At 44.8% G+C, this 137,534-nt stretch overlaps 2 protein-coding genes and 1 long non-coding RNA gene across 7 annotated transcripts; 1 reads left to right on the top strand and 2 right to left on the bottom strand.

Annotated features, from left to right (window-relative positions):
- Positions 1 to 13,705: 13,705 nt before the first annotated feature.
- LOC144325126 (uncharacterized) lies at positions 13,706 to 14,931 on the bottom strand. Its single transcript, XR_013390420.1, has 2 exons — positions 13,845 to 14,931; positions 13,706 to 13,812 (listed from the first exon to the last, which is right to left on the bottom strand). It is a non-coding gene; the product is annotated as an uncharacterized LOC144325126 (long non-coding RNA).
- Positions 14,932 to 65,293: 50,362 nt separating this feature from the next.
- On the top strand, positions 65,294 to 84,727 carry NEMP2 (nuclear envelope integral membrane protein 2). Of its 3 annotated transcripts, XM_028750542.2 has the most exons (9): positions 65,294 to 65,576; positions 69,419 to 69,534; positions 72,691 to 72,919; positions 73,052 to 73,124; positions 74,050 to 74,143; positions 77,208 to 77,322; positions 79,222 to 79,447; positions 81,362 to 81,538; positions 84,106 to 84,727. In XM_028750542.2, exons 1-9 carry the CDS (start codon positions 65,453 to 65,455, stop codon positions 84,320 to 84,322), a joined length of 1,371 nt encoding a protein of 456 aa, XP_028606375.2. In that variant the 5' UTR covers positions 65,294 to 65,452; the 3' UTR covers positions 84,323 to 84,727. The 3 variants fall into 3 exon arrangements, with proteins under 3 accessions (XP_028606375.2, XP_077773452.1, XP_028606384.2); XM_077917326.1 differs by lacking the exon at positions 69,419 to 69,534 and having other exon boundaries at positions 65,443 to 65,576; XM_028750551.2 differs by lacking the exons at positions 65,294 to 65,576; positions 69,419 to 69,534 and adding an exon at positions 70,865 to 70,958.
- A 4,245-nt stretch (positions 84,728 to 88,972) lies between these two features.
- Positions 88,973 to 131,926, bottom strand: MFSD6 (major facilitator superfamily domain containing 6). Of its 3 annotated transcripts, XR_003709132.2 has the most exons (8): positions 131,890 to 131,926; positions 118,948 to 120,520; positions 109,824 to 109,921; positions 102,363 to 102,524; positions 100,251 to 100,349; positions 97,638 to 97,918; positions 91,763 to 92,054; positions 88,973 to 90,077 (listed from the first exon to the last, which is right to left on the bottom strand). XR_003709132.2 is itself a non-coding variant. In XM_028750504.2 (7 exons), exons 2-7 carry the CDS (start codon positions 120,462 to 120,464, stop codon positions 91,875 to 91,877), a joined length of 2,337 nt encoding a protein of 778 aa, XP_028606337.1. In that variant the 5' UTR covers positions 120,465 to 120,520; positions 131,890 to 131,926; the 3' UTR covers positions 88,973 to 91,874. The 3 variants fall into 3 exon arrangements, 2 of the variants coding, with proteins under 2 accessions (XP_028606337.1, XP_028606352.1); XM_028750504.2 differs by having other exon boundaries at positions 88,973 to 92,054; XM_028750519.2 differs by lacking the exon at positions 91,763 to 92,054.
- Positions 131,927 to 137,534: the final 5,608 nt, after the last annotated feature.

The following is a 137,534-nucleotide window of genomic DNA, read 5'->3' as shown; positions in this document are numbered from 1 at the left end:
CTCCCTTTCTTTCTCTCTTTTTCCTCTCTTATCTTTCTTTCTCTCTTTTCTTTTCTCTTTCTCCCTTTCTCTTTCTTTTTTTTTCTTTCTGCTTCTCTACTTCTCTTTCTCTCTCTAGCTTTCTTTTTCTTTCTCTTTCTTTCCGGGGCACATGAAGTGATCCCATCCGTCCCTGCCTGTGCTTTAAAGGCAAGCTTCTCGGGAGCCGGTTCTATGAACCACCCTGAGATCTATGGATGAGAAGCTGTATAAAAATGTAATTATCTGCTATTACTGTTATTATCAGAGCTTTTCTTCTGCGTACTCTTGAGTACCCCCAGAAAAAAAGCACTGATTATTATTATTATTATTCTGTGCTCCTCATTCCCACAGGTTTTCCAAATGGACTTCATTGAAGTTGTTGTTTTTTATTTATTATTACAGTATTATTATGCTGCATTCTGCGCTCCCACAGGTTTTCCAGATGGACTTTTTTGGGCTTTTTCCCAGCCAGAGCTGAGCTCCAGCACCTCTCAGGTGGGCGTCATTGCCATTCTAAGGGAATAAGGGAGAAGTTCGTGGTGAGCTGCAGCCCCTCTTTTGGTAGAAAAATAGCTCTTCTTGTTGTTGTTATTTGGCACTTTACAAAGTGAGTTGTCCATCACAGCTTCCCTGCTATTCTCCCATCCCCACCCCTACGTAAAAGGCTGCAAGCCTGCGCCCGCTTTTCAACCAGGAGCTCAGTGTGGTTTCTGCCTTAGAACTGCATATATCCTGGAGCTCCTCTAGTCCAAGCCGCTGCAATACAGGAATGGCAACGAAAGCACCCCCTGGCCTTCCAACCTCAAAGGGTAGCTTCATTGACTCGGAACCCCAAAATTTGGGACCCCCTCCCAACCTGTTCCCAAGTTTTGCAGTTGTTTTTTGCAGCCGTCTTCCGCCTTTGCCGGGTCTCTGGAGCACTTCTTCGGAGCTCTGGAGGCATGTGGGGTGGGCAGCCGAGGGGTCTGCTGCTCTAGATGTAGCCCGATCCTCTGAATGCAAGGCTGAACTGTGCTCAGAGGGACTTGCACTGAAGCAAGTCAGTGACTCAAGCCCTTTGCTAACTGCACAGTACCAAAACCATACCCGACCCAGCAAAACACACTCAAACATTTCCAGTGTGTGTGTTATCCCTGGTGTCTACTATTGTGGTTAGGAGAGTGTCCTAATGCCCCCCACCTCCCGGATTTATTATTTGTTTGGGGACTGTGTTGTGGACTGAGCTTTACATCCTTATTCCACTTTGATTCTGATTTGATTTTAGGATATATTTTAATTGATTGCTTGATTTCATGGTAATATGTTATATATTTGATGTTAGCCACTCCGAGCCCGGTTTTGGCCGGGGAGGGCGGGGTATAAATAAAATGTATTGCTGTTGTTGTTGTTAAGATTTTGATTACTTAGGCACCTTGAGTTTATTTTGCAATTTAAGAAGATAAGTTTTTTAAATGAATAAAGGACTGTTCCTTTATTACGCTACCTGTTAGCTTCAACAGTTCTGTGCATTTTAATTCTTTCCTTGTTTTCCTTGTGTCAGCTTGCCCTTGTCATGTACTTAGAGCCTGTTATTTCCTTCTCCTTTTCAATGTTGTCTCTTATAATATGCCATTGTATGAAATGCATCCTCCTCCAGTTAAACTTTCTTGGGGGGGGAAACCCCAGAAACTACATACATATTTGCCCTTTTCGAGTGGAGAGACACTCCAGCTTAATAGACTTCTAGTGGGGAAAGCTGTTAAGGAACTTATCTCTCATTCTGAACAAGCGACGTGGGCTCCGGTTTGTAGCATGCCTTGTGTGACAGTGGTTTCCTGGAAACTCTCTTTTCAAAACACATAGCCTCCCCAAGCACTGAAAGAACCAGAAGTATTACATTGTTCCAGTAAATGAATATTACTGCATTAAAAACACATTATTCCAGCTGATCTCATTGAGACTAGCAGTGGGAACCAGAAGCATGCTCTCCGCCCATCGCGGATCTCAATCCTAAAACATTTTAATCCGAAGTGATTTCAATGGGGCTTACTCTCGGATAAGTGTACTTATCTGTACTGGGGCTGTACCTGCCTTGAATGACTTCTACCTAAGTCCTCAGGAGGTTGAACTGAAATTGGTGGGTGTTCCGGGTATACAGTGGTGCCTCGCAAGACGAAATTAATTCGTTCCGCGAGTTTTGTCATCTTGCAATTTTTTCGTCTTGCGAAGAAGCACGGTGTCGGGAAAGTTTTGGAAAAGCTTCAAAAATCACCAAAGTCTTCAAAAACCTCAAAAAAGGCTACCACACTGCGTTCTATGAGTTGCTCCTCGAAGTCAAGTCGCAACTGTACTAACAGTGTTAAGAAAAAGGAAAGAAACTTGCAAGACGTTTCCGTCTTGCGAAGCAAGCCCATAGGGAAAATCGTCTTGCGAAGCAGCTCAAAAACAAAAAAAACCCTTTCGTCTAGCGAGTTTTTTGTCTTGCGAGGCATTCGTCTTGCGAGTTACCACCGTAAGTTGTTTATAGTAACACGAGGTTCTGAAGGCAGTAACCTACTTTGTCAGAAGCTTGAAGTGGGCGGCGGAGGTGTTGGGCACCATCTGTATAAACCCCCCAAAGCCATATTTGGACCTTTTATTAGGACCAGCCTAAATGGAAACATAAAGTAGATGTGATGAACCTGAGGACCTACATATGTTTCTGGACTACAACTCCCATCATTCCTGACCACTGGCTGCTGGGAGTTGTAGTCCAACGACACGCCCCTGCAGTTGCAAACTGCAAATCTTGTACCCTTTGCACAAGCTCGTCATCTGCAGTGGAGCAAACCCACCATCCCACAAATCCACCATTTTTATTTTGCCCCAGTTCCTTCCCCCCGTTTTCAGCGAAGCTTCCATGAAATTAGTATGGATGCTAGCGGCAAACCTTGCCTCTGCCATGCAGGGGGTTAAACTAGACGACCGTTGGGATCCCTTCTACAATTCTATGATTCCATGACATCTGGAGAGCCGCAGGTTCCACATCCTTGAAATAAAGCAGTGCTCAGATCTGAGTAGAAGGCAGGCTCTATCCTTTCAAAAGGGGGGCAGGGGAAGGCATTGCTCCTTTTCTCCCAAAATCCTAAGTGTGTAACCTGATATCTATGGCACCTGACAGATTCTAACAATTCCATCTTGGAATTGACTGTGAAAGCTGATCTCATGGCTGCAACATCCAGTCTTCAGATTTGCATTTGTTTCCTCCCACCACTCATCCCTCTCCCCCCAACTTTGTGTAACATCTGAAGAACTTGACAGCTTGCCAGTATTTTGGTTGATCCTAACAAAAACAGAGAGTGGCTAGGGCTTGCCGATCAGAAGGTCGGCGGTTCGAATCCCCACGACAGGGCGAGCTCCCGTTGCTCGGTCCCTGCTCCTGCCAACCTAGCAGTTCGAAAGCAAGTTAAGTGCAAGTAGATAAGTAGGTACTGCTTTGGCGGGAAGGTAAACGGCGCTTCCGTGCGCTGCTCTGGTTCACCAGAAGTGGATTAGTCATGCTGGCCACATGACCCGGAAGCTGTACGCCGGCTCCCTTGGCCAGTAAAGCGAGATGAGCGCTGCAACCCCAGAGTCGTCCATGACTGGTCAGGGGTCCCTTTACCTTTACTAACAAATGTATTGCCCAATTATTGATTGTGCGTCCTGTTGTACACATTGAAAAGCACATGACTTCCCCCCCCCCAAAGAATTGTGGGAACTGATTTGTTAAGGGTGCTGGGAATTGCAGTTTTGTGAAGGGGTAAACTATAGTTCCCGTGATTGTGGGGAAAGCCCATGGGCTTTAGATGTATGGTGTGTATTCAGCAGTTGGATGGCAGCAGTTGCCTAGGATCTCGGACAGAGAGAGACTTTTTCCCAGCATTCTTCTGCGAGTGCTCTTTCACTACAGAGGTGCTGGCAGACTGATCTAAACAGGAATCATAGAAATGCAGAGCTGGAAGGGACCCTGAGGATCATCTAGTCCAACCCCCTGCAATGCCGGAATATGGGGATTGAACCTGCAGCCTTAATGTTTATCAGCACCATGCTCTAACCAACTGACCTATCCAGGCCAACATACATGATTGGGTGTCTTTTTTTTAAAAAAAAAAGAGGTTATAGAGGTTTTGCTTTGCTTTTAATATATCAATATGCAGTACCAATGTACAAATAAAACATAGAATAACAATAATATTAGCATTTTAAATTAACAAGAATAAGCAACAAATTAGCCTCTCTCCCCAACATCCCAAAGCACTCTCACTAGCTTCTCACATAAAATCTTGCTGAAATAAGAAAGACCTCGTGCTCCCTCTAAAAACAGGTTAAGTAGGCATGGCCTTTTGGTTTGAGAGAGATGGGAGTCGCATCTTGATAAACTAGAGAGATAACAGTGCACGTGATTTTTAATTATGTGTCCCTTTTCCTTTAGAAAATTCTTCCGCCACCTCACTGTTCTTCCAGACACTTGGCATCTTTTCAGTCCATAAATCCAGTGCAAAATAAGACTCTTGCCTAGGCTTATTCTGCAATAAGCCAGAAGGAGCCAAACTGCACATTCAGAACTATCATATGGTAACAGTCCTTTTTTTGGACTGTCACTCCAGAGTCAGCGTGGGGAGATTCACGGTTGCATGGTCTCTCACACCAAGACCTCCTAGTCTATGGAAAGCTCACATGGCAGAAAGGTGGTTTCTGGCTTTTTAAAAAAAATGGAGTGGAAGTGCAGATTTTCATGAAATGCATGACAGATGCTGCAATAATTTCTCTGCCCGAAAGGACAGAAGTAGTTTTAAAAAATCATGGAAACACCATCTGTCAAGGCAATTTACACAGTTTGGTCTAAATATAATTTCAAATCGGCTCTGGCAGTATCTGCATGTACATCTTGTTACTATAATGAACAAACTCATAATTAAGATGTTTTAAGGGATATTTCATACTGGGGAAAGGAGAATCTTAAGTGTCTTGGAGGAGTTTATCTCAGGATAAACTCTCTTAACATTTGAACAAGTGGCGCAGAAAATGAATCCCTATAGTCCTAAATTGCTGGTTTTTTCCTCTTGAAATTAGCCATGCCATTATTGGAGAAATGGCCCAATTAGAGAGTGCAAGTGGAAAATTTATTGCTTTCCCTAACCAATAAAACACCGGCAGACAAGACAGATGGAATACTCTCAAGTATTCGATCTGATGGCAATTTCAGAATAAATAGGGAAGAGATAAACCCGGAACACCACTACCAAACACTGATAGTTGCTATATGGCGTACATGGAGGGGAGAATTCATTGTGATGAACTTAAAACACACCTTTTAAACTTGTTACATCAGTGGTACGCAACTCCTTTGAATTAAAATTGACTTACGGTTTTTGTCTCACGATTATTGCTGGTGTTAACAGCCAACTACATAGAATTATATGAAAATATGTTGGAGATGCTAGGAAATCAGAAGTTTGGGCTGCTTTGCACCATTTGATATTTAACAAATTGCTGGGTATTAACTTCCAGTTGATCCTTTCAAGAAGGCAAAGGCAATATGGACAGAAATGGTGCAGAGATTATAATTAATCTTATTTCTGTGAAAATACAGCACCACAGTGGAACAGAACTATGCCCTCCCCAGCTGATTGTGTACTTCTTACACAACAGCAAGAGAGAATGATAACTATAACAAATTTGTCAAAGAAAATGCCTTTTATCATTTGTGGGTTTTGCTGATATGCCTACTGTAAAAAAAATATTGAAGGTATCAGTGTGATCTGGGGCCTGTTATCTGGGCCTCCTCTAGTGAGACTTCCCCATTTCCTGACCTGCTGCTCCCCATTTTGCATGTTTATATCATTTCTCTAAATTTGCAAATCCCCTTGGGTGTGTTGGCAGAAAGGCAATTTATGAATGCATTGGAGAAATAATAGTAAATACAGACTCCAAGAGTACCCAGTCCTTCTTTGTATGTTATGCACATTGAAGTTCTTAGTAGTAGTATTATCTCCATCTGTGTGAGAGCCAGTGTGGTGTAGTGGTTAAGAGCGGTAGTCACGTAATCTGGGTAACCGGGTTCGCGTCTCCGCTCCTCCACATGCAGCTGCTGGGTGACCTTGGGCCAGTCACATTTCTTTGAAGTCTCTCAGCCCCACTCACCTCACAGAGTGTTTGTTGTGGGGGAGGAAGGGAAAGGAGATTGTTAGCCGCTTTGAGACTCCTGAAGGGGAGTGAAAGGCGGGATATCAAACCCAAACTCTTCTTCTTCTTCTTCATCTGACTGGGTTGCCCCAGCCACTCTGGGCAGCTTCCAACAGAATATGAGAACACAGTAAAACATCAAACATTAAAATCTTCTCTATACAGGGCTGCCTTCAGATGTGTTCTAAAAGTTGTGTAGTTACCGGTATTTATCTCCTTGGCATCTGCTAGGAGGTGGGTGCCACTACCAAGAAGGCCCTCTGCCCGGTTTCCTGAAGCTTCACTTCTCAGTGAGGGAACTGTTGGAAAGACCTCGGAGGTGGACCTCAAATGGGCATGGTCTGGACAGGTAAAAAGGTAAAGGACCCCTGGACAATTAAGTCCAGTCAAAGGCGACTATGGGATTGCGGCGCTCATCTCACTTTTCAGGCTGAGGGAGCCGGCATTTGTCCACAGGCAGCTTTCTGGGTCATGTGGCCAGCATGACTAAACCGCTTCTGGCGCAACAGGACACCATGACGGAAACCAGAGCACACGGAAACGCTGTTTAGTTTCCCACCGCTGTGGTACCTATTTATCTACTTGCACTGGTGTGCTTTCGAACTGCTAGGTTGGCAGGAGCTGGAGCAGAGCAACGGGAGCTCACCCCGTCGTGAGGATTCAAACCGCCAACCTTCTGATCGGCAAGCCCAAGAGGCTCAGTGGTTTAGACCACAGCGCCACCCGTGTCCCTGGACTGGACAATGGAGATGGAGACACTCCTTTAGCTACACAGGGCCGAGGCCGATTGGGGCTTTAAAGGTCAACACCAACACTTTGAATTGTGCTCGGAAACGTACTGGGAACCAGTGTAGATCCCTTAGCTCTTACCAGTGGCCCATAAAAGTACTGACTATCCATTCAGAGATCTGATATGGAAGCAAGGAATACACACAAGAGCATTCTTTTCATGACTCGTTTCCAGGGCGCCAAATGAGTAACCTTGAAGGTTTAGGCAGCATTCCCCCCCCCCCCGCGCGCAACATTTTCCCATGAGAAAATGTGGCAATGTGCTACCCTACAAAGCCATAGAAATCTTCACAAAGCTGCCATCTCGCCTCCCACTCATTTCCCCCCACTCCATACCCTCAGGCAGTACAGTAATGATAATTAGAGCTGCAAAATACCATTATGGTCTTTCATCCTCAAGATATACAGCATGCATTACCCAAGGGTAGGGGAATCTAGCAAAAAGGGGAAGGGGTCTACAAATTGAGATTGAAAAGCACCAAGGCAAAACTCCCTATGAAGCCTCAATGTGTTTTTAAATTTTTATTTAAAACTCAAAACCAAGCACTTTCCATTAAGGCTTACTGCTGTATTTAAACTGCAAATGCAGGCAGCTTCTGCTTGTGAAATGGGGGAGAATGGACCGTTTCGTCCTTTGCCTCGGGCGGCAAAATGTGTCAGCGTGGCTCTGCGGAGTCCCATAGTCCTGTCTAATGATGGATGGAACCCTCGGGAAGACTAATTTCTGGAGCATTAGACAAACACTTTGCTCCACTATTCCAACTTTTGCTTCCCCTTTATTTATCTTAGCAAACTGGAGGCCTGGAATCATGCAGATACCCAGCCAAATTCTAATCAGCAGGGCAATTGGTTTTAGAGTCGTAATGGGTGGAATGACTGCTATCCTGCAGGTATTTACCGTATTTTCTGCTGTATAAGACTCACTTTTTCCCTCCTAAAAAGTAAGGGGAAATGTGTGTGCGTCTTATGGAGTGAATGCAGGCTGCACAGCTATCCCAGAAGCCAGAACAGCAAGAGGGATTGCTGCTTTCACTGCGCAGCGATCCCTCTTGCTGTTCTGGCTTCTGAGATTCAGAATATTATTTTTTCTTGTTTTCCTCCTCCAAAAACTAGGTGCGTATTATGGTCTGGTGCGTCTTATAGAGCGAAAAATACATAGATATCTGCCCTTTTGGAAATGTTTAGAGGAGCTTTGTACCTGTAACTAGCAATGACAAAAAGTTAAGGATTATTGGGAAATGGTTTATAATGAAATGAAAAAAATGTTTAAAAGAATGTCCCCCCCCCCCCAAAAAAAAACCCCAGAGGCATTTATTTTGAGTATGGTACATATAGAGGTACCCAGGGGGGCAGTAAAAGCTATTTTTGTGCGCAACGACAGCAGCTCAGATATTGTTAGCTCAGAAATGGAAGGGGGGGAGAGATTTCAAAGAAGGAGGGATGGCAGCTGAAAACGATGGAATATGCAGAGCTAGCAGGCCTAACCAGCAAGGTAAGAGAACAAGAAGAACGGGTCTATTAAGAGGAATGGAAATTATTGCAAATTTGATTATATAATGTAGATTAAGACATAATGGAAAGGGGGAAACTAGAATGAGGAAATAAAATATGCAGCCAATTTTGGAAGTACGGTCGTACCTCAGAACGGAATCCATTCCAGAAGTCTGTTTGACTTCCAAAATGTTCGGAAACCAAAGCATGGCTTCTGATTGGCTGCAGGAGCTTCTGAAGACACGGAAGCCCTGTCAGACGTTCAGCTTCCAAAAATAGTTTGCAAACCGGAACAGTCACTTCCGGGGTTGTGGCGTTTGGGAGCCAAAACGTTCGCGAACTAAACTGTTCGAAAACCAAGGTACGACTGTACAAGGAACCATGGAAGCAGAGGAAGGGAAGCCGTTGTATGTACTGTTGTATATTTAATGGTGGAAAATGTAAATCTAAAAGTTTAATGAATTTTTTTTAAAAAAGGGGGGAATCCCAATGGTGTAAGAAAAAATCAAGTAGTTCACTAAAGGGGGGGAAAGCTTGTGCAGAAATTCTGCACATGCATCCTGCTGAAATTGTTTAATGATTATGCCTACCATGATTAAGCCTACCATGCAGAGATGAAGAACAGCATACCCTCAACATTTCTCCGATGAAAATAGGGACATCCTATTCCATAATTTTACTATTTATACCCCACCCATCTGACTGGGTTGCCCCAGCCACTCTGGGTGGCTTCCAACATATATAAAAACATAATACAACATTAAACATTTCAAAACTTCCCTATACAGGTCTGCCTTCAGATGCCTGCTAAAGGTTATGTACGGTAGTTATCTCATTGGTTTGGGGGGTCACATAACTCCATACCCATCATTTCCCCAATGAAAATAGGGACGTCCTAGTATGGAAGTGAGAGCTGGACCATAAAGAAAGCTGATCGCCGAAGAATTGATGCTTTTGAATTATGGTGCTGGAGGAGACTCTGGAGAGTCCCATGGACTGCAAGAAGATCAAACCTATTCATTCTGAAGGAAATCAGTCCTGAGTGCTCACTGGAAGGACAGATCGTGAAGCTGAGGCTCCAATACTTTGGCCACCTCATGAGAAGAGAAGACTCCCTGGAAAAGACCCTGATGTTGGGAAAGGTGGAGGGCACAAGGAGAAGGGGATGACAGAGGACGAGATGGTTGGACAGTGTTCTCGAAGCTACCAGCATGAGTTTGACCAAACTGTGGGAGGAAGTGGAAGACAGGAGTGCCTGGCGTGCTCTGGTCCATGGGGTCACGAAGAGTCGGACACAACTAAACAACAACAACAAGGAAAAGTGGGACATTCCGGGATCAAATCAGAAACCAGGACGGCTTCCGTAAATCCGGTACTGTCCTTGGAAAACGGGGACATTTGGAGGGTCTGCTTAGAAGAGCCTTGAAATTAAAGAAAAGTCGACAGCGAGCAATTGTCTGAAAGGCGAAAGCTGCAAGAAGGATCCAGAGGCAGTACCATGCGTGCCAACAACAGCTGATGTCGCTCCCTGCGGAGGAGATTCTTGAAGCACACGTCTCCCACGTCTTGCTCCTTAGAGGAGGACGAAGAGGAGGAGGAAGAAGATATAGCACTAAACAAGCATGCAGTTGCCTCACCCCCTCAGTACAGTCTGTTTAGTTCTGCAGACTAGGAAAGGTCACAACACAAACAGAATTATTACATTAAAAGTGTATGCTTAACCATATTTCCTGAAGACGCTATCGAAGCCTGTGAAGAAAACACTCCCAAACTGTTTGCTTCTTAACATTGAAGGTTGATGAGACTTTACATATGCATCTTGGTGTACTCAAAAGTAGCATTTTAAAAATAGCGCCCAGGATGTTTTGGCATTGGTACAATGTGCTGAACAAATAACGGGTTCCGACGAAGAGTTTACGGTTAGTTGAATTCTAAACTGCAGATTTATGTGGGAATAAAGCCTATGCAACTCAACGGGCAAGCAGCCACGTATTTAGGTGCCAAAGCAGTTCTGTACAACAATTTGACAAACCACCTGCTTTTGGAACATATCTAGGGCTGCAAAAGCCAAAGGTTCTGCATGTGAAACACCTCACAGGCCATAATGCATGACTGGCAGATGGTCTGTCTGACATTAGCATCCATCTTGGTGGCCAAATGCCGGGGACCATGAGTTTCGAAGGATCCACTGGGGCCGACACTGTCAACCCTTTTAAAATACATATATATATCGTTACGAGAGTTGGGTGCCTCCCCCTCTCTCTGCCGAGTGGTGGCAAGAAGCCTTAAGCATTAAAAAATATAGTTTATTCACCTATTTGTACCTCCAGTCTGCTTGGAGGGAGTTCAGATCTTACAGCGTGGTCGTTTCAAGAGGGGCTTGTACCCCACAGCAATGCAGCCAGCCTTCAGCCTGCCTTCCCAAGATGGATCCCAGACTTTCTACCTCCATCTTCTTCCCAGAACACCCTGCTAAAAACTCCCTTTTCCTGTCCCCTCACACCCAGTTACCGTGGCAATCTTCCAAACCCGTGTCTCTCTTCACACCTCAGAACAAGGAGAAAGGACAGTTCTCATTGCCCATGAACCTCAATGGCCCTATATTGTTTCTTAATGGCCCTAGCTTGGCCAGGTCATTTTGCATAGGCCAGCCCAGGAACTCCTCTGCAGCTTGTATTTCTCCCTTCACATCCCAAATAATCAAAATCCTACCATTTATTAATTTCAAGGTTGGGGGAGGGGTCCACCTGCCATATCTATCACAATATTTTACCTTTATTTTATTTATATCTCACCTCCCCAAGGAGCTCAAGATGGCAGACATGTTTTCTTTCTCCCACATTTTACCCCCACATTTTACAGCAACCATGACTGATAGCCAGGCAGAATTCCTTCTGCAGAGTTATAGTTGGAGTCTACGTACGCAGTGAACTTAAATGGCACAATCTATTCTGGTTACAGCGTTTGGAGGGGGCCCCTGTTTTTAATAAAACCTGGAGTTCTCTAATGGCAAAAACCTGGTCTTCTGCCCTGGTTTCCATGTCTACAACCTAATGACTTAAGGCTGATTCATAGGACCAAAATTGGATTTCTCATGCAGCAGTCCAGAGCATGGTACACATTCCTGCCCAGCTGTAGAAGGCGATCTTTGTTGTTGAGGTCCATTCACCTCATCAGTGAAGATGTTTTTTCTTCCTGACCATCTGCGACATGCAAATATACGCAGAAGGTCGCTCTGGGGTCATGCAAATTGCCCCAAGGACTCTTTCAGTTTCTGGAAGTGTCTGTAACACTTCCTGCCATAGCTTTCAGACGCAAAAGAGAAGGATTCAAAAAGGGGGATGTCACAATGTCTCACCTTACTGTGATGAGCTGCCCCTGCCCTAGATCTTTTTGCACTGGTCTTCCACCAGCCCTTTGTAGCTGGCCATAGTAACATCAGGAAAGAGAGCCTCTGGGGCTTACCAATCAGAAGGTCAGCGGTTCAAATCCCCGCAACGGGGAGCGCTCCCGTTGCTCTGTCCCAGCTCCTGCCAACCTAGCAGTTCAAAAGCACACCAGGGCAAGTAGATAAATAGGTACCACTGTGGCGGGAAGGGAAATGGCATTTACGTGCGCTCTGGCTTCTGTCACGGTGTCCCATTGCACCAGAAGCGGTTAGTCATGCTGGCCGCATGACCCAGAAAGCAGTCTGTGGACAAACGCCGGCTCCCTCAGCCTGAAAGCGAGATGAGTGCTGCACCCCATAGTCGCCTTTGACTGGTCTTACTATCCAGAGGTCCTTTACCTTTTACCTTTCACATCAGGAAATGGTCCAGATCTCACCTTTCAAATCCTTATTTGGTGGCCATTTCCAGAAGAAAACCTAAAAAAAGAACAGTTTTGTTTTTTTCCATTCAAGCTGCTAATTTAATGCCGATGGCATGAATAATGAACAGGACTGGTTTCAGCTAAATGAAGTGGAGCACAGACTCCTACGCAGTTCTGCCAATGCACTTCAGCTCTGACCTCTGGCCACCTTTCCACAGCCTTCCTCCTGAGCCTCTTGCAAGGAAACAGGAGTAGCTCTATGAGCCGGTGAGAGCAACTAAAGAGAAATGGCAAAGAGGGATTGCAGCAAGAAAAGACAGGAGCAGAATTCTGCCTGTATAGACACCATACATTTAAAATACATTCCCCTGCTCAAGAACCATGGGAACTGTAGTTTGTTAAGGGTGTTGGGAATTATAGCTCTTTGATGGATAAATGACAGCTTCCAGGATTAGGGTGGGTGGGGAGAGAATGTGCTTTATCTGTATTTTGTATACACCGTGCCATGTTTTGAGGAGGTAAAACTGTTGTGTGTTCCCCTCCCCGTTAAGCCTAAGCACAATCTACCTTCCTTATTTTTACTGGTATTATAGATTGGGGAGAACCCCTTAAACCATAGAAATTAATAAATGGTGGAATTTTGATTAATTGAGATCTGGATGAAAGCAGAAGCTGTAGAACAGGCATAGGCAAACTCGAACCCGCCAGATGTTTTGGGACTACAACTCCTATCATCCCTGACCACTGGTCCTGTTAGCTAGGGATGATGGGAGTTGTAGTCCCAAAACATCTGGAGGGCCGAGTTTGCCTATGCCTGCTGTAGAACTCTGCTAGGCAAGGCTAGTTTATGCAAACCAGTCTAGCAAAGAGCAATTCTGTTAAGATGACAAAATGGATTGATGGGCCATTTGCGATGAATCCTTTGGGCTTGGAAGACAGGGTTTTGTGTTTGAAGTGACAGGAAGGGAGAGTTGTTAGCAAGGTGTGCTGGCAAGAAGAAGGTGGGGAAAAGGCTGAGATCCATCTTGGGCAGGCTGGAAGAGCCCCTCTTGAAATGACCATACTGTAAGATCTGGACTTCCTCCATGCAGACTGAAGGTGTAAATAGGTAAACAAACCATATTTTTTAAGGCTACAACAGTCTCTGCCATGTCTCAATTCTCCGAAGGAGTACAGGCTCTGGGTGAGTGTCTGGAACTCCCTGGAATATTGCAGAGAGTGGGGGGTGTCCCCAAACATTTGCAAGACTATTATTAATTTCTAAGCTGCCTTTCAGCCCTGGAGGCGATCAAGATGCTTACAACCTGGTTAAGGCACAACCATCTTATAAAAACAGCAGCAAAAATTCTCCTTGCCTTCAGAATTGTAGAGAAGCTTCCTACAATCGTCTTTGCTGCCCACTTAATAATAATAATAATAATAATATCTTTATTGTCATTGCCCCCTCTCGGGGACAACGAAATTACTTGGCTGCTCCATCCACCCAGGTAGGGCACTCCACACAAAATCAAAACACTATAAAAACACTATAAAACACTATAAAAAACACTATAAAAACACTAATTAAAACAATACAGTATAATACAGCAAGGAAGATTAGATGACTTTCAAAGTCCAGGCTTCCCATTCAGGGCCGAGATCGCTCTGGAGAAGAAGCTGTTCTTAAGACGGCTCGTTCTTGTCTTCATCGTCCTGTATCTCCGTCCCGACGGCAGGAGCTCGAAGAGACAGTGACCAGGATGCGATGGATCTTTTACTATGTCCAGTGCCTTCCTATGGCACCTTGTGGCATAAATCTGCTCTAAGGTGGAGAGTGGGCAGCCAACAATGCTCTCTGCTGCCTTAACAACTCTGCACAACCCCATCCTGTCCTGGGTAGTACAGCTTCCGTACCACACACATAAGCCATAAGTGAGCACGCTCTCAATGGCACAGTGATAGAAGGCAAGCAGCAGTTTCTGCGGAAGATGGTTTTTCCTTAGAATTCTCAAAAAGTACAGTCTCTGCTGCGCCTTCTTCAAAAGCCCCCTTGTGTTGACACTCCAGGACAGATCCTCTTGTAATTCAATGCCCAAAAATCTGAACGTTGTTACCCTCTCCACACAGACCCCATCAATCAAAAGTGGCTGGACATTGCTCTTCTGTCTCCTGAAGTCCACCACAAGCTCCTTTGTCTTCCTTGTATTTATGAGCAAGTTGTTAGCTCTGGACCACTCTGTCAGCCGCTCCACCTCATCTCTATAGTCCGTTTCACCCTCCCTTTCAGAGATGAGCCCAATCACGGTTGTGTCATCTGCAAATTTGACAACCCTATTACTAGGGTGAGCAGCGACACAATCGTACGTGTAGAGAATATATAGGAGCGGACTGAGTACGCATCCCTGTGGTGTTCCTGTGTTAGTCTTAAGCATACTAGAGGTATAAGGGCCCAACCGAACCCTCTGGGGGCGGTCTGACAAAAAGTCCAATATCCACCCACAAAGTGATAACGGAAGCCCCAGATCTTCCAGTTTAGACATCAGACGTTGTGGTAGAATGGTATTAAATGCCGAGCTGAAATCTAAAAAAAGCAGTCTGGCATAACCCCCCCGCTGCTCCAAATGTGCAAGAACGGCATGGAGGGCAATCGCCACAGCGTCCTTAAAAACAAGCATTGATGGGCCCATCCCCAAGGAGCCCATTCAAAATCCTGGCCGCCTCTGAAACATCATGAAGGTCTCCCTTTCAATGGCTGGCAAGGGGAATGAAGGACTCTGGTCCTCGGCGGTTGTAGATCTTTAAAGGCCAAAGACAACAGATTGGACTGAGCCCAGGAGCAAATTGGTAGCAAGAGAAGCCAACAGACGACCTGCACAGGCAGTTCCATTGCAGCTGAATTCTGGATCAAACACTCAGACTGCCTTCAAGCCCCTTATGATAATCTAATCTTTGGGGTTTTTTAAGTGCCCCTCTCAGTGCTAGAAGTATTTGTTTTCTGTGAAAATGCTTGATCTGTTTAAAAAAATAAAAATGCTGGAGGTGGCAACAGAGGAGGACAGGAAAACTGGTTTGACTGACGGCGAGTGTGGCTGTGAACTCAATAAGTGGGTGTTTGGCTTAGCAGCCAGTCACTTAGATCTCCTCAGTTCCCCAGGAGCTTTTTTCGTTTGTAAGGCTAATCTTATAATTCTCCCCCTCCCCTTGCGTGTGGGAGAGCAGTGCACACTGGTGTGAAAGTTCTGCAGCCCCTGCCTTCCTACGTATTGTGTGCACGCGCAGAGTGCACAGTCCTTGTGTTAACTACAAAGTAACTGAGACATAGACAACAATTTTCTCTTCTGTATACCAGGGGTCAGCAAACTTTTTCAGCAGGGGGCCAGTCCACTGTCCCTCAGACCTTGTGGGGGGCCGGACTATATGTTGCCTTGATTATGACCCGCATTTGTGGCAAAAAAAACCTTATTGGGACCAACCCCAACGTTGCCCAAATGTGATTTTTTTGGGGGGGGGTTGTTCCCTCATACACCCACGCTGCATCCTTTGCGTTTTACGCGTTGACAGTTATTGTTTCTCTCATAAGGCGGGCTGGGGGGCTGAGGTAAGCACGCCATTCCTGTTCATAGCTGTCAACCGTCCCTTATTTGGCGGGAAACTCCCTTATCCCAGCGACGTTTCCCACTGCTGTCCCTTATTGATGATGTCCCTTAAATTTCCCGGGTTTCAAAGGAAGCAGCTCCTCTCCCTCCCTCCCTGCCGGCCAGGGAGGAGGGAGGCTCCAACTGTGTTGCTTGGCTGTGTTGCTCACCCAGTAAGGAGTCTAAGAACGACTGGGGGGTGGAGCTTGCATGCCCTGTGCCGATCAAATCAACCACGTTGCCTGGGGACTCACCTTTGCTCAGCACTTCCCAGCGGAGAGGTGACGGTGGGAACCACTGCTTGAGGCTTCGTTTGGCTGCTGGCTGGGCTTTCTGCCTTTGGCTCTGAGGGGCTCAGAAGCTGAACATACCTGTGCCCAGAAAATCCCTTATTTTGGTTGCTGATCCCTTATTTTCGAGGCTGCTGGTCCCTTATTTTCAAATCTGTAAGTTGACAGCTATGTTCCTGTCAGCCCTGGAGAACGTGTGCACATGCGTGGGGGAAGGGAAAAGCCGTTAGCCACGCTAAGTCGGCCGCTCAAGCAAAAACGCCGGCACCGCTCAAGCAAAAACGTTCGGCACCGCTCAAGCAAAAATGCCGGCACCGCTCAAGCAAAAACGTTCTTTGCCCTGCGTGAGGGAAGACGAGGCGGCAGCGGCTATTTACCTTTCCATGGCTCACACCGTGTAGCTAACAAGCGTCTTCCCCAGCAGAGCGCAGAATGGCTTCAGAGTGCACCCACCCAGGCGCTCCCCGCTTCCTCTGGCGGGGAGCACCGCCACCACAGACACCTGCGGGCATCACTCCCAAGGCGCCTCCGAGCCCCTGCCCCACAACTGCCCTTCCTGAGGTCAGTTGCCAGCAGCTCCATGGTGGAAATCTGTACTGTGACTCCTTTTCCTTCTTCCCCACCCTGGAAGAAAAGATTGCTGCGCATGCACGATGGATGAATAAGGGGCTTGTCTCGAGCAGCTGCCTCACTTTTGACCCCCAAGCCTGGCTGAGTCGCAAAAACCATCGCGCGCATGCGCTATGGCCACTGCCTGGATTCCCAGACCGTCTGCGGGCTGGATCTAGAAGGCAATTGGGCCTGATCCGGCCTGCAGGCCTTAGTTTGCCGACCCATGCTGCATACTAAGATGGGTGTGAGCTGTGTGTGTGTGTGTGTGTGTGCGCGCGCGCGCATCTGTGGCTTCCTCTATTACTCTTTTAAAAAATCCTCACTCCAAATAAAAAAATTTTGGCCTCTTTCAAGATGCCTCTTGTGTGAATCTTGACTGTAACACTCTTCTGCGTTGGTGTTGTCAAAATCCCAATTCTAAGGAATTTCTCCCACTCTACGTGGGCTTCTAAATGTCATGGAACATGACTCTAAGCAGGAAAGCATGTCCCGCATGCACATACTGTACAAAGAGAATCATAGAATCGTAGAATTGTAGAGTTGGAAGGGATCCTAACGATCATCTAGTCCAACCCCCTGCAATGCAGGAATAGGCAGCTGTCCCGTTCAGGGATCGAACCTGCAACCTTGGCGTTATCAGCACAGGTCTTTTACAGCGATGCATGCTTTGCTTGCAAATGATAATCACATACCACTGCTTTTTAATTTTCCTTTTCAAAAAGCCCTGCCCTACAAACCATGTTTTTTAAAATATCATTTGCATTTTGCAAATGCCATAGCAGTTTGCACAGCATGGTTATTGCATTTATTTTACCCATGTCTACTCAGATGTAAAGGTAAAGGTAAAGGTACCCCTGCCCGTACGGGCCAGTCTTGACAGACTCTAGGGTTGTGCGCTCATCTCACTCTAGAGGCCGGGGGCCAGCGCTGTCCGCAGACACTTCCGGGTCACGTGGCCAGCGTGACAAGCTGCATCTGGCGAGCCAGAGCCGCGCACGGAAACACTGTTTACCTTCCCGCTAGTAAGCGGTCCCTATTTATCTACTTGCACCCAAAGGTGCTTTCGAACTGCTAGGTTGGCAGGCGCTGGGACTGAGCAACGGGAGCGCACCCCGCCGCGGGGATTCGAACTGCCAACCTTTCGATCGGCAAGCCCTAGGCGCTGAGGCTTTTACCCACAGTGCCACCCGCGTCCCCTATTCAGATGTAAATTCTACCAAATTCAATGGGGCTTACTTCCAAGAAAGTGGGGACAGGATCGCAGCCTAAATATTTGAGAACCTGAGGAGTTTCCACTTGGCTCCCATCCCTGCTACCCAGGGAGTTGCAAAAGATGATAAACCTCAAAGACCTTGAAATCTCCAAGAGTTGCAGTTGTTAGGATATTTAATATGCACCAGGGGGCCTTTTCTAAGTCAGGAAAAGGCATTTCACATTCTGGCACCTTCCTTCTTTTGCATTATATTCAGCGTAGGCATTGGTCATTATCAGGAAGCGACTCCCCCAGTTTACAGCTGGCAACACCACCTGTGCCAATCTGATTCCAGCCAAGACAGCCAGCCGATCATGCCCAGAAGAACACAAGGAAAATGGACTACAATCCTATGCTAGGGTTGCCATACGCCCGGGAAAATCAGGGCGTATGGCAACCCATGTCAGAAGTCTGTATTTTGCCAAATCTCCTTTAAAATAGCTCAAAAAAAAACCCTATCCTATGTAGACTTTGCTGGGAGTAAGTCCCATCAAACTCTATGGGGCTGACTTCTCAGTAAAGATATCTAAGACTGCCCTGTTACTTGCTTGCACGTTTTCCTGGAATTTTATTTCTTTTCCAAAGTGGCATTTTGACTAGTTTTGCAAAGCAGTTTGCCAATAAATTTCAGAGCTTATAAAGGAGAACTAGCTTGCCTACCCACCTGTTTTATAACGCTGTTCCGTGTTAGTAAATGGCTGTGCGAACCAGATTGCCTGGGTAAATAAATGATTATCTAAACCTAGAAGACTGAAATACATAGCGAAGAACTGGGAGATAAATGTGGTGAATTGCCGCCAGAGTAAAATGAAGACATGAACAGAAAGGAGGAATGCTTGCTCATATCCAAATGCACATTCAAACTTCTTGAATGGTACTTGTATTCCCATGTTAAACTATGTATATGTTCCATTCATTATGAATGGTGTATGCAATCTTCTCCTTTTTCCAATATGTTATACTTGAAATCTATCATCTACAGCAAATAGAGCTTTTTGACTCGCATACCCTTCAACAGGGACGGGGGTGGCGCTGTGCTCTAAACCGCTGAGCCTAGGGCTTGCTGATCAGAAGGTTGGCGGTTCAAATCCCCACGATGGGGTGGGTTCCCATTGTTCGGTCCCTGCTCCTGCCCACCTAGCAGTTCGAAAGCATGTCAAAGTGCAAGTAGATAAATAGGTACCACTCAGAAAGGAAGGTAAACGGCGTTTCCGTGTGCTGCTCTGGTTTGCCAGAAGCGGCTTAGTCATGCTGGCCACATGACCCGGAAGCTGTCTGCAGACAAACGCCGGCTCCCTCAGCCAGTAAAGCGAGATGAACACCGCAACCCCAAAGTCGTACACGACTGGACCTAACGGTCAGGGGTCCCTTTACCATGATGATGATGATGATGATGATGATGATGATGATGATTACTACTACTACTACTATTACTATTATTATTATAATTTGCTGCCCATCCAATTGGGTTGCCCCAGCCACTCTGGGCAGCTTCCAACATATATAAAAACATAATAAAACATTAAACATTTTAAAAAACTTACCTGTACAGGGCTGCCTTCGGAAGTCTTCTAAAGGTTGTATTGTTACTTATCTCCTTGGCTCGGGAGTCACATAGCTCTATAACCCTCCAACATTTCTCTGCTGAAAATAGGGACATCCTAAGGAAAAGCCAGGCATTCCAGGATCAAATCAGAAACTGGGATGGCTTCTGTAAATCTGGAACTGTCCCTGGAAAATAGGGATACTTGGGAGTGTCTGTGAAAAGTCTTTTAGGTGGGTGGCCTCTCGAAATTCTCAACCTGGAAATGGCACGGCAAATTTGGAGAAGCCATTTTGGCTCAGCACTAGGAAGTCCTGTTGGGCTAGACAGTCCTGGGATTGTGCTGGAAATCAGGAGTTTGGATTCAAAGGCGGCACACACACCATAAAGTACATTTAAAGCAAATGACTTGCCTCAAAGGACCCTGGGGGCCGTAGTTTGTTAAGGATGCTGAGAATTACAGCTCTGTAAGTTGCCAATTGGAAGGTCAGAGGTTCAGATCCCGCGACGGGGTGAGCTCCTGTTGCTCGGTCCCTGCTCCTGCCAACCTAGCAGTTCGAAAGCACGTCAAAGTGCAAGTAGATAAATAGGTACCACTCTGGCGGGAAGGTTAACAGCGTTTCCATGTGCTGCTCTGGTTCGCCAGAAGCGGCTTAGTCATGCTGGCCACATGACCCGGAAGCTGTACGCTGGCTCCCTCGGCCAATAAAGCGAGATGAGCACCGTAACCCCAGAGTCAGCCATGACTGGACCTAATGGTCAGGGGTCCCTTTACCCTTTACCTTTAAGGGGTAAACTACAGTTTCCAGAATTCTTTGCGGGAAGCCCTGTGCTTCAGCATATTGTCTATATGCACCCATTGGTAGAAACTGTTGCGCAAGTGCTAGTGGAAGATCATGGGAGAAAGTATCTGCAACTTGCATCGCTGTGTGCCTGCTGCAACAAGCCCACAAATCATCCGCTGGAAAACAAGCTCATTGCAAAGGAATCCTTCATGTGTGGGGGTGCAAACCGTTCCCGATAGGAAGGTGCTTGCAGCAGCGACTGCCAAACCTCAAGCACAACGCGTGCCTTCCATTCTTTCAGAGAGCTGCTTTTAGTGTATTTTTGGTCTCTGTGGAAGCCGCCCAGAGTGGCTGGGGAAACCCAGCCAGATGGGTGGGGTACAATTATTATTATTATTATTATTATTATTATTATTATTATTATTCCTAACTCTACAAGTTGATGGTTCTCTTATTCTTTGATCACCAGTTTTTGCCACTCCCTGTTTCTAACTGCAGTGAAGTTGAGGCTGTCGGCAGGGATGCTACCAAGAGAGGCAACACTTTGGGGATAGAACAAGGGCACGGGCCAGCTCCCTTGTGCTAAAATTATGGTGTTAATGGGGGTGGAGTTTTAACTTGGGTAAGGGACGCGGGTGGCGCTGTGGTCAAAACCACTGAGCCTCTTGGGCTTGCTGATCAGAAGGTCGGTGGTTCGAATCCCCAAGATGGAGTGAGCTCCTGTTGCTCTGTCCCAGCTCCTGTCAACCTAGCAGTTCGAAAGCACGCCAGTGCAAGTAGATAAATAGGTACTACTGCGGCGGGAAGGTAAACAGCATTTCCATGCGCTCTGGTTTCTTTCACGGTGTCCCGTTGCGCCAGAAGCGGTTTAGTCACGCTGGCCACATGACCCGGAAAGCTGTCTGTGGACAAGCGCTGGCTCTCTCAGCCTGAAAGTGAGATGAGTGCCGCAACCCCATAGTCGCCTTTGACTGGACTAAATTGTCCAGGGGTCCTTTACCTTTTTCTTTTCTTTTCTTTTTTTACCTTTTTAACTCCGGTGGCTGTTGTTTGTTTGGGGAGGGTTGTTTTTTAAGTGTTCTTAAGTGTTATGTGTTACCGGCAATTTGTATTTTGTATTTTTTTGGTTTTATACGACTGATTAATATTCTACAGACTTTTAATGTGTTTGTGGGGTTGTTCTCGCTCTGTGGGGGAAGGTTGTTCTGTGTTTTGTTTTGTTTTGTTTAAACTATTTACTTGTGTTTTAGCTGCTTGTATTTTTATCCAGTGAACTGTTTTATCCAGTGATCTTGTGAAAAGGGTGGAAGAAGAAGAAGAAGAAGAAGAAGAAGAAGAAGAAGAAGAAGAAGAAGAAGAAGAAGAAGAAGTGGTGCTTTTTTTCTAAATGAATATTTAGGGGTACTCTCATTTTGACTCAAGAAAATCACCATTTTATAGTTCAAATCAGGGTAAACAGATACAGTAAATGGACAAAAGTCAAAGATTCACAAATATTTAGGGCATATGTACCTCTGTGTATCCTCAGAAAAAAGCACTGATGATGATGATAATGCAATGTTTTCCCAACCCCCCAATTCCCACCCTTCCCAACCTTCAGGAGCAGGGAGCCAATACAGTTCTCTGTGGTTAGGATCCAGGTTATGGAATCCAAAGAAAAATTAGCAACCTATTCCGTGCAAACAGTTATGCGAAGGGCAGGAGCAAATGGAAGAACTCTGGATTTCGGTTGATGGTTTTTCCACAACACTCTAAGTCCGAAACAGCCCTTGTATGAGTAGATGAGGCTTTCCATTTCTAGAAGAGCACTTTTGGACCAAAGCCAGAATGTCTGTCTGTTCAAAACCAGCTAAGTATATGAAGAAAGGGAGAGGAGGTGTGAAAAGCATTGGTGTCACTGTTAGATTGCGATTGTCTAAGGGCAAATATATATGTTATAATTAGGGGAAATTGTGGGAAGATTATTATTTTTATAAGTTATTGAAATCCCAAATGTCAGCAAAGGAAAAGGTGAAAAATGGCAAATTAACACCCCCCCCAAAAAAAGGAACTGGAACTCTTAAATACCAGAAATGGCTGTTTCTGGGTACCATTTCCAATTGAGTCAATGGCACTCCTACAGTGCCCTCTTTCAAATGGTGATACTTTGAATTTTGATGATTATTCCCCACTCTTTCCTCAAAACTGCAATTGTGCTCCTCTAGAAAGAGGACCTTGCCAACAAAGGTCAGTATAGTTAAAGCTATGGTTTTCCCAGTAGTGATGTATGGAAGTGAGAGCTGGACCATAAAGAAGGCTGATCGCCGAAGAATTGATGCTTTTGAATTATGGTGCTGGAGGAGACTCTTGAGAGTCCCATGGACTGCAAGAAGATCAAACCTATCCATTCTGAAGGAAATCAGCCCTGAGTGCTCACTGGAAGGACAGATCGTGAAGCTGAGGCTCTAATACTTTGGCCACCTCATGAGAAGAGAAGACTCCCTCGAAAAGACCCTGATGTTGCGAAAGATTGAGGGCGCAAGGAGAAGGGGACGACAGAGGACGAGATGGTTGGACAGTGTTCTCGAAGCTACTAACATGAGTTTGACCAAACTGCAGGAGGCAGTGGAAGACAGGAGTGCCTGGCGTGCTCAGGGTCCATGGGGTCACGACTAAACAACTAAACAACAAGAAAGAGGTAGAATATATACCGTATTTTTCCGTGTATAAGACATGGGTTGTTTTTTTACCAAAAAATTAGGTTTAAAATTGGGACTCATCTTATACAAGGGTAGTGCTGAGGGATGTTTTCTTAATTTGGAGTCCCAAAAAATAGGGGGCGTCTTATACATGGGTGTCTTATAGACGGAAAAATACAGTAACTTTGGTTTTGACCATAAGTATTAAACTAGGAATCCACAAAAGTACTGAATGGGGATTTTTGGGGGGGGGGTGGTGGTGGCTTGTCTGTTAATATATGGAAGTGTTTTGTATTCTGTCATTCCTCTACATGTTTGACAGTGTTAGATTCAATGAAAACTTTATTATTATCATGCAAAATTATTTTTCCCCCAGGTCTGTGAGATGAATCGTTTCCTCATATTGATATACAGATTAAATAAATCTAAACTGACCGAGGACAGGTTGCCCTCTGTAGATTCATACACCAATAATAAGAGGATAATAATAAGAGGACTAGCAAGTCCTGCTGTGGCCAAATGGGCCTTTTCAGCAAATTTGTGGCAACAGGAACAAAGGTTACCCAATAAAACAGCTTTGAGGTTATGCTGGGTGGGCAAAATGATATAGCTGAGGCATTAGAGACCTTGACTAAACACGACTGCTTTACTCCTTCTCACAAAGTACCTCTCCTCCTCCTCCTCCTCCTCCTCCTCCTCCTCCTCCTCCTTCTTCTTCTTCCTCCTCCTCCTCCTCCTCCTTAGTTTCCACCCCACCATTTGCTATTCAGAAAATGAAAATAACTAGTCAAATACTTTCAAGTAGGGTTATTGTTTGGATAGCACTATTCTAACACTACGTCCGTTTTTTAATGTAAAGTAATGTATTGCTCATGGCCTTGTGAAAATCGTAACTGTAATTTTGCCGGTGAATCTTTTGTGTCTGGGTAGGATTGGAATTCTAGTCGATAACTCTTTGGTTATCCCCCCAGTAACGATCAAATGTTGGTGGTGAATCGACATGCGTTTTCAAAGTTGGCCAAGTAAAACTCAATAAAAACACGGCGTGTGTCCTAACGTATATGGATTTATTCAGATTTCATTCTTTGAGGTACAATAAGATGAAAACATGACAAGTCTTTATATTGACGGAAGCTAAGCCTTAAAAACCCCATCTGAAGTCTTGCATTTATTTATTTTTACAAGTTTTAATAGGTTTGTAAAGCTTATCTTTTCTCATGTTAGATGAACGTTTGTTATGTTAATATGTCTAAACACCAGGAAGAACTTTCTGATTCTCACAAGAGGTGGCAGACTCTCCTTCCTTGGATGTTTTTAAGCAGAAGTTGGTCATCTGTCATGTATGATCTAGTTGAGATTCCTACATTGCAGGGGGTTAGACTAGATGACCCTTGGGTCCCTTCCAAATCTATGATTCTATGAAGAGGCATTGAACTATTATTCAAATGAATAATGGGCAACTTTAGGCCCTCCAGACATTGGACTACAAACTCCCATCATTCCTGACCACTGGCCATGCTAGCTGAAGCTGATGGAAAGGAGTCCAGCAACATCTTTCTTCTAACCGCCAGTGCTAGTTCTTAAAGATAAAACTGGATAAACCTGAATATTTCTAGGGCATCAGATATAGCCTTCGCTGGAGGCTGGATGGCAGGCCGGATGGATTAAAGGGATTTCATTGCTGCTGTTGACATTAACAGGGAAAACATAAGCAGGCAATATTTGTGATGATTTAAATGAGGAAGAAAAATACCATTGAACAGATTGTTTTGTAATCCTGGCGGGTTCACCAGCAGGTAATAGAGAGCCAGTGTGGTCCACAGTGCTGTGTTGGATTGGAGAGGCTTGCGTTCGAATTCTCCTTTCAGCAAGAAAGCTTCCAGGGTGGTTTCTGGGTCCGTTGTCCTCTTTCCTGGCCCAGCAAACCTCACAGAGTTGTTGAGAAGATGAAATCAGACATGTTTCTTTTTCACTGCCTTCAGCTCTTTCAAGGAAAGGGGGAGTTCAAGTGTAGCAAATCATTGTTGGGAGCAAAATAGACCGTAACATTATCACCTGCACGCTGGAATTGATTTGCTTTTTGCTATGTTATAAGAATTTTAATGTCTTATATATATAAAGACAAATATATAAATGTTCATAAATGTACCAAGCAAGCAAATACATAAATGTATAGACCACACGTCTGAGACCCACAGAAAAGGTCTTGAGACCATTTGTCTCTTCCAAATTGACCTCAAATATTCGGTGGCGCTGTGGGTTAAACCATCATAGAGCCTAGGACTTGCCAATCAGAAGGTCGGCGGTTCGAATCCCCGCGACGGGGTGAGCTCCCGTTGCTCAGTCCCTGCTCCTGCCAACCTAGCAGTTCGAAAGCACGTCAAAGTGCAAGTAGATAAATAGGGAAGGTAAACGGCATTTCCGTGCGCTGCTCTGGTTCGCCAGAAGCCGCTTGGTCATGCTGGCCACATGACCCGGAAGCTGTACGCTGGCTCCCTCGGCCAATAAAGCGAGATGAGTGCCGCAACCCCAGAGTCAGTCACGACTGGACCTAATGGTCAGGGGTCCCTTTACCTCTATTCCTCTGCAAGGTCGAAGGAAATGGGAAGCCTCCCCATTGTTTCTTTGCTCACAAATCCTGTCTCATGGGCACATTTAAGGTATGAATGGGGTGAGCCTGTGACCTGGATTCAGGAACTGAGTAGTTATCATAACAAAAGAGTGGCCAGGATGCCCAGGTAATCCAATCAGGTAACCGGGCAGACAGGATAAAAACAACGCACTCAGATTTCTGTTGTAGTCCGCCCCTTCTCTGAAGTAAGTATGATGTTTCTGGGGGTGCTCTTGGGCTCCAGGGTGGGCAGTTCAAAAGTCTATATAAGGGCAGGCACACCTTTGTTCTGGGTCTTCCTCTTTCCTGCGTGTGAGGGGAACACCCTGTTGCAACAGCTTTAATGAAGATCAGGCTTCCTAGCTGCTTTGCATCTCAATACAGTGGTACCTCGGGTTACATTCGCTTCAAGTTACATACGCTTCAGGTTACAGACTCCGCTAACCCAGAAATAGTGCTTCAGGTTAAGAACTTTGCTTCAGGATGAGAACAGAAATCGTGCTCCGGTGGCGCGGCAGCAGCAGGAGGCCCCATTAGCTAAAGTGGTGCTTCAGATTAAGAACAGTTTCAGGTTAAGAACGGGCCTCCAGAACGAATTAAGTACTTAACCTGAGGTACCACTGTATTCTCTGGTTGGCCTCTTGTTATTTTCTCCTACTGATGGAAAACCGACATAGGACTCTATAAGGGCTCTTGTGTACCCCATAAGAGAAAGGGAGCAGTTTTTGTTGACAACAGCTATGTGGGAGGAATCCAAAGTATACTTTTATGGAGTGATTTCTGACATTTATATTGTCTTTCGGGTGTAGGAGGACTTTTTATGTGTGTCTGAGTGCCGTGTTTCTTTCCATACCTTCCGGAATGCCCCTATTTCCCTCCCAGCGCCAGCGCTGCCGAGCTCAGGAAAGAGGATGAACCGGCGCTTGTCCCGAGTTCGAGTTACGACTGTGGCGGTGGTTGCGGCATCTCTATGGCCGCCAGCGGTGGCGGCCTCCTCCTTTGTACAGAACAACAAACCCCTGTGTTGCAAACTTAACACAACAAACAATACAAGCAACACGCAGACCAGTATTCTAGATAGCACTGTAATTCTTATTGCATAATATACATGATTTAGTAACAAAAAGAAAATGTGTGCACTTGTAAATTCTCTAATATATTTGAAATCAATTGAACACACGTCTGTCAATCTTTGAAAGTCCGTAGAAGAATAATAAGTCTATGGTTGAAACAAAGTAATAGAAGTACCGTATTTTTCGCTCTGTAGGACGCACTTTTCCCCCTCCAAAAATGAAGGGGAAATGTGTGTGCGTCCTATGGAGCGAATGCAGGCTTTCGCTGAAGCCTGGAGAGCGAGAGGGGTCAGTGCGCACCGACCCCTCGCGCTCTCCAGGCTTCAGGAAGCTATCCGCAAGCCTGCAGCCCGAAGAGAGCAGCGCTGCGCACCCCAGGCTTTGGGCAGCTATCCGCAAGCCTTCGGAGCCTGGCAGGAGTTCCCACCAGGCTCAGAAGGCTTGCAGATAGCAGCAAGCTCTGGGAGCGAAGGCAAGGTTGCGCACAACCTCGCCATCGCTCCCGGACCCGTTCTGGGGGCTGGGGTCGGGGGAAGTTCGGGCTTCCCCTGCCCTCAGCCTGGCAAGCTCCATCTGCCTTTAGCAGATGCTGGGGAGCGGGTGAGGAGAAGAAAGAGAAGCTGCAGCGGCCAAGGCCCAGCCCTGTGTGACGCACCAGCTCTGAGGGGCAGGCAGAGGGTAGGGCCACCCTAGGCAAGAAAAAAGGGGGAGTGAAAGGGGATGTTGGAGGGTATGCAGCCGCATAGGTAGTAGCACCATTGAAAAGTGTTTGGTGAAAAATGGCGCATGCGTCCAGCGTTGTTATGTACTGAGTTGAATAGGATCCAAAATGCAGCAGCCTGGTTGGTCCTAGAACAATAGGATTCAGAATGCAGCAGTCTGATTGGTCCTAGAACAATAGGACCCAGAATGCAGCAGTCTGATTGGTCCTAGAACAATAGGACTCAGAATGCAGCAGTCTGATTGGTCCACAGGAGGCACCCAATCCAGCTCCAGGTGGAAGGGAATCCGCAACCTGATTGGCCTACAGGAGAATCCCGGAATTAGAAATCATGTAGAGCCCATTGTGTAAATAATGTATATAAGGCAGACATTCTGGGGGAACTTCCATTCCTCCTCACCACTATGAGCTGAATAAAGAGCATGAAATCCACTCTCGACTCCGAGTATATTTCAATTTCTGTACAAGTAATCCTAATCTATGAGTAGAAAGAAAGAGACCACCATGACTCAGGTCATCATTATTATCTTGCTTTTCCAAATCAACTCGTTTGCCTTCGTTATGCAGACCATTGCTACCAGTTCAGCATTCAACCAGCCTAACCAAATATCAGAATGAGGCCACGTGAAGCGGCTCCTCAGTGCTCCCCAGTGTCAGGGACTAGAAAGTGAGTCTGTCTAGCAACAAAAATCCTTCCATTTTTCTCCTGCAGGCTTAGTACAGTCTCCAAATAGCTTCAGCTCAGGCCCAAACACCACAATCTAACCCTTGAGGGGGTGTTAAAGAGAACACAATGTGTCATGCTGCTATATTTACCCTTGGTTAATTGTTAGATTTGCATTGGTGACTGGAGAGGAAGAGAAGGGCCCAAATGGGTCATTGTTAAAAATGTCATGAGGAAAATATCCCGAGAGGATTTCAGGGATAAACAAGAGCAGCCTCAGTCATATAAGAAGCACAGCACTTAAAAAACTAACAAGATCGTCTACTGGTGGATTGAGGTATCCGTAGAATGCATATTGGCTTCACAAACACACATTTCTTTAAAGCACAATCAAAGCACATTCTTCTCCATAAAGAATTCTGAGCATTGTAATTTAACCTCCATAGAGTTGCAATGCCTAGAAGATTTGAACAAACTACAGTGCTCAGAATTCTTTACGGAATTTCCCCCATCCCAGAATATATTTCTTTTTTTCCTCCCCCCCCCCCCCCCGTAAATATTTTAAATTAATTTTCCACAGTTACGTTTTCACAATTAAAAACAAAAATCAATTCACATTTCTACCAGATTAGATTTATACAAATACATTTTCACGAAACTTCTCTTTGAGATTCTTTGAATCTCTGAATCTCTGGACTTCCCTCCATACCCTCTTCTGGTACCTTATTTATATCAACCAAATTCTTGTGCATTTCCATACTTACACTTTTCCAATTATTATTTCCCTTACGGTAATTTTTTTTCTAATTTTCTGCTAGTTGCAAGTGTTTACTTAAAATCCTGCCAATGTGTCATTCTGTTTACAGTATTTTTGCACATAAACAATGAACGATTCCAACTCTTTTTTAAACTTCTCGTTATCATAGTCTCTGAGCTTTGCCATTAGTTTTGCCATCTCTGAATAAGCTTGATTTGCCATTCTTCTTTCGTCGTCTCCTTTCTTCCCTCCATCTTTGGGCTAACAGTATTTGTGTTCTTTAGGGAGTTCAGTTCCTATCAATGCAAGTAAAAAAGCTTCTGATTTTCTAAACAAAAGTTATTTTAAACATTTCCTTCAGTTCATTATAAATCATTTCCCAGAAGCTTTTAATAATCTTACATTCCCACCACATATGATGGAATGTACCACCCTTTTCTCTGCATTTCCAACAATTTTTAGAACTTGTTCTATACATTTTAGCAAACACATACCTCTTTAAAACACAATCAAAGCACATTCTTCTCTGTAAAAAATTATGAGCACCATAGTTTACCCTTCATAAAGTTGCAATGCCTAACAGCTTTGAACAAACTACAGTGCCCACAATTCTTTACAAAAATTTCCCGCACCCCAGAATGGATTATAAATGCAAATTGTAAGACATGATTGTGGCACTAGCTCATCCAGGAAAAGTACGGTACTACTGAGACTTTCCCAAGCTCTTGTCTCTTTTGTGACAAGTTTCTCACTTGCGGTGCCTCTCCTATGTTTTGATGTAAGGATGAACATAAAAACTCAGATGGAATAAATCAATTAAAGCTTAGCCTGCCCATCGCCACACAGCTCTACTGGGAACAGCAACTGTCGCTAGAACAAATAAGAGAAAATATTCAATGAATAAATTATAGACAAATCTCTTTTATTAAAGGGATAAAGAGGGATCTGTAGAAACAGGCAAGCAACTACAAACAGGAAACTTTCAATTAACTGCCGAGCCATTTGGAAATCATAGTAACAAAGTGTTCAGAACGCAAGATGTTCTGAACTTAAACTATGGGAGAGGAAGGGGCTTTGGAGCCTTGAAAGTTCAATCAGCCCCCATATCTACAGTTTTGTAACCCTAACCCTACCCGCCCCCCCCCCAGCTAATGTTTGGGTGTTAGGCTGTTGGAACGAGATCTCTGTATAAATACAGCTTCTTTAAAAATACTCTAGAATTGCTCACACCAACCACTCATGACCCACCTAACAGATGCAGCACTTTTTACTGAGTGAATGCAAGGAATCAGACAGATAGCAGGGAGGGCAAATGAATGGCTTAAGCCTAGACATTTCTCACTCACCAATCTCAATTCTTTCCCCGCTGTCCAAGTAACATAGTCATTGCTGGCCTATATGGCTTTCTGATCCCTAGAGGACAGAGCAAGGAGACTCTAATGGTTTCCCCAAACTCTTGGTATACTGCTGTTGACCCACACAAGCTGCTGCCACACACACAAAAAGTCATCCACAATATCTCCACCCAATCCCCCCTTTCCCCAAAATAAAGGCAAAAGTATTAAGTAAAGAATAAATGTTTATTACAGAAAGAGACACAGAGTGTTCACTGTTGCGCTTTCTCTGTAGCAGAGTCACAAAACAAAGGGGAAAGCTGTTCAAAGCAGCAAACACACCCTCCCGCCAGCCTGCGTATCATATTAACTGTGCTAGGAACTGTTTGTAGGTGTGACCTTCAAGGAAACAGCTCTGGGCATGCTCAGAACGCAAGTATGAAATGGGCAGGACAATTCATCCGCCAATCATCTGTTGAATACCCCTGCTGCACATAGAGCCTTATGCAAAGCTTAACACATCAGCAGATAGGTGTTGTAATAGTGATGCTCCCTCAAAAAGGTTTTAGTAAAAACACAGACCTCTTCTCAAAAACAGAGCCTGATAAAACCTCCGTCAAAAGTTCTGCATATACTTATTCTAACCAGTTGATCATGATTAGCAATTTTGTGTGTGTGACTAAAATGGCTGTTGTTTACCACACAGCTAGCTCCACGCAGGGATTCAGCAGTCTCATTTCTCATGATCTTCATGTTCTCCACCCACAGAGTGCCCATTTGAAGATGTTCTTCAGCATCACTTAATAAAAAACAAAAAAGGAATAAGAAGAGCTACACTTCAAGCAGGCTTTATTCCAAAACAGCAGAATACTGAATATGACAGTGCATGCAAACAGCTTATAAAAGAGTCTGTGCTAACCTATTATACCAAACAGATTGGGCCATTTGCAAAATCTCAATTTTCCCATACCCAAGACAATACTTATCTCTTTATCTAGCTGATTTGTCTTCATCCAGGTGATTCATGCTTCCTGTTACACAATCAGCCATACCCTGCAAACATATAATAGAAATATCAGCAGTTGCTAAACGACATATTTAATGTCTGAGCCATCTGCAATCATCTGCATGGACTCTAATCACTTCTTCAGCGCTCAGAAAGACAAAGAACACTTGCAAAAGCTGGTGGAAAGTTTCAATGATGACAAGGCATCCAGTATAGGAAATCGCACTGAATCGTGCCATTACTGGTTTCTTTTCCCCTGTCTGCCCATAACTGTATATTACTTAGGGCTCAGCTACATTAGTACTGAAATAGCGATCTGAATGCACTATAAACATGCAACACCAGATGGCACCAGAGAGCAGTCAAATTTAAAAAGTGATTTTTCATAGAGGTTTTTTCTTTTGTTCTAACAATCTAATTTCTAACTTAATTATAGCATGTGTTTTTCCTGTGTTTAGATCTACCCTTATTGCATGTGATTTTCTGGGTGCTAATGTTTTATGTATATATGTATGTATATGCAGTGTATGTATATGTATGTGTATGTATGTATGTATATGCAGTGCTTTTTTGGGGGGACGCAGGGGGGCGCATACCCCTAAACATTTTGTGAATCTAAGTTTGGCCTCATTGAGGATCAGTATTTCAATATGAGTAGGAAAATGAGAGTACCCCTAAACATTATTTTTTTTAAAAAAGCACTGTATGTACTTAACACTTTTGGGCCCAGAGACTCTCAAAGCAATGAACAAAGCAGAAATTTTAAATCCTTATAGCAAAACGTTTCAGCTTCCACCTTCGTCAGTTGCTCTGATAAAAAAATGATGCTGTTTCCAAGGTGGTCAGAAGGGCTTAGAATGATAGAACTGCAGAGTTGTAAGGGACCCTCAGGGTCATCTAGTCCAACCCCCTGCAATGCAGGAATCCCACCCACTTAGGGACTAGAAATTTGAACAGGCAATGAGAAATATTTAAAAAACCCCCGAAGAGAATAGATTGTGGCTCCTGCAGTCTCCCTCAGTCCTTTTGCTTCCAGGGCTAAACCATAGTTTGGTTTAGTGTCCAGATTTGAGCTCATGCCTTGTCTTTCTCCAGACAAGCCACAAGTGGCAGACCAAGAATGAACATTTTTTACAGGTTCTGGTTTTATTCTGGAACTAGACAAACCACCAGTCTGGGTTTGGACAGAGCACATTCAACCAAACCATGGCTTAGCCACAAGTAGCGTGGCAACAGTAGGAGCAGAGAAGGAAACCTCTACTCTGAGAATCTGCCTGTTTGTTCATTCTTGCTAAAGTCTGGCTTAGCATTTAAATACAACTTGGGTCATAGTAAATTACGGAACAGCTCACTGAAGGCTGCTATGGTTTTCAGAAGAAGAAAAACGCTCGTAATTAGTACCGCCACTCCCTCCTTCAGGAGTAAAGCGCTAGGTGTTAAATAAAATGGTTCGTAAAACATTGCAAGGACACAACTGCAAATTTCCCAAACGTGATTTCACTACCAAGAAGCTGATACACGACTGAGAGTGGGTGGAAGCAGAGGGGTGGACAATCAGCATTGTGTTTTCTTAGTGACTATGAAAGAACAGCCAGCTAGGGTGATGTAGTGGATAAGGGAATGAGCTGTAAATCAGAAAGTTCTTGTTTCAAACTTTATCTGAGCTATGAATTTAGTGGGCAGCCTTTGGCGAGACTCGGTCGCTCAGAGCCGCTCTTCTCCCCTGTAATCAGCAGTATGGAAATGCGAATATTGACCTATCTTAAAGGGTAGTGGTAAGGATTAGTGATAGATTAAGCGCTTTGAAATCCTATACTGTACACATCTGTGTAAAAGTCACAGGGAGCTCTGTGGGGCTTACTCCCAGGAAAGCGATGATAGGGTCAGTGGCATAACATGGTGGGGGGGCCACAGGGGCGGTTGCCCCAGGCGCAAGATTGTTGTTGTTGTTTAGTCGTTTAGTCATATCCGACTCTTCGTGACCCCAAGGACCAGAGCACGCCAGGCACTTCTGTCTTCCACTGCCTCCCGCAGTTTAGTCAAACTCATGCTGGTAGCTTCGAGAACACTATCCAACCATCTCATCCTCTGTCGTCCCCTTCTCCTTGTGCCCTCCATCTTTCCCAACATAAGGGTCTTTTCCAGGGAGTCTTCTCTTCTCATGAGGTGGCCAAAGTATTGGAGTCTCAGCTTCAGGATCTGTCCTTCCAGTGAGCACTTAGGGTTGATTTCCTTAAGAATGGATAGGTTTGATCTTCTTGCAGTCCATGGGACTCCCAAGAGTCTCCTCCAGCACCGTAATCCAAAAGCATCAATTCGTCGGCGATCAGCCTTCTTTATGGTCCAGCGAAATTGTTAGGGGCACAAAATTTCAACACCTGGTGCTGCCTCAATATAGCTGCTCCTTTCTGTCGCTGAACTCCGTTAAAAGCGCCTTCTCCATGTGAACCAGGAAGTGACCCCTCCAGATGACAGAAAAACTCTTCTTATCTCTGTGGCTGCAATCTCCTGGGTGACACGGGTGCCATTAGGCAGTTGAATGCACATGCGTACTCCAGCTGTTTCCCTCCCTTCCACCCTCTGTGTGGCCCCAGGCACTAGCAACCTATGCTATGCCACTGGATAGGTTTGAAGCAAACCTGGAATGAACCCCTTTAGCATCACGGGGCTAACTTCCAGTTGTGCAGTGATGGAATTAAAATAGCACACAGAGCTTTGCTTTAGTATTGCTAAGTCTGGCCAGAATGTGCTGCAGAACTGTGAAGATGCTTCTCCGTCGCTTGGATGCAGGATGGAAACATGTATGTGTGTAGAAACCTTTGATTTATATGTGGCTAGAACGGAAGGAAGAATAGCATCAATCGGTTCATCCACTTTTGTCTCTGGCCCTGACCAGCACTTGCATGTGACTCCCAGAATGTTCCCAGGATGGAATGTGGACTGGCAAAGATTCTACCCCTGTTGCCGACGCATTTGTAACATCAACAGAAACATTACATTCAGCACAGATGCTTGGATATGGAAGCCTCACTTGTGAAAATTCCTTTAGGTCTTGTCTAGATATCATGATTAGAACAGAAAGTGGTAGCATAATACAATAATAATAATAATAATAATAATAATAATAATAATAATAATAATAATAATTTATACCCAGCCCACTCTGGGCAGCTTCCAACAGAATATTAAAAACACGATAAAACATCAAACATTAAAAACTTCCCTACAGGTGTCTTCTAAAAGTTAGGTGTTTATTTCTTTGACATCTGATGGGAGAGGATTCCATGGGGTGGGCACCACTACTAAGAAGGCCCTCTGCCTTGTTCCCTGTAACCTCACTTCTCACAGTGAGGGAGCCGCCAGAAGGCCCTCGGAGCTGGACCTCAATGTCCGGGCTGAGCAAAGGAGGTGGAGATGCTCCTTCAGGTATACTGGACTGAGGCTGTTTAGGGCTTCAAAGGTCAGCACCAACACTTTGAATGGTGCTCGGATATCCCATATCCAGCTGTAACATGAAACCATGGTTTGTTTTAGCACATTGACCTGACCATGGTTTCTTTGGTGCTAGCAAACCAGGATCTTGAAGTCAGAGTTTGAAGCTGGTTTGTGAAGCTCAGCTGCTGCTAAGCATGGTTAGCTGCTGTTATGATTGAATTCCTGGACCATTGGCAAGCCATATGTGGGGCCATTGCTCTGCATTCGAGAGGCTGCCACACCAAGGAGCTGGGAAGGAACATATGAACTTAGAAAGCGGAATCCTGAGCAGATCTGAGAGAAACCAAAGCAGACAAACAACTGAGAACGAGAAGCGGTGGTTTTGTATCAACTGACTAGTCATTAACTAGTCCAGTCTTGTCGATACGCCCACAACATTTACCAGCCCTGGGGGTGGGGTGGGGGACTAGCCTAAGTGCCCACGGTGTCTGTGCTGATTGCAGCCAGCATGTAAACCAAGCTGGTTAGCATAGGAGCAATGGTTATATTTCCAAGCTGGGCGTGACATAAGAAACACCCTCTCTTCTGTGGCAGTAGGATGGCAGGACAAGGATGGAGAACTCTACACCTCCTTTCCCAGGCAGCCTGATCACCTGCATAGAATTTCCTGTTGCCTATGGGAACCAGGTGAGACAAGGATTTATATTGTTTGATTGTCTTCTGAAAATATCCAATACATTGTTGAATGGTGACACTAGCTGCTTTGGGCTTCCTTAGGGAGGGAAATCAGCCCTGAGTGCTCACTGGAAGGACAGATCCTGAAGCTGAGGCTCCAATACTTTGGCCACCTCCTGAGAAGAGAAGACTCCCTGGAAAAGACCCTGATGCTGGGAAAGATGGAGGGCACAAGGAGAAGGGGACGACAGAGGACGAGATTGTTGGATAGTGTTCTCGAAGCTACCAGCATGAGTTTGACCAAACTGCAGGAGGCAGTGGAAGACAGGAGTGCCTGGCGTGCTCTGGCCCATGGGGTCACGAAGAGTTGGACACGACTAAACGACTAAACAACAACAACAAAGGGAGGGGAAAGTGAGATAAAAACATTGGGAGGCATTGAGTGGTTCCCAATCTCCCCACCCCCCCCCCCACTGCAATGGACAGCCAATTGATGTGGGTTCTTTCACGAGGGGACAGACGATGGGTGGTTTTGGCGACGCGTGCAAGTGACAGCGTAGGTCAGGCAAGTGAGTGATTTTTTGGCAATCCCCCCTAAAAAAAGGCTTTACAACTCTGGGCCATCCTCCCCTAAAAAAGCTCCACAGCTCTGGGCAATCTACCCCCATTTTTTAACTTGGAGCCCCCCAAAATAGAGGGTTCTTATACACAGGGATGTCTTATACACAGGGGGCATCTTAAACACGGAAAAATACAGTAAACGAAGACTCTGAATGTTGCAAACGATCAAATGCCAAAGGACAACCAAAGACATGCCACGGCTGAAAATGAAACTCAGCATTTCTTCCAGCTTCAACTGGAAGGCGTCCAAGCACGCGATGATGTGGGAACCTCACTAACGCCAACCTGATTCCTACGCTCGGCTTGAGAAGGAACCCAGCTTTGCAGCGGCTTTGCAATAAGTCTTGTTTTATTCTGCTTATAAAAAGATGGTGCTCTGATAATTACAGGCGGGATAAAGATCAAACAACGTCACGGGCGCTATTCCAGCAGCCTCACATTTTACCCAGCATAGAGTAGGAGGCAGAAGCAAAACAGAATCTTCCTCGATAACCAATGCCAACGTGTTCTGCATGTACCTACTTTGCCAGGAAGGGCGAGTGTGCCACTGGGTTGTGAAGCTTCATCCAAGAAGGTGCGAAATGGTATCTCTTGTGATCATGGTTTCCCAGGGAGACCATGGCTGTGCTGGGATTTGAGCTTTCACTTCCCGGACCTAGGTCTAACACAATCCGTACCATACATCTGAAGGACTCTACAATAGTCCTGGGTTCCAATGATGTGCAGTGAACTTTTTCATAGCGAAACAGTTATGGCCAGAGGTGCCAGCTTGCGGGACGTTGTGACGTCCTGATGTCGCATGCACAAGTATCGTGCCTTCCTCCTTAAGCCGGGCAGAAGCGTCCTGGGCTTTGGGAAGGAGGCGTCAGGGCTCTGGCAGGATGCTAGAGCCCCCCTGCCTCCTTCCAAGGCCAGGTAGGCTTTGGGTAGGTGGCAGGAGGGCTCTTGGACCCATCAGAGCTTCGTGCCTCCCTTCCTAAGCTGGACAGAAGCTTCCCAGGCTTTGGGAAGGAGGCACCAGGGGAACATTAAGGGGACTAGCATAGGCTGGATCTGTACACGGGATGGGGGGGAAACCGCTGTGAATAAGTCATAAATTAGATTGTTATAACAAAAGGAAAGAAAAAACCCTATGTAAAGTCGCATATACAAAGTTTTGTGCTCTACAGTGCCCTCTGGTGCCGCATCTTTACAATGGAGTTACAACGATATAACTGAGTCTCCCTAGTACACCGACCGCACACCACTGTTGGCTTCCACCAAGGAATTCTGGGAACTGTAGTTGGTTAAGGGTGCTGGTCATTGTGAGGGAACTGCTGACCGCTCTCAGCATCCTTGACCACCCCCTTGACACCCAGGGGGCGGGCGGAATTAATGATTAGTACTTCAAAGTATCAAAATAACTGACCATTCGAATGCAAACGAATAAAGGAGGCTTAGTTTTTTAGAACAGAAAAATGGTACCCCGATCAGAGAAGCAAGCATCTTTGTATCTGGCAGAGGAAAAAGGATGCTGGTGATGCTGCTGTAAGGATAAGCTAGCGCGTTTGGAGAGGGGGCTGCTGTGCGCCCCTCCACTGAAGACTCAAGGTTGTATGTAGGTGTCAAATAAACCACATTTTATTGAGACATATTAGCCTAATTTCTCCAAAGGAACATAAACCCTGCGTGAGAGCCCAGAACAGCCCCCCCCCCCGGATTTTGCTACCATTCGGCAGAATGAGAGGACAGCGCCCAACTTTTGTAGCAATATTAACAACAGGGAGGGACACAACAGAGGGAATGCCACAACTACGCCCTTCCAAACTCACTTGGTGGTTTTGGAGAGTGGATATGAGCCATGTTTTTAATATCCTAGTGTTCTGATCACTCCACGGCGTTGTGAGAAATTTGAAATGGCAGATCTGCCTCCCATGGGGTTTGCCAATTGCCCAAGGGTGACGAGGGCTGGGGAGGCAGAGTTGATGAAATATCTCACCCCCAGTGGCAAAGCGTCAAGGTGTCAAATGAGTTAGGGGCCTGTCTGAAGAGAAGGTAAGTGAGAAGCCCAAATGAGGGCATATTATACTACAAAGTTCTATCATTTTGTTTCAGTTCCCAGTACAGTGGTACCTCAGGTTACATACACTTCAGGTTACATACGCTTCAGGTTACAGACTCCACTAACCCAGAAATATCACCTCAGGTTAAGAACTTTGCTTCAGGATGAGAACAGAAATCGTGCTCCGGCAGTGCGGCAGCAGCAGGAGGCCCCATTAGCTAAAGTGGTGCTTCAGGTTAAGAACAATTTCAGGTTAAGAACGGACCTCTGGAACGCATTAAGTACTTAACCCAAGGTACCACTGTATTCTTGTGGGGGGGGGAGAGTGCCATACCAGCTAAGTAGTATAAGCCACAGCTTCCCCCAAATAATGATCTAGATAAGTATGACAGGCTTTTCCGAATTCTGTTAGGTTTCCTTGCCCCATTCTCACAAAATTACAGTCCCCAGCGGGCTCCTTGGGAAGAAGGAATGATGATTAAACCTGTTTATAGCCTTTGGCAGTGAAAAATTGCCAGATTATCTCTCCCCTTCCTTTGCTGCCCCCCGCCCCCGTAAATTGTGCAAGCAGAAATGAAGGATGTGTTTGCAATTGTATAAATGAAGTATGGTAATGCCATGGCTCTCATTTGCATAAAGTTTACATCTAATTTGCATGGTGTGTGAAGGAAGTTCCCAGACTGGGGGTCCTGAATATGGTGATGCTGTGCTGAGACCCGTTCAAAATTGGCAGGAAGAAACCATATGCAGATCATTAAAAGGAAACTGAGTTTAAATTTGCAGGTTGCGGTGGGTGGCTGGGAAGGGATACACAGATAGACTCCAACAGCAGTCGAGTCCAGTTCTCTCAATGCATTATAAATTTGTATCTGTGGGGAAAGCCCTGCTCTTTCTTGCAAAAAGCAAGAAACTGCAAGCACATTTGGCTAGGCACACACAGTAGAATTTCCTCTGCGATTGGAAACTGATTGCTTGGCTTGGAAGAGAAATTTGATTCCCTTCACAGCAAAAGGCAGACCTACCTAATTTGCACTTCCGGATACAATATATAAAACAAAAGATTGTTAGCCTCCAAATTCTCCAAACTTCTCTAGCCAAGTAGGCCACTTCATGTGCACAAAACAGCATATTAAGGTAAAAGTACACACTAAAAGGGGCGCGGGTGGCGCTGTGGGTTAAACCACAGAGCCTAGGGCTTGCTGATCAGAAGGTCGGCGGTTCGAATCCCCACGACAGGATGAGCTCCCGTTGCTCGGTCCCTGCTCCTGCCAACCTAGCAGTTCGAAAGCATGTCAAAGTGCAAGTAGATAAATAGGTACCGCTCCGGCAGGAAGGTAAATGGCATTTCCGTGTGCTGCTCTGGTTCGCCAGAAGCGGCTTAGTCATGCTGGCCACATGACCCGAAAGCTGTACGCCGGCTCCCTCGGCCAATAAAGCGAGATGAGCGCCGCAACCCCAGAGTCAGCCACGACTGGACCTAATGGTCAGGGGTCCCTTTACCTTTACCTTTACCTTTACCTTTACCTACTGATTGCACAAATCCATGCATGTGGGAGATTATAAATACATTCAAGAATACATTCAATGCAGTGGCGTAGCGTGGGTTGTCAGCACCCGGGGCAAGGCAAGTAATTTGCGCCCCCTAACCCATGGATTTGTGCCCCCTAACCTGTGGATTTGCGCCCCCTAACCTAACCCATGGATTTGCCCTAACCCCAGATGTTGCGGCCGGTGCGGCCGGCCCCCCCCTGCACCCCCCACGCTACGCCACTGATTCAATGCACACTCAAAATCTCACTCCAGACCTTCCTGATCAACCCAGGGTGCAGCAGGTATGAATGGCTCCCGCTTCAAATTTAGAATGGCTGAAGAGGATTTATCTGTCTGTTGGTCTCTTTAGTTAGTTTAAACTTGTATACCCTGTAGTCAGAATGGTTCGGGGAGAGCCTTGTGTGTTGTGGGAACCCCCTGAGAGTGGAATGCATCATCAGAAACCATGTATGCGGCTGAACTGTTGGGAAAGAATGAATTGTATTGTGTTCTTGGGCTCCAAAAATATTATTTGTCCCTGAACCTCTTCCATGGAATGATCTTACCCCAGGGGAGATTGACTGAACAATTATTTAACTCTATATAAAGAGAGAGAGAGAGAGAGGAAGGAGATTTCCAGATAAGATCTGTAGGGAAGATTATCTCGTGTAGCTAATTGATCTCAGGGTTGGGTTTGTTTTTGAAAAAGAGACGTGTCGCTGCTTGTCCAGCCTTTGGCTTGGAAGCCCTTATTGTAACCATAGATAAGAGAAGGGAAGGCTGGCCATGGTCATTTAGTGGCGAGGGAAAGGCACTCTGCACATGCTCACGATTGCACGTTTAAGTTAAAAGCGGTATAGAAATTTGTGATTTGCTTGTGTAGTTTTCTGCTTTTGTGCAAATCTTAGGAAACAAAGCGGGAGCGGGGGATAGATACATATTTATTTGTTTGTTTGTTTGTTTGTTTGTTTATTCATTCATTCATTCATACCCCCACCTTCCATTCAAAGGGAATTCTTAGGATGTATCCCGTGTGTGCTTAAGCTGTGAGCTACCTCAGAAATTACAGAAAGATGGGGAATGCGAAGTGCGACCTACCGGTATTTTGTCCCGAAGAAATAAACGCAGTCCTAGCTTGTTTATCTTAGCCTTGACAACTGTTCACGTTTGTGTGTTTTTTTGACAGCTTGCATCTCAACTGATGCATTCTGTATTCATTTACGGAATAAACCAAAATAATTAGCTTGTCTAATCAACAACACACAGGATTTGGTTTGCTACCAGACTTGTTTTCTTTGCTAATTTGCTCTCTTGTCTGCTGCTCTCCCTCTCCTGCCGCTGTCACTCAGACACTATATTTTTACTACGAATTTCCACAGGAAAAGGAAAAAAAACTTGTGAGAGATAGATTACCTCAGCTCCCTCTTTTGGTCCACTTAACAGTAAACTTCTCATGAGGGGCTTACATTTTCTCAAGATACTTAAGTAGTGGATACACCGTTCATAAAAGATCTAATCTTCCTCTCCTACTTTCTTTCAAATCTGTTTTAATTTTAATAGGCATCTTATTTCCAGTTATAGTTCTGCATCTATCGATTTCTGAACCATGAAAAGTTGGTGGGAGTGTGTGAATCAAAGGGGTGGGAGGAGAGAATAAGAATGGATCGTACACAGAATTAGAAAGCTAGAAATGCAAAATATGTGGTACACCTCACTATCTTTGTTTTGATTTTTGTGGATATGGAAACGAATTCTCTCCTGCTGGGATTCCTAATTCGAGGAGTGTGGTGGACACACCTTGCTGAGGCCAAACACATATTTGAGGTGATAAAATTGCAGGACTGCCTTTTATGAGAGACAACTGACTTTCCCCCTCTGCATCCTCCCAAATTTAGTTGACTAGAAGGCTTTCCACGCCAAGGAATGCCTTTGTATATTTTGTGTCCTTTGAATATGTCGCTTCCCCCCTTCCCCCCATAATTTTTATTAAATTTTCTGTTTTACATTTTAGAATATTCATTTAAACCACCATAAAATATCAATGACTTCCCTTCTTCTCTTTCCATGGTTCATTTTGCATAACATAAATCCCTGTGTATTTTATGTAAACTAAACCATTGAGTATTCCATTATTACATCCATCAAAACTCATTTACACTGTTGAATTTATCTTAATGCTGCCCACATTTTCAAATATACACAATTCCCGCTCCCCATATATTCAATAAACATTTCCCAATCTTCTTTAAACATATGTTCTTCTTGTTCTCTTATTCTATATGTCAGGTCCGCAAGCTGCGCATATTCCATAAGTTTAAGATGCCATTCATCTTTAGTTGCGACCTCAATCATTTTCCATTTTGGGGCTAACAAAACACGGGCCACAGTAGTGGCATACATAAATAGTCTTTTTTGACACCTGGGAATTTCTGTCTGAATTATCTCCAATGAAAAGGACTTTTTAACCTGAGGCTCTTCTGCCCTTCCATTGAAACGAGTTTCTCTTTCTCCCTCTCTTGGTCAGATGTGCTACTGGTTATTTCTTTCCTAAAAACAGAGGGTGCAGTCCCTCAAACGTTAGCCCTAATTTTAGCAATTCAATGTGCCATTTGTTGGCGATAAGCTCTACTCAACTCAAATGGGATTTCCTTTCATGTAAACACATAACCGCAGGAGGCTAATTCTCCAAACTCACAACAATATCTATCTATCTATCTATCTATCTATCTATCTATCTATCTATCATCTATCTATCTATCTATCTGTAAGCAGGTGGTGCTGTGGGTTAAACCACAGAGCCTAGGGCTTGCTGATCAGAAGGTTGGCGGTTGACGGGGTGAGCTCCCATTGCTCGGTCCCTGCTCCTGCCAACCTAGCAGTTCGAAAGCAAGTCAAAGTGCTGGAAGTAAGGCAACAAATTGCTGCACATAAGTATTTGGTTGGGAACGCAGGGAAGGGTGATGTGAGGAAGTCCAAAGTTTGATGGAAAGTGGATTTATGAATATATGCACTCTATTTCTATTTTCTTTCTATATTTCTATCTTTTTTATAATCTTATTCTGATTCTTTTTCTGTTTCTTATGTGTTATTTTGTTATTTGGCTGTTTAAAAAATCTCAATAAATATTTTATAAAAAAAAAAGAAAGCAAGTCAAAGTGCAAGTAGATAAATACCGTATTTTTTGCTCTATAAGACTCACTTTTTCCCTCCTAAAAAGTAAGGGGAAATGTGTGCGCGTCTTATGAGGCGAATGCAGGCTGCGCAGCTATCACAGAAGCCAGAACAGCAAGAGGGATTACTGATTTCACTGCACAGCAAATCTCTTGCTGTTCTGGCTTCTGAGATTCACGATATTTTTTTTCTTGTTTTCCTCCTCCAAAAACTAGGTGCGTCTTGTCGTTTGGTGCGTCTTATAGAATGAAAAATACGGTAGGTACCGCTCCTGCGGGAAGGTAAATGGCGTTTCTGTGCGCTGCTCTGGTTCGCCAGAAGCGGCTTAGTCGTGCTGGCCACATGACCAGCATGTGGCCAGCACATGACCAGCATGTGACCAGCTCCCTCGGCCAATAAAGCGAGATGAGCGCTGCGACGCCAGAGTCGGTCACGACCGGACCTAATGGTCAGGGGTCCCTTTACCTCTATCCATCTATCTATCTATCTATCTATCTATCTATCTATCTATCTATCTATCATCTATCTATTTTTCCAGTGATTTTTTTCTAAACATTTTGTGAATCTTTGTACTTTTGTCCATTTACTGTATTTATTTTTCCCGATTTGAACTGCAAAATGGTGATTTTCTTGAGTCAAAATGAGAGTACCCCTAAACATTTTTTTAAGAAAAAGCACGCACTATCTATCTATCTATCATCTATCTATCTATCTATCTATCTATCTATCTATCTATCTATCATCTATCTACAGTATCTGTGTTTGTATGTGTACACATACATACACAAACAAATACAACACACTCTGACGTCAGCTATACACTTTCTGTTCAAACAGCAAATGAAATGATAAATCTGCTTTTCAATTGTGCCACTTCAGGCTACATCAAATTCAAGGATGGAGGAGAATATCCCAAACTGAGAAAAGCTGTCCATTAATCCAGTTCGGTTGGGGACCAAAGGAGAGCCCTGTCTTCTAAAGCAGGAACATTCTGGAACAGCTGCAAATATAGGGGGGGGGGAGAGAAGTTCTTGGTACCTGCAAACACGTCTGTGGCTTTTTCATGATTCCTGTCATGGCTTCTACTGTTCATAACATCGTTGCCATGACTCCCCTGTGGCTCCCCCCCCCCCCAAATGTGTTCTGATGAACCAACAACCCCAGCGGTAATTATAAAGTATTATTTCAAAATAACAGAAAGTCATTATTGGCACTTCATGAGCACAAAAAAGAGGCCTACTCTCATCTCAGAGAGGTTGACAGCTTCCTTTGAGCATGTAGAGCTTAATCGTTAGGCTACCTCAACACTTTGGGGCTAAACTATAATTCTAAAAAGAGAGAGAGGACATTTTCAAACTGCAATTATCTTTCCCCATCTTTAACAGTGTTAGAAATGGAATTTCCAAGCACATGCCCTCAAATTATCAACAGCAACTACTGACACAGACATGACAATAATAAGCAGCTACAATTTATTAAAATGCAAATGTGGAAGTGCGATGCAGAGAAAAGAGCAGATATGTGTTGAAGGAAGACCAACGTTGTGTCGAAGAAAGACACACACATGGCAAATCCCATGGAGCGGGCAATGTTGATTTAGAGTTGCTTGTCAGATGCTTCATTAAAAAAGAAAAGAAAAAAGGGATACGTTTGATAAAAATCCAGCATGTATTCTTGGGACACCGGATTATTTTTGTCACTGCTTTCAATGGATGCTGGATTTCATTTCATCAGTGCTCCCTGGAAGGGATGATTGGCAAAGACGTTCTGCCTCGGTCATTAACTAAGGTGCCAGTCTACAGGTTGAAGAAAATGCAGGCATAAATGCAATGGCCGCCGCTAGGTTTTTGGTTGCTAAAAATTGGAAATCAGAAGAAGTACCATCTGTGGCAGATTGGCAACATAATTTTTTTGAAATGACTGAATTAGCAAATATGACGGCAACAATTAGAAGGCAATCTAACCAAAATCTCAAACAGGAATGTGGATGAATACATGATTAAAAGATGCTCCAACAAAAATTGATTGATATGTATAGACTGATCTCACAAAGTGAATTTAAATAGAGCCAGTGTGGTGTGGTGGTTAAGAGCGGTAGTCTCGTAATCTGGGGAACCGGGTTCGCGTCTCCGCTCCTCCACATGCAGCTGCTGGGTGACCTTGGGCTAGTCACACTTCTCTGAAGTCTCTCAGCCCCACTTACCTCACAGAGTGTTTGCTGTGGGGGAGGAAGGGAAAGGAGAATGTTAGCCGCTTTGAGACTCCTTCGGGTAGCGATAAAGCGGGATATCAAATCCAAATAGATATACAAGAATGTATGTTTAATGATTAAGATACAAGAATACAATCACAATAATCAAGTTATTAAAAAAAATTAGGAAGTCACGCATGGGTAGAGGGAAGACATAGGGTAAGACAAGGAGTAAGAAATGACTAAATGTTGGTACGTAATGAAATGAAAAATGTGAATTTACAGGTATGATGTATATGTAATATTATGTAAACATTTTGTATATGTATTGAGATATCAATAAATAACCAAGAAAGAAAGAAAGAAAGAAAGAAAGAAAGAAAGAAAGAAAGAAAGAAAGAAAGAAAGTGCATGTTAGTACAATGAATGGGGCTTCCCCCCACCTTTTCCTCCTGTGCCCCCAGCGCTGCCCCCAGCTTCACTCTGGAGGCTCAAAAGACCCCCTCCCCCCAGAACAGTACCTGGAGGGGGGGGGGAGAGGGGATCGTTCCATAGGGCAAGCAAAAATGCATACACTTACGGAACAAGCAGGGGAAAACCCCACAAAACTGAATCCCTCTCTAAATTAATTCCAGGACATCTCTCTCCCTGTCCATCATATTTTCCCATCTCTCATATAGTACTGTTTACAGAGAGCACGTTACAGCTTCTGGGCTAAAGATATGATGACAGATTTCTACCCCACATACAAAATAATAATTCTGTCACTTTCTATTTTCACCCGACTGCATCCGGAGGGGACAGACATCAAGGCTCACACCACCATGTCAACACAGACGGACCAGTTGCCATTTGCCTCTTCTGCTCTCAGATCTGTCTCTGCAGTGGCCAGTCCAGCTGCCACTCTTATTTTGTTTTTTTTTTAAAAGCGGTACCTGATTTAGCTTGCTTTCCTCTTCCCTCCCTAGTCGCTTTCCTTTTTATATCATGCCCATTAAATTGTAAGCCTTTAAAAAAGTCCTGTGTACAGTACTTTCTCGGCCCGTTACCAAGATGAATGGAACGTTCAGACGAAATGCTAATAAAACATAACCGTAAACCCAAAGACAACTTTGGAATAATCGTTTTGGCATAAGACATACATTGTTTGGGGACAAATGAGTGTGCATAAGTCTAATAATAATAATAATAATAATAATACAACCTCACTTCTCGCAGTGAGCAAATCCTATTTTGCTGCTCAAGGTGGAACAGGAAGTGCTGCCTTGCCATCGCCACTAACCGCCTGCTCTGCCACTGCTACACACCCTGCCACGTCTCTTTCTTCCTTTTTTGCATTTTAATCTTTAATATTTTACATATTAAGTCCCTTCACCACAAACAGAATGAAAGAAAAAACAGATCACATCAAATACAAAGAAAATGTAACTTATAAAATAATTTTTTCCATATGTTAAGACTTCCGTCATCTTCAGTATGAGTCCTACGTTTCCTTGTTGACTGCATATTTATATATCCTTTAACTTATCATAAATTCATCATAATCTTTGTAGCATATAACATTGCAGAAGTTAATCAAAGCATGTCAGAGATTTCAAATGAGAACAATGTTCTTTTAAATATAATCTGAATAATTCCCATTCTTTGTTGAACTTTTGGTTTGTCTGATTCCTGGTTTTTCCTGTCATCTTTGCCAATTCTACATATTCAAATAATTTCACCTGCCAATCCATTTTACTTGGTATTTTCTCTCCCGTCCACCCTTTAGCTATTAACATTCCCGTGGCAGTAGTTGCATACATGAATACCTTTCTCTGTTCCTTCGAAATGTCTGCAGCTATGATGACTAAAAGAAAGGCTTTTGGTTTTTTGATACAAGTTAGTTTGAACATATATTTTTTTTTCTCATTATAAATAATTTCCCAAAAGTTTTTTGTCTTATTACATTTCCACCACATATGTTACATTGTTCCCTCAGATTATTTATGTTCACCAGCTTGCCTGGTGTAATGTACCATCAATAAAACAACTTCATGTTATTTTCTTTTAAAATATAGCAAGCCGTGAACTTCAAGCCCTTCCTCCAAAGCAGTGGCGTAGCGTGGGGGGTGCAGGGGGGGCCGGCCGCACCGGGCGCAACATCTGGGGTTAGGGCAAATCCATAGGTTAGGGGGCGCAAATCCACGGGTTAGGGGGCGCAAATTACTTGCCTTGCCCCGGGTGCTGACAACCCACGCTACGCCACTGCTCCAAAGTCTTTCCCAAGATGCCATCTGCATCTTATAACCAAAATCTTTAGATCACTGGATCATTACTGATTTAACCTCCTTCATCACCTCCCAATCCAACAGGAGCCTATAATTTTTGGAAAGTAGTTTATCCTTGCTTTGTAGTAAGTCTTTGTCAAGTTTCGGTATTTCAGTGGCGAACCCTTTTCTTTTATCTAATTTAAATATATCATTCAATTGATGGAATTGTAACCAACCGGTTAAGTATTTTCTAATTTCCTCAAACTTTTTCCATTTTAATCTTTCAGTGGTCTAGTTGTATTGATTTCATGCAAGATCTTGCCCAAAATGGGTGCGATCTTCTGCAAAATCAGCTCAGATAGTGGCGGTGTTTCTCTGCTGCTGGCGGAATCGGTGGGGTACCCGTGAGCGTGTTGTTTGGGGGGGGGGCTTCTGCTGACTGAGGCACTGGCCTCACCCTGCCTCATGTACAGTGGAGGACGTTGACCCATCACCAGTGTCAAAACAAGATTCTCCACTGCCAGTCTAATCTGGTTCTATATGTGGTAATTGGGGTAGGTGTGTGCCATCTTGTTGCTGGCCTCAGGCAGCAAAATGTCTTGAGCCACCTCGGCCTATGACGGATGGGACTTGGAGAGCTTGAGGGTCCCTTAGATGAAAGGCAACTAAGGTGATTTCACAGTGGCTGCATGTCTGTAGCCAGGAGCTGAAATTTCTGCAAACTACAGCAGGACATAGGGAGCTAATGGCTGCTATAAATCAGCACACACATATATCCTGGAATTTTCTTCTTCCAGTAAATAGTTCCTCTGAATTATAGGACAATGCTAAAATGCATGTCTAAATGTCTAGAATGCATCTCCCTTTTCCTTTCGCATAGCCAGGCAAGCTGTTAAAAGTCCTCACAGCATCACAAGCAAATTATAGATGGCAGAATTTAGACTCAACATCAGGCTGTTGATTCCTTAGAATAATGTTTTAAACCTTCAGGGATCTGTTTGCAGGTTAATGTGCACTGATAGTAAGAAGGCCCAAGTTGCTAATTAAGAAACCCCTGCCTTTGTTTTGTTCTGCTCCTCGTGTTTGGAAGCAGCCATGAATCTCTGAAACAGACACACGTTATTTCGGAAGGAATTCTTCCTGACAGATCTGGAGCTGCCCTGGGGGCTTTCGCACAAAGTCAGCAGCAGTCTGTCACAACTGTCTGGCACCCAACGGCTCTGTTTCTGAGGAATGAGCAACCGACCCCTTTCATAATTCAAGTGGGTATCAAGACCCTGGCCTCTGTTAACTGCAGGACTGCAGCATAACCCTCATATTTACAATGGGAAGATGTTCTATGGCACCGAGGCTGTGAAATCAGGGGCTCTGGCAGCGGGGAGCCACGTATATGATGTAGCATCTCCATGTTTATATACCGCCCTATCAGGGTCTCAGGGCAGTTCACATAATAAAATCAAGATATAAAACCACAAAATACCTAATAAAAATAAAAGCAACAACCCAATAGTGCCCCCCCCAAAAAAAACCACATTTTAAAAGGGCATAGGATATAAACTGGATCAACCAAAGGCCTGGTTAAAAAGGAATGTTTTTGCCTGGCACCTAAAGGTGTATAATGAAGGCAAGCCACAGACGGGGAGCTACTGCAGAGAAGGCCTGTTCACACGAAGAAGGGCCTCAGAAGATGATCTCAGGGTCCGAGGAGGTTCATATGGGAAGAGGCGGTCCTTGAGGTATTGCGGCCCTGAGCAGTTTAAGGCTTTATAGGTCAAAACCAGCACTTTGAATTGGGCTCGGAAACTAATTGGTAGCCAGTGCAGTCAGACCAGGATTAGTCTAATATGTTCAAACTATCTGCCTCCAGTGAGCAGCTTGGCCTCTGAATTCTGGACTGGCTGAAGTTTCCAAACCGTCTTCAGAGGCAGCCCTACGTATAACGCATTGTAGCAATATAACCTTGAGGTTACCAGAGCATAGACAACAGTAGTTAGGCTATCTCTGCCCAGATAGGGGCGTAGCTGGACAAGCACAACAGTCGTGTCAGGCAATTCCTAGGGTCCAACACTTACACAGCCACTTCATCACACATTCTGAGGTGTTGCTTTTCAAATTCAGCATTAGCCTAGCTAGGTAAAGGTAAAGGGACCCCTGACCATTAGGTCCAGTCGTGACCGACTCTGGGGTTGCGGCGCCCATCTCGCTTTACTGGCCGAGGGAGCCAGTGTACAGCTTCCAGGTCATGTGGCCAGCATGACTTAGCCGCTTCTGGCGAACCAGAGCAGCGCACAGAAACGTCGTTTACCTTCCCGCCGGAGCAGTACCTATTTATCTACTTGCACTCTGACGTACTTTCGAACTGCTAGGTTGGCAGGAGCTGGGACCGAGCAACGGGAGCTCACCCCGTCATGGGGATTCGAACCGCCGACCTTCTGATCAGCAAGTCCTAGGCTCTGTGGTTTAACCCACAGCGCCACCCACGTCCCATTGGCCTAGCTACCCAGGCACTATTATGGACTACATCATCAGGGGTTAACCGAAGGAAACAGAAACAAGTGAAGAGAGAACTGAGTGCCATCTGCAAAACGCTGCATTTGCATACAAATCTTTAGTGGAATGAATAGAAGCTGCCTAGGCCCAGGGCTTCATGGCTTCTATTCTCACAAAACATTTTACAACCCATTTCAAAACTGCTGCTGCATCGCTCAGCTTTCAAATAACCTCTCATTGTTCCGCTCCAGCATTTCGCAAGGGTAGTGCAGCACCAGCCCACCTGAGTTATTACAGTGGATTAGGATAAGTGTTCCCAACAACAGAAGAGTCTTCATCCTGGTATCTATTAATGTCAAAGAAAACATAAAGTTTAGCATAAGAATACTATAAGGGTAAGCACAGCTGCCTATTTTCTTGTAAATCACCCTGTGGGTTTCCCCACCCCCAGCAAAAGGAACATAAAAAGCAAGCCCTGCGTTATTTTATCGGCAAAATATTTCCCTCTAATGTGCTTCTCAGCAAGAAATGAACATGTTGTGAAATTACTTGGCCTAATTTTAACTCTGTCATTCAATGCAAATCGTTTAACATTCCACGTAAAAGGATTTGATGTATATACACCCATACACACACACACACACACACACACACACAAATACAAATACAAATATATACAGTGGTACCTTGGGTTACAGACGCTTCAGGTTACAGACCCCACTAACCCAGAAATAGTACCTCGGGTTAAGAACTTTGCTTCAGGATGAGAACAGAAATTGTGTGACAGCAGTGGGAAGCCCCGTTAGCTAAAGTGGTACCTCAGGTTAAGAACAGTTTCAGGTTAAGAAGGGACCTACAGAACGAATTAAGTTCTTTACCCGAGGTACCACTGTACAAGGACTCTCTTTTGTATTGCTTAATGCTACTTATTCTGAGAGTTTCATTCTTAGAATCAGGATACGACAGAATGAACCCTCTCCCTGAAGTTGGAGGGGGATCTGGAAGGTGGTTAATTACCAGCGGTTGGTAAATTAAAGCAAAACAACAGCAAAAACAGGAGCAACAGCAGCAAGAAACTTGATTAGGTAAGTGCTGCTTCCAGTGCCCAATTTTGTCATATAGGGCAGGCGAAAAAAAGACATAGCCAGCAAGGCCTTCTTAGTTGTCCTTTACTCTTTCGTTTTCAGGAAACCAAATATTAAGTACCTGGGTTACAAAACTGCTCCGAAAAGTCAAGCCCACTTCCTTTAACGTTCGCCTCCTACGAATGACACACAATCTAACACCCACCTACCAACCCTGAGAAACATCTATAAAACATGCATCCACTTTCCTTCCAGCCAAAGATAAAACGCCCCGCAGCTCACAAAGCAAATATAACGAGCGCTTACGTAAAAAGGAAGGGGGGGGGGAGAGAAACCAATAGAGAAAGTCCTTAGTCATCAGGAGGCTATGCAGCAATTTTGCTTGCTTTTGTATTTATCTGTTATTATTCGCTTTCAAATGCTAAACAATGGGCAATATTTCTTTTGGTGGGAGAGCAGGGCTGAAACCATAATGGGAAGGCGGTTATTTGAAATGGAAGGGAAAGCCCAGCAGTGACATAAATCACTTCACTTCGTTCCAGAGCACACCACTCATTTAGCTGTGGCAAGAATCGACTGGCTAGGCTTTGGGTTCAACAACACATTAAGAAAAGAGGGAGATGGCGGCTCTCTTATGGCCATAATGGACCAGGGTTAGCTTAGTTATCATGGCGATTCAAGTTCCCCAACAGCCAACCAAGTGTAGCATCCCGTTCCCCACAGTGGCCAATCAAATGCTTTTTGTGGAGCCCACTAGGAGATCAGGAGGGCAATAGCCATCTCCCAGTGTTGCTTCCCAGCAACCGGTATTTAGAGGCCTATTGCCTTTGAACCTGGAGCTTACATGCAGCAACCCCACAAAACAAAGGGAGGCTGGTGAATGCAGGGTCTTTTCAGTCGTGGCTCTTGAGTCGCATCTGGTGTCATGGAATCATAGAATTGTAGGGACCCAAGGGTCATCTAGTCCAAGCCCCCTGCAATGCAGGAAGATCAGCTAAAGCATCCATTGTCATCCCACCTCTGCTTATAAACCTCCAAGGAAGGAGAGACCACAACCTCCTGTGGGTGACTGTTCCACTGTCAAACAGCTCTTCCTGTCAGAAAGTTGTTTTCCTGAATGTTTAGTCTAAGGTTACCAGATTTTTTTCAAAGAATCCGGGGACACTTTTTTTTTTTTTTTAAAGAGAAAAAAAGTTATTTAAAATAATAGCAATTAAGAAGTCTCTTCTGTGGTCTCTTCTGCTGCGCAGCCTTCCTCTGGGCCCCGGCCTGCTCTCTTCGAGCGCTAGCTGCCGTGGAGTAGGCTCGGGTCGGGCCTGGGCTCTGCCACGTGTTCTTGCCCTCCTGGTGCTCTCCAGCTCTCCTCTTCAGTGGTGGCGGCAGCAGTGGTGCAGCAAGGTCAGGGCTCCCCTCTTTTTTCTCCTTCCTCTTTCTCTCTCTCCCTTCTCCTTCTCCTCTCCTCCTCCTCCCTGCTTTGGCTCCGGGGTTTTCCTGGCCCCTGAGCACCACTGGGCAGTCGGATGGGTGGCCAGGCACTCTTGTTCCCAGCTTGATTTGGGTCACGGGGGGTCAGCAATTCCCCCAGTTGACACGCTGGGCGTCCCTGGTTCCCCCTTGGCAGTGGCAGCGGCGGCGGCAGTCTCAGCAGCTCGGAGCCAGCCTGGTAGTACAGTTGGCTCTGGCTGGCTTCAGGAGCTGCTCGCTGCCGTGACGGCTCACCGGAAGTCCCCATATGATGTGTCTTGTGCCGTTGAACCAATCACACAACATTTATTTCCTACTGATAAATCTACAACACTTAAAATATAAATCCGGGGACATTAACTGAAATTAACGGGGACGGATTTCGTCCGGGGACAGATTTGTAAATCCAGGGACTGTCCCCGGGAAACGAGGGCATCTGGTAACCGTAGTTTAGTTGGAATCTCCTTTCTTGTAACTTGAAGCCATTGGTTCAAGTCCTACCCTCCAGAGCAGGAGAAAAGAAGCTTGCTCCCTCTTTCATGTGACAGCCCTTAAGATATTTGAAGATAACTATTATATCTCCTCTCAGTCTCTTCTTTTGCAGGCTATACATACCCAGCTCCTTCAACTGTTCCTCATAAGGCTTGGTTTCCAGACCCTTGATCATCTTGGTTGCTCTCCTCTGCACATGTTCTAGCCTGTCAACATCCTTCTTAAATTGTGGTGCCCAGAATTGGACACAGTACTTCAGGTGTGCTCTGCCCAAGGCACAATAGAGTGGTACTATTACTTCCCTTTATCTGGACAGTAGACTTCTGATGATGCAGCCTAGAATAGAGTTAGCCTTTTTTTGGCGTCATATTTATGGTCCTTCTAGCATCTGGTTAAGATGCTTCTGTTCAGCCAAGCTTTTACTTTACAGGACTTTAAGAAAAAAAAATTGTTTCAATGGTTCTTGTGCTTATTTATGTATTTTAGGCATATTTACTAGGAAATATGCCCTGTTGAAGACTGTGGACCATGCATAGGATTGCATTGTTAATTGTTTTACTGCATTGTTTCTGTTTAACTGGAAATGTGTTGTTTAATATTTCATTTTATTAAATTGTCTTTAAGGAGCACCTTTAAATAAAAAATAAATCAGAAAAGTGGAGCAGGAGGAGGATACATAATTCAATTTGCAACTGTGGCAGATTAAGCCAGGTGTGAGAATTTCCTTATTTATATTCCTGTGCTTTGAAGTCTTCATTTTGAATACTTGGAACAGACTTTGTTTTACTTCAGTGTATCAGCTTCCTAGGCAGCTGCCTTCTTTAGATAAGTGTGTGTCTTACCTAAGAAACAGGATACACAGGGATATTGATAAAAAAAAATATTATTCCAAACCAAGTTATTTTATTTTACTAAGCAGGATTTTTTTATTTATTATTATTATTATTATTATTTTACTATTTATACCCTAAAGTACAAAATATAAAGGAAATTGGTACAGTCACATAGCATCATGGCACTGTTTACATTTTGATAGCAAGCCTTGTCTTTAATATAGGACACAGAAATAATAAGAGGTCCTTCCAGATATGGCTCCCCACCTGTGGAATGCCAACTTCATTTCGGCACCAGGTAAAGAATTGCCTTTTTCTCCAAGCCTTAGATGGGCTGTGCTGATTCTGTTGTATTGTTAATGTGTTGCACACCTTCCTATGGCTGTTCTTGGGATAGAATGCCATTATTATTATTATTATTATTATTATTATTATTATTATTACTCATCCTTCTCCCTGGATGAGTTACAGCAATTTAAAAATTCTGTTTATGTTTCTAAATGTAAGTCATTTGGGGACCTTCTAGCTAGCAAGCAACTAATAAGTTTAATTATTATTAATAGTAATAATAGCAACACGTAAAAAATATATGATGGCATACCAAACCCACAACCACAGAGAATTTTTCCATAAAGATAAAACGGTAAGTTGCAATGCATTTTCCAAATGTTATCACATTTCCTTTTTCATGTCCCAGCCTGATTACAATTAATGCAGCAATTTTCTTTGACTTTGATTAAGCCCCTATTTTTACCATTAAAGCGGGGTAAGTTTGGCAACATTTAGTGGAGACAGATAAAATACAAACAATTGCTACTTTAGAAACCATATGTGGCTAGACGTTACAAAGACGTGCTATCAAAAATCTCAAGTGCTAATTAATTATACTTTCTGATATGTGTTTGGAATAAAGTGGGATTTCACATTTCTTTCGCTTTGAAAAACTGGCTCGTGAGTTTGAAAATAGCCGAGGAGCTTCGAGTCGCTTATCTGAGAAGAAGGAATCTTGGCAGAAGCAAGAACTTGCTGGTCTGTCGTGCTAACTGTTTCTCTTTAACAAGGTCAGAATAAGTATTTCAAAGCTTTCATTATTTGTGCAAGAATAGACGCTGTGTCTGGTTTGGGTTTAGGGGATTTGGGCGTCTGAGTTAATCTGACACCTGCTTTGAGACAGTCTACCATTTTCCTGCCAAACAAGCTGGAAAAACCTGTCGCACAACATACAGAACAGCTTACAAAAACAAAGCCTCACCCTGAATATTTATATTTTATTTTTATTTTTCCCCAAATTTATTTATTTGATTTTCCATAGAAAAATTTACGCTCACACCACAACATATTATATAAAAACAGGATTCTCACGAACCCCCTGAACTTCCCTTCTCCCCTTTGTGGTTCTTTTTGTTAAACCTTTCTTACTGCATCTCTTAATAGTCCAAAATTTTATATCCATAGTCCTTGTCAGTGCTTTTTTTCTGGGGGGACGCATACCCCTAAACATTTTGTGCATTTTGTACTTTTGTCCATCTACTGTATTTGTTTTTCTCGATTTGAACTATAAAATGGTGATTTTCTTAAGTCAAAATGAGAGTACCCCTAAACATATTTTTTAGGGAAAAAAGCACTGGTTCTTGTTACATTACAAGTGTTATTGCAATCCCGCTAACAATTTTAACTGTTTACAATGGTCTTTAAGGTAAGTTATAAATTTCCCCCATTCCTTATTAAAGTTTTGATCTTCCTGATTTCTGATTTTTCCAGTCATTTTTGCCATTTCGGCATAATCCATCAACTTCATCTGCCATTCTTCCCTGGTAGGGACTTTGTCTTCTTTCCATCTCTCTCTCTCTCTCTCTCTCTCTCTCTCTCTCTCTCTCTCTCTCTTCTTATATTTTAACTTATAAGAGCCTCTTTCTTCCAAAATGGTTATTACCGTATTTTTCGCTCTATAAGACGCACCAGACCACAAGACGCACCTAGTTTTTGGAGGAGGAAAACAAGAAAAAAATATTCTGATTCTCAGAAGCCAGAACAGCAAGAGGGATCGCTGCGCAGTGAAAGCAGCAATCCCTCTTGCTGTTCTGGCTTCTGGGATAGCTGCGCAGCCTGCATTCGCTCCATAAGATGCACACACATTTCCCCTTACTTTTTAGGAGAGAAAAAGTGAGTCTTATAGAGCAAAAAATACGGTATTTATTGACAATAGCTTCCTGGCTTTGTCTTAACCTGCATAACCTACCTGTAGTTGGAATGTTATTCTACAGGTTAAAGTTTTCCACAGAGATGAGGGACCTGCAGGCACTTCAGATGTTGTTAGACTATGGTTCTTATCGCCCTTCACCATCAGCCAAGCTGGCTGGGCGCTAATGGGAATTACAATGAAATTGTTATAAGAAAAACTGCTCCCTTTCCCTTATGGGGTATTGCAGAGCCCATATAGTATAGAGTCCTTAGGTGGGTTCCCTATTGGTAGGAGAAAACAGAGGCCAACCAGAGTATATTGAGAAGCAAAGCGGCTAGTTAGCCTGATCTTTATTAAAGGAACTGTTGCAACAGGGTCCCCACTCACCACGCACGGTAGGGAGGAGAACCCTGAACAATGGTGCGCAAGTCCTTATATAGACTTTTGAAATTGCCCACCCTGTAGCCCAAGACCCCCCTCCCTGAAACATCATACATACATCACAGAAGGAGGCGGTCTACAGCAGAAAGCCTGCCTGCCAGGGTACCTCATAATGGTCACTGATTGCATTACCTGGGCAGCCTGGCCATTCTTTTGTGATGGTTAATACTTTAGTTCCTGAATCCAGGTCACAGGCTCACCCTATTCATGCACAAATACGCCCTTAAGACAGGATTTGCGGTCAAAAGGACAGTGGGAAGGCTTTCCCCCATTTGCCTCCCTTACTGCAGAGCAATATTTGTGGTCATTGGGAGAGTCAAAATGGCTTCAGGATTGCTCTCCCATACTATTTCAGACACATGGTTCATATATTTAGATATGTGTGCATTTGTGAATATTTATTCTGTATTTGAGACCTTAAAATTCTTATAACAAAATCTAGACGTCCGCAGTTCTACCACCTCTGTCAATATAGGATGATATAATAGTGAAGTCCCTCCGCCCCTTAAATGTGTCCCTTACTTTCAATATACCTGAAACCACTTTGCCTTTTGAGATAATGGAGTAAAATATTGAGAAGTAAATAAAAGAAATTTGTCAGGAACAACTAATCAACTGCAACAGTCAGAAGGAGACTTTTGGTTTGTTAACTAGGCTGAAGTGACCTAATCATTTGGTCTTTATGTCCACCTCCTCAAATACACTTTATCATGATTTCCCCCTCGGCATTTGCTGACACGAAGAGGGAAGTGTTATTTTCCGACACCCGTACAAGTACTGTGGGACAGATTGCCAAAAGTTCAATATGTGGGGGATATTTTTGTATCTCAAAGCCTCATTTCCACCCATGCAATTCAGGAACGTTGGAGATGTTTTGTGCCCAATTCAATGCGTCCTTCGTGCTTGCTTGCTCTGTTTTTACAGTTTGTGACTCCTGACATGGTGGCACTTCTGTCGAGTGGCGCTGAACTTCCTGCCATGCCGTTTTTTCATTCCTAAATGTTTGCACTTTGCTATCAATGCGATCTGCAGTAACTGTCAGAGAGCTCTCAATTAAGAGGAAAATGTAGCTCTAGGGGACGGTGGCCTATCAAGAACGATTAGAAGACTTTGCCTGAATTCCAAGGAGGGAGCTCCATCAAACAGTTTATAATAGCTGTAGGGAACTGGCTTGTGTCTGTACAGAGTTCCTTGATAAACAGGCTTCTAAAAGTAGCAGGAGAGCCTTAAGAGTTGATTCTTCTCCAACAGGAACGGAAAACATTACAGCAGGGATGAGGAATTTGAGGGCTCTCAGAAGTTGTGGGACTACAACTTCCATCATCCCTGATGATTGGCCATGCTACAACTAATTTTGGACTCACAGCTGTCCATGGAGGCACAGGTCAATTCTGTGTCCAGGGCAGCTGTATACCAGCTCCACCTGGTACGCCGCCTGAGACCTTACCTGCCTGTGGACTGTCTCACCAGAGTTTTCTCTAGTTATCTCCCACTTGGACTACTGAAATGTGCTCTACGTGGGGCTACCTTTGAAGGTGACCCAGAAACTACAACTAATTCAGAATCCAGCAGCTAGACTGGTGCCTGGGAGTGGCTACCAAGACTATATAACACCGGTCCTGAAAGACCTACATTGGCTCCCAGTACGTTTCCGAGCACAATTCGAAGTGTTGGTGCTGACCTTTAAAGCCCTAAACAGCCTTGGCCCAGTATACCTGAAGGAGCGTCTCCACCCCTGTCGTCGAGCCCAGACACTGAGGTCCAGCTCCGAGGGCCTTCTGGCGGTTCCCTCCCTGCAAGAAGTAAAGCTACAGGGAACCAGGCAGAGGGACTTCTTGTTAGTGGCACCCATCTTGTGGAATGCCCTCCCATCAGATGTCAAGGAAATAAATAACTATACAACTTTTAGAAGACATTTGAAGGCAGCACTATATAGGAAATGTGTAATTCTTTGTTATGTTTTTATATATGTTGGAAGCCCAGTCAGCTGGGCGAGGTACAAATAATGATGATGATGATGATGATGATGATGATGATGATGGTGATGATGGATGGGGACTGAGGCAACATCTGCCTCAGATTTCCCCGCTCAGCATGAGAGCTTCAATAGCAGTATTCTCTATTTTTCCATGTAATATGGACTTAGGAACACTGTTCCTTGGTGGGTTAGTTACTTCCACGTCTTAGAAAAACTCATGTGCACAAGAAATGAACAATTGTTTCTTCTGATAGGTTCTGAACTGGCCATGCCAGAAGCAGATGTTTTTGATTTCTAGAGAAATTGGATTTTAATTGATCATGCTCTCAAATAAATGCAAATTTTTTTTGAATGTGTAAAAAACCACATGTTTTCCAACCACCATTTGTTTGGAAGCTTTTAACACACGTTGCTTGTATGAGAGGAGTACAGTGGTACCTTGGTTCTCAAACACCTTGGTTCCCAAACGCCAAAAACCCGGAAGTAAGTGTTCTGGTTTTTGAATGTTTTTCAGAAGCTGAACATCTGATGCAGCGGTTGGCTATTGTTTCCGGGGCACCTGCACCAATCAGAAGCTACGCTGTGGTTTTAAAACTTTTCAGAAGTCAAATGGACTTCCGGAACGAATTAAGTTTGGTGCTTTTGTTCTTGCTATTTATTTTGCGTTTTTGAGGCTTTTTCAGTTAATTTGTTTTCGTGACTGTGTGGAACTCAGTTCAGCTACTGATTGATTGATTGATTGATTGATTGATTGTGCGACTGCGGAAATGGATAAAAGCAAATCCAAACAATGACTACCATCAGTGCAGGTAAGAAAAAAAAATACTTTAAATTTTTATAATCTACAATACTATGTTATTTATCTTATAGTACAGTGCATTGAATATTGCTTTCATTTTACGGATCAATGGTCTCGTTACATAGTAAAATTAATGTCAAATTGCTGTTTTAGGGATTGTTTTTTAAAGTCTGGAATGGATTTATCCATTTTGCATTACTTTCTATGGGAAAGAGCGCTTTGGTTTTGGAATGGACTTCTGGAATGAATTAAGTTTGAGAACCAAGGTACCGCTGTACGTTTCTTGTCCATTGTAACTATTCTGAGTTTTCGAACACCTGGCAAAAAAGCTCTTTATCGCCCTCACCTGGTAGTTAATGGAAGAGAAGCTTGGGCATCTTCGCTGTACATTGCACAGCAATGACTGACTCACGCATTCTCTGTTTAAAGTGCATATATGCTACCCTCTGTGACCCACATGGGTGGAAATAATCCTGGCACTGATAAACGCCCATGGCTTGTAGGACAACCTGTGGGGGTTTGTAAAAGTGATATTTACCAAGCTGGCAGGTTATTTTAACCCTAATGAGCAGGAACAAGCCACAAACCACAAACCTTTTCAAGGCAGATTTGGACATGATGAGAAAGGGGAACAATGTCCAAAGAGAAAGGAAGTGCTAAGAATCATATGTACCACAGGCAGGTTACATCTGGAGGGCCATATCTGACCCATCTCAGTTTTAAAATTGATTTTGAAGTTAGGATTTCCAGCTTTTCAGCCAACCACTATAGCTGTGCCCTTCACAGTGGGTTGCAAACATATTGCAGATGATATTTTATCTCCATGCAGTGAGTGAAAAGATTTACCTGCTGATTAGTGAAGATCGAACTACTGCTAAATGCAGAAGAGCTGGCCAGGCTCTGTCCATTTGGTAACATTACTCGAATCTATTTATTTGTGAAGCTCCTCTTGGCCCTGGCAAATTATAATTACAGATAATATCCCATACTCTCAAAAGACACGAAAACATTAAAGACAGCATGTGCTAGGCTGCGTTTGTTTAATTAAAACTTAGGTAAAGTTAAAGGGACCCCTGACCATTAGGTCCAGTCGTGGCCGTCTAGTCGTGGCCGACTCTGGGGTTGTGGCGCTCATCTCGCTTTATTGGCCGAGGGAGCTGGTGTACAGCTTCTGGGTCATGTGGCCAGCATGACTAAGCCGCTTCTGGCGAACCAGAGCAGGGCACGGAAACGCCGTTTATCTGTCACTATTTATCTACTTGCACTGGTGTGCTTTCGAACTGCTAGGTTGGCAGGAGCAGGGACCGAGCAACGGGAGCTCACCCCATCGCGGGGATTCGAACCGCCGACCTTCTGATCGGCAAGTCCCAGGCTCTGTGGTTTAACCCACAGCGCCACCCATGTCCCTAATTTAAACTTACCTCACATGAATTAGCAATGATGTTTGGAAGTGTATAAACTGCTTTGGGGTTTATGTGAACCACGTAGAGGTTTTTTGGGGGATCCTCAGCGCCTAGGACTTGCCGATCGCATGGTCGGCGGTTCGAATCCCCACGGCGGGGTGCGCGCCCGTCGTTCGGTCCCAGCGCCTGCCAACCTAGCAGTTCGAAAGCACCTCCGGGTGCAAGTAGATAAATAGGGACCGCTTACCAGCGGGAAGGTAAACGGCATTCCGTGTGCTGCGCTGGCTCGCCAGATGCAGCTTGTCACGCTGGCCACGTGACCCGGAAGTGTCTGCGGACAGCGCTGGCTCCCGGCCTATAGAGTGAGATGAGCGCACAACCCTAGAGTCTGGCAAGACTGGCCCGTACGGGCAGGGGTACCTTTACCTTTTTAAGCAGCATAGAAAAAGCTGTTTAAAAATAAAACCTTGTATTTCAAAGTTATACTATTAATCAGCTAAATATCAGATTGTTTAAGTTCAGAACCTGTGGAATCACGGTTTCGCCAAAATCCCGACGTCATCCGATTCACTCGAAAATGGTGCCAAACACCCTGTAACACTTGGCGGTGCAAACGTCGTGTTTCAGGCACGCCAAAAAATGAGCCCTCAGCACCCTGACCCACAGATCACGGTTTGACCAACCAAACGTTTTGCCCAACAAACCTTGGAGGGAGCTTGTTCCAGTGTTTGGATCCACTTTCGTGTGAATCGGATGATGTTGGGTTTCAAATCTTGATGCCATGTATTAGGGCACCGCGGGGATCATTTTGTAGGGCGCTGTGAAACATGTTGTTTTAACCGCTAAGCCTTGCAGTGGGACTCGTGCCAACATTTGCAGCCGCTTTGGAGAGAACCGAATGACGTCAGAGTTAAGTGAAAACTCATCAGAGACAGTTACAGTTGCAAATGGCAACAAAATATCTGTGCAAGGAAAAGGAGCAGGTTCGCTCAAGTGTGTGCAAGTAGAAAAACTGTTTGTAAAGAAGTGAGAGATGGAGTTTACTTGCCCGAATTAACAGTTTGCTGAGTGCGACAACCCTGACCAAGCGTGGTTTTAATGCAAATTTGAATCACAACAAACGTGCAGTTGCCAAAGATGGTATTTTGTATGGACAAAATTTTGAAAACAATGGATCGGGGGGGGGGGGGGCTTGTGTGCTTTGCTCCGGAATCAGGATTATAGCAGACCTGGGGGGAAATCGTTTGGTGAGAGGAATGGAAATGATACCTTTTAAAGTTGACCTGAATAGTGAAATAGCCCAGGTGGGGCTTGGTAGCTTGGGAAGCAGGTGTGTGATGCCTCAGCTGGAGAAGGCTCAGGTGAGGGTCAGATGCTTCGTAAAGCCCAGAGGATATAACAGGAAGACCTGCATCCTGGCCAGGCCTGAGTCCCATTGTAGGACATAAAATGAGCCCTCAGTGCCCTAATGCGCGAGGTCACAATTTCACCTAAATTCCGAAATCATCCGATTCACTTGAAAATGGTGCCAAACACCTGCAAATATGAGCTCTCAGAGACTTAACTCCACTGTAAACCAGCCCAAATTCATGTGCAGCTAGCTGGACCCTGCAGTTTCAATCAGTTCAGCTCCATGTATTCCCCAAAGGGCAAAATTTGGCCTCTTGACTCTCAGTTCTATGTATAAACACGGACTGATCCTGCCTGCGGTCACAAACACAACATACCTAACGCTGAAAGCACTTTATTAATTGCATCATCCATGTGTCACGTATTAATTGCAGGCAAATTAAAGAGGAGAAACAACCTCTGCACTAACGGTCCCTGGAGATCTGCCTTCTAGCTTTCCGAGTGTTTAGCCTGCAAGAGTAACAGCACAATCCTACGCTTATTTACTCAGAAGCAGGTCCCACTGGGCGCAATGATACGTACTCCCAGATAAGTGAATGTAGGCTTGCTGACTTTGGGGGTGGGTGGGTGGGTGGGGGAGAGAAGCAGCCATTTGTGGTGGGGGCAACAGCAAGTGAAATGAAGATGAATCAATGGGGAGGAGGGCAGGGCTCCCGCCCCTTTCATCCCCCAGAAGTAGCTGTATTGATCTGTTGCAATGAAAACAACACGGTGGTCACACTTGTTGGCATCTGTCTATCTCCGGAGACAATGAAGGAGTGTGCCCTTGGGGGTGAAGTCAAGCGGTTGGAGAGTTAGTGCCTGCTGTGGCAGCAGAAAGTGATACAGGAGAGACATATTTTGTTGCAGCTGGGGCAGATGAAGGCGTCCGGTTGTGCTGCTGCAGATGCAGATTCCACTATGGCGTTTCTTCCCTCTGTGCTCCTCTCAGAGGTCATTTCTCCTCGGGTCACTGCTATGGATGCAGGCCCCCGTCTGTTTCCAGGGCACTGCGGCTGTATGCAACAGATTGCCACCTGGTCGTTTGCAGACATCTTTGTAACACAAAACAAAACGGGCTCTGCAGTGCAGGATTTAAATAAACATTCACATTGTTAGTACAGTGGTACCTCGGGTTAAGTACTTAATTCGTTCCGGAGGTCCGTTCTTAACCTGAAACTGTTCTTAACCTGAAGCGCCATTTTAGCTAATGGAGCCTCTCACTGCCGCTGCGCCGCCGGAGCATGATTTCTGAAGCAAAGTTCTTAACCCAAGGTAATATTTCTGGGTTAGCGGAGTCTGTAACCTGAAGCGTATGTAACCTGAAGCATATGTAACCCAAGGTATCACTGTATTAGAAAATGTGTAGAAGATAGAGAAATAATATGGTGTACTCATTGTTATTTTTATGTTTTTAGGTTTAATGTTATTGTATAAATATGTTATTAGTAGCTTTTTTCTTTTAGGAGTAGGTGAAAGTAGGTGAAAGGAGAAACAAACCAGAAGCGGAAGTTGGGGGAAGCCCAGGAGGGGAGGAAGGGATGCATAGTAAATGTTATGAATATGAGATGTGTGTAATGAATGAAGAAGAAAAATGAATAATTAAAAAAAAAATCTCCTACAATAACTTTGCAATTTTTTTGCAGATAAAGTCACTCAGATTCGGAAAGAGGTAAGCTCCACCATGGCTGGGCCGGGCTGGGAGATTGCTAGGGTCTTGTCTAGTCAAGCTGTTTGGGATCAATTCCAATCTGTTATCTCTGAGGATGTGGACAGGCTTCTTGGAGTGAAACCAATCACCGGTCTCCTTGATACTTGCCCATGCTGGCTCATAAAAGCAAGCCAGGAAGGGCTAGGCGATGGGCTCCGCGGGGTGGTGAATGCTTCCCTCTGTGAGGGAGCCTTCCCAGACCCACTGAAAGAGGCAGGTATCAAACCGCATCTCAAAAAAACATCTTTAGATGCGGCCAATATGGCCAACTATCGTCCAGTCTCACATCTTCCATTCTTGGGAAAGGTGATTGAGCGGGTGGTTGCTGAACAACTCCAGGGACGCGTGGAGGATGCAAACCACTTGGATTCCTTCCAATCGGGATTCAGGCCTCATCATGGGACTGAAACTGCCTTGGTTGTGCTGGTTGATGATCTCTGGTGGGCTAGGGACAAAGGTGAAAGCTGTTTCCTAGTTCTGCTGGATATCTCAGCAGCCTTTGGCACCATTGATCATGACATCCTTCTGGACCGTCTGGAGGAGCTGGGAGCACTGTTATACACTGGTTCTGCTCCTTCCTCTTGGGCCATGTCCAGAAAGTGGTGTTGGAGGATGAGTTTTCAGACCCCTGGGCTCTCACTTGTGGGGTGCCTCAGGGCTCCGTCCTCTCCCCCATGCTTTTTAACATCTATATGAAGGAAGAGATCATCAGGGGGTTGGGGCTGGGTGTTCATCAGTATGTAGATGATACCCAACTCTACCTCTCTTTTAAATCAGAGCCAGTGAAAGCGGTGAATATCCTGTGTGAGTGTCTGGAGGTGGTTTGAGGAGGGATGGTGCCTAACAGATTGAGGTTGAAGTACTGTTTTGGGGGGGACAGGAGGTGGGCGGGTGTGGAGGACTCCTTAGTCCTGAATGGAGTAACTGTGCCCGAGGGACCAGGTGCGTAGCCTGGGAGTCATTTTGAACTCACAGCTGTCCATGGAGGTGCAGGTCAATTGTGTCCAGGGCAGCTGTCTACCAGCTCCACGCTGGCTGAGACCCTACCTGCCTGCAGACTGTCTCGTCGGACTGGTACATGCTCTGGTTATCTCCTGCTTGGACTACTGCAATGCACTCTACGTGGGGCTACCTTTGAAGGTGACCCGGAAACTACAACTAATCCAGAATGCGGCCGCTAGACTGGTGACTGGGAATGGCCGCCGAGACTATATAAAACCGGTCCTGAAAGACCTACATTTGCTCCCAGTACGTTTCCCAGCACAATTCAAAGTGTTGGTGCTGACCTTTAAAGCCTAAACGGCCTCCGCCCAGTCTACCTGAAGGAGCGTCTCCACCCCCATCATTCATTCCGGACGCAAAGGTCCAGCTCCGAGGGCCTTCTAGCAGTTCCCTCACTGCGAGAAGTGAGGTTACAGGCAACCAGGCAGAGGTCTTTTAGGAGACATCTGAAGGCAGCCCTGTTTTTGATGCTTGATGTTTTATTGTGTTTTTAATATTCTGTTGGGAGCTGGGGTAATAATAATAATAATAATAATAATAATAATAATAAGGCAAAAAGTTCCCTGCATTGCAAGGGGGTTGGACTAGATGATCCTGGGGGATCCCTTCCAACTCTGCATATTCTATGATGAGACGGGCCAAAGGTCACCCAGTGAGGTGTCAGTGGGGATTCCCCAGGGCAGTCCCGGGGAGGCCCTTTCTTCCCCGTTTTCCTGCCTCCCTCTCTACCGCCTCGGGGCGCGTTTAATTTCATAGCCCTGAACTGCTTTTCCCAAACTCCCACTGCGATGTGAGATCTCCTCCTACCGCCCTCGAAGAAGCGACTTCCTTCCCCCGCGGTAGGGAGGAGCGCCCTGATCTCCTCCGCCCCCTCCAGCCCCGGCTAGCCGATCCCCCATCGCCGGGGCGCCACCAATGCGCAATTGCGCGCACAACACAAGCGCCGGGCAAGTCGGTTCTCTCCATCCAGGCCTCGGCCGCCGCGGCTCTCGGCGCTTCCCGAGGCATCGCTTTGTTCAAACAGCGGCGGGCAATGCAGCTGGGATCCGGCGCGACCCGGCAGCGGCTGCTGCCGTATTTGGTACTCCTACCGCTGCTGTGCGCCCTAGCGGCGGTTCGTCAGGTCCGGTCCGGTGGCGCGCCGGCATTGCTCGCAGGTAAAGCGGCTGGAGGCTAACGCGCTGTAGGGCAGCGATCCTGAACTGCCTTTCACAGCTTTGGGTCCCTAGAGGTTGATGGACTACAGCTCGCATCGTCCCTCGCCACTGGTCCTGCTAGCTAGGGGTGATGCGATTTGTAGTCCAACAAAACCTCTTGGGGACCCAAGGTTGAGAAAGGGGGTCGGATTTGCCTCTGAGTAAACATGCATCCTATTCCAGGGCTAAGCTGCAGTCCTAGGACCATAGGAGCCAACTCCGAGGAGGCTGAGGTCCCTTTGCCCCCCAAATATTTGTGGGGGGACCGGGGCCCCCCGAAAGTAGATGGGCCTTGCCATTCAAATGGTCAAATGGTGTGCTTGTGCTGCGTCGTGTTCAAGTGGAGCAGGCAGTGGCGTAGCGTGGGGGGGTGCAGGGGGGGGGCCGGCCGCACCGGGCGCAACATCTGGGGTTAGGGCAAATCCACAGGTTAGGGGGCGCAAATCCACGGGTTTGGGGGCGCAAATTACTTGCCTTGCCCCAGGTGCTGACAACCCACGCTACACCACTGGGACCAGGGCTTATCTGGACTTGGCCCCCCCTCCAATATTGTATCCAAGTTGCCACTCCTGCCTGTGACGTTGGAGACAGGATTAGTCCAGACGTTGTTGGACTAATGGGGGTTGGACTAGATGACCCCTGGGATACCTTCCAACAATATGATTCTTTGGTTCTGAAGGCCCCACAGGTTCCCCATACCTGTTATTGCCATTCAGGAGAAATTTATGTAATTTGTGTAAACATGGGATAGGCTTGTGTGTTTGCTTTTTCTCTCTGGTTGTGCGTTCAGTACTTTGTCTTGGCAGTACTTTGCTGCCCATAAATATTCCAGTTGTGTGCAAATGTCAATCAACCCCTGGCCTGTGATCCGGTAACTAGAATATGGGAGACTAAATAGCTTCATGGTGGCGCTGTGGTCTAAACCACAGAGCCTAGGGCTTGCCAATCAGAAGGTCGGTGGTTTGAAACCCCGTGATGGGGTGAGCTCCCGTTGCTCGGTCCCTGCTCCTGCCAACTTAGCAGTTCAAAAGCACGTCAAAGTGCAAGTAGATAAATAGGTACTGCTCCAGCGGGGAGGTGAATGGCGTTTCCGTGCGCTGCTCTGGTTCGCCAGAAGCAGCTTAGTCATGCTGGCCACATGACCTGGAAGCTGTATGCCGGCTCCCTTGGCCAATAAAGCGAGATGAGCGCCGCAACCCCAGAGTTGTCCGCAACTGGACCTAATGGTCAGGGGTCCCTTTACCTTTATGTACATGTTTGTGTGAGGCACCCTGTGATCTCCCATCCACGCTACTGATCAGAAGCTCTGTTAACCGCAAGCCTAAATGGCTGGTATCCCCTCAAAGTCTCTCCCAAAGTTTTGTGCTGGTTTTGTAACTTTGAGATTCAGTTCTGCATCATCAGGTGCTTCAAAACAATTCTCAGGGGACAGTGATCTTGATCTAAGATATATGTGTCAGCTTGCATTTCTTAGTATAGAAAGTATTGATCTGATGTGTAGAGATCTTTCCTATTGTAATTAATTCAAGAGGCTTCTCTGTGTGAAAGAAGCAAGCAGAAGGTTCATGATGTTTGAGTACAGCTGGTTTAAACTGGTTCTCTTCTTACCTTTTCTGTCAAGGTCATGCAGACTATAAAAATAGGACCAGAAGGAGCCTGGGTTTCACTTTCTATCTCTCTTCCTTCTGCTGAGGTGTTCCGTACATAGTATGCTTAGTGTTAAAGTTTAGACTTCTTATAAGTTATTGTAAGCTTAAGTCTGCTGCAACTGGATTTTTTATGGACAGTGCCAATCCTGAATGTATTGGATTGTGACCATTATGCTCATTTGTCTTCAGTAGCAGCAAAGCTCTGCTGGATGAAATACAATTGCCTCTGGTCTATTGGGGAGGGGGGGAATCCTGCAATGTGTTGTAAGTTTTTACTCTGCTAGCTATACATTGAAATCTACTCTGGATCAATATTGGGTAGAATCCCATGACAATATGAACTTGTACCCGAGAAGGGTTGGCTGATGTTATGGAAGACTTAGAGCAGTGGTTCCCAAACGGTTTGGTATGATGACCCACAAATCCAAATTTACATAATATGCATCCACTTACAGTGTTACCTCGGGTTAATTGATACGGAGGTCTGTTCTTAACCTGAAACTGTTCTGAACCTGAAGCTAATGGGGCCTCCTGCTGCCGCCGTGCCACCAGAGCACAATTTCTGTTCTCATCCTGAAGCAAAGTTCTTAACCCAAGGTACTGTTTCTGGGTTAGCGGAGTCTGTAACCTGAAGCGAATGTAACCTGAAGTGTATGTAACCTGAAGCGTATGTAACCCGAGGTACCACTGTATTGTCATTTGAAGTTAGACCTTAGGTCAGGGGTCAGCAAACTTTTTCAGCAGGTCCACTGTCCCTCAGACCTTGTGGGGGGCAGGACTATATTTTGAAAAAGAAAAAGAAAACAAAGAACAAATTCCTATGCCCCACAAATAACCCAGAGATGCATTTTAAATAAAGGCACACATTCTATCCATGTAAAAACACCAGGCAGGCCCCACAAATAACCCAGAGATGTATTTCAAATAAAATGACACATTCTATTCATGTAAAAACACGCTGATTCCCAGACCGTCCGCAGGCTGGATTTAGAAGGCGATTGGGCTGGATCCAGCCCCCAGGCCTTAGTTTGCCTACCCATGCCTTAGGTCTTTGGCAGTTGCTGGGTTCATGCGTTTTAACTGCAAGCTTCCTTGTTTTTAAGCAGCATGTGTGGCACCAAAGCAAAAAAATTATTTAATGGCCCTATTAATGTGGAATTTGTCGAAATATTTACAGTACTTCCAGAGTCATTTACACTTGAGTTTGTGCGGTGGGTGCTGCGTTTAGGGATACTTATCAGCCAAGGAGAGCAATTTAAAAAGTAACAACCCCTTCGCTAACGAAATCAGTAAGATGAGATCCAAATATTTTAATCTGTTCAACTGCTGTTTCCAGTCATGTTGCAGTACTTTCTCCTAAGCCCAGATACAGTGGTACCTCGGGTTAAGTACTTAATTCGTTCCGGAGGTCCGTTCTTAACCTGAAACTGTTCTTAACCTGAAGCACCACTTTAGCTAATGGGGCCTCCCACTGCCGATGTGCCACGATTTCTGTTCTCATCCTGAAGCAAAGTTCTTAACCTGAGGTACTATTTCTGGGTTAGCGGAGTCTGTAACCTGAAGCGTCTGTAACCCGAGGTACCACTGTATGCAGAAGCTGAATGTTATTCCACAGTAGCAAGAGCAGTGCATCTTCTCATCTTCAGAAACACTCTCCACACACAGATCTTATGGCCCCAGAGACCTTAGGAATTTAGCCTGAATAGTGTAGCATGATTTCAAGTTATGACACCAGTTCCCAGTTTACTTCCAGCCTTATAGTGGGGCTGCAGGCAAAGCAGTTGCACCAATGTAGTTTTTCATGAGCTGCATGCCTGCAGCCTAACACAGTAAAGCGCATTCATCTATTTTTTGCTGGGAGGGAGAAGGGTGGTGGGAAACTGGAATCATATGATTCTGGCCGCCTGTTGAGGATTGGGCAGGAAGACTCACAACAGCTTCTCTGTTGGAGCAGTCTCAGCAATAAGAATTTGGGGGTTTAACAGTGGGTTTTGCAGTGCCAGCATATCACACCTATTAAAAATACACTGCCAATCAAGGTTTGCAACTGGAAAAATCAGTGTATACTGCAGATTACATATAGCAGCAGGAAAATGTCCGAGCGACTTGCATGCATCTCCAAACTTTGTGACGCCGCCTTCTTTCTCCGTCTAGAGAAGAACTGTAGGCACTTGGAGACGATGGACGTCAGCCATAGTTCAGAACCGGCTTGCTACTGCTATATTCCGGATGGAAAGATACAGCTGAAAAATATTTGGTCAACTATTCAGGTACAGCCCCAGCCCATGACTCATTCATCCCAAGGGAACGTGGTGACTGTTCTTCTCCCTAAAGAATACAGTTCTCACGATGGAAGACTAATGTATTGGAAGACAACTGCCACATGTTGGCGTTCGGAAATGCCAGAAGGGGTGTTGTGTAGGAGAATATGGGAGGTGTGACGTGCTTTCCTTTCTATTGTGGGTAGGGAACTTTTGTGACATATCAACACCTTTCTTTTGAGTGGGCCTCTTTGCAAGACAAGCGCAGGAACAAATGTAAAAATCAGCGACAGCATATGGTATCATAAATATTTCTCAGCAGCGAGTGTCTCTCTCTAACAGCAAAACAATGCATTGAGAGGAAAGGCGGCAGCAAGAATCTTAGTATTCTATCCCGACCAAAGTGCACTGGCAGACAAAATTACTAGAATTTACAGAATTAGCAAAGATAAAGGGAAGAATTAGAGACCAAACGTTTATTAGAGAGTGGGATATTTACAGAAAATATCTTAAAGAGCATTGTAAAAATGTGAATTCTCTGGCAGGCTTAGAAGGACCCCTGTTGAAACATAGAATATCTTATAGAATTAATGATACAGGATAAGACTGAAGTGATAACGAAAAGTGTGTTACATAAAAGTAACCCAGGACCCTCGATGGTGTGACTGGAAGTCATAATAGAAGCTGTGTTGTTAGAAATATAGTTACTTTTTGGAAATTTGTATTACCTTTTGGTTTTTTGTTAGTTGACTGTTTTTTCTTTTTTAAAAAAAACTAATAAAGCAATAAAAAGAAGAGGAAATGCAGATGTACAGCTAAATCTGCTTTTGGGAGTTTTTGTTGCAGGTCATCGAGCAGAAATTTTGGACAATGGGATTTAGGGCATTGTGTTTAATGGGACTTAACTTCCCAGTATATATGTTCTGGTACGCGTCTTAAGGCTGAAATCCCAAACTCTTTCCTGGGAGTCCCATTGTGCTAAATAGGACTTCCCTCAGACTAGATATGTACAGGACTGCACGGCATGTTGACATCTCCACTGCAAGCCTAGGTTGATTTTGTACTCAGAATCTTGGGAATTTTAGTTTTGGTGAAGGAGATCTACCCCGTGCTGTAGATCTAAAGTTCCCAAGCTCCTCTGGAGAGACAGAATAACTGATAAATCAGGTTGTTGGATAGATCTGTCCCTCTGGGCTCAATCAGAGTGCCTTCAACACATAGACTTTCTGAAAAGAGCAGGAACATGGAATAAGTATCTCCCACTTTTGGGTAATATAGCTATGTGGTTCTCCAGATATTGTTGGACTCCCAACTCCCATGAGCCTCTGGCGGGATGGCCAGCAATCAGGCATGATGGGAACTAGACTAGCAACAAGCGAAGGGTCGCAGCCTACCTATCCCTGCTGAAAAGGCGATAGCTCTCTACCTCCAAGGTATTTTGATCCAAGGTTCTCTTCTTCAGCTCTGCTATTTGTGTTAAGAGAGAATGGATGAAACAGAAGGCTGATAAGAGTGTGGCTTAGCATATTTTAGCTTGGAAATCAAACCGGCTTATCCTGGTCCCCCACAGAAGCCCTATTGGGGCATGCTGCTCGCACGTAGATCCTACACGTGAGCAAGGAGAAAGAAGCACCTTAAGTTGCTCCCCCTTTATGGGTATTCTCCTCCTGCTCCACAACTTGGAAGCTGAAGTAGGAGCCTCCACGACTTGTGGAGCAGAGACTCCATGCTTCAGATTTTCCCCTCCAACCCCAGGAGGTTGCTGGAAACAGTGGTCGGGGGGAGTGCTGTTGTGCTCAGGTCCACCTTGTGGTCGTGGGGCTTCCCAGAGGCTTCTTCTTTCTTCTTTGGTGATTACCCATAGCCGAGTAAGATTGTCTTCCATGAAGACGGTTTTAAAAGTGAGCATGTAAGTGACTGTGGAGGCCAATTCTGGATCCTTCCACAGTGGGGACATAGGTTGATCACAGTGAGGGTTTGCCAAGCGTGCCTTCCTCTTAGCTCATTTCTCCCTTTCGTCCTGAGTTCCAGCGTCTTCAAAGCCCATGACACCTTTGGTAAAGGCTGTTCTCCAACTGGAGCGCTCGCAGGACAGTGTTTCCCAGTTGTTGGTGTTTATATGACGTTTTTAAAGATTTGCCTTGAGAGAGTCTTTAAACCTCTTTTGTTGACCACCAGCATTACGCTTTTCATTTTAAAGTTCAGCCATGTGGTTGGCCGCTGTGAGAACAGGATTCTGTTCTCAATAGGCCACTGGCGAGATCCAGCAGGGCTCCTGTTTCTCTTTTATGTTCTGTTTCTCTCTTATTTTGCACCCTCCAGCTCATGGAGGGCGATGGAGACAGCAGCACAGGGGGAAATGGGGTTTAGGACATTCATCCCCATTCACTCTGCTCCTATGCAGTCAGATCTATCTATCTATATCTATCACGGGTGGCACTGTGGGTTAAACCACAGAGCCTAGGACTTGCCAATCAGAAGGTTGGTGGTTTGAATCCCTGTGACGGGGTAAGCTCCCGTTGCTCGGTCCCTGCTCCTGCCAACCTAGCAGTTCGAAAGCACGTCAAAGTGCAAGTAGATAAATAGGTACCGCTCCGGTGGGAAGGTAAATGGCGTTTCCGTGCCCTGCTCTGGTTCGCCAGAAGCAGCTTAGTCATGCTGGCCACATGACCCAGAAAAACTGTCTGCAGACAAACGTCGGCTCCCTCGGCCAGTAAAGCGAGATGGGCGCCGCAACTCCAGAGTCGGCCACGACTGGACCTAATGGTCAGGGGTCCCTTTACCTATATCTATCTATCTATCTATCTATCTATCTATCTATCTATCTATCTATCATCTATCTATCTATCTATAACTCCCATCATCCCTTGTCATTTGCTGCCCTGGCAGGGAATGATGGGAGTTGGAGTACCAACATCTGGAAGGCTGCAAGTTCCCTGTCCCTGCTATAGGCAAAATCAAATTGGAAAAGTTATCTCAGAGTTTCCCAAACTTGGGTCTTCATCTGTTTTTTTGGACTACAACTCCCATAATCCCTGGCCACTGGTCCTGCCAGCTAGGGTTGTCGGGAGTTGTAGTCCAAAAAACAGATGGAGACCTGTTATTTGCTCTGTTATTTCCTCCTGTCCTTAGCTGAGAGGAATAATTCAGGTATCTTCTTTATAGGTGAAGATAAGCAGCGCCGAAACATTTGAGGTGATGTCCATCCCAGAGGAACGGAATTGCCAAAGCTCTGAAAATCTGCTTGCCTTTTTCAAGTGCCTGTTTAACAATATTTGGCAGTCGGGCATGTCTAATGAAACCACAATATCAGCGAGCCTGTATGGAGAGAAAACCTGTTTCTGGGTGCAGCCTACGAACAAAGCACCCTTCACTGTACACACAAAACTAAACAGTGAGTCACTTTATTTAATCTGTTCGTAAAGTGCGCTTGTGTTATTGGAAGGATGCACAACAAGGGAGCGACTAGTTTAAAAATGAAGCAATGTGGACTTTCCCCCATTTTTTCCATTCTGTTCTGTTTTAGTGTTGGATCGGACACTCTTTCTGCTGTTTCTCACCGGAATCCTTCTCTTTCATTTTGCACATAATCTGAGCAGGTGAGATTCAGCTCTGATTCACTGGGTGTGAATTTTATTTTAACTTGCTCTTCACGAAAAAAGGGATGATCCGTTGGCTGGAAGAAAAGCACTTGGGTTGCGGTGGGGAAGAGACTTTGGAGACATAAACCCTTGTTAGTGGGCACAGGGAAAGGTTGAGGTTTTCTCTCCCATGCACCACTTTTGCTCTGAAAAACCAACCACTCGTCTCTCACTGTATATATATGATCAGGGGAGACCTGTGCCTTAAATATGTCAGCTTCTATTGCACAGAGTTTGATCCAGAGTTGCAGGAAATCTGTGTGCACACAGCTTCCCCCTTCCATCACACAAAATTTGATCTAAGAAACATATCGTGGCCGTGGCAGTTTTTGAAACCTTTTTGCAAACAGTGCACCTGCTGGAGAGAGACAGGTAGTCAGCTCATCCATTGAGGAAGAGAGACAAAAAAAATAGCTAGCCTCACTCTTTGGCTTTCCAGCCTTCTCATGTTGAGCAGGGAAAGTCTGAAGGGGGAGTGTTATACCTGTTTGCTTGAACATAGGGAGAAGGCTCCGTACGATTGAGATCCTTGCATGGGATGGTTGGAAATGGAGAGGGTGGGACTGGTGGATTGGAGTCAGAGGCAGCCAGTCACCCCACGCCTCTAACTTATGTAAATATTTCCCGAGCAGAGCTTAGGAGGAGGAAAAAAATGGGGGTTGTGAGACTATGCAGGGACCCAAAGAGAGAGAGAGAGAGAGAGAGAGATTGAGGGTGCTCCCTAAGGTATATTCAGGGAAGGTCAAATAATGTGCTATGTATAGGTATCCTCACCCATAGGTCTCTAAAGTTTTAGTAAAATTGTGTTTTTGCATTTCTGTGTGTCTGAAACCACCTGCCCGTCCACAAAAGTTCTAACAGCACCCCTCTGCTCTCAAAACAGGAGTATCACATTCTATTATTCTGCTGGAGTCACATTCGGTGTCCTTGCCACTCTTGTCTTTCTCCTTTTGATGCTTAAAAGATTTATTCCCAAGGTAAGTGTACCGCTGATAACATAAAACAGGCTAGATAAGTATATCGATGCTAAACTCTGCTTTTCAATATCAATTTGCTTTTCATCCATTCCCGGGCTCCCGAAAGAAATGATGTTATCGACGTATGATTCCTTTAAACAGCAACAGGTCACAGCCAAATTTCTGACATTATTTGTGCAGTTAATTATTCTGTCCTTCCAAGAAGCTCCTCTGAAATAATGGTTCTTTCCTTCGTTCCAACCTCTTCTTGGAGGAACCGGTAGCCCTGCAGACGTTGGCGGACTTCAATTCTCATCAGCCCTGCCGAGATAGCAAGTCATAGGATCATAGAATTGTAGAGTTGGAAGGGATTGAACCTGCAACCTTGGCGTTATCAGCGCCATGCTCTAACCAACCGAGCTAATCAACGATCAGGAATGATGGAAGTTGTAGTCCTTCAACAACTGGAGGGCTTGGCTTAGTGGGCAAGTCTAAGGCAAATGAAGCATTTGTATAATTCTTGACATAGTTTTGTTTTTCATCATGGGACAAACGATTCTGCAAGCAATAGCCTGGTCACTCTAGCCTGGAATCCCAGTGTGTGCTTTGCCCCGAACCCTAAATCCCTGGCTTCATCTACTCCATGGGTAGGCAAACTAAGGCCCAGGGGCCGGATCTAGCCCAATGGCCTTCAAAATCCAGCCTGCGGACGGTCCGGGAATCAGCATGTTTTCACATGAGTAGAATGTGTCCTTTTATTTAAAATGCATCTCTGGGTTATTTGTGGGGCATAGGAATTCATTCATTTCTCTCCCCCCCCAAACAAAAATATAGTTTGCCCCCCCACAAGGTCTGAGGGACAGTGGACCGGCCCCCTGCTGAGGAAGTTTGCTGACCCCTGGTCTATTCCATCGTTCAACTTCCTGTGTGGAGTAGGAAATTCTCTTACAATGCCCCTTCAAAGCTTCCCACTCAGGGGGGATGCTCAGAGCAGATTTTGTGCATGCACACGAAAGCTCATACCAAGAACTAACTTAGTTGGTCTTTAAGGTGCTACTGGAAGGAATTTTTTTTGTTCAGATTTTGTGAGTGCAGCTTCACCTCCCCCTTCACACAACTCCCAGCAGCCCACAACCAGCATGGCTGATGGGGCAGAGATGATGGGAAGTTGCAATCCAGTAGCATCATCGTGGCATTAGACTGGGGAATAATATTAGTAAACTGACAAACCTAGACAGCATCTTAAAAAAGCAGAGACATCACCTTGCCAACAAAGGTCTGTATAGTTAAAGCTATGGTTTTCCCAGTAGGGATGTATGGAAAGCTATGGTTTTCCCAGTAGTGATGTATGGAAGTGAGAGCTGGACCATAAAGAAGGCTGATTGCCAAAGAATTGATGCTTTTGAATTATGGTGCTGGAGGAGACTCTTGAGAGTCCCATGGACTGCAAGAAGATCAAACCTATCCATTCTTAAAGAAATCAGCTGTGAGTGCTCACTGGAAGGACAGATCCTGAAGCTGAGACTCCAATACTTTGGCCACCTCATGAGAAGAGAAGACTCCCTGGAAAAGACCCTGATGTTGGGAAAGATGGAGGGCACAAGGAGAAGGGGATGACAGAGGACGAGATGGTTGGACAGTGTTCTCAAAGCTACAAACATGAGTCTGACCAAACTGCGGGAAGCAGTGGAAGACAGGAGTGCCTGGCGTGCTCTGGTCCATGGGGTCACGAAGAGTCAGACACGACTAAACAACAACAACAATTAGCAAACTGCCAGCATATTTCACATGTGACTTAAAAGGGAAACGGCAGCAGGAAGTTTGCGTTGCGTGAGAGACATTAGAGGAGTGTTGAGAAATTATAGGGGTGTTGAGTGGGTTCGTAAAAGAGTCCTCTTCCCTTACCTACTTTATAGGCTCAGCCTGGTACCTGGATGTAGGTAACACACCAGTAAGAATTAAAAGTACAGTCGTACCTTGGAAGTCGAACAGAATCTGATCCGGAAGTCCATTTGACTTCCAAAACATCCGGAAGCCAAAGCGGGCTTCTGATTGGCTGCAGGAAACTCCTGCAGCCAATCAGAAGCTGCGGAAGCCCCAGCGGACGTTTGGCTTCCAAAAGAATGTTGAAAAACCGGAACAGTCACTTCCGGGTTTGCGGCTTTCAGGAGCCAAAATTTTCGAGAACTAAGCTGTCTGAAAACCCAGGTACGACTGTGCATGAGACGGCGTCTTTATCTGATTGAGAATGCAGCCTATTTATCCGCTTTAGGCAAAGCTGTGCCTTTTGCATCCGGTTTCTCCACATTCCAGGCTGATGTCACCCCCCCTGCCCCCCCGATTATGTTAATGTGTTGACATGGGTGCTGACATGATCGTGACATCTCTGTTGCACATTCACACAGCCTTTAGGAAATGTGATAATATGCCCCTGTTCACTTGAATTCTGATTTACAAGACGGTTGTTTGAAACGTACTGTCGGACTAATGGCCTGCGTTTTGTGTCAGGTTTTTATTTTGGGTGGGGGGGAGATTGTCATATCTAGCAAAAGGTGGGCTCCATGCGCATGAACCTATATGTACACTAGTGGCCAAAATTGTGGAAGTGTATTTCTGAGGTTTGATGGCTCATAACACCACTTTTTTGGGGGGGAGTAATACCATAAAATTATATATCAATGGAAAGATAATTTAATGAAGAATGTAATGCAACAAGGTTTGTTCAGTTATCTGTATTCTATCAAAAGTTATAGCCAAATAACCATGAAAAGGCGTGTTTAGAGAGCCAATCAGGTGCCATCTTGTTTTGGCAATGATGGCTCATACCACCACTTTTTGAGGGGAGTAATATCATAAAATTATTTATCAATGGAAAGCTAATTTAATGAATAATTATATATCTTTCCATTGATATATAATTTTTTCGTATTACGCCCCAAAAAAGTGGTGTTATGAGCCATCAAAGCTCGGAAATACACTTTCTCCAAAAGGTTTCAACAATTTTGGCCACTAGGGTATGCACAAACAAACAAATTGCCATTTTTGTTCATCTGCCTCCCTTTTTATCTTCTCTCACCATTGTTAGGTAAGCACTTTCTGGATTTTAATGAGCGGCTGCTGGTTCTCTTCCCTCTATTTTCTTTACACATGGAAAGAGGATTTGAAATGGCTGTGGCATCACTGCACACTCTATGTACTAGGTAAGAGAATGAATAGAAATAGAGAACTGAAAGTGAACATTAGGCTGTGTCACACAGAAGGCATTGTCATTCATAAAACAGAAAATTTCTAAAATGGCACTTCCCCCTCTAAGGTTTTAAAGTTGCAGCCATTGGCTTTGTTCACAAGTCAATATTGCAATATCTAAGAAACGAAAGAGAAGTTCTCCTGGCTTGGATGCAAGCCAGGTTTGCTCACGGGAATAAGATGGTTTGAGCATATTAGACCAATCCTGGTCCAACTGCACTGGCTACCAATTAGTTTCTGGGCCCCATTCAAAGTGCTTGTTTTGACCTATAAAGCCTTAAACGGCCCAGGACCGCAATACCTCAAGGACCGCCTCTTCCCATATGAACCTACCCGGACCCTGAGATCATCTTCTGAGGCCCTCCTTCGTGTGCCTCCTCCTCGAGAGGTCCGGAGGATTGCAACATGAGAACAGGCCTTCTTTGCAGTGGCTCCGTCTATGGAATGCTCTCCCCAAGGAAGTTCTCCTGGCACCTTCATTATACACCTTCAGGCACCAGGAAAAAGTGTCACTTTTTAACCAGGCCTTTGGCTGCTCTATTTGACATCCTATACCCTTTTAAAATGTGGCTCTTTTGGGGGGGGGCGGGGTGTTATTGGGCTGTTGCTTTTATTCTGATTATATATGTTGTGATCTTTTTTGTGAACCACCCTGAGGCCTCCGGGTACATTATTATTATTAATAATAATAGTAACAACAACAAGAAGTTCAGCATCAGCTTTTCACAATGGCCAAACAGAGATCTATGGGAAGCCTGTAAGCAGGACGTGAGCACAACTGTACAGTGGTACCTCAGGTTACATACACTTCAGGTTACAGACTCTGCTAACCCAGAAATAGTACCTTGGGTTAAGAACTTTGCTTCAGGATGAGAACAGAAATCGTGCTCCGGCGGTGCGGCGGCAGCAGGAGGCCCCATTAGCTAAAGTGGTTCTTCAGGTTAAGAACAGTTTCAGGTTAAGAACAGACCTCCAGAACGAATTAAGTACTTAACCCGAGGTACCACTGTGCTCTCCTCTAGCTTAGCACTACATCTAAACTGCATGTCATTGTTTTGTTTCACTCCAAACCATGACCTGTAACCAAGGTTTGCGCTTGTCTTACTGATTGTGGTTTGTTTGGATGTAACCCTAAGCCAGCGATCGTGGTTTGTTTCTCCCTGGCAACAGCAGGAAAGAGCAAAGGGGGTGAGACCAATAGGGTCACAGCAAACCATTGCCCACGGTTTACTGTGACGAGCAGGGTGCCCAATAAACAATGGCCATTGTTGTGGGACCTTGCAATTAGGCTGATATCCTGTGCACACTTACATTGGGGGTAAGCTCTGTGGAAGGCAATAGGGACTTGCTTCCAGTAAATAGGGAAGGTATTGGGCTTCATAATTGAGCTCACTTCAGTTTCTTTTTAAACTTTTGTCCTAATGAGATGTTAAAATCTTCCCTTAGGTTTTTTTTTGAAATGAATGTGCACCTCAGCTTTTTTATTCACATAAAGAGGTTACGCCGGAAACCGAATGTGTGAGCTTGCCCACAGGCAAGTTTTATTATTTATTTATCAATTAATTTTATTTATTTATTTATTTATTTTTATTTATTTATTCCACAAGGTGGAAAGCAGACTTTGCAAATAAATTTATCAAAATGATTAGCTCGCCTGCCTTTCGTACGGTCACGTGCGACATTGCAGCACCATGGAAGCTCCCTTCCAGTTGAAGTCATTTTGCCTGGTCTCCTAGAACCGATTCTCACCACAGATAATAGGGCAAGGGGCAATTTACTGGCTTGGAATAGGCTAAGGTAGTAGAGTTCCTTCCTTGTTGATCTTTGCATGGTTTTGTCCTTTGCTTTTCCAGGGTATTGCCTGATAGTTGGATCCATCAGTTTTGGTTTTTGTCACAAGCATGGGCCACTCAAGAGTGAACAGAGTATGAACCTTCTGATGTGGACGCTACAATTTGTAGGCTTGGTTTTCATTTATGTTGGCATTTCCATTCCAGTGGTTGCCTATGCAGTCATTGTCATCATGCTGTGTTCAAAAATCCTGCATTATCCTCTTAGAGTATTCGGCTACGTTGGCAGGTTAGTATCCTTTTGGGCTGCTAAACCACTGGATGAAACAACCCCCTTTAATGGACGTTTCCTCCCACCGTGTATGGAATGCAGGATCTGCCCACATGTGTTGGCTTGGATCACGTCACTTAAGAAATATTATTTTTATTGGTTCTGGAGAAAGCATGAGTTGGAAGGGACTTGGGTGGGAGTTGGCCATCCTCTAATACGGGCCTCCATCTGTTATAGTCTATGTATACCTTGGCAGTACGCTTCTCTTGTCAATAATACACAAGATTGCACAAACAGTGCATTCTAAAATAAAGCACGAGCGCACCTTTTCCACCACATAGAATCATAGAGTTGGAATAGACCACAAGGGCCATCGAGTCCAACCCCCTGCCAAGCAGGAAACACCATCAGAGCACTCCTGACATATGGTTGTCAAGCCTCTGCTTAAAGACCTCCAAAGAAGGAGACTCCACCACACTCCTTGGCAGCAAATTCCACTGTCGAACAGCTCTTACTGTCAGGAAGTTCTTCCTAATGTTTAGGTGGAATCTTCTTTCTTGTAGTTTGGATCCATTGCTCCGTGTCCGCTTCTCTGGAGCAGCAGAAAACAACCTTTCTCCCTCCTCTATGTGACATCCTTTTATATATTTGAACATGGCTATCATATCACCCCTTAACCTCCTCTTCTCCAGGCTAAACATGCCCAGCTCCCTTAGCCGTTCCTCATAAGGCATCGTTTCCAGGCCTTTGACCATTTTGGTTGCCCTCCTCTGGACACGTTCCAGTTTGTCAGTGTCCTTCTTGAACTGTGGTGCCCAGAACTGGACACAGTACTCCATCTTCCCTTGCAGCTACTTTCACGACTCGCAAGAAGGGGCTGTTTGTTTTCCAATCTGCCTTTTAAAGAAAGGATGTCATGAGTGGCTGTAAGGCAGGTGCTGTTTTAGGAGCACACATATAAAAATAGGAATATTGGGCAGGAGCCAGTGAATAAACTCCCTGCACAGAAGGAACTTGCAAGGACCTTGGCTTCCACAATGGGGCTTTCCCTCAAGCTCTCTGGCCCCTGTGCCTTCCCCAAATTGGCTCCAGAGGGGGGAATAATAATAATAATAATAATAATAATAATAATAATAATAATAATAATAAAAAATTTTATTTATACTCCGCCCTCCCCAGCCAAGACCGGGCTCAGGGCAGCTAACAACCAATAATAAAAACAAGTTGATTGAAATACAACTTAAAAAACAAGATTAAAATACAACATTAAAACAATTAAAACATTAAAGAACATTAAAGAAGAGGACTTACCCTATTCAGATAGAACAGCCAACATAGCACCATGCTGAATTCCTCCCCAAAAGTCAAGCAGTATTTTAATTTTAATTAATTTTAATTAGATCAGATTAAAATATAATTGAAAAGTTAATCGGTGTTTTAATTTGCAAATGCAGGGCTAAGGAGAAGGGGAAGCTTGGGAGTTTTTTGCCTTGTAGTATTTGTTATTTGAAAATATTGCTTCCTTCCCTGTTCCCTAGTGTTCTATATATGGTCTACAACCTGATGGGGAGAGCACTGTCTTATTTAGGATCAATTACAGTGGTACCTCTGGTTACGTACTTAATTCGTTCTGGAGGTCCGTTCTTAACCTGAAACTGTACTTAACCTGAAGCACCACTTTAGCTAATGTGGCCTCCCGCTGCCACCGCTGCGCGATTTCTGTTCTCATCCTGAAGCAAAGTTCTTAACCCGAGGTACTATTTCTGGGTTAGCAGAGTCTGTAACCTGAAGCGTATGTAACCTGAGGTACCACTGTACAGTACAGCTACAAACAAGTTCTAATTCCCCATTGTCACACACTTTTTTTGTATTTCAAATCCACGGAGCAGCTTTCGATTTGCCAGCTGTGGCCTTTTGTTTTCTCCTTTTCAGAAAAGCCAGCCGGCTCTTCACATCAGGAAAGTTGGAGGTTCGTTACCTGACTGAAGAAGAGTATCGGGAGCAGGGTGAACAGGAGACCCTCAAGGCCTTGGAGGACCTACGAACCTTCTGCCGTCGCCCCGATTTCCCCTCGTGGGTAGCAGTGGTGAAGCTGCAGTCGCCGCAAAGGTAGGAACTTTCTTCTTCCTTAGGCCAATCAAAATTTCACAGAATAGCATGCCAGCTTTTGAGTTCCACAGAACTCTTCATCAAAGCAGCAGGGGCGGTGTAAGTGTGGATCTTAGCTGATGGCAGTGCCATAGGCCTGCAGCTGGTGAGGGTCTTGAGGCAGAATTTATTCACAAAGTAGCTTTCCAAAAGAAAAGGGTGGCTTTCCCCCAAAGCGAGTCTGTATGAGAAGGATGTTAAGGAAGCATTCATTTGCTTTAGGCCAAGGGTGCAGGGAAGCTGTGGCCCTTTGGATGTTGTTGGACTACAATTCCCATCATCCCTATTGGCCATAGGGCTGGGGCTGATGGGAGGTGGAGTCTAACAGCATCTGAGGTCAAGGACATCGGTTCCCCATCCCTGGTGTAGGCTGAATCTAGGAGCCGCATACTAAGCTGAGTTGTTGTTGAGTTTTAATCAAGTTATAAACTGCCCTTCTGCAACAGGTTTATTATTATTTGGGGGGGGGGGTTGGGAGAAAGTTTTATTAACTCTTTTCACATTGCAATAAAAAACAAACTAGTAACACACACAAAAAAGCAAAAGAATAAAAGAACAGAGAAAAGGTTGTAGAGACAGGTAAGTAGACAGGTAAGTAGAGAATCCTCTCTCACAGATATATCTTTTGTCCCATACAGAAAAGGGTGCGTCCTGCCATCATAACTGGGGGCGTCCCTTTCATCTCTCAGCCTCTCACCCCTTTTTAGGGAAATTTTAATGCTTGATTTTTTATCGTGTTTTTAATATTCTGTTGGGAGCTGCCCAGAATGGCTGGGGAAACCTAGCCAGATGGGCAGGGTATAATTTATTGTTGTTGTTGTTGTTGTTACAGTGGTTCCTATGGATGCAAACGGGATCCGTTCTGGAGCCCCGTTCGCATCCTGAAGTGAACGCAACCCGCGTCTGCGCTGGTCGCGATTGGCCCCTTCCACGCATGACGTCATTTTGAGCATCTGCGCATGCGCAAGCGCAAGCGGTGAAACCCGGAAGTAACGCGCTCCGTTACTTCCGGGCCACCGCGGAGCGTAACCTGAAAACACTCAACCTGAAGCACATTTAACCCAAGGTATGACTGTATTATTATTACAGTGGTACCTCGGGTTACATACGCTTCAGGTTACAGACTCCGCTAACCCAGAAATAGTACCTTGGGTTAAGAACTTTGCCTCAGGATGAGAACAGAAATCGCGTAGCGGCAGGCCCCATTAGCTAAAGTGGTGCTTCAGGTTAAGAACCGTTTCAGGTTAAGAACGGACCTCAGGAACGAATTAAATACGTAACCAGAGGTACCACTGTATTATTATTACTACTACTAATACTGAGAGACTTCCCCTTTGCTGCCTCTCACACAGGGACCGTACCTCAACTTCACCCGCGTGCAATTCTTACCCAAATTCAGTAAGATAAAATAATTAAGGGAAATAATAGTAAAATACTTAGAGAGGAGAAAATAAGAATGGTAACAAAACAGAAAGCGATGGAAAGAAGGTTGAGAGCAACTTCCTACCATCCATCTGTTAGTTGTGCCAGCAAGTATTCCTCATCATAGTCCAGGTATCATTTATAACTGGCGACCAGTGCTAGCTTATGCTTGCTTTGGCCATTTTCCCCCCACTTGAAATGCAAAGACACAAACGTGTCTTGAAAGAAGTGGGAGATATTGCCGGTGCTAAGAACGCAGTGGGTGTCGTGGACAAGAGTTTCCGAGCGGCACTTTTATATATAGCGCTTTATGACATAGCTGTCAACCATCCCTTATTTGGCGGGAAACTCCCTTATCCCAGCACTGTGTCCTGCTGCTGTCCCTTATTGATGATGTCCCTTAAATTTCCCGGGTTTCAAAGGAAGCAGCTCCTCTCCCTCCCTCCCTGCCGGCCAGGGAGGAGGGAGGCTCCAACTGTGTTGCTTGGCTAACCGGCCCGCCCCCCTCCGGCCTCCTCTCACCAGCCTCGGCCCCCGGGAGCCCCTCCCTGCCGGGACTGAGGAGCCTTGAGAGGAGAGCGAGGGCAACCATAGAGAAAGCAGTTCAGAGAGAGGAGGAGGTGCAGGCTGGTGTTCCAAGGGCTAACCATAGAGGGGGAAAGCGGAGGAAGGACCGCAAGCGCTTCCCATAGAATTGTAGTGGTAGACTAGCATAGATGGTCTGATCTGCGGGTTTGCTTCGGGAACTATTCCCCCCACCCTCTTCCTCCCATCCCGCCTGAGGGAACTGAGAGCTGCAGATGGAGCACGAGAGAAAAGATACAGAACTGCAGCAGCATCTTCGTAGCTTGGACTTCGTTTTGCGCGAAAAGTGGTTGCTGCTTGTAGATATTTAATCGCAGTGTTTCATCAGCTGGTGTCTTGAGCAGTAATCTCTGGAAACGAAGGGCTAAAAACCGGTGCTGCTCTCCCAAATTATCCGGTCCCTTTTAACTTCGTATTTCAGCTGGTTGACTAAAATCCCTTATTTTGGCTGCTGGTCCCTTATTTTCAAATTTGTAAGTTGACAGCTATGCTTTATGCTCTCTCTCCTGCCCCATCCCTAGATTTGCAAAATTTGTCCTGGGGCTTCCGCACGTGTCGCCTGAAGAGGTGGCCGCCCACGACGAGCAGTACGGCTTGGGAGGGACCGCCTTAGAAGAGCAACTTTTTAATCCAGAGGCCGAGGCGGAGCCAGACCGCCAAGCGGAGCCCTGCGAGGTGGAGGAAGACCCCAAGGAAGAGGAACAAAGGCAAAACTTTTTCAGTAAAGATGTTCTCTGAGTCACACTGTCTGGAGGCAGCGAGGGAAACGCACCACAGTTTTGCAAGTGGGTAAGAATTTGCAGAACGGACCTTGGAAGGTTCTGCTTTCTGAACTGCACTGCAGGGGGCAGCCAAGGTTTTCCGAACAATTCTGCCGCTTCAGGTCTCTTTTTGCAACCTTTTAGGGTTGCAGAGATTTATCGGAGAACACGTCTGCTCCCCAAAGGTTTAACCAGAAGTTCTGCAAGTCTTTTGTTTTTTATTCCAAATCAGAGGCTTGCAGGGAAATCTCCTCTCTGCTGATAAACAAAAAACGAGGACCACTTTTATATGGTTTGTTTGCCCAATTGTCAAAAGACTCAACTTCTGGGGTGTTGAGCTCAGAAAACCAGCAAGAAGTTAAAGCGTAATAAAAAACTATTTTTTTAAAAAAATAAATTCGAAAGGTGAGGGTGAACCAAAGTTGTCAGTCTCTGGTTTTAACATGGTGCTGATGTTTAAGAGGGTGTTTGTAGCTCTGCTGCAATTATCCTCTTCCCTATTTACATATCCTGGTTTGGAATAAGTATGTGTCCTGTGGTAGAGGGAGGGCAGCATTTTCCACTATCGCATGGTGTGTATGGAAGTCCACAGCATCTTACGGGCCCCACATCCATACAGCTGTGGGTACAAGGCTTGCCTCCCCAACTCTCTGCTGAATGTCTGGATGTCTAGGGCAGCTCTGGGCAGGCCAGCAAGTGGGGTCTTGTTCTTCCTTCCAAACATACACCGTGGGGACTCTTAGGGACACAGTCCCCACCAGAGAAGAATGGCAAACCAAGCCGATGAACTATGCTGAAATGGCAAAGTTGACCGGAAAACTCAGGAACCAAGAGGACAAGAAGGGGGGAAATTCACAACTTACTTAAGAGACCACAGTAAGCAGATGGAAACATTGGCAGGGTTTTGATTTCACTTGTAGAGTAACAATTGTCATGGAAAATATGGAATGATGTGATAGTTAAAGAGTCTGGAGAAGATGCAGTTTTAAACGATTAAAAGGGGACTCCAGGGAAGGGGTGGAGGCAAGTTCTGAGATTCAGAGGAATCTCAATATATGGATATGTATTTGTTTGTTTGTTTTTTGTAATTTTGTATTGTAAAAACCAAATAAAAATGATTTAAAGAAAAAACCATAGACAAGCACACATCTTGGTCTCTGCTTTATCTTTTTTTTAATATAATTTTTATTAACAAACCAATCAAATCACATTAATTCCAAATTACAGAGCCAAATTTTTAAATTTTTGTTGGGGGTACCCATGCTTCGAGCTCAGAAAGGGATCCGATCCAATCATCTCTATTGCTGCTGTTTTGATGTTCACAGTTCTGTCCAAATAATATTCACATTTCTATCCATTCTTCTCTTTGTTTTCCTCGTCTTCTTGATGTTATCGTATATTTTTCCTTTCTCTGATAGTCTCCACAAGCGAGTTGAAAACAAACATACAGTGGTGCCTCGCAAGACGAAATTAATTCGTTCCGCAAGTTTTTTCTTCTTGCGAGTTTTTCATCTTGCGAAGCACGGTTTTCCATAGGAATGCATTGAAAATCAATGCGTTCCTATGGAAACCGCCTGCAGACCAGGTCCAGGGACAGTCTGTCCACCGACCTCTTCTGAAGGCTGGGGGGGGGAAGGGCTTTTAAAATCGCCCCGGACAGCGGAGAAGTCCCCTGCTGTCCCGGGGTTTTTAAAAAACCTCTCCGCCCCTCCCCCGCCAGGCTTCGGAAGGCTGCTCCGAAGCCTGGCGGCGGGAGGAGGTCTTTCCGCCCCCCCGCCAGGCTTCGGAGCAGCCTTCCGAAGCCTGGCGCGGGGAGAAGGTCTCTCCGCCCCCCGCCAGCCTTCGGAGCATCCTTCCGAAGCCTGGCGCGGGGAGAAGGTCTCTCCGCCCCACCGCCAGCCTTCGGAGCAGCCTTCCGAAGCCTGGCGCGGGGAGAAGGTCTCTCCGCCCCCCGCCAGGCTTCGGAGCATCCTTCCGAAGCCTGGCGCGGGGAGAAGGTCTCTCCGCCCCACCGCCAGCCTTCGGAGGAGGTCCGAGGACAGTGGGGAAGACGCGCTGCGCTTCCCCGTTGTCCCGGAGATTTCCCTATGGGCTTTCATCTTGCGAAGGAAGCCCATAGGGAAATTCGTTTTGCGAAGCGCCTCCAAAACGGAAAACCCTTTCGTCTAGTGGGTTTTCCATCTTGCGAGGCGTTCGTCTTGCGGGGCAACACTGTATTATAGTCCTATGTGGATTTTTCATTTCTCCAAGAGCCATATTCAAACAGATGCCATTTCAACACTTCTGTACAAAACAATCTTAACGTCTGCCATTACTCTTCGCAGGCCTGTCACTCCTTCCTCGATCTTCTTATGGGGTTCTGCCAGGTCATACTCAAGAGTCCAATATGATAACAAATCCGTTGGCCTCCTCCCCCTCGATCGTAAATCTTGCAACAAAGCCTGCCTCTAACGAGTCTCTTTTTATAAACTGCGTCATTCCAAAAGCCTTTCATTCCTTTCCAGATATTCCACAAACCATGTCTTTGGTTGGCAATTCATTTCCACACAGTTCTTAATCATCCCGCTTATAATTAATTGTTACAACGGTTCTTCTTGGGGGGGGGGGGGATTGTTAGGTAATCACATAAGAAGAAAAAAAGAAAAGCCCCCCCCCCTTTCCGTCCCATTCCAACATACCAACAGCTTTGATGTGTGTGTCTTCTTGATATATTTTCCTGTTGAATCCAGCCCGTCGCTCAACTTCACAGAGGTCACTTCACCTAGCAGTCTTAACTCCCTTTCTTCACTCGAAACATGTGCATTTGCTGCTCTTTAATTGTTTATTTTGAGCTGCTGCAACCAGGCCGCTATCAGAGACAGTGTCAGGGAGATCCATAAACCCACACAAGGGCTGTGCGCCTAGTGCCCTCAACCCCTGCATCTTTCAAACTCGGGGGTGATTTATCGGCAACCGCAGGCAAAAGCAGTGTTTCCCCATTCCCTGGGGTAACAAAGGGAGGCTGCATACTCCCATATCAGCCTCTTAATTACCTCATGTGAGCCGGAGAGATGGTGTTGTCGGCCATCTTCCAATGCGCCCCTAGCGGCCCCCTCTTGGTCTCTGCTTTATCACAAGTGGTGTTGAATGTTTTATTTTACATAAAACAAGCCTGTTTGTATATCACATGCAGGATGTGTTTTAAATTCTCTTAATGTACTTTTAATCTTTTGCTGGAAGCCGCCGAGAGTGGCTGGGGAAACCCAGCCAGATTATTATTATTATTATTATTATTATTATTATTATTATTATTATTACTATTATTATTATTAATTATGAGATTGCATGGAACTAATGGAACGCTCCGCAAAGGAGCATTTGATATGGGTTAGGAGAGATTCTTGTAGTGGTGGAGTGTGCGATTTTGACAGCTGTTGATGGTGTGTATTCAGTACACTGCATGCTGAGCTGATCCCTTTATTTTCCCTTTCTCGGGTGGATAATCCGGTTCAGAGTCTTTATCTTTCTACCTCACAAGGATTATTTGCAAAGCTTAAAAAAACAAAGGGAAAGATATATTTAAGTACATTCTGAAATCTCGGGAGCCTGGGAAGGGGGAGAGGAGAGAGAGATCACAGCCAAGATTCAAATCAGTACGAATGACTACGCTGCTCATGCAAGACAGCTTTTAAAGCTGAGCTCGACCGCCCAAGGGGACTTCGAAAGGCAGGGTCTGTTCAGGCACAATATTCTCTTAAAAGTAGAGGAAGCAGAAGCATGAGCCGGAAGACTCCCAACGCTGTCGCCAGGAGGGGAGCCTTGCAAAGCACATCTGTATCCAGCAACAGCCGAGGATTCAGAGCAGCGAGATTTTGAATGGGCAAGGAAGCGAAGGTGATATTCTGCCCACTCCCTGTAGGGCTAGAGTTGGGATGGGTAAACGGTGGGTCTGGAGAACAGCAGACATACCATTTTGTGCTTTTAAATACCAAGGATGAGCAAAGTGGCTCCCCAATAAATCAATAAGATTGTTTGTTGCACAAAGGTGCCTCTACGAGTCGTTTTTGGCGATTAATGAATTTCTGGTGAAGGAGACACAGGGGTGCCAACTATAGGGGGCTCTGGGTACCCAAGCTCCCACAAAATTTTTGTTGTGGGTGCTCAGCAGCCGCATCACAGGGCCCCCGACACAACGTCTGGTGCCTCGGGAAACACCGGAAGTCACGCCAGAGACTTCGCAAGACCTCAGAGATGCTGTCAGAGGCCTCACAAGACCTTGGAACGTGACTTCTGGTAGCACTGGAAGTCTGGTTCCAAGGCCAGGGGGCGCGTGTGATGTCATGACATCACATCACAGTGTGACATCGTGATGTTGCAGTGTGACATCATGATGTTGCAGTGTGACATCATGACATCACGGGCACCCATAACATGGGTCCCAGGTTGGCTCCCCTAATGAGGCGTATGCAAAAAATAAAAAAGCAGCTGTGTCCCTTCATGGTTTTTCCATTTCTTAAAAAGCACACAATCCCACTGTCCACAATTTTAAAAGTTTACAGTCCCACTGTCCACAAAAATATAGTTACCTGTGCCGACTCCATGCAGTTGTATGAGCTTGGACGTAATAATAATTGAGCATTGCCAGAGATCTGTTTTACATATACAGTGAAATTTTATTTCTCTCACTACATCTTAACAATTTTCACAAATACGAAAACCCGTGTACGGTCTCATCGCCCGCGTGTAACGAAGGAACAGGTTCAACAGACAATTCAGACGTGTAAACGTTAACGCGTAAGCTCAAAGCGTTACAACGCAGCTGCTGCACATTAAGGTGTCACTGGCAACGTTAGCCATGTGAATCTCTCTACGAATTAGCTAAAGAGAGGGATTAAAATTTTATTTTATTTTTTAACTGTTTTTAGCCTGTCATCTGCTAGGTGTTTTCCTAACCTCCACACACACGTACCCCAGCTGTAACATAATAAATACAATTCTGATTCTCTCTTTTAAAGGACACTTAAACAAGTCATGAGAAATTTACAGTACATTTAAGTGGAAGTGCAAAAAAAACCAAAACACTTATCAACTACTCTCTGTTGTTTGGTCCCAGGTGTCCACGTCTAGATTCTGTAAGGCTTATGCACTGGGAAGACCCCATAGTATTCCATGCGGAAATCTGAGGGGCTCTTCTGCCTTCCTCACAACCTAGCTTGAGGTATTCCGTTACGTGGTCTGCATTCAAGCTTTGCCTAGAACAGATCTAAAAATCTGACATGCTTCCTTGCAAGCAACCTTCGCCAAGCCTTGGGCCCCACTCCAGCCTTTTGGGACTACAACTCCCAGAAGTCTCAGGGTCACACTGTTGTGTTTGGGGCTGATGGGAGATGCAGTCCAAAACACCTGGGTGGTGGACAGCAGGCTGTACATTTCCGTCCGCCTTTTAAAAGGATTGATCGCCTGCGGCCATCGCTTGTCTCGATTACACGGAATGTAATGTCTCTCCCCGTCGCCACCCAAAAGCCAGCTCAGGAAATGAATCTTAGTATACAGGCTGGTCTGCCCAGGGGTGTAAGTGCTGGGGTGGGGTGGGGGGCAAACACAGCCATTTGCCACGTCGCTTGGCTGCCAGAAGACAACAGTGGTTTGGTTCTGGGCTGCCTTTCAGTATGAGGGCAACCCTGCCCTTTTTCAGCAGCTGTTCCTCAGGAGAGAAAGCTTTTAGCAACCCTCTTGAGCCTCAAGGCTTCGGCCTGGAATAAATAATAATGTTAATAATTTTATTATCTATACCCCACCTGCCTGGCTGGGTTGTCCCAGCCACCATAACATTTCTTTTCTCAGCAATAATCAGCAAAATCGGGTTCGACTAACATTTGGGAAACATGAAAAGAAAAGAAACCTGAATCTGCCAGTGTATTTGACAAGCAACACAAAGTGTTGTCGCGACAGCTCAAAACGTACGGTGCCGATTTTTCATTTACGTAGGCTGGCTCTCCTGTCATTCCAGCTGTGTTTATATTAATGATTTCACCTTCTCCTAACCAAGAACCATTAGGAGTTGTGTCCCAACCCTTTTGGCAGCCCACAGGCACTTTAAATGTACCCCACACATCGAGTGGGGAACTGGCAGTCTGCCACCCCCAAATGTTGCTGGACTCCAGCTCCCATCAGCCACAGCCCATGGTCAGGAATCATGGTATGTGTAGACCTAGCAATGTCTAGAGAACCGCAGGCTCCTCACCCCTGCTATAAATAAATATAACCGCCCCCCCAATAAAATAAATTTTACACTATTGTGAGATAAAACTTATTGGCCCTGATCAAGAAGTGCAGTGGCTGAGCTCACAAGGATCCCCTCTTGCACCAAACAAAAGGTGCTGTCAGCACGAACCACACGTGAATCCTTATATGGGTTTTCCCTGGCAAGACTTGGGTGTCCCCCAAGTCCAAAAAAGCATTCTGACATCCTATGTGAGCTAGGAGAAGAGCCATCTGTCCCAGATGTGCATATGTGGCTCCTGCCTCTCAGCATGAACGCAAATACCCCATAGCTGACTACAACAGGGTTGGAGAGGAAAGATTCACCTCCACAGACTGTTTCTCCCCGCGTTGGGTTGGGTCAACAGGGTCCCATATTCTCACAAACGGAACAATTACAGTCAAGTGTGGTTTTTTATGCGTAACGCCGAACCTACACAACACAAACACAAGCCCTAACCCACAGCCTCGTAAACGAAGGGTTGTAGGCAGCCAAATAGTTTTGATTCAGTCTAAATGCCCTTACCAATGCCCTGCGGCCTGGCCAGAGAGCAGTGAACAGCAACCTGGCCAGTTCAAAAGGTTCCAAGGCTCGTTTTTAACACAGAACTCAACTGGCCCAAAGCTATTCAAAGTTCCTGAAAAGTCTTTACAAAAGACAGAATTCTAAGCCGCTCCTTCATTTAGGTATTTAACTAGCGTAGTCTCTCTATAGAGTTTCAGTAGTTTATGCAACTCTCCTTGGGAAACTAATATGCCTCCCAATAAATTAACATAGATTTAGGGTGGGTGGGTGGAGAGAAATACCTATGAATTCTCTTTTCCCCTTCCCTAAGAACTGATTTTAAAAATAATAATAATTCATTGTCTCGAGCAAGAAGGAATGCAAGGCAGCATTCCTCTTTCAGAACAGAAGCAAACCTTCCTTTCACAAATTAAATCCACTACCAAGTTAGATTTCCGTTTTGTTTACGCACAAATGGACCCCAAACCTCGTTCCCGCAAAGGTTGAAAAGCGTTTTGTGTGGAATATTTTAACTCCTCTGCTAGTTATTTTGACACCGGCCTCTTCTGGCCTAGCTTTCCTAGGTTTTTAGTCCTTCCTGCCACAGGCCTATTGGGCTTTGACACAGAAAAAGGCCTTAAATATTTAAAAATGCGTGCTGTGTCAGGTTACCATCGCGGAGATGAAGGGAGCTGCAGTTTCAAGCTTTTCGTTTCAGCATTCCTCTCAGCTCCCCCCAAAGAGCAGGATCCAGTGCAGCAAGATGAAGACAGGCAGCAAAGGCCTATTCCTGCCCTGCCTCAGGAGGCTGAGCGCTGCAATCTGCGGGAGCTGGGTCTGGATCAGGGCAGCCTGGGCTGAGGTGGGTTTCAGGAGCTGCCGTAGGTACAGAAGTCTCTGCAGACGCATCACTGCTTTGATTCTGAGGGACGCTTGGTGCAGAGTCATGACTATTGTTGGCTTTCTAGGAAAGAGAAAGGATCCCATGTAAAAATGCATACTTGCGGTTTTTCCCGCTGCTCAGGAAAGCGCACATATCCTTCTACAGCAGGTAAGCCAGGCAGCCTTGTCAGAACAACAGCAGCAACGAAAAACATCATAGACAGCACAGCACATAAGCGTTAAAAGCAATTAGGGGGAAGCGCGATCATACCCAGGTAAAAACGTTGGACAGCAAGATGTCAAAAAACTTACCTTGCTTATTATCTTTTCCCAACTGCTCTTCCCCAAGAAGCATGCATGAAAAAAACTTGTTGTATTTTAAGGCAAAAAACGGTCTCTCGAAATGTTACATAGGCAATAACGCAGCACATCCCTATGGCTTGTTAACACATTTTGGGGCTCCTCTGCACATACTTTGCTTGACATATTTCCCGTGTAATCCTTTGCATTAGCGCCACAGCGAGTTAAGAGTTTGCTATTTCTGGAGCTAAGCTATGAATATTTCAGGAGACTTACTAAGCAGCAGGCCATTTTCCTACTCATGGAAAAAAGTGTGGGGGGAGGGGAGATTGTAACATTTTCTCAGGTATTTTTAACGAGTTCGTTTCTACAATTTGCAAACATGAAGCTAAAGCTAAAAGTTAACACGACCCCCCCCCCCAAATCCAAACACTAAACAAATCCCACAGACCACTGCGGCCCAATTGGAACATGGCAGCAGGCTTGTGTATTCAGATCTCCCTACTAGCTTGGGTCTGATGGCTGCAAACGGGCCATATTCTTTCCTGACTCTAATGTGGCTGACATCTATCATTCAAGGGCTGAGATGCTTATCCCTGGGTGCTTTAGATAGTAGTGGAACAGATTCTTGTGCAAAAGTATCAATGAGCTATCAGCAGTGGCGTAGCGTGGGTTGTCAGCACCCGGGGCAAGGCAAGTAATTTGCGCCCCCTAACCCGTGGATTTGCGCCCCCTAACCCTAACCCCCAGATGTTGCGCCCAGCCCCCCCTGCACCCCCCACGCTACGCCACTGATCATTAGTGCCAACCTCTGAAGGGACACATTTAATGTCATTTTTAAGACAGCTGCTTTATGAGGCAGAGACTCCTCTTGATGACAAAACTAATAATTTTGTCATTAGCCAGTTAAGCTGCTTGTGAAGATCTTGATGGAATTAAGGGCAAATGTTGCTTGAGTGTAACAGCACATTAAATAAGTAGTTAGTACAGCATACTTTCAGGCAAACACACACCAGGTTTTTCAAAACTCTGGATTCAACAGCAGTGTTGATAGGCTCCCCCACTGCCTTACAACAATGTGAATGTTTTCCTTCTTTTGTTGCTGAAGCCCGCCTGCAAATTACTAGTGGAATTTGGTCATTTTAGACTCTGGCCTTGCAGAGTGAGGGGAGCTCTATAGATGGCAATGTCTATTCATTTATTTCAAAACGCAATGGCCAGCCCTGTTGTCTTTGGGGGGGGGCAGGACTTTTGCTCCAAATTTTGGCCCCCGTGCATCATTGCTGCAAATCACATAGGACAGGCTTACTCAACCTTTGCCCGCCAGATGTTTTTGGCCTACAACTCCCATGATCCCTAGCTAGCAGGACCAGTGGTCAGGGATGATGGGAATTGTAATCTCAAAACATCTGGAGGGCCAAGGTTGAGGAAGCCTGACATAGGAGGCTTGGCTACACCTCGGTCCAAAGTGGGGCAATGGACACTGTCAACAATCCAGTTAATTGATCACAAATATGTACCTGATTAATCAGGAGATTCTCATTAGTTTGGGGGGTGGGTTCTTTTTTAAAAAGTACGTTTTTAAAAAGTGATAGGTGCTATCTTATAAGAAGCATCCTCTCCACTGTTGAGAAGGGATCATGCGTTTTCTAGGGTGCACATCAATTAAGACAAATACAGTTGTACCTTTGTTCTCAAACGCCTTGGTACTCATCTGTTTTGGCTCCTGAATGCCACAAACCCAGAAGTGAGTGTTTTGGTTTGCAAATGTTTTTTGGAAGCTGGATATCCGAGGCGGCTTCCGATTGAGTGCAGGAAGCTCCTGCAGCCAATCAGAAGCCGCGCCTTGGTTTTTGAACGTTTTCAAAAGTCGGATGGACTTCTGGAACGGATTCCATTCGAGAACCAAGGTACGACTGTAATGCTATTTTCTTCGGATTCTTTTTCCTTGCACACACATTTATGCATTTTAAGATTCAGTGAATTAAACATCATTTGATTAACCAACTGAATGAATGAAAATATATATATATATATATATATGCAGGTTTTGGTGTCCTCGGGTGTCTTCCCGTGTAAAAGTTGGGGTGTCTAGGCGACGTTTCGACGAGGTCTCACTCGTCATCTTCAGGCTGGTGCTTTCGGCTTCTTGTTACTGGAACAGAGCAGGATCTCAGTGTTTTAGTTCCTATAAATACTGTTGAGGGGTGTGGTGTATAGCCTCCAATGTTCTGGGCCGAGAGGAAGTTCCCAGGCTAGTGTGCCTTTTCTTCTTTTGTTCCTTAGTTGCTTGAGGGATATCTTGAGTGATTTCTTGAGTGATATCCTGAGTACCACTTAGGTGGGTCATTAGGTGTGGATTAGTTGCTAAAGCCTTTGTGTCTTGACCTCTTGAACTTTGTGAAGAGTTTTTCTGAGAAGATGGCTGTAGTTGTGCTCTGGCTTGGCTTCGTGTATAGGGGCGAGCTGTGGTTTTGTGGCCTGTGCCAGCCAGATCTGTGTAGGGATTGCAGGGGGGTGCAGCATCCGGAGGTGCCATCATGGTTTGGCTACTGGATGGTGTCTGTAATTTATCTGTGGAGAGGGTCTGGGTTTGGGTCTGGTGTGGTTGATTGGTGATGGCGTTCTGTGTGCCTCTGGATCTGGTGTCAGTTTTTGTGGGGAGGGCTAATTTCCAGATGTCTGGCAAGCGGGATGTGTCGTCACGCTTGTTCATGTTGTGAGGGTGTTTCTCTATCTCGATGGCTTCCATGATTATTCTCTTGTGGTGATGTTCCATGTTAGAGAGCAATTTGGAATCTGCAAAATTAATTTCGTGTCCTGTTTCTTTCATGTGTTGGAAAAGAGAGGAAGTTTTTTCTTCTTTTTTGACGGCATTCTTGTGTTCTGCGATACGTGCATTTATTCGTCTGTTTGTTTGTAATTTGGCCACACGGGAAGGAAAAACTGGACAGCTTCCTCACACATCTCAACAGCCTACACCCCAAAATACAATTCACTATGGAAATAGAAGCCAACAACCAACTTCCCTTCCTTGACGTCCTAATCTACAAAAAACCTGATGGCTCCCTAGGACACACTATCTACCGGAAAAAAACACACACCAACCGCTACTTACATGCACAATCACACCACCACCCTGCACAAATAAACTCCGTAGCCAAGACTCTCATCTCCAGAACCAAACGCCTGACTGACAAAGACCACTTGACAACTGAGTTACAGAATCTCTCAAATGTGTTAATTGCCAATGGATACCAGCAAAACAGGGTTACGAAGCTAATCCAAAAAGAAACACCCCCCAAAAACCAAGACACAGAAGAAAACAATGGCATGGCCCTCCTTCCTTATATCAAGGGCACTACAGATAAAATTAGCAAAATCCTCCATAAACACAATATCAAAACAGCCTTTTGCGCCAACCAAAAGATAGCCAATATCCTCAGAAACCCCAAGGATAAAATCCAGTTGGAAAACCAAGGGGTCTATGAAATACCCTGCAAAGTCTGCCCAGCCACGTACATTAGACAAACAAACAGACGAATAAATGCACGTATCGCAGAACACAAGAATGCCGTCAAAAAAGAAGAAAAAACTTCCTCTCTTTTCCAACACATGAAAGAAACAGGACACGAAATTAATTTTGCAGATTCCAAATTGCTCTCTAACATGGAACATCACCACAAGAGAATAATCATGGAAGCCATCGAGATAGAGAAACACCCTCACAACATGAACAAGCGTGACGACACATCCCGCTTGCCAGACATCTGGAAATTAGCCCTCCCCACAAAAACTGACACCAGATCCAGAGGCACACAGAACGCCATCACCAATCAACCACACCAGACCCAAACCCAGACCCTCTCCACAGATAAATTACAGACACCATCCAGTAGCCAAACCATGATGGCACCTCCGGATGCTGCACCCCCCTGCAATCCCTACACAGATCTGGCTGGCACAGGCCACAAAACCACAGCTCGCCCCTATACACGAAGCCAAGCCAGAGCACAACTACAGCCATCTTCTCAGAAAAACTCTTCACAAAGTTCAAGAGGTCAAGACACAAAGGCTTTAGCAACTAATCCACACCTAATGACCCACCTAAGTGGTACTCAGGATATCACTCAAGAAATCACTCAAGATATCCCTCAAGCAACTAAGGAACAAAAGAAGAAAAGGCACACTAGCCTGGGAACTTCCTCTCGGCCCAGAACATTGGAGGCTATACACCACACCCCTCAACAGTATTTATAGGAACTAAAACACTGAGATCCTGCTCTGTTCCAGTAACAAGAAGCCGAAAGCACCAGCCTGAAGATGACGAGTGAGACCTCGTCGAAACGTCGCCTAGACACCCCAACTTTTACACGGGAAGACACCCGAGGACACCAAAACCTGCATATATATATATATATATATATATATATATATATATATATAAATAAAATCAAGTCAGTGAGAGCCAATATTTAAAGGGAACCCCGTGTGTGTGTGTGTGTGTGTGTGTGTGAGACAGAACCTTCTTCCCAAAATCCAGGTACTTTTAAGACTGGCTTTGTTTCCAGCCTTGCTCTGCTTCAACCTGCCGCAAATATTTGATGCTTGGAGGCTGCATATAGCTGTTGTGGCTAATTTCTACTGATTATCTGCCCTTTCCAAAAAAACAACAACAAACCCACCCTTGTAAGATATACACATTATCTCCTCTTGTGGTAAAGCATTCCGTAGATTAAATCTGTGGTTGCACGAAGCAGAACTCTCTCTAGTCAGTATTCAAGCAACAGCTAATAAGTTTTGTTGAATAACCACAATCGGAAAAGCTTCCATGTTGCATATGGAGACAACCAGCGAAGTTTGTGGGCCCAAGCCCCCCAGATACAACCTTCTGGGGCTTGTATTGTTTACCTCAAAGAAGAGAAAAGCACTGCAAGCCCCATAATTCTTCTCCAGAACCCCCTGTGTACACCACTCCTAGACTGCCCTAAACACCCCAACGGACAGATCTGCGTGGTTGAGATACTCCCACTGCTATTTCTTTTGGAATGCAAAGCTTAACAGCTAGGAATTCAGGGAGGCTTGCAAGAGACCTTCGCCTGTCAGGTAAGCACATCTGTCAAAACAGGAGAATAAGCTAGGAGATGAGTTGAGCCATTTCCCACTTTTTGGGTGGGGTTGCCCACCTCTAACTGTGCAAGAAACCTTATTTGCAACCCGTTTCTCTGCTGTCGGGTTTGACGGCACGAATTAAGAAAGGGATGGCGGGTACCAATGATCACATCCGCCCCGAGAACGTTTTCTTGGAACCCTGAAAACCTCTCTCCTCCTAAAAACACCTTTTAGGCAGCAAAGCGTGGGTTACCTGCAAAGGCTGGTTCTCGAGCAGCTGGTTGCTTTTGGAGAGCTGGACCATTTCCTTGATCTGATAGAGAGCGTAGGCGAGAGTGACCCAGGGGGAAGAGCTGACACTCCAGGCAGGCTTGTTGACGTCTTCCTGCTCTTCCTGGTGCTTTGTTTTCTTGGGAGGAAGCTTGGGCTCTGGCCGAGGCATGATATCTTCCGTCTGTTGCTGTACCAGGTCAATGGTGGCTATGGGCACAGGGCTGGAAGGCACTGGGATCCTTTCGGCCAGCATGGTTTTTTCTGAAGTTCGAAATAAGCGTTTGAAAGGTCAGTATTCGTTGCCGTACAGCAGGGGTCAGCAAGGGTTTACCTCGCCTGGGCCAGTTCACTCCAGCGGAGATTCCTCCGTGGGCCTGATCGCGTGCGCGATTTCCGGCGTCTGCACATGCGCAGAGCGTGGGGACTGGCCGAGGGGGCGGCTCGGTTCAGGGGCGGCACGTGGGCTGGTTAAATGACCCTCGGGGGCCGCTTGTGGCCCATGGGCCTTAGGCTGCCGACCCCTGCCGTACAGGGTGGATAAAAATCAATAATAAGATTTTAAAAATCAGATTTAAAAAAAAATTTAAATCGGATTTTTAAAATAAAATGGTTTTGGAGGGAAAATATTTCCAAAGATAGTTTTCTATTTAAGTTACATTACAGTCCAAGGGCTATTCATCAGGAAATAGGATTTATTTTCATGTGTGCTAAAACCCAGTCTTAAGGGTTGTTGTTTTTTAAAAAAATTGTTTAACCGCATCAGTAAACAAACATGGATATGCTATAACGTTATTGTTTTAGTTAAATAAATTGTTTAAATTGTTATTAAGGAAATTATTATTATTTCCCTTCCAATAAAGTACAGAAGAAAGGTTGTCCAAATATAAACAGTTAACTTATTAAACCTCACAATAATTTCATAATGATCGGTCTATGTATTTCAAATAGTATAACCAAATCAGTAATTTCAGATAGAACCGTAAAAACGACTCTGAAAATTTATTTGGTTGCAAATATTAAGGTTACACCAGCAAGAATGAGTCTTTTTGTAAAAAAAAAAAAAAATTAAATCACTGACTAGTGATTTAAATCGTGATTTAAACCAAATCCACCCTGTTGCCCTACAAAATTTACTTCTGAGCAATCAAGGGCACTTTTCAGAATCCCCAAACCCTCAAGCCCTGAATGGAAAGAGTAATAGAATCCACTGTTCTATGATCCTTTCATGCGAAGGGACACACTTAGTGCAACCCCCTGAAATTGTCAGGGACTGGGCAGAAGAGGAGCTGTGGAGACCGCCTCCCCATCCTAACCCTTCCAGGGAGGAGGAAGAGGAAGACAGTTTAGATTTACAACAGGGGGTTGAGGAAGGTCACAGCTCAGAGGCAGATGAGGGGGAAAGTTGGGAAATAATAGGAGAGGAGGAAGCCCCGGGGGTAACCAGCTGACGGACACAGTGTAGATTGCAGTTGTGGTAGTCTAAAACACCCCAATGGCTTCCCTTGGCCCACTTGCTGCTAAGAATAACTCAGATCAGGGGTCAGCAACCTTTTTCAGCCGTGGGCCGGTCCACCGTCCCTCAGACCATGTGGTGGGCCGGACTATATTGGGAGGGGGGGAATGAACGAATTCCTATGCCCTACAAATAACCCAGAGATGCATTTTAAAGAGGTGCCCCGCAAGACGAATGCCTCGCAAGACGAAAAACCTGCTAGACGAAAGGGTTTTCCGTTTTTGAGTTGCTTTGCAAGACGATTTTCCCTATGGGCTTGCTTCGCAAGACGAAAACGTCTTGCGAGTCTTGCGATTTTTTTCCGCCCCCCCCTTTTTCTAAGCCGCTAAGCCTTTAATAGCCGCTAAGCCGCTAAACAGCGCTAATCCGCTAATAGGGTTGCTTCGCAAGACGAAAAAAACGCTAGACGAAGAGACTCACGGAACGGATTATTTTCGTCTTGCGAGGCACCACTGTAAAAGCACACATTCTACTCATATGAAAACATGCTGATTCCCAGACCGTCTGTAGGCCGGATTGAGAAGGCAGTTGGGCTGCATCCTGCCCACAGGCCTTAGGTTGCCTACCCCTGACTCAGATAGAGAGCTATTTTCTTACTGCAGCTCAGCTGATCAAGAATCTGCTCAGGCTTTAAAATGAATTATGCGTAAGGTAGCAAGACAAATTCAACTATGGGGCAGTGCTTATCGTTAGCAAGCTCTTTCGCTCCTAGACCACCCCCATTCCCAGAGACATCCAATAATCCAATAATAATAATAATAATAATAATGTCCAAGTGCTGCTGTCTTTTCCTTGTCTCTGGATCAGTTTGTCTTGTAGACAGAGGACCCGACATTTTTGCTTATTAAGGATGTCTTCTATTGAAAAAGCCCCTGGGTGCCCAGTGTGGAAAGTTCTGCTTAAAGGTCCATTAAAAGTAAGCCCGGCCCTATAGCATTAAGGTTATGACTCGAGTCAAAAGATCAATGAGACTAAATGGACACGAGAGGAGTTCAAAGCAGACGAGGAGATCACCCCAAGAGGCAGAAGAAAATGCTCTTAGGTTGGGTGCCTCTGAACACATGGGAATAATCCACCTACCTTCTTTCTCATCAGGAACTGCCACCCACTGGATCAAAGCAAAAAGCAATAGGATCACAAGACAGGCCATTCCTATCCCTCTGAATGTCGAAGCAGCTCCTGTGGAGAGAAGCAAGGAAGAGTGAGACCCAATTCAATCATGCAAAGAGCGATTTCTAGCCAGACTTGTAATGAAGTAGATGGACGAAAGGTCTGGCTCAAAAGTAAGGCAGATTTGCATCTTTATAGGTTTATTTTTATTTATATATATATATGTAATTATCTTCTGAGGCACCTCTGAGGATTGCACTTTTAACGCGGTCTACTTTAAGCCAGTTAGATCACACCCTTTGGATGAAAACATTAGGAGAGAAGTTGTAGAAGCATTTAAAACACCATGGCTTGGATTTAGAGTGGAACTATGGCATGTCTAAGGACGCGAGTGGCGCTGTGGTCTAAACCACTGAGCCGCTTGGGCTTGCCGATCAGAGGGTTGGCGGTTCGAATCCCCGCAACGGGGTGAGCTCCCGTTGCTCTGTCCCAACTCCTGCCAACCTAGCAGATCAAAAGCGTACCAGTGCTGTGGCGGGAAGGTAAACGGTGTTTCTGTGTGCTCTGGCTTCCGTTGCGCCAGAAGCGGTTTAGTCATGCTGGCCACATGACCCAGAAAAGCTGTCTGCAGACAAAGGCCTGAAAGCGGATGAGAGCCACACCCCATAGTCTATTTCAACTGGACTAAACCATCCAGGGGTCCTTTCCCTTTCGGCCTGGCTAACTTAAAGTGAATAAAATTTGCTCATGATGCTCAAAGCATTGAATTTATGCTAACAAGTGGCAGACAGGCTTCCTCCTCTGACCACGCATGCATTATTAAAGTCTCTAAATTCCTGCATGAAACTAAAAGAATACTCAGCAAGGGACAGATATGGCGAGTTGGGGATTGATGTTTAGAACCTTTGATGCATGCTCAAATTGGGTACGCCACACCTGTGTGTATCGGGACTTGCAAATATTTCAAAAGTATGGGATCATCTCCCGTTCTGTTCTTCATTTGAATACAACTGTTAAGGCCTTCTTGGTGGTGGCGCCCGCCCTGTGGAACGCCCTCCCATCAGATGTCAAGGAAATAAACAACTACAGTGGTACCTCTACTTAGGTTCACCGCCGGTTACGTATCCTTTGGGATACATACGCAGCAAGCCTGGAAGTATTTTTCCAGGTTTCACTGCGCGCATGCGCAGAAGCACTAAACTGCACGCATGCACAGAAGCGGCACCTCCGGTTGCGAATTCCTTGGGATCCGACCGGAGCTCCGGAACGGATCCTGTGTGCAACCAGAGGTAGCACTGTATCTGACTTTTGGAAGACATCTGAAGGCAGCCCTGTTTAGGGAAATTTTTAATGTTTGATCGCTTTATTATTAATAATATTCTGTTGGGAGCTGCCCAGAGTGGCTGGGGAAACCCAGCCAGATGGGTGGGATGATGATGATGATGATGATGATGATGATGATGATAATAATAATAATAATAATAATAATAATAATAATAATAATAATAATAAAAAATTAACATTATTATTATTAGGTGTTTTGAAGATGACAGGTAAAAGAAATGTCTTAAAGATACAGGTCCTTCTAATTTGGTGTGTCAAGTATTCACACAAAAATATTCTGTTGGGAGCTGCTCAGAGTGGCTGGAGAAACCCAGCCAGATGGGTGGGATGAGAAGAAGAAGAAGAAGAAGAAAAGGAAGAAGAAGAAGAAGAAGAAGAAGAAGAAGAAGAAGAAGAAGAAGAAGAAGAAGAAGAAGAAGAAGAAGAAGAAGAACAACAACAACAACAACAACAACAAGATATTATCATCATTATTATTAGGTGCTTTCAAGATGACAGGTAAAAGAAATGTCTTAAAGATACAGGTCCTTCTAATTTGGTGTGTCAAGTATCCACACAATTTCATACATAACACAACCCCCCCCCCCCCAAAGAAAACACAAGCATGATATCAGCATTTGGCTAACATAACTTAAGTATAGGGAAGGGAATGGCTGGGAAACATTTAATAAAGCAGCATCCAAAATGCATGAAAGGAGAGTAAATTGCTAATGAAACTAACCAACATGTTTCTCTTACCGAAATAGTTGACCAGCACTCCTCCAACCATTGCTCCGCACCCTCTGCCCAGGCCAAGGTGGAGGCCCTGCAGTATACCCTGAGCGGAAGTTCTTAATTCGGGAGGAACAGCAGCACTTAGGTAGGAAATGCAAGCTGCCCAGATGGCTGCATGGGTCACACCTGCAGAAAAGGAAGATGTTTCAGAATTCAGTTATTATGCTCCTGAAAATTGTTTCCCCCCCCCCCCTTTCTTCTTCTTCAGCCAGATTCAGGTTGTCTTGGATGAAATGGATTTTAGGCTGGGCTTCAAGGACAGAAGTTGCTTGGTTACTCTACTGGATGAGGGAGTGTGAGACCCTGTTGATTCTCTAGGGCAGGCATGGCCAAACTTGGCCCTCCAGCTGTTTTGGGACTACATTTCCCATCATCCCTGACCACTGGTCCTGTTAGCAAGGGATGATGGGAGTTGTAGTCCCAAAACAGCTGGAGGGCCACATTTGGCCATGCCTGCTCTAGGACTTTTGTCACCAGCGACCATGGTATCAGTGTTGATAGGCTGTCTGGGTTAGAGGTGGGAGACCCTGGTTTTTAATGCTCCCTTTCCTACTTGGATGGCTGACTGCAGAAGATGGTGCTGGCGGATGACCCTACAGCACTTATGCTATGGACTTCCCCATAGAGGTCCATTTTATCGCCAATTCTACTCAACATCCACATGAAACTACCATGAGTCTGGGGGTGTGAGGTGAGGCATCATTAAGATGCAGGTGGCACCAGCTCTGTAACTCTCTTTTATCAAATCAGGAGAGGCAGGGGATGTTTTGAAACAGTGCTTGGGAACAGAAGGACTGGATGAGGCCCGAGACTCGAGCCAGACAAAACAAAGGTGAAGTGAAGGCCCAAGACAGGGGTTGATCATCATGTGAGCTGCGCACAGGTGGTCTGAAGCGAGCGAGCTACCACCATTCCTGTTGGAGCCTCCTTTTATTGAGACAAACATGCAAGCTGGGCAAATACATTTTTGGGCTGTGATCTTTACACATCTTCCGTCCCGAAATCGTGGGGTGGTACAAAGTTATTTTGGCACCTGTTCCACAGCGTCATTTTCCCCTTGCACAATGTATGACGAATGGAGACAAAGGTCTCATGGAAAAGGGTTACAGACAGGATACCGCAAACTGCTGAGATCGCGAAAGGTCAGACATGGGTGGAACGATGTACAGGCAGCTGTGACTTGTCGGGGGGGGGGGGTCCCTGCACCCCAAGGTCACGCGTGCAGGCCGACCGTGGCTGCCTGCTGGTGGGGAAGTGTGCTCCCTCCGGACCCCACTGCCCCACTCCGCGATATCCCTACACAAAGGTATGCCTAATGGTAGGTTCAACTGCCTAGTTAGGCGGAGGCCTTCAAACTGTTATGGATAGGGTTGACCCAGTCTCCCCAAACAGGGGTGGTTAACCTTTGTTTTGTGCTGAGGGCCACAGTTACCGTGGTGCCCCCCTCAGGGGGGGTCACATGGCAAAGTGGGTGTGGCCAAAGTATAGAAGTGGCCATGGTAAGAATCATAGTCCTCAATGCTGCCATCCAAAAAATTTTCTACCAGCTGTTCTACAGTATTTTAATTGTTTGAATCATTCGTTATTAAATCCAGCAAACAAACAAATAATGTAAATTTCCAAACGGCGTTTTTTTGGGAGGGTCTGCTTGCTCCTTGTTGCAAGCAAAAGCTCTCTTTAATTGTTTTCTTCTTTTTTAAAACCAATTTTGGAAAAGGAACTATTTCCTATTTTTGAAACTGCAGGGTCAGAAAGGCTAAACAACAACAACAACAATTCAGTTCCACAATTCGGTTTCTATCTCATCAATATTGTAAAAGATTCATGTGTAATTGTTGCGTACACTAATTTCAAATCAGCACTGCTAAGCTTCAGCTGCCTGCGATTCTTGTTGCTAGAAGGGGGACCCAGCTATTATTACATTCTGAAATGCATTAGATGCAAACTAGAGTTATCCGGGTTTCGAATTCATTGATTCCGAGAGTCTGGTCAAAGGCTGCCAAGGCATTTCTGCTGCTGCCCACAAGGTGACATGCCTTTGATCTCAACTCTACTAGTTAAAACTGTACACACAGAGAGAGAGATAGCACAAATCTGCAATTACAGCTCTCCCATTAAAGTTTACTGCCTTGTTTTTGCATCACCTGTGCTTTAAGTTTACACATCAGGCTTAGCAGTTGTGCTTAATGTGGCATAGGCTGCTTTCACGCAACTTTAGTTTATCGAGAGCGCCTGTTGTTTCTCTACTGCTTTCCAACCTTCACTTAACAAAATGTCAAACCTGTCAAAATGTCACGATGACAAAGCACAGGGACGCTTTGCTGCTACTGCCTTGAGCCAGATATATATAAGGAACGCCATTCGCTGGGCGAAAACCTGTTCCGACTAATCATGTCTTTACAAGCTGTCTTTACTTAACTGTCAGGTGACACCGCCTTCTCCACCCTTGGCGCTGGCAAAAGTCCCAGGTAAATATCTACTTTGGCCGTTAACTATCTGTGGCCTTTTAGAAGCAAGTGGGATGCATTTAATGTATTTCTCTTTCCTCTCGGTTTTAATGGGGGGGGCGGTTTACTGTCCATTTGTATGGTTGTTATGTTGCTCTGGATTACCCCAGGCAAGATCAAGCGAGGGACAAATTTAATAACAAAATAAAAATACTTCTGTGTCACAGATCCTGAGAGACCTGCATTGGCTCCCAGTACATTTCCAAGCACGAGTCAAAGTGTTGGTGCTGACCTTTAAAGCCCTAAACGGCCTGGGCCCAGTATACCTGAAGGAGCGTCTCCACCCCCCATCGTTCTGCCCGGACACTGAAGTCCAGCTCCGAGGGCCTTTTGGCGGTTCCCTCACTGTGAGAAGTGAGGTTACAGGGAACCAGGCAGAGGGCCTTCTCGGTAGTGGCGCCCGCCCTGTGGAACGCCCTCCCACCAGATGTCAAGGAAATAAACAGCTCTCATACTTTTAAAAGACACCTGAAGGCAGCTCAATTGCCGCAGCGGCAGCCAATCCAAGGCAGCCCTTGACGCAGCAACCAATCACCCGCCCAATTAACGCAGGAGCAGCCAATCCAACGCAGCCCTTGAAGCAGCAACCAATCACCCACCAAATCGCCGCTTACAAGCTGCCGCTTGCAGCTGCAACCAATCACCCGGTCCCCCAATGCACTGCCCATGTATAAGACTAGCCCTGTTTTTAAACACTATTTTGGAGTAAAAAACTCTCGTCTAATACATGGAAAAGTACAGTGTGTGTTTTCTCAGCCTAGCCTATTGCGGTCTGCTTTGATTGGCAACATTTCTTCTGGGTCCCCGGCAAATGTTTTCCCCCGAATCCTTGAAAAGCGCCGATAGCAGGGACTGGACCTCAATGCCACTGAGCGGCAAGGCTCCTCCCTCCCCTGAGATCATTTGAAAAGGCCCTGTATAAAATGCTCCAGTCCTCATAGCTGCTTCTCAAGGGCATCTGGAAATCATAGAGATGGCATCATTTGGATCTTGCGCGTATTAAATTACATTTCATTATCTGATCGCTTCTGCCTGAACAGAATGTACCTAGAAATGAAAGGGAGGCAGCAATGAAGGGAAGCGGCTGACTCTCAGACAGCAACTGATCTCATTCCACAGATGAGGAAAACTCCCAATGATTTCATAAGGAGCCCAAATGGCACAATCTGTGGGCATAAATAAAGGGCAGCAACTCAAAGGAGAAATGCTTAGGAGTTGTAAAAAGGGATCTGGAGCCATATGCAATCTCCTGGATACTTTTATCGCTCCCACTTGAAAAGAAGTCGTCTCGTATCCAAGGGAAATGTTCGTATCAAGTTCAGAAGAAAATAATTATTTCTATTTACAAGGCCAACATCCTTAGCTGAAGGCTCTCAGCGTGTGTGTAAGACAAGGACAGCTTCTGCCATAAGGGATTTAAGAAGGAAGGACACGTTACAAGGGAAAATATGTGTGTGGGGCCCCAGAACATAACCCCCATGTTATGGGGGGGGGGGGACGATGACAGACGCCCGCATTGAAAAATCAGGGCACATATTAAGGGCCGTTTTGCCATTTTCGGGTGAGGTTCTATCATATCCTGGCAAATTCAGGCTGTACAATTAAAGCTGATTTATTGCTCTCAATCAACAAACCTGCTACTCCTCCTCCCAAACGCAAGTAAGGCATGCCATGTAACACCAACTGCCCTGGGAGTGGGATTCCAGGGGAAGAGGGAGGAAAATAAGCTGAGATTTCCGGTGAAAAGGGAGGAAAATAAGCTGGGATTCCAGGGAGAGAGGGAGGAAAATAAGCTGGGATTCCAGGGGGAGAGGGAGGAAAATAAGCTGGGATTCCAGGGGGAGAGGGAGGAAAATAAGCTGGGATTCCAGGGGAAGAGGGAGGAAAATAAACTGGGATTCCAGGGGAAGAGGGAGGAAAATAAGCTGGGATTCCAGGGGGAGAGGGAGGAAAATAAGCTGGGATTCCAGGAGGAGAGGGAGGAAAATAAGGTGGGATTCCAGGGGAAGGGGAGTGGGGGAATAAGACAACCCAAGGCACCTGCCCCTGCAAGAAGGTCCTCTTCCCCTCCCTCCTCCCACCGCCAACTGGGCCATCTACCACCAAGTACCATGTCCAAAAGATGCCAGGAGACGGAGGGAAGGAGAGGAAGACAATGCCTGGCACCTGCTTCAGTGGGTCTTCTCAGAAGAGCCTAATGATCAGCTTGGTCTGTACAGGGGTAACGTGCCCAGCAGGTTTTCACACAGATGGAAGTTGGAAAATGGGGACCCTGAGCCACTGAAATCCACTTCTATTCTGGTTTTGTACACTCCAGTGTTCTCTGAATGCACAGTAGATAATAAATATTGAAATAAAGAAAACAGCGACATTGATTTGGGCAGTTTTTCCCAACCTTGGGTCTCCAGCTGTGGGTTTTTTTTGGACTACAACTCCCATCACCCCTAGTCAGCAGGACCAGTGGTCAGGGATGATGGGAACTGTAGTCCGAAAACAGCTGGAGATCCAAGTTTGGGAAACACTGATCCAGGAGAACACACACCCCTTCCAAAAAAAATTGCACCTGTTCCTTGAGAGGGAGCGCAACTCTGTCCACTGTAGGTACACAATTCAATTCTCAGACCTGGGAACCACACCTCAATTGGGTGTCCACCTGGTTGGGATTCAGTTGCAGCCCATGACTGCACCACCATTCAGATTGCAGATTGAAGGGCTGGAAAATCTCATAAACTGTACCAGTAATTCCCATGTCTACTTCCTTTCCCCTGGCCTCTACCTTCCATCTCTTCCCTGAATGTTTTCTGCCTACGCAAATTAAAACAGTCACCAAAATAAGTTTCTCCGCAGCTGATTCGATTTAATCTGGGTGTGGAGGCAAGTGTAGGTTCCACCCACCCACCTCCAGCAACTTCCATGCGCTGAATTCTTCCTGAGCCAATTAAAAGCTGTCATCCAGTTTGCAGGGTCGTTAACACGAGTAGCCGGGCATATTCAGTGTGCGTGAGATTGGCAGCGCTTGCGCAAAGAGAGGTATCTCAGTGTTTTGTTTATCTAAGCCAGTGATGGCCAAACTTGGCCCTCCAGCTGTTTTGGGACTACAACTCCCATCATCCCTAGCTAACAGGGCCAGTGGTCAGGGATGATGGGAATTGTAGTCCCAAAACAGCTGGAGGGCCAAGTTCGGCCATTGCTGATCTAAGCGGAAGCCAAGATCTCGTGGTTGGAGAGGAGACCTGGAAAGTGCAGTAGAAACTCAGAACCAAAAGTGACCGAGGGGGCGGGGGGGGGGGCGGAGAGCAGCAGCAGGAGTCAAATAAAGGGTTCCTGTAGCCAAAAAGCTCTGTGTGTGTGTGTGTGTGTGTGTGTACATGCACATACCCAAGGCCAAGTTCCTGCAACCTACCCCATATTTTTCTTCTTGAGTCAAACACTCTTTCGTTCTGGCCATTGCTGCCTTAACTACAGTGGTACCTTGGTTCTCAAACTTAATCCATTCCGGAAGTCCGTTCCAAAACCAAAGCGTTCCAAAACCAAGGTGCACTTTCCCATAGAAAGTAATGCAAAACGGATTAATCCGTTCCAGACGTTTAAAAACAACCCCTAAAACAGCAATTTAACATGATTTTTGCTATCTAACGAGACCATTGATCTATAAAATGAAAGCAATAAACAATGTACTGCCGTCACACAATCAATCAATCAGTAGTTGAACTGGGTTCCACACAGTCACACACAAAAAAAAAAGAGCCGCAAAAACGAAAACGCAAAATCAATAGCAAAAACAGACAGACTTCAGCTTAACACTCAAAACAGAAGTGTGGCACTCAAATTGGAAGTGTAATACTCAAAACGAGGCATGTTTGGCTTCCGAAAAAAAATCGCAAACCGGAACACTTCCAGGTTTGCAGTGTTTGGCATCCAAGCTGTTTGAGTACCAGGGCGTTTGAGAACCAAGGTACCACTGTATTTCTTGTCTAGGTTGGTTTCAGTGTTCATTATGACACAGTTGCAATTCAAACGAACAGACAGATTAAAGGAATTTGTACAAATGAGGACTGATTATTCTGAGCACTGAGTTTTGGGATTGAACATGTGAGTACAATTTTTGGGATTCGCAGCACGTGAGTGCAAATCTAACAAGGTTATGTTTATAAAACGTCAAACAGCAACTCTTGTGTGAAAAGCACCATTAGAAAAGTCTTCCCCAACCTGGTGTCCTCTAGATGTTTTTGGGCTAAGACTCCACATCCTCACTGACCATGCTCTCTGGGGCTGATGGGAGTTTGGAGTCTGACAACATTTGAAAGGGCATTCTAGGATGAGGAAGCGCTGGCAAAATATCTTGAAAGCACAAGTCTTCTTGCTTCCCTTTGCATGCAATCTGTCCAATTATTTTCCACACCACTCATTTCTTTCCAGACTTCATTGACCTTCATCATGATTCACAAAACGTCACTGATAACTGGGGAACACTGAAGAGAACCGGTTATTCCTAGGTGTTTTTGTTTTAAGATCCAATGCTAAAAAACAATGGCCTCCTTTCTGTTGCACAATGTGAGAAAATCAGCAAATTTCAGGGGTATGAATGCCTTCTAGACAGGAATAGGCTGAAGTCTGCCAGCAACAAAGGCTTATTTGCAGAAGGCACAAGCTTCCGTTTGAGCTCCTGTCTCCTTTTGTTTAGGGATCAAGGTGTGTTCTGCCATTTCACTGTTTGCTTAGGTGAAAAGCCACAGAATTTGAGGTCAACTGAAGAAACCACCTCCAGATATTAAACTTGCACAGAGCTTTAAAAAAAAAGGATCCCTTGGGTTATTTACTGATAGGTACAAGAACATAGACGGACTTTTAGTTCATCATGGCCCAGATGAAGAATTTATGTATGCAAGCCAGGATCAGAAGTACAGCACCTCCTTACCTTGAAGAACTTCCATAGGCAAAACCGTCCAAGCATTTTCCAGGTAGGAGATGTAAATATAACGAGCTGTGTTACAAGCAAGGCCGATATACAGGACTCTAAAGGTAGGAAAGAAAGAAAACGACACGGGCTAGTTTAATGTTTGCAACGTCTTGCACATAGTAACTAACAAACCAACAGTTACTAGGCTGGCTTAGTGCTATTTTACTGGCCATTTTATACAAGGTAGAAGTTTAAATAAATGGATGTAAAAACAGGGTAAAGAACTCCTGACAGTCAAGTCCAGTCACAAACGACTCTGGGGTTGCGGCACTCATCTCACTTTACTGGCAGAGGGAGCCAACGTTTGTCCGCAATTTTTCCGGGTCACGTGGCCAGCATGACTAAGCCGCTTCTGGCGAAACCAGAGCAACGCATGGAAATGCCGTTTACCTTCCCGCCGGAGCTGTACCTATTTATCTACTTGCACTGGTGTGCTTTCGAACTGCTAGGTTGGCAGGAGCTGGGACAGAGCATCAGGAGCTCACCCCGTCGCAGGGATTCAAACCGCCGACCTTCTGATCGGCAAGCCCTAGGCTCAGTGGTTTAGACCCAGCTACTGCTCTGTAACAGTTCTTCCCAGATAGCTCCTTTTCTGAGATATTGGTTCATTGTGCTTCCTTGCATTAATATGGACCCGGCCATTTTCAAGTTAGGAATGACTGCTCTTTCAAGTGATTTTTTTTTAAAAAAATAGGGGGCAGGCAAGCTTCAACGTTAGTACCGTCTCCTGCCCCCACCTCCAAGACTCTTATAAAAAAGAGGCTGCTGTGTTTCATGTACCGAACTGGAGGAAGGGAAACCAGGTCTCTGCAAAGGGATCAACTTAACCATTATGCAAGGGGAGATGTGTAGTTCTATACTGTGGGTGGGGTGGAGTGGAGTGTACAGTCTGCAAAGGACTGAAATAAAGTAAGACGAAGCATGAATGAAGTGGTCAGGAATTGTTGGAGGAGGGGAAGGTACCTTTCCTAGACTTGCCACCTTTTGTTTCTAAAGAGCTCCTTGCGCCCTGAAAGGTTCCTCCTGCAAACTAACATGAAGAATATAACTTTCAAAAAGTATTGAGAGCCCAGTGTGGTATAATGTTCAAGGGGAAAGACTGGGACCTGGGAGACCAGGGTTCAAATTATCACTCCGCCATGAAGCTCACTTTGTGATCCTTGGCCAGTCACTGTCTGCCAGCCTAACCTACCTCACAGGTAGGTTGTTGTGAAGATAAAATGAGGATTGGGGAGAGGCATGTACACTACCACCTTGACCTCCTCTGAGGAAAGGTGGGCTGTGAGTGTAAAATATATAATAAATAAAAAGTTAGAAGGCAAGTATTGTCACTGAAAGGGGAGTTGCGAATACCTGGATCACCTGAGACAGAAGAAAAACAGCTGCAAATGTGAAAATCTTTAATAAAAATTAAAAAAAAACCCACAACTTTTAGCCATTACGCGCTGACAGCTGGTTGGCATGGAGGAATTGTATTATACAGTCATACCTCGGGTTGCGAACGTGATCCGTGCGGGAGGTACGTTCGCAACCCGCAGCATTTGCAGCCTGAAGCGCCCCGTCTGCACACGCGCATGATGTGATTCGGCGCTTCTGCGCATGCGCCAAAACCCGGAAATAACCCGTTTTGGTACTTCTGGATTTGGCGCGGTCTGCAACCCGAAAACTTGCAACCCGCAGCGTTCGTAACCCGAGGTATGACTGTATGAGGAGGACACAAATCAGCCAGTGAAAAGGTACAATTAAGCATAACCAGTTATACAGGGTTTTTAAAAAATGTTTTGTTTAAAAACGTTTCATAAAATGTATTTGGGAGGTGGGAGAATGAAATATTGGAAAACTGTTTCCAGTCTTTAGAGACACTGTTTATGGCATTCACATGCTATTTACACATTTCTCAAACTGAGATTGATCCAGCTCTGGTAGTCTCTAAGTTTATAGCATCTCAAGTGTCTAGTATAAACAACAGACTAGGAAGCAAATCCAACCAGTTACCCAAGAATGGACTCTTTATTTGCTTGCACTCATTGCTAACAAAGCCCTCTGAAGAAGACAATAAAACACTTAGCAAAATTCCTGGCTAAACAAGATGGATAAAATATGTAATCAGTTTCATCAATTGAAATTAATTATTTTCAAACATTTCATTTGTAGCAAAACAAAACAAAACAAGACTTCTGAAGTTAATACTGGAATACTCCAGAATACTCAGACAGCAGCCACTGATAATCATAATGCCTATGAATAACCGCCCAGAGACCTTCGGGTACAGGGTGGTATATTAAATAAATAATAATAATAAATAATAATAATAAATAATAATAATAATAATAATAATAATAATGTCATTTATTATGCTTGCTGAAAGTCACTGCCAAGCCTGCCTCCTTGTTGTATACATTGACCCACTGTGTGCAGGAGAGCTTTCAATCCCTTTTTAAAAGAACAAAATTTTCTCTGGTGATATGTAGTTCAACTATTGTGAGAAACAGAGGATGAATTATTCACTCCCCCCCCCTCGTCATTTCTGATTTATGTGCATCCCATAATGCCCTTGTTTACTCAGCTCTTTTCTATCCGCAGAATTCCAAAGGAAGTCCGTCCGAAGAAATAATTTACACACACAAAAGAGAACAAAGCAATCGGTCAAATATTACTCTATGCAGTGCTATTTTTCTAGAAAAAGGAGTGCTGGAACTCACGCCTCCCTTGTTCTCTTATACAGCGGTACCTTGGTTCCCAAATGGCTTAGTTGTGGAACAAATCGGCTCCCGAACGCCGCAAACCCAGAAGCAAGTGTTCCGGTTTGCGAATGGTTTTTGGAAGCCAAACATCCGATGTGGCTTCTGCTTTAGTGAAGGAAGCTCCTGCAGCCAACTGGAAGCCGTGCCTTGGTTTTCGAACTGTTTCGGGAGTCAAACGGACTCCCGGAACGGATTAAGTTCGAGAACCAAGGTAAAGTACTTAATTCATTCCAGAGGTCCGTTCTTAACCTGAAGCATCACTTTAGCTAATGGGGCCTCCTGCTGCCGCCGCGCCGCCAGAGCACAATTTCTGTTCTTATCCTGAAGCAAAGTTCTTAACCTGAAGCACTATTTCTGGGTTAGCGGAGTGTGTAACCTGAAGCGTATGTAACCTGAGGTACCACTGTAATGGCAATGGTACCCACCTGAGAGGTGCCAGAACTGAGTTCCAGCTGGGAAAAAAAGCCCTCTGTATTCCCTCTGTACAGTGGTAGCTCGGGTTACATACGCTTCAGGTTACATAGGCTTCAGGTTACAGACTCCACTAACCCAGAAATAGTGCTTCAGGTTAAGAACTTTGCTTCAGGATGAGAACAGAAATCATGCTCCGGCAGCGTGGCGGCAGCAGGAGGCCCCATTAAGCTAAAGTGGTGCTTCAGGTTAAGAACAGTTTCAGGTTAAGTACGAACCTCCGGAACGAATTAAGTTCTTAACCTGAGGTACCACTGTATTCCCAAAGAAGTGGCTATTCATTGCTGTCCCTTGCCTCTTTGAGAATCTGCTGAACTATAGATTCACATTGTTTCCTGCAGACCCCATTCATTAGCCATATCACATGGCTACCTTCTAGGCGAGTGGTCCTCTCTTATGTCATAAATAACACTACCCCCGCCAATACTGTCAAGTCTTACACAAGTGTGCATCCTTATTTTTTTTAGATTTCAGGCAAAATATATTGAGCGGTCTTTGTGTGTCAAGGGCATTATTATACCTGCACAACTCGTATTTCTGTTACTTTTCCATTCCACCTTTTCTGGTTCTTCTACATTTCTTTTGTATTAGGATAGCTAAAGTGTAGGCAAACACCAAGTGTGACATGATTTCTAAGAGGGCATAATGACATATGCTGCATCTATCCCATTTCCAAATAAATGATTTTTTCGTGCCAGCAATAAATAAATATGGCTTTGTTTTTCCACATGTTGCAATTAGCTTCGCACTGCACTAACCATCACCCCAATGTTGAGCCATTTTCTGAAATGTCTCCAGACCTGCATTAGAGCTAAAGATTTTGAAGTATTGTTGTCATGAGAACATTCCAATATGTATTTGTTTTCTAGCATACGTTTCCCACCTTCCATCGTGGAACATGTGGAACTGAATGAGAAGAGGGCAGTCCCTATCCTTTTTTTTTTTTTTTTGCAACTTCAATATGCTTTGAAACCTTAGCAGCTTTCTGACCATGCGCTCTACATGGGGCTACCTTTGAAGGTGACCCGGAAGCTACAACTAATCCAGAATGCGGCAGCTAGACTGGTGACTGGGAGCAGCCGCCAAGACCATATTGACACTGGTCCTGAAAGACCTACATTGGCTCCCAGTATGTTTCCGAGCACAATTCAAAGTGTTGGTGCTGACTTTTAAAGCCCTAAACGGCCTCGGCCCATTATACCGGAAGGAGCGTCTCCACCCCCATCGTTCAGCCTGGACACTGAGGTCCAGCTCCGAGGGTCTTCTGGCGGTTCCCTCACTGAAAGAAGTGAGGTTACAGACAACCATGCAGAGGGACTTCTCGGTAGTGGCGCCCGCCCTGTGGAACACCCTCCCATCAGATGTCAAGGAAATAAACAACTATTTGACTTTTAGAAGCCATCTGAAGCCATCCATTTTAAGGGAAGTTTTTAATGCTAGATGTTTTATCACTTTTTTATCATTATTATTAAAATTCTGCTGGGAGCAGCCCAGATGGGCAGAGTATAAATAATAAAATATTATTATTATTATTATTATTATTGGCTCAGGGCATGAGACAACCTTCATCTCAGAGTCATGGGTTCAAAGCCAATGTTGGGCGAAATATTCCTGCTTTGCAGGGGGTTGGGTCAAGGGTCAAAATCCCTTCCAGCTCTACAATTCTAAGATTCTATGGTTCCCAGGTGGTCTGCCATCAGGCACTAGCAAGGCCCAGACATGTGTGCCATCAAACCATAACCAAGATCTGCTACCTCATTCATTTCCCTTTTCAGATCAGGAACGGGTAAAGCAGAAACAGGAAGCCCAATGCAAATATATGTGATAGTCTTATGTGAAAAAAGAATGCAGCTCGCCACGTAGGAACATAAGAAGAGGAGTTTGGATTTGATATCCCGCTTTATCACTACCCGAAGGAGTCTCAAAGCGGCTAACATTCTCCTTTCCCTTCCTCCCCCACAACAAACACTCTGTGAGGTGAGTGGGGCTGAGAGACTTCAGAGAAGTGTGACTGGCCCAAGGTCACCCAGCAGCTGCATGTGGAGGAGTGGGGAAGCGAACCTGGTTCCCCAGATTACGAGTCTATCGCTCTTAACCACTACACCACACTGATGTTTTTCATCAAGTCAAGACCATTGGTACATCTAGTTCACTGCGCTGAGTGACAGCGACTCTGAAGGGTTTCAGAAAAGGGGGTATTCGCAACCTTACTTGGAGGGATTGAACCTGGGATTTTTTCCCATGCAAGCACATAACTCTACCGCTGAGCTACAGAAATCCATTTCAACTATGGTGTGGATTGGTGCAATCTTGCTATTTGCTTGGTTAACTGCCAACAGCGTAGCCTCCTAATGAAGATCTCCTTTGAACAGCAAACTTTGAAAAGGTTGCTCACAGGAGCAAGACGGTTTGAGCATAATTAGATCAATCTTGGTCTGACTACACTGGCTACCAATTAGTTTCCGGGCCCGATTCAAAGAGCTGGTTTTAACCTATAAAGCCTTAAACAGCTCAGGACTGCACAACCTCAAGGACCGCCTCTTCCCATATGAACCTACCCAGACCCTCCTTCGTGTGCCGCATCCTTCAGAGATTCAGAGCATGGCAACACGAGAACAGGCCTTCTCTGCAGGCTCTCCCCGGTCCTTGCGGTTGCGCGGTCCTGAGCTGTTTAAGGCTTTATAGGTTAAAACCAGCACTTTGAATCGGCTCCCTGTCTATGGAATGCTCTCCCCAAGGAAGTTCTCCTGGCGCCTTCATTATATACCTCCAGGCACCAGGAAAAAGCGTCCCTTTTTAACCAGGCCTTTGGTTGCTCTATTTGACATCCTATACCCTTTTAAAATGTGGCTCTTTTCGGGGGGGGGGGTGTTATTGGGTTGTTGTTTTTTCTGATTATATATGTTGTGATCTTTTCTGTGAACTGCCCTGAGACCTTCGGGTACAGGGCGTTATATAAACTCAATAAATAAATAATATAAATTAAAAATACACAGTACACGTATCTCTATAACGACTCTAAAGTGAAACTGTATTTAAATGAAGAAAAAATTGAATTCTTGCAGCGGGGCAAACTTCTCATAGTATGGTACCTCCGATTCGACAATCATGCACTTTCTCAGCTGCCAGAGTTACCCAGACTGGGAGATTAATGTTGCTATCAAAAAAATAAGATAAATAAGCAGCAAGTGACCTACCTCTGTGCCCCAGAATATTTTGTTACCTAAGGCAGAAAACCTTCCTCATTTATTTGGCAGAACAAAATGGCATGCATAAAATAATTCAAAGATGAAAGGTCATAAATATCTTTCCTGGGATGTGGGGGGGAAGGAGTGTTAAGTTGGAAATTTGAAGAGGAGCTGATGAATTTTGTGAACCAAACATTTCTACTACATCAGAAACCAAAGTTCTTTTAAAGCAACCTCCCCAAACTGGGTTTTCTTAAAGGTGGCATTGCTTTAAAGGCATACTTGTGTTTTTTCAAGCAAAACTTGCAAAAAATGACAGTTCGGTCATTAGTTTTGCCAGGACTTTCCCTTGAAAGGTACTCTTATTTCATTTATGGCAGCATGGCAGAGAGATATGGAGTCTATGTGATGTCACCCTGCATTACAGTGCTGTCCGGGGCAAAGTCCCAGCTGCCAAATATTTCCCCTGTGGCAGCTTTTGAAAGATCATCTTTCAAGGTTAGGCACTGGGAACTCTATTTGACCCCACTGACGGTTATTATCCATGCTATGGAGAACAATGCGTTTGCGCCAGTAAAATCTAAGCCTGAGGCTATAATCCTATACCCACTTTCCTTTGAATAGGCTTTGTTAAACTCAAGGGGGCGATTGCAAAAGGGCTCACTTCTGAGTACTCACATACAGGCTTGCACTGTTAAGGTACAGGTGGCTATATCCAAGTGAATTACACTCAGGGTGGGGCCCACTGAAATCACACCAAATACGATTCAGTGGGATACAACTCAGGCAATTCCAGCTGGTCCACTCATGGCCTTACTTAACAGCTGGTTTGCATGCATGTATTTCTTGTGTGGTTACTATACACTAAGGTAAAAGGTAAGGTTTCCATGCATTCTGGTTTCCATCATCTTGTGCAAGAAGTGGTTTTGTCATGCTGGCCACATGACCTGGAAAAGCTGTCTGTGGACAAACGCCGGCTCCCTTGGCCTGAAATCGAGATGAGCGCCACAACCCTATAGTTGCTAGTCGCTTTTGACTGGAGTTAACCGTCCAGGGGTCCTTTACCTTTTATACGTTAATGCATTTGAAAGTCTGAATCATTTACTCCACCCTGTTCAAAACATCTCCACGGTGTCTGGTTTTATGCCAAATAGCGGCTGTCACCAAAAAACAAGCCTTTCTCATGCAGTTTCTTGAACTGGCTTCAGGTTGGCAGTTGTCATGAAGAGCAATTTATTAATCTGTAATCCTAACAGTGGCTGGTACCATGTTATGTGGGAGAAATGAAACCATCAACAGGTTAAAATGTTTTTTTTTAAAAATCAAACACTGGGAAAATCCAGAAAATAGCTCCTCAAACACTGACGTATCTAATAGATCAGATATAATAATACTGAACATTTACATAGTTCTTTTAACCATTCAAAGAATGTATTTTCAAGTATAACCCTTACAAGAGCTCTTTAAGCCAAGTAATTATTATGCTTCAAATTGCACATCAGAAGAATGAGGCTTAGAAAGAGTGGCTTGCTTAAGACCACCTAGTGCGGTTTTGCCACATGTGAAATTTGAATGAGGGACTATCCCGATTCACACCTTAAGCTATGTACACACGGTAGATTTTAAAGCGCGTGCACACCCACCAATAATTTTAGGAACTGTAGTTTCCCCCCAAAGAGCTGCAATTCCCAACACACTTAAACTACAGTTCCCATTATTCTTCCTAGAGGAGGGAGGGACAGAGGTGCTTTAAATGTATATGCAGCTTCACTCCCCTGGGCTGCAATCTTAAACCCACTTACTCGGGAGTAAGTCCCACTCACTTTAATATAACTTGGTTCTTTGTAGATATGCTTAGGACTGCACCGTTTTGCCATCACAACTCTTTTGCACCTTCAGATGCGGCGGCAAATCTTTGGCTCTCCAAATGATTCAACTCCCAGCAGCCCCAGGCAGCATGGCGAGGAATCAGGATTGAGGGGAGCTCTAATCCAGCAACATATGGAGGGCCAAGTTTTCCTTGCACTGTTACATACGTACCTTGGATCCTGAATGCCTTGCAAGTCAAACGTTTTGGCTCCCGAACGCCACAAACCCAGAAGTGAGGGTTCCGGTTTGCGAACGTTCTTTGGAACCCAAACGTCCGACGGGGCTTCCGATTGGCTGCATGAGCTTCCTGCAGCCAATCAGAAGCCACGCTTTGGTTTCCAAATGTTTTGGAAGTCAAACGGATTCCATTCGACTTCCAAGGTAAGACTGTATTGTCGGAACTCCGTTTGACCGAGCTGATAAGGCTCATCTTCGGAATCGCCTCCCAACGATTAACTGACGACCCGATCCTTTGATAAGGCCTCAGGCACGTTGTCCCAGCAGAGCTTCAAAGCAGCACGGAAGGATGAGATAGTAAGAGCTACATTGCTATGCTTTATTTTCTAGCTACGCAAAGAAATATACATCCTCTCCCTGTAAGAGCAGAGAGCAACAGAACAAAGGAAACAAGAAACCACTAACGTCACATCCCGTCTCCCTTCCCGTGAGACTTGAAGGTCTCTGGAATGTAAACAGAGTCCTGTGACTCCCAGCAGCTGCTCAGTGATAAGAACAGAAACTAACATGTATATCTATGCTTGGCGCAACACTGACTACGGCTAGTCAACCACCACCATACCGTTTGCTTACCTGATGTGTCCAATTAGCTCGATCAACTTGTGGCTGAAGAAATACGCAGTCAGTTCGGACACGTGACTCAGGACGGAGCAGACCCCGAAGAGAGTGGTGGTGCCGTTCAGGTCCTCCAAGTGCCAGTAAAGGAAGGTGAAGACAAATCCGTACCCAAAGCCCATGAACCAAGCCACAAAGAGCACGGAGCCATATTGGATACTGCAGAGCAGCTTTATCAAGTCCCAGAAACTAAAGGAGGGCGACTGGCTCGTGTCACTCGGGGTCTCGTTGGAGGAGTCGTGGGAGGAGTTCCTGTCCGCCTGGGAGACGTCCCCTTCTTTGCTTTGGTTGTCCTCTTGCTTGTAGTGGTTGTAGTGGAACCGGAACTGGGTGGCCACGATCAAGGAGAGCGTCATCAGCACGCCAAAGACGATGAAAACAATCCTGTAGTTCTTGTACTCCGGGGCTTTGCAGCCTTGCCCTTCGATGAGCACATCGATGCGGGTGGCGTCGATGCCGATTCCTACGGAGAGCATGGCCAGGCCCCAGCCCAGAGAGCCCCACATGCGCTGGAGCCCGTAGCGATCTCGGTGCTTGCCAAGGTACTGCAGGGTCACCGTGTCCACAATTGTGACCGACGAGGCGCTGAAAAACTCCCCTATGATAACAACCATCAGGATGAGCAGGAAGATGGCCTCCACTTCCTGGTGGTCGTAGACGAGAGTGGCAGCCCCAGTGGTGGCAGCGGGAGGCACCGTCGGACGGGTCAAATTCCCCAACGACCCGGCAGTAACGATGCCTTTCGGAGTACTGGGAGTAACCACGCTCTCTTCGGCCCTCAACGCGTTCCGCGTGGTCAGAGGGAATGTAGTTTCAGGAGGAGTTGAGCTCACCGCCGCCAAGCTATAAGGAGAAACGTCTCTTTTCCTCCGGCCCTCCGGTGACGCGGCCCGGGCGGTAGGAATCGCCGAAGGGAGGGAGACGTTTTGCGTGGTTGCCGTCGAGAGGTGGCTGGCGTTGGTGGGAGAGACTGGCGGCGGGAACTTTGGTACGCACCTCAAGGTAGCCGGTTTGACGAACCCGATTCCCAAATTGAACAGCACCCAGCACAGGAGGGAGAAGAGGAGGACGACTTTCCCTTTTTTGAAGCGGTCCGCCACCACGCCCCAGAACGGAGCGCTGCAGAACTCAATGAAGTACCTGATACCCACCAGCAGCCCGCTCTGGCTGGGCGTCATGCCCAGTTGCTTGTAATACACTGGAAGCAGCGGGTAGAGCGAACCGTAAGCAGCGTAAAAGAAAAAATAAAAGACTTTGGAGATCAGGAGATCGTTGTTCACTTTGACACAGTGCTTTTCGAGCCAATCCAGCTCCTCGTCCGGAATGGTGGTGGTGGTCTCTGTCGAAGGTGTATCGCTTCGGGTTTGGGGGTCTGGCTCCTTCGAAATCCCATTGAAAGGGTCAGCGAGCACATACTTCCTCTTTTGCTCCTCTTCATCATCGGTTAAAATGGCTACTTTGTCGTCGGCTGCCATGGCTTACTGTCAGCATCAGCTACGTGCCCAGATCTCCAAACTTTAATTGAAGTAGCCTGTGGAAACACACAAGAATCACCACGGTTAAAACACCATGCTTAAATACAGGCTAAAATATAGACCAGGGACGGAGAACAAGGCAACGGCCAGACGTTGCTGGACTACAACTCCCATCAACCCCAGCCAGAATGGCCAACAGTCATGGATTTTGGGAAATGTAGTCCAATAATTTCCAGGGGGCCACAGGCTCCCCATTGTGATATACTCATTTCCTATGGAATAAAATATGTCTTTTATCATTTATGGCTACAGTTAGGATCTTAAACAGGACTTTAGGACTATTAGCCCTTACTTACAGAGATATGGCAGCAATGAATAACTCGATTTTTTACTAACAACTTTGATCCCTCCTACAGTAACATAAGACCCTTGCAACATCTGCAAATACAGAACTAATAAACATCTGCATGCAATTGTCAAAAAAATCTCCAGTTCTTATTATATGAATGACAGTACTCCAATAAGGAAAGGACAAAGGATTATTAAAGATAGGTACCTGAAGTGTCTCTATGAGAAATCAATGCCAAAGTTTATTTATGTATCATTAATTACTTATTAAATTTCCACCTTCCTTCCAAAGGAGCCCAGCGCAGCAACCAACAAGGGATAAAACAGTAAAATCACAATAAAAAAGTGTCTTTTAAACAATTTCAATACCGATGCAGCCTGGGAAACATCTCAACCTAGAAGGCTTGTTGAAAGAGAAAGGTTTTCAGCAGGTGTCGAAAAGACAACAGAGATGGCACCGGTCTACTATATAAATTCAATTAATAATAATAATAATAATAATAATCAACAGGGTAGGTGCTACCACACTAAAGGCCCTGTTCCTACATTTTGCAGAACAGATCTCCTGTTAAGTTGTTATTCACAGGAAGCCATACTGTGCAGAGTACAGTGAAGGGATGATATGATCTTTCAGGTATGATTATTTATCAGTCAGGAAGAATATTATGGATCGACAGCAAAGAAAACGTGCTCTAATTCTTTTGGAGGGATGACATTACCTCTTCTGGCTACAACCCTTTGTGCCACATTGAAGGCTGTTCTGGTTGATACCACAAAAGTAAGGCCTATTAATAATATCAGTGAGTCTCAGGTTGGGGCCTGATTTATTTATTTTTAGTGACAGTTAACAGTGTTGGCTCTGCTTCTACAAAACTCACAGGTGTTCAGTACCTGGGGGTGGGGGGTGGGAATGGGAACAGGCCACAGAATTCATACTATAAAGGGAAGAAATGAATCGTGCTAAAAAGTGAGGGAACAGTTCCTAGCAGGGTAGATAAAAGTCAATGTTTTTTTTTTAAAAAAAAAGGATTTTTTTTTAAATTTAAATGGATTTTTTGGTTTAAATTTATTATTTTAAATTTAAATTAGATTTTTAAATTAAATGCTTTTGGAGGAAAAAAATCTTTCTAAAGATAGTTTTCTATTTAAGTTATATTATAGTCCAAAGGCTATTCATCAGGAAATAAGGATTTGTTTTAAGTTTTTCCTGTGTGCTGAAACTCACTCTAAGTTTTTTAGTTTTTTTAAAAGGTTAAACCACATCAGTTAACAAACATGGATACATATGCTGTAATGTTTTTGTTTTAGTTAAATAAATTGTTTAAATTGTTATTCAGGAAATGATTATTTTTCTCCTTCCAATAAAGCACAGCAGAAAAGTTGTCCAAATATAAACAGCTAACTTATTAAACCTTACAAGAATTATCTAAGTATTTCTAATAGTATAACCAAATCAGTAATTTTTGATATAAAAATGTAAAAACTACTCTGGAAAGTTCGTATTCCAGAAATGAAACCTTCATCTGGTTGTAAATATTAAGATTATACCAGCAGGAATGGTCTTTCTGTAAAAAATATATATATTTAAATCAAGTCTTACTGACTAGTGATTTAAATCGTGATTTAAATCAATTTCATTTAAATCAAATCCACCCTGGTTCCTAGAAACCTGGCAGGGCTTTTCACCTCAGGAGAAGGGAGCAAAAGAGCCCAAGTCAATAAGCATGCAGCTTTCGCGAGCTTTTTCAGTCCTTTCCACATTCCTATACAAAATTACTGGATCCGTACTTCTTAGACTTTTGGGCACGTCAGAAAAATCAAAATGGGAGATGGTCTGGGTTCAAATGCCACTCTTTTGTTGTTGTCGCTTTCATTTTCTGAGGAACCATTGCAAAAAAAAGGGGAGTGTGCCCATAGGGACAAACTTCCTGTTTCATCACACTCAAATAATAATAATAATAATAATAATAATAATAATAATAATAATAATAATTTATACCCTGCCCATCTGGCTGGGTTCCCCCAGCCACCCTGGGCAGCTCCCAACAGAATATTTAAGAACACGACGAAACATCAGACATTAAAAACCTCCCTAAACAGGGCTGCCTTCAGATGTCTTCTAAAAGTCAGATGGTGGTTTATCACCTTCAAAGCCTGACTCTGCCCTCCTCACAACCACAATCCCATGAAAGGATTGCCCAGATAGGGCTACAGCCTCCCACAAACTCCATAAAAATCAAATTTTCAGAATAGGTTTTCACGGCCAGAGCCCACAGTATCCCAAAGCCCCTTATGAACATGGTCAGGTTAAAATCAGTTGCAATTATGATGCAGGACTTGGTACCATGATGAGATGAATGAGACATTATTAAGAAGTCCAGATCCAAAATCCGAATAGATTTTGCTGTGCTATCCAAAATCCGTGGCAAAACCATGAAGCCTATACCGCTTCCTTTTAGATTAGATCTATCTGTTTTAGGCACTAGATTCTCAGTTCTTCACAAGATTAATCAATAAAGATTAGGCTAACAGATCAGTCAAATATGACTCAAATACTGAGTCAGGTTTTTTTTTTTTAAAAAGCATTAACTTTATTAGAACAGCAACAACAAAGAAGAATTAGTGCTTAAGTCTTCAAGGGCCTTGGTATTTCTGCCAACTCCTTAATAGTAATTTGAAACAATCAAATTAGCTTTTATAACATCATAATGTGGGAATGTCATCCAACTGGCAAGCTTTCTGGAGATGTATAAATTAGTTTAATAACAAAACAAGAACCAATGGCAATCTCTTCACTTGTATTATTATGGGATGGGCAAAATGAAGGCGGATTGGATAAAGTACTGTATTGATTCTATTATTTTTTGCTAGCTGCCTGGATGTTTTTCGCAAGACATATTTAGAAGAGCTAAATAAGGATGGTAAAATCTGGCCCATGGCTACTGATGACAAATTAACTCAAAAATTAAGATATAGTAGAGTAGAAAAAAATATATAATATTCATTTTCAAAAACTAGGCAAAAAAAATTATTTTATGACAACAATGTTTAAATGCCTCTAGGGAAAAATGGCACTATTTGGAATTCTTAATAACTCTTCAGCTTCAAGTGAGAATATCATAAAACTCTGAGGACAATATCCTGATATTACAAAGAAAACATTTTATTTTTATTTTTAGAAAGGGCATACTACTACCCTCCAATAGCAATAATTATCCTTCTCCCCAGGGACTGTAAATGCAACAACCCCAATTTGTATTGTTTGGGTATGTTTAATTTTAATTCCATTGTATGCTTTCTGCTTCGTTTCCTTATTTCGTATATGTTATAAGTTAATGTTGTGTGTTACAGAATGATATGTTTCGATTAAATAAAAATAAAAATTATAATGAATTCTTTTTACTTTCCACAGTGCTAGGAAGATTTCTATAAATGCTAACCATTTACCGAACATTTTTATTTTATACAGGAACACCAGGTCAATCTATCGTTTCCCAACCTGGTGCTCTCCAGAGACTACAATTCTCTTTAAACCGTTTTTGCACAGCCATGTCATGTTTGGACTGATCAGAGTTGTAAATACAGAAAAACTTCAGTGTGCCAGGTTGCAGAAGCCTGGCCTATAATTGCATGGTTTTTTGTTTTGTTTTAATGAAATTTAAAAAGAGCAGAAATAATGCAAAATACAGCAACCATTTTAAAGGAAGCTGAAAAAAGCTACACCACGGTATTCTTGGCTTTGTAGAATATTTATGAAGATTTGACTGCAATCAAATATTAAGTAGTTAACTAACTGGTCAACCGCCAATATTTGACTGGTCAATTGACCAAATGAAATTCCTTCTATAGATTCTCTTAGAAAGCTAGAACTACTGATAGTTTTGCTCAACTCTTTCAGGAAACCATACGGTTTCTATTTCGTAACATCTACCCTGGTTACCGATGACAGTGTGGTTTTCTACATGCGCTGAAATACAACTCCCTAAACCTCTGAAGGAAATTATGATTTCTCAGAAGTTTCTGCAAAGGAACTGAAAAAATTAGGGGAATACAGTCATACCTCGGATTGCAAACGTGATCCGTGTGGGAGGCACTTTCGCAATCTGCAGCATTCGCAACCCGCAGCGCTGCGTCTGCGCAAGCGTGTAGCGCGATTCGGTGCTTCTGCACATGTGCAAAGCGCGATTTAGCGTTTCTGTGCATGTGCCGAAACCCATTACGGTACTTCCGGGTTTGGCATGGTCCGCAACCCGAAAACGCGCAACCCGAAGTATGACTGTACTGCTGGTATTGGATGATCGAAAAACCATTAGAAGCCTTGAGTAGAGACCCCTGCCTTATTTTAAAGCCATTATACATTTGTGAATGAGCTCTTGCTGCTAAACCTAAGTCACTAGTTGCATCATCACCATCATTATTATTATTATTATACCCTGCCCATCTGGCTGGGTTTCCCCAGCCACTCTGGGTGGCTCCCAACAGAATATTAAAAACACGATCAAACATCAAACATAAAAAACTTCCCTAAACCTAAGATGAATGTCAGATACAGAGTTAGGCTGCCTAAGCTGTCCTAATACTTGCGGTGCAAGCTTCTCTTTGCAATGCATGCATTTGCATAACTCTGTGGGTTTTGTTGTTGTTGTTTTTTAATGGAAATTCAGGATTTGTAAGGATGAGGCAACGCTGGAACAATCTTATTAACTGCAAATACGGTGATACCGAAGTTTCTGATTATATATAGTTGTATTTATTTATTTTATTGCACTTTACCATAAGGTGCTTTTTCTTACATTCTAGGTAAAACCAAACCTTGCAGTCATTTTCACCACAGGCAATGGGTGGGGGGCGGGAATGCCCACCATCACTGATCTTCATCCTCTAGATCAGAGGCCAGCAAACTTTTTCAGCAGGGGGCCGGTCTACTGTCCCTCAGACCTTGTGGGGGGCTGAACTATTTTTTTTTTTGGGGGGGGGGGATGAATGAATTCCTATGCCCCACAAATAACCCAGAGATGCATTTTAAATAAAAGGACACATTCTACACATGTAAAAACAACAGGCAGGCCCCATAAATAACCCAGAGATGCATTTTAAATAAAAGCACACATTCTAGTCATGTAAAAACACACTGATTCCCAGGGCCGGATTTAGAAGGCAATTGGGCCGGATCCGGGCCCCAGGCCTTTGTTTGCCTACCCATGCTCAAGATACTAAAGCAGCAATATCTCTTATCTACCCCGATCGCCCTGAAGTTTAGGTCAGGTTGAACCCAGCAACTTAAAATACACAGTCAACAAAGTAAAATTTGCCTTTTGAACCTATTGATTTCCAGGTGCCTTTCGGGCTTACTGGTTGCATGCAGATGAGCTCCAACAGAGAGCTTACCCCCCTCCCACCAACATGCGAAACTGTCCCTTGCACCTTTCAGAGCTGCTGACCAGAAACCGAGGAAGCCTGGTGAACAGCAGCTATGGGGGGGAAACCCAGAAATGGTGATGTTTAGCCAGCACACCTGGCCATAAGCTCACCCGCAGATTCTTCTGCAAGAGTAAGCAGTGAAGGAAGAACTACGCCGAGCAAATGAAACCAGTGTGCATTACTAAATGTCAACCGGGCACTGACACCTACTTAATAAAAGGGAGCACGTGTTGCAGTATGTGTAAATATCCGTACGGAAGGAGCAAAAATTGGGACCAGCACCACCAGGGCCGGGTTTAGGTTTGAAGAGGCCCTAAGCTACTGAAGGTAATGGGGCCCTTTATATGTCCAGCTGTCCTTTGTCAACAACAAATTGTCGCTGTTCTTGTGTGTGTTGAATATATGCTATATGGTAATTTATGGTCCTACAGTCATACCTTGTTTTGCGACCGGGATCCGTTTCAGCCACTAGCTGAAAAGGACGAAGGGCAAAGCGCCGCGTTTGCGCATGCGCGTGGAGTGGTTTGCGCTTCTGCGCATGCGCAAGCGGCAAACCCGGAAGTAACCCATTCTGGTACTTCCAGGTTTGCTGTGGACGTTCGCCAGAATGGACGCTAGATGAGGAGGACGTTTGCGGAGGTACAGTGGTACCTCAGGTTAAGTACTTAATTCGTTCTGGAGGTCGGTTCTTAACCTGAAACTGTTCTTAACCTGAAGCCGCCGCGCCGCCAGAACACGATTTCTGTTCTCATCCTGAAGCAAAGTTCTTAACCCAAGGTACTATTTCTGGGTTAGCGGAGTCTGTAACCTGAAGCGTATGTAACCCGAGGTACCACTGTATTACTGTAATAGGTATCTAAAGCCATTTGCACATGTTGCCATGCGACCAGTCCATGCAGAATGTAGGCACCCTATATATAGAAATGAGCAAACCAGTGATATTTTAGGGAGCAGGCTAGCAGGCGGGGCCCATTACTTGCATCATAGGAGCCTACACAACACAAAACACTGTTGCTGTATGTAGGTTTGTTTGTTTTTATCTTAAATTTCGGAAATGTACATCATTGGTTTTTTTCTTTAAATTTTTTTGGGGCCCCCAAGAGAGTGTGGCCCTAAGCTATAGCTTGTTTAGCTTATACATAAACCTGCGACTGAGCACCACCGACACTTAACAGCAGAACCTATTAGTCACATGTCAGTTTTAGACGATCCTTCAAGGGACTTGGAAGCACAACCTCGTTGACTCAAAAGGAAGTCCCTTCGAGCTCTGTGGGGTTTTTTCTTCCTAATATACGTGCTTCAGACTGAAGCCTCGCTCAATGGAAATAATTATACCCTCGCCGCTTACAATGGCAGTGTAGCCTCGCCGAAAGTCAGCACAATCACATCAGCACAAATTATCATTCTTAAAGAACCCAACCTCCACTCTGGGGCTTAATTCCTAACAAATAAAAAAGAGTTTAAAAGACAGGTTTATGGGCCGTTCGGCTTTCAGCCTTCCAGAAAATTAATTTCCCATCTGAACTGCCATTACGAACAGTCTGTGTTATAAAAGCACTGCTATTCATTAACGCAACTATGTGGGTCTCTCTAGCAACACATACAAATCCACAAGTTAAGTGATTCATGAAAGCCTACCTTAGCTTTGACTTCTTCAAGCCACCAGTGTCTGAAATTTAGTGATTTGCCCATTGGCCAGTACTGTGACATCTATTATTACCTCACAGCCCACCATCTCATCCCCCCATTTGCCTCTGGTCAGTGGGTACTGGTGACTTGTCAGGTTGAAGGCAGGGGTATGAAGTCAACAGCCCCTTAGGCAAGCTTGACCTCCAACCACATGAACCACAAATGAGATGATCAGCAGCACTCACGTCATGACTTTTTTTATTAAAAAAAAATTAAAATTAAAATTAAATATCAGTCACCAATTAACATGTCTATTCTCAGGTAACTGGGTATAGGATTGCAGCCTGAATAAATGTTGCAGCTTTACTAACTAGATTTCGGAAAAGCATCTCTCTCTAAAAAAGGTTCTCTGTTTTATTCAAAAGGGGGGGAAACAAGGGTTTATAAGTGGCACAAAATAATATTTTAACCAGACAGGAACTGGAATATAGGAAATATCCCTGGCGACAAATGCAACATATATCACACCGGGTTGGATATATTTTACGATATTGTTGCTAGATTGTTTTCGCAGCCCACCTAGGCTTCGCACGGCATTTTACAGCATTGGTGTGAAATTAAAGTGAGAAACTTCTGGGAACTCGCAGGTGGGACTAGGTTATTTTCTTAACCACCAGTTTTTCATCCTAAGGAAATGCTTCGAGCTAAATCAAGATAAGAAAAGCTCTTCCCTGCACATTAGGAAATACCTAGACGTTACAACACAGCCAATGGCGCTGCCGCTAGCATGACTGGATGGAACAATTATGCATGCAAAACTGCCAAGGGTTGAAGAGAAAGCTTGAGGGAAATTTTCCACCCGAAACAACAACATAGAGCATAATCCCAGAGCGTAATCCCAGCATAAACCTAGCTTACAGGTGCAACAGCAGAATGCCTAGGCGTGCTTTTTTAAATAACAAAAATACAAAGCTGAAAATGAATGAACTGCAGCTAAAATATTATGTTCATTTTTCAAGTGGTCTAGTCCTTCCCCTGCCCCCATATTCTTAAGAGGGTCTCTTCTCCAGTCAGCAGAGAGTAGCTAGAAGTGGGGAGGCAGAAAAAGGTCCTCTTTTCCTTCCACTCTGAAGTTTTAATCTGAAATCTTAGGTGCAGTACTGCACCCAGAAACTGCTCGCACTAATGAAATACCCTGTTGCAAAATGCACCCAGAACAATGGGAGTTTCGAACACTGGGTGCAGATGTGGCCTTAGCCTTCAGCAATCTAGTAGGGTGGTAGATACTTTGGGAATATTTGGGGGGGAAACTGTCCATCGTTCCTCTTCAAAACTTTAGGCTACAGGTGGCGGACCTGTGACTCTCTAGGTATAGCTAGGATTCCAATTTCCTAGTGTTGTCTGTCCCTGGCGCTTGCTTGGTTCCCTATCCCAAACGAATAATTGCAATACAACAGGTAATGACAAAGAGATTCTCAGTCTCCAGCCTCTCTCCTTCAAGAAAAAACACCATTCGGCAAACATCCGGACTGAAATGCTAATTCGATGAAGTTGGAACCACAACACTCACAAATGGGAACTAACACGGCCAGTTTGGTCAGTCTTCCTAATCATTTTTCAAAAAATATTATGTTAATTAAAAGAGATACAGCCTCCTTTCAGCCTCATGTGCTTGTTTTCAAAACACTCACAAATGACTCTATCCTCTTGACTTCTGATGCCCTGCTGAGGGGCATGGAGGAAGCCATTTAGCTTGTTAAAAATAAAACTCATTAGGGCCGACCTATTTGAACGTTGCGGCAATAAAAAACGCTACAGTGGCTATTATGCAGCTAAAATAAAACTAAGGTGGGTGAGTGCGATAGTGAGAATGCAGGCAAAGTCCCATGAAAGTGTTTTACCTTTGTGCACAAAAGCCCTCCGATATTTTAGCTGCTTTTACAAGCAACAGCACCACTTTTGCAAATGACACCGGTAGCAGCAAGGATGACACACAGAGAGATGTTGTTTCCTTTTAGTAAACGCAAGCTCACGATTGGCTGCCTTTCTCTAATTAGCCCTCTCTTCCCATGTTAACAACCGCCCAGTTGCTTTTGCAACGTTTTCTCTTTGCACTGGCAATTACATTTGCGGAAGTCCCCGGCAGGAAAACGCCGGCTCCCTGGCACATCACAAAAACAAACAGGAGTCGGGTTTATTAACAGCCCCGCTGTCCCTCAAAAATCCAGAGGATCTGGTGGAGCAGTGGGAAATGATGCCCGTCTGATCCTCTTGTTAAATAATTTAATTTTGGTACTCATTTAATGTTTTGTTTTTTTCAATTCTCCCTCTGCACTTAAAACTTAAGCACTTAACACAGAAGCAGGGGGCCAAGGATAACAGCAGCAGGAGCAATAAGCCAGAATTCAGGACCATAGAGTTTGCATTGTCATCATCATTATTATTATATATTATATTTGCATACCGCCCTTCATCCAAAGATCACAGGGCGGTTCACAACGGAAAAAGACAAAATGAGAACACGAATTGTACGTAGAGCGTAACGCCAGGACTGTACACACTTGACCTGGAGGCAGGTCCCAAAGCACTCCGACGAGTTTTCCTTTTGAGGAGACAGTGGGCAGGCTTGATCCATTGACAGTAGCTTATTAACTCCCGTGTATGTCTGTGCGTGTGAATTCAACCACTCTGCCCTGTGCTGCGTTCCCAGGACATATAGTGAGGATTGCAACGCACGTCAAATTATTTTCTAAGGAACTTAAATAATGTCACAAACATCCATCACAGACACACCAGGGGTGCCAACTTTAATAAAATATTGGGGATGCCCAGGTAAGCCATGCCCCACATAATCAATCACATGACACGGCGCACGCAACCTATTTGAACGGGAATGCCCATTAACTTTGGGGAGGCTGGCCCCCTCAAATATTTTAGGGGGGGGGGACAAAGACCTCTCAGGCCTTAGGGGTTGGCTCCTATGCACCCATCTTCCTTCCAAACCACAGCAGCCAACTCCAGGGGGCTGTGGGTGCTTCACCATAATAATATATTTTTGGGGACTGGGAACCTTCCCCCGCCCCAGAAAAAAAGTCAATGGGCAAAGTTGCAGGCAACCACAATCTTCGGCATGGGGTGGCACCTATGTTCCAAACCTACAGAAGGAGCCCACCCTGACTATGCAGGAGAAACGATGTTGAGGAGATATGGAAGGTGTTTGTAGAATTTTGTACTGTTAAAAGGGAAAGGGGTCAAACCATCAAAAGGTGTTGAAATTTTGGGAGGTTGGATAGCTCCAATGGAATGGTCTCTCAGGGGTGGGCGTGCACATTTTTATTCTTAATTTATTCTTATTACTTTGTCAAAATAACAAAACAAAAAGGAGCCCGTCCTAGAGTTTGCCAGGGGTCCCTTATTGGAAGGTATGGCCTCCCCAGATTACTATTTCTCTTTCACACTGAGAGAGACACATACACATTCGGGTTCCTCCACGCCACGCCTCTGCCATTCCAATAATAATAATAATAACAATAAACCACAAGAGCCAACTCCAGGGGGCCGTGGGTGCTCCGGCACCCACAATAATATATTTGTGGGGACTTGGCACCCTCCACTCAAAAAAGAGTCAATGGGCAAAGTTGCAGGAATCCACATACTTCGGCGTGGGATGGCACCTGTGTTCCAAACCCACCCTAGAGTTTGCCAGGGGTCCCTTATGGGAAGGTATGGCCTCCCCAGATTATTATTTCTCTTTCACACGGGGAGAGATTGATTCGGGTTCCTCGACGCCACGTCTCTGCCATAATAATAATAATAATAATAATAATAATAATAATAATAATAGCAGCAGTAGCGGCGGCAGCAGCAGCAGCAGCAGCTGGGGAGCAGCTCCACCCGCCAGCCCTTCCCTCAGCCTTTTGTTCCTTCTCCGCAAGGCGCAAGGGCAGCGCGCGCCTCTCCGCGCTCGCCTTCGCCGGGGAAGAGGAGGCGGAGAGGCGAGGAGGGGCGCGCGGAGGCAGAGACTCACCTCGGCTCGGCGAGGGGGGCGCTAGGCTCGCTAGGCTCGCTAAGCGACTGCAGCTGGGGGTTGGGGCGGCGGCGACGGCGGCCCTGGCAGCCCTGGCGTCGGCGCCTCGAGTGCTGCTGCTGTTGCTGGACGGCGGCGGCGGCGGCGGATGGCGAGCGTGGCGCACCATCTCCTGCTCGCCTCGGCGCGTCTGGCTGGCTGGCTGGCTGACCCCGGTCGCGCCCCAGAACACCGGCGCCCTGCAGGGCCCGCCTCCCCGGGCTGCTGCACGCTGATGCTGGAGAAGGAGGAGGAGGCTTCGCCGGCTGCCGGAGCACCGCCTCGTCCGCCCGTCTCTCGGGGGACCCGCCGGGGAGGAAAAGGCAGGACCCAGGCGCGCCAGGTGCAGCCCAGCAGCGCTCCGCCTTCGCCGCGCCGCGCCTCTTCCTTGCGCAGCTTTTCCTCCTCCTGCCGCTCTTCCTTACCTTCCTCTAGTCTAGAGTCTAGCGGCTCCTTCTTCTTCTTCTTCGCCTTTTCCGGGTGTTTATAATATTTTTCATCCATCCAATTTCATGCACAAGGCCTTCTTTTCCCCCCAATTTTTTTAATTAGTTTTCACAATATTATAAACAAACAAACACACAAGACAAACAAACATAAATCATAGCCTTATTGAAAATTACAGTTATTAACTTTGTTAAGTGACTTCCTCGCTTCCCCTTGGTTGAATTTCATTGCATGTCCTTTTTCCAAATCCCAATTTTTATGAAATTTAACTTAAACATGCACAAGGCCTTCTTTGAAGGTATCACATCTCCACACTGGTTTATAATGCTTTGCTTGTTGTCATGATTGACAACATAGTCCCACTCGGCGAGTGACCCATGGGAGAAAAAGCGGGAGCTGATGGGTGTTTGCAGCCCTTCAGATATGTAAAAAAAGGATGCTTTCTTTCTAAAGGTATTGTGGAATACTGAACTTTAAAAAAAACAAAAAACCGTATTTTTAAAAAAACATCTTTATTGAAAGTTCAAAAAGTACATAATGCACCAAGCATGGTGAGATATAAATGAAAGGAAAAGAGAAACAGAAACAGTTTTTTAAAACTGTTTTACAACTGTATTTTTACAAAAAGATATAAACGTAGAGGTTTGTGGAATTACAAAAGATGCAAGGCCTCAAAAAGACAATAAAGTGAGTTTTTCTGTGGAATTCATTCCATAACTGGGGGGCCACCACTAGGGAGGAACTCCACTGGCAACATTTCTCAGATACATTAGCCCCTCCCTACGGAAGGTCTTAATGTGTGGAAACAGATGGTTCTTTGAGTATCCTAACCTGATCTAAACCATGAGTAAAGGTAAAGGGACCCCTGACCATTAGGTCCAGTCGTGGCTGACTCTGGGGTTGCGGCACTCATTTCGCTTTACTGGCCGAGGGAGCCAGAGTCCAGCTTCCTGGTCATGTGGCCAGCATGACTAAGCTGCTTCTGGCAAACCAGAGCAGTGCACAGAAACACCGTTTACCTTCCCGCTGGAGCGGTACCTATTTATCTACTTGCACTTTGACGTGCTTTCGAACTGCTAAGTTGGCAGGAGCAAGGACCGAGCAACGGGAGCTCACCCCATCGCGGGGATTCGAACCGCCGACCTTCTGATCGGCAAGTCCTAGGCTCTGTGGTTTAACCCACAGCACCACCCGTGTCCCTTAAACCATAAGTAGAATCATAGAATTGTAGAGCTGGAAGGGTTCCCAGGGGTCATCTAGTCCAACCCCTGCAATGCAAGAATCTCAACACATGATAATTTAAATGTTTCTTTCTTTCTTTCTTTAGTACTTCGCATTGGACCGAGAAAAGGACTGGGAGCTGTCGGCATAGTACAGAGGTAACATGTTTAAAACACAGAGCCCCTCAGTTAATCTAACAGTTGTGTTCCGTAGTAAATGAAGTTTCTGAACTGTTTTCAAAGGCAGCCCCACAACAGTGCACTACAGTAGTCTAATTTGGAGGTTACCAAGCCCAGATAGCTAACCCCAGGCTACGTTTGTCCAAGTGGGGATGCAGCTAAGGCCCAAAGTAAAAATTTATTTGATAGGCAGCATACAGCTACGTATCTAGATTTTTTCTGACTTAATTATAGGCAGAGGGGGGAATCCTTATCAGGAAGGCAGTGCGAGGGAAGAAGGGGGGGGCAATTGTTTCCCTTCCCACCTTGCATGGCTAGAAGTCGGCGGGATGAGATACCCCATCGGAGTCAAGAGAGACTTTCCCCTGAAGCTTCCAAGCTGCACACGGTGTGTGTGATCACGTTGGAGAGGTAATGACAGTTGGCTGATAATTAGAAGCACAAGGTGCCCGAGTGGTATCATTAAGTGAGGAAAAAATCCAGGCACATAGCTTCCAGGTTCTGTTTACTGAATGTTTGCATTCAAGGCTTCTGGTAACAAAAAAATGAATCAAGTCACACCTGCTCCCAAGCTGCAGATCTATTCTATGTAGCCCTATGTAGCGTAGAATGAACACCACGTGCTTGGACAGACGAACCACCCACCCAGAATATATCAGTCTTGATTGGATACAGCTTCAGATTACTGGCTCTCATCCAGACTACAGCCTGCCCATTTCCCTGTGCCTGGAATTATGAAAGCAGGTGGCATGGAGGAATGTTTGGGTCCCCAATTTTATTCCCATTATTATTATTATTATTATTATTATTATTTCCTCCACTTTTGAGCCATTTTAGGGGAACTGATGCTCATAACCATAGGGTTTTTGCGTTTGTTTTTTAAAAATATTTTTTATTAAATTTTCTGTTTCACAATATAGAAAATTCATTTAAACAACCTTAAAATATCAATGACTTCCCTTCTTCCCTGTCCATGGTTCATTTTGCATGGCATAAATACCTGCATATTTTACATAAACTAAACCATTCAGTGTTCCATCAAAACTTATTTACACTGTTGAATTTATCTTAATGCTGCCAACGTTTCCGAGTATACACAGTCCCCCCCCCCATATATTCAATAAACATTTTCCAGTCTTCTTTAAATGTATGTTCTTCTTGTTCTCTTATTCTGTAAATTAGATCCACAAGCTGCTGTGGTCTAAACCACTGAGCCTCATGGGCTTGCCGATCAGAAGATTGGCGGTTCGAATCCCCTCAACGGGTTGAGCTCCTGTTGCTCTGTCCCAGCTCCTGCCAACTTAGCAGTTTGAAAGCACGCCAGTGCAAGTAGAAAAATAGGTACCGCTCTGGCGGGAAGGTGAATGGCGTTTCTGTGTGCTCCGGTTTCCATCATGGTGTTCCATTGCGCCAGAAGTGGTTTAGTCATGCTGGCCACATGACCTGGAAAGCTGTCTACGGACAAATGCCGGCTCCCTCGGCCTGAAAGAGAGATGAGCACCACACCCCATAGTTGCCTTTGACTGGACTTCACCATCCAGGGGTCCTTTACCTTTACCTTTTACCTATTCCATCAGTTTAAGTTGCCATTATTCTTTGGTCGGGACCTCGCTCGTTTTCCATTTTTGGGCTGACAAAACACGGGCCGCCATAGTGGCATACATAAATAACCTTTTTTGACACCTGGGAATTTCCATCTGAATTATCCCCAAGAAAAAGGACTCTGTTTTTTTTTTGTGGTTTTTTTTTTTTTTTTTTTGGAAAGGTGCTTTTAAACATTTTTTTTTCAATTTTTTTAAAAATAATATTTATTCAAAATTTTCATCAATACATAAAAGATCCCCGACCCTAGCCCAAAAAAAGAAAAAATAGAAAAAAGAATAAAAAGAAAAAATACAAATCTCCAATTACAGTTTTTCATTTGCTTAGTTCTTGAACCTCCTCACACCTCCCTTTTTGTATTCTAGTTTAGTTCGTTATTTCAGCAAATTCTTCCCATATTTCTCAATTTTAATTTATATAGTTAATCTCCACACTCTATCTTATTTATTAAACAACATTCCCTTTCCCTCTTTTAAAATAATCTATTATTCAATTTACCTTACCCTATTTAACCTTATCTTATGTTAAAAATCTTAAAATTTCAAAAACACAACATATTCATACATTTTTCCTTAAAAACACTTCTACTAAAGCCAATTTAGTTCCTTTCCGGCAAATCCTTCAAATTTCAATAATATTATTTATTTATTTTCAATTTGTTATAAATAACCATAGAATTGCTCCTCTCCCTGCATTTTCCCCTGCTCCTCATTCAATACTAATAAATAGTGTTTTTTCAATCTCATTTGTTCTTACTTCAATGAACACACTCCCATTTACTAGCATATTCCCACTACTGGTTTGGGAAGAGGCATGTGCACAATGTTGACCACAATCCATATCTATATTGTTGTTTCTTAGGAGGAAATGCTACATTTTTCTGCATTTCCTCCGAAACCAGCTTTGATCCGAATTGAGAAAATGATAGACCCACCTGCATTTTAAGACAGTAATGTGTAAAACATTCTTATTCGATTAATCACGTTGCTTCTCACAAGTCCTTCTGTGGATAACATTTTTTTCAAAGCGATGCTACAAAAATAATGTTGTGTTTTTTTTAGTTTCCTTTTTACAGTGCTTCAAGGCTATTTTTGTTTTTGGATGGGATTCAGCCGCACACTGGCAAATTCAAGTTGCGCAATTAAAACTGATTTGAAGCTCTTGCACAACAACAACAACCCCCACCCAATTCACCCCAGACTTTTGCAATAAGGAAAGTGACAGGAAAATTCACTGGAACGTGTGAGATAACAATTGCTTAATGCAATGTTTATCTGTTTATCTACTTGCACTGGTGCGCTTTCGAACTGCTAGGTTGGCAGGAGCTGGGGCAGAGCCACGGGAGCTCACTCTGTCACACGGATTCAAACCGCCGACCTTACAATTGGCAAGCCCAAGAGACGCAGGGGTTTAGACCACAGTGCCACCCATGTCTCCGGAGTAGGCATGTGTACTGTACACATGCACACCGGAAGATAAAACACCTCATAACTTGCTTTTTCTCCCATTGTAAATCTCAGCCCATGGGCAATCAGACACCATCTTCTCAGTCCATTGGTGGAAGTAGTTGCAAAACGTCATAGCACAATAAACAGAGGGGTACCAGTTGGTCCTTAAAGATATGACTAGACTCACTCTCTTTGCTGCTACAGACTAGATCTTCTGGAATTTGTCTCTGAGGAAGGGCAGAGTTCGCTCTATTTGTGTAGCAAGGCAGAGACATCCACCCTTACTAAATAAACGTTGGGAGCGGCCTGGTTGCCAAGGAAGGGTGGTTGCTGGTTCCTTGCCTAGGATGTTGGGTGGTGCTGTGAGAAGCAGAAAATAAGCTTTGTTTTCCTGGATAGGAAGTGGCTTTGTAATACTGGGTGGTACGTCAAATGAAAGCTGTGCTACACAACTGTAGGTTGTACTCACACAGCATCAGCTACCAAGGGTGGTGCTCACATAGAAGCCCATATGTCCTGTGAGACGGACAATACAATTGTTAATTCCTCCACCGGAACCTGAAATATATCTATCCTTTGTAAATGTGAGGAGATGGCTCTGCAACAAGGATGGCTTGGGGGGAAATTGTAGTAGTCAAGGTGATGGCATTCTGTAAATCTTCAAATGCTTCAAATGTTAATGAAATATGAAAGCCAGTTGTTATTTTTT

This window comes from Podarcis muralis, chromosome 1 (genome assembly GCF_964188315.1).
Source record: "Podarcis muralis chromosome 1, rPodMur119.hap1.1, whole genome shotgun sequence".
NCBI classification, from domain to species: domain Eukaryota; kingdom Metazoa; phylum Chordata; class Lepidosauria; order Squamata; family Lacertidae; genus Podarcis; species Podarcis muralis.
This window is presented reverse-complemented; position numbering and strand designations above follow the sequence as displayed.

Coding starts and splice junctions, on each gene's coding strand:
- NEMP2 (XM_028750542.2), top strand. CDS start 65,453: ATGCAGCTGGGATCCGGCGCGACCCGGCAGCGGCTGCTGCCGTATTTG. Junction 79,448..81,361: donor GTATTCGGCTACGTTGGCAG/GTTAGTATCCTT, acceptor TCTCCTTTTCAG/AAAAGCCAGCCGGCTCTTCA. Junction 81,539..84,105: donor AAGCTGCAGTCGCCGCAAAG/GTAGGAACTTTC, acceptor CCCCATCCCTAG/ATTTGCAAAATTTGTCCTGG.
- MFSD6 (XM_028750504.2), bottom strand. CDS start 120,464: ATGGCAGCCGACGACAAAGTAGCCATTTTAACCGATGATGAAGAGGAG. Junction 100,350..102,362: donor AGTGCTGGTCAACTATTTCG/GTAAGAGAAACA, acceptor TTCTCTCCACAG/GAGCTGCTTCGACATTCAGA. Junction 92,055..97,637: donor TCGAGAACCAGCCTTTGCAG/GTAACCCACGCT, acceptor TCTCTTTCCTAG/AAAGCCAACAATAGTCATGA.